We start from the raw sequence: 144179 nt of genomic DNA, 5'->3' as shown, positions 1-144179 counted from the left end.
AGGTTGCAGCAGTAAGTTTGGCAGGTAAAGTCCCTGTCCTTGAAGACAAGATGCACCTCTGGGCAGGAGCTGAAGGTAGCCCGGTCAGGTAGATGAGTAACTGATTGAATATAGAGTACTAATTAATTGATGACGATCTGGAGAAAGGATCTTTCCCACCACAGGTTTCTGGCCTCCGTCTTGCCTTGTTAACTATTTTTATTAATGACTTGGATGAAGACATTGATGGCCGGGTGATAAAATTTGTGGGTGACACAAAGCTGGAAGAGCTAGCTAATACGTTGGATGACAGAACTGGGATGGAAAAAAGACTTGACAGACTGAAACAATGGACCAGATCTAATAAGATTATGTTTAATGGGGATAAATGTAAAGTCCTGCACTTGGTTAAAATAAACAAGCAAATAAGATGGAATAAATAGCAGATGTGCTTTGATGGTAACCTATGGGAACATGATAGAAATGTTTCAGTTGGTTATTGGCTCAAAATGAATGCCTAGTGCACCGTAAACTTAGATTGTAACGAGAGGGCAGGTCAAATATAAGGGAGGTAGTAACCTTTCTTCCTCCAAAATGATGGCTCACCTTTGCAGTGTTTGCCATCTGGTAAACATCTCTCTATGGATTCCCTCGTCTAGTCTCACCTTTCAGGGGCTACTATTATCCCATTTTACAGATAAGGAAACTGAAACTCAGGGAGATTAAGCAACTTGTCCAAAGTCACATTCAAGAGCCAGGCTGTGAACACGGTGTTCTGACTCCACTTGTACTAAAACCACTGCCCCAGGCTATCTTTGGGCCCTTTAGTTTGTCCCTAGAGAACTGTGCTAGGTTTTGGTGTATCAGCTCACCTTATAAAGGTGACATCTCTAAGCAGACAGAGTTGAGGACTTGAAATCATAGCCATATAGAATGAGAAAGGATTGGGGCTGAGCTATCGTGGGAGGCATGCAGGGGAGAAGGTGGGTATTAGTATCCCTGTCCTCGTAAGTGTAACAGGCTTAGATTGTTCCTTCCTGGGGTCCTGAAAGGCAGAGCCATGGCCAAGTGGGTGAAAATACAGAAGCATATTTAGATCCAGGCAAGCATGAACTTTCTAATAATTTGAGCACTCTGACAATGGACTGGCCCCATCTCACAGGGGAATGTCATTCGGTGGCATCCGGCATCGTCCAACTTGTTAGGAACGAACACTGGATCAGGTGATCTTTGAGTTCTCCTCCTATTGAGGGCTTCTGTGCTTCTAGAGAGGTCCTAACATCTGGATGAGAGAGTCCAGGCATTTTTGGGCCCAGGGGAATGTCCCGGGGTTTTCAATTTATTGCATTTCAACAATGAACACTGATAACTTGTTCCCCTCCAGGGAGTTGCTTTATTTTTTTTTTTTTTTTTGATGTTTATTCTTTGGGGATTTTTTGAAGTATGTACTACGCTTTATTCATATAACAGAAGCTACCAGGCCACTGCCTTGGAGCCCCCATGGAAGGATTTAAGAACAAATAAAGAAACAAACGTATAAAGTGTTCTCTACTTCATTGTGCCTATTTGTGCCTTCTCATTTACTGTCAAATTATCAGATAGCACTTTTTGATACTGTCAGGATTTTATACAGACCTAACAGCCTCTCCCTCCATCTCTACTATCCCACAGTTGGCCATTCTAAATTCTATCTATTCTGCAGTGATCTAGTGAAAGAACTATCACATTAATAGTTAGAATTACAAATAGGAAATGAGTAAATAGGTTCGGAGCCAGGAACTGAAGGACCTGTTCAGTGAGTAAACTGCCCGGTATGCTCTCTCTATAATACAGGGACTTTGGTCCATCGATTTGATTAGAGCCTTCCTTTTCCCCCGCTTCCAAAAACCTATAGAGTATTTTGTATCTATGTTCTGGGAAAATTAGGATGTATGGACTCGTGGCCCCATATATAAAATGTTCTTAAAGTGAGGCCTCCCATTTCAAGAGAAGACACAGTGGCCCAGCAGTGAGACCACCACCCCACCCTGCACCAGCCAGGTAATCCATCCTAGCAGCTTGTCTGGCTCCTGGGTGGTGGGGAGAGCAGCCGCCGCCCAGTGTAAGAGACCCCCGTCCAGCACTGTAGGCAAATCTGCTTGGGCCTATATTCCACAGTCTCACGCTGCAGTTGTGTGTTCCTAGGGAGCCCACACCATCTTAATCATGCCTGCCAGGGAAGAAATTCTCCTTTCTCTTTTTTTCCCCAAGTCGTATTTCCCTGGTATCGTTTAAACATATTAAATCACTCTTAGTACGCAGAGTGGGCATCATGTTAACATAAGATCTAATCAGAGCGAGTCTGCTGGTCTCCAAAGGCTTTATTCTTTTTGTCTCTTTTCCTCTGTTTTCTTGTTAGACTGAAGAGCCTTTTCTGACATCCTCATTTGTTCTGCTGTGTAATAGCATGGGATCTTTCAGAGCTGTCGACATCTGCTCCACTCTGGAGAGCTGCAGAACCGAGCCAGCAAAGCAATAATAATTATGCCCGAATGGACTGCAAAGGATGTAAGAGATAAGAAGGAAGACAAGAAAAAAAAATACATTGAATGCAGTGGTGTTCCAACCTGGCACATGTGTGTGTGTGTTTGCGTGCATGCACGTGTGCATATGTGTGCATGTAAATGTACATGCGCTGAGGCCATACACCTACACATGCACTGTGGACACAAATCATTTTCCTGAGAGGAGTGAACTGGGAATCAATCCAGCTCAGAGTTCCCCAAATTCCCAATCCTTGCTCCTTCCCCAAGAAGGCCACACGCAATGTGGGTGCTGCTTCCTACATGGCAATGGTGGTTTATAGGACACTGGAGAGAGGGGCCTTTTTCCTTCTGCCGCCACCTTTAGACACAGCTGTGTCTTCTTCCCTGGACACCACTCTGGGGATAAATTAGACTTGTTGGGAAGATGCTATAAGTGTTCCTGATTGTCAAGACACTAGGTATTAAACAGCTGGCCTGCTGGCCTTAGACTAATATTAAAAAGAGCAATTGGCATCTATTGAATACTTAGTATTTGCTGGGCACTGGGGGAGCCCTTCATGTGCAGGAACATTCTTCCTTAAAGAACTCTACAAGGCTGGGGCGCCTGGGTGACTCAGTCGGTTAAGCGTCCAACTCTTGATTTTGGCTCAGGTCATGATCTCAGGGTCGTGGGATCGAGCTCTGCGTGGAGCCCCACCTCGATTCCACGCTCTCGGCATGGAGTCTGTTTGTCCCTCTCCCTCTGCTCCTCCCCCGCTCATGCTCTCTCTCTCAAATACATAAAATCTTAAAAAAAACGAAAAAACAAAAAACAAAACTCTATAAGGTCGGTGTTACTAGTATCCCCATTTGCAGATGAAAAGATGAGAGCATGGAGTGGTCCCACAGCTAACAAAGAGGGGTTTCAGAAATTGATCCCCGGCCTCGATGACCCCAGCATCTGCATTCTTAGGTACAAGGCCATATTCCCAGAGGCCTCGCTTGTGCACTAAAAGAGACTGGTTTTTTTGTGGCTGTTGTTACACAAGAAGAGAAGAACCGGTCATATCATTCATTTGTGATTCTTCGGCAAAGCCACCAGGCTGCTCAGTGACACACTTGGTCAGTTCCATGAACAACCAGTCAGTTTAACAAAGAGAACGGAAATAAACTCCCCAAACCAGAGAGCCCAGTTTCTTTTTCATTAGGTTAGTGGATTATTTTGCAGAATCCAGGAAACCTACCGAGGCCAGTTGTCTTAAAGTCAATTAGGGCCCAGGGCAAGCAAGCCCTGCACCTAGTCTCAGGGCCCTGCGTCTTCCAGAAGCCAACGCACCTAGGGTGGACCAGCCCTGAGCAACAGCGGGAGGCAAAGGAGGCTCGTCAGGCCAGAACATATTCTTCCAGCCTGTGCCATCCACCTCCCTCAACCTTTTTCCCACCCTGGCCCCACAATATGGCCCCACCATTCCCACTCTGGAACTTACACCGTAATCTCCTGACATCCTTTGCTTCATCAGAAGCCTCCTTAGAAGGCCCAAGTGACTCATTTATGCTGAAGCAATCCTCTTAGAAAGATTCATTTTAACTAGAGGAAATGTCTTAATTAGGCCAAAGGATTACATTCCAGTAGTGGCCTCAGAGGTTTCCCCTAACAAGGGAGCGGTGGCTGGGGGGGAACCTCCATGGCCTTTTTCTGATCATACTCTTGGAAGAGGGAAGAACCTTTATCCACCTGCTTCTGTGGCTGGATGAGGATGGAGCAGAGACAGGGGTACAGAACTTCACACAGGTGCCCAGCTCAAGACTTGGGAGTCATGAGGGTCTTCATGGGAAAGCATTTCACAAAGTGAACATTGTGAAATATGAAATGCAACCCTCAGTGACGTTTTAGAGAAGAAAGAGTAAAGGACTGACCTAAAAAAAGCTTAGGCAGAAAAAAGGCAAACGGATTATTCTGGGGAGGGAGGGAATAAACCTTGAGTGAGAGAAAAAAAACAATGTGCATCATGATGTCTGTCTGCAGCTGTGCTGCTGAAAGTCCCCCACCTGACAGAGTGGGCATTCGGCTGGATGGACACTGCCTGTGTGACCAAGCATCCAGGAGGGCCAGGGCTGGGGATGAAACTGGAGCACATCTGAAACCAAGAAATAACATGGCTGCCCTCTCTGTGTGCCCAGCATCGGCTTACGTGCCTTCAGGCCCAACCTGGGCCAGAATGAGCATCAATAGCCCAGTGATAGTAATAGCGATGGTCACACCATGTTTATAGATGGTAGCTCCTAGGACCATGAGTAACCAGCAGGTGAAATGTGCTCAGCCAACCAAGATTCCAGTTATAACACCTCACATTGTCTTTTTGGCTTTTTTTTTTTAATTAATTTATTAGAGGAAGAGTGAAAGAGGGGTGAGGGACTGGGAGAGGGAGAAGCAGACTCCCCACTGAGCTAGGAGCCCAATGCGGGGCTCCATCCCGGGACTCCGGGATCATGACCCGAGCCAAAGGCAGATGCCTACGGACTGAGCCACCCAGGCGACCCTGGCTTTTGGTTTTTAATGTGATAATTCTCCCACCTCCGTTAAGAGTTGTAAGCCATACAGGAACTCCAGTGACAATTTAGGAATTCAAAGGGTATCTGGAAGATTCTGTATTGCCTTCCTGAGTCCCTGAGTTCAGTCATTTGGGTCTATAGTTGATCCTCCCTGGTGAGTTGGAGCAATGTGTCTGGAGCCTCCAAGGGAGGGAGAGCCCTGAGATCCCAGTGAGGCCAGTGGATGCAGGATTCCCGTAACCCTTTCTGGAAGGGGTACCAGATGCGAGAGAGCTGGCCCCTGAGAGCATCTGTGCAGCCAAAGGCCACTGCCTGGCTCAAGTCCATCCAGATCAGCAAATCTGCATATTGTAGTTCAGTAGGGACTGCTGCTCTTGATTTAATTAATAGTTTGCATAATTTTCCTTAGGAAGGACTATTAGCACATCAAAAGGACATTAAAAGTATCCTTGGTAATAATAAATACAAACCTAGTTTATCACTTTGTCAGTTTCCACAAACACCACTCTGTTGTGTTAACCTTGCCCATCGAGGCGCCCTGTTTAAGTCAACAGCCAGCCAAGTGGGAAAAGTGAACAGAGGCCCGGTCTGTGAACTGGTTGATGGTGAAAGCCAAAATAATTTTTATAAGGATATATTTCTTTTGAATTCCCAAATACCTGAAAAATGCCAGAGGCATGTGTATGACTCTCCCCTCCCAACCCCCACTTAAATGCTTTTGTGGAGAACCTGCTGTGCGACAGCACTTTTCTTTGCATCTCAAGGGAACACTTTGTAAAAATGTTTTTAGAACACTCATTTTTATAACACCCCAGGGGAAGAAGGAAAGGTGGGTCATTTACATAAAATTAAAGATTCCTGTAGAGCCCATTTCTGTCCCACCACCAAAGAAGAGAGCGGGAGAACAGCCTATGTCCTTGAAATGTCAGCAGCCATGTGAGGTTTGACTCAAGAAAGAAAATGCCTCTGAAGGCAGAAGATAGAGAAGCAGAGAATCTGACCGAGCCCCTCCATGGCTCAAGATACGCCAAAGTGCAGGTGAAACCAAACCACCTCATTAGGTACACCTCTGGGCGGAATCAAGGAAGATTGGGTGTGTGTGGTAAGTCTACCCAGTAAAATCTCTCCAGGCTCTCCTTGGAAACTCTGGCGGTTAAAGCCTGTGGACTATTTTCAAAAAACTAAAATTCAACTCCTTTGACTAAAAATGAAGTGTTTATTTTAGTCATGTATGTACTACACCCCACCTCATTCTCTTCAACAAAAGATACTGAACATAATGAACTTTTTCTACAGTCATCACCTGGCATGTCCAAGCCTGATCTTACTAACTGGAAACTGGAGGAGTAAGTCCAGAAATTAACAAAATCTCACCAAGGCCACGAGCATGACATCCAAAATGGCAGGGCGGTGTTACCCTTTGCCCACAACTGTTCCTGTTCCTCCTTGCTGCTCGGAACTCTGGCGCTGTCTGGCATTTCCCTCTTTGCCAACGAGCCCCTGGGCCTCCAGGGAAGTGGATCCAAACCCAGTTCCTCACCTCCACTTGCTCCAGGGGAGGGTCTGATCTGGTCAAGGGCAATCTCAACCCACTGGCTGTGGTTGGTTCAGAAATGAGTGTGTAATCATTTGGGCCAATGAGGAAAAGAAGAGATTTTCTGAGAACCTCTGGGGAAAATATCCTTGTTCTTCAGAGACTGCCTTGGCGAGAGTTGCTCTGAACATGGTCATTCATTGGATGGGAGGTCTCTCTGCTGCAGCTGTCCTGTGGCCAGGCTGAGGATGAAGGGGCGAGTACAAGAGGGCAGAGTTATGAGAACGGCAAGAGAAGGGGCAGGAGCCACAAGACCCTGTCAACCCCAAAGCCTCAAGTACCTCTAGACTTTGGTTTTGTGAGCTGTACTTTATTTGAGCTTATAAGCCAGTCTGAGTTTCCTGTTGCTTGCAATAAAGGAATTGTAACTACTATGAGTTGTCAAAAACTAAAAACTTCTAAGTAGTACTAATGAGAAAGACAAAACATGTTGCTTGTGTAAAGAAAAAATGTAATATTGACTAATGGATAAAAAGAAGAGAAACTCAATGTAATAGAACTGAGATAAGATGGCTGCCTCCTCCACACAAAGGGTTTAAACTATCATATAATTTAGCACTGAACCTAAAGCACTGTCATCACTCAGGATGGTTTGAATATGACCAGGTAAAGGGAAAAATCTTAGCTACCTACCAGGGTTGTACTCAGCCTCAGCATTAAGACCTGTTGTAGAGCATGAAGTAGATACAACCTAACGTACAATTTAAAATGGCCCTCAAACACCCTGGTCAAGAGACCAGAGACTGTTCTGGAGGCTCTGACGATAACGATACAGTTCCCAGTGGAAGGGCACAGGCTGGAGGAAAGTCATTTAACTATGTGGAAGCCAAAGTCCGTTTTGTGCATAAAAAAAATGGAAGGCTTTAAGGAAGTGGAAAAAAAAAATGGAAGGCTTCATGGACTTGGAAAAGTGTTCCCTCCCCATCTGAAATACACCCCCCAAATCCCTGCTGTTTGCAATTGTTACCTCGGGAGTAAAGATAGAGATAAAGGACCTCAAATGCAAACTTCCTGAGAGCATGAATATAGTACTAAAAACTTGGCCACCCGAAAGTCTGTCTCTCTAGCTCTAGAAAGGAAGCTTTTCGAGGCCAGAGATATTTTGGTCTTGTTCATTATTTTATCCCTTCTATCCCTTATAAAAGGGTGTCTCATCCACAACACATGCAAAATAAACAGTTGCGACTAAATGAATGACCGATATCTGAGTCTTACCAAGAGCAAACTTTTCTAGGAGAGGAGAAAATCTCCAAGAGGTGGATTTTTCACTCAACTGGTGTAAGGTAAGCATTGGTGACCCTCAGTTTGCTAGGAGGAACCCTACCAGTGCATTCACTTGTCACATGTTTTTGCAAAATTTGTAAAAGTTAGATATTTTAGTCTCAACAGGTCAGACTTCTGTATCTTTCTAATCCAACCTGATCTCCTAGCAGGTTGCATCAGTCACTGTGGGCATGGATTGGGGGAGGGGGGGCAGCTAAGGCAAGTGGATTTGGAAATACATTAGCTTTGGTGTAGCAGGATATATTTATGTGATTCCCAATCACTCGTACATATGATATTTCTAGCCTTCCTCTTGTGGGAGCGGATTTCAGGAATATTCCTACAGCCTACTGTGGAAACACAGCTGATGTCTTCACATAAAGTAGCAGATCTAAATGTTGTATCACAATATGAATGTGTTCTATGACCTTAGTGGAGGAAAAGAAATGTTTGAAATGGAGTCAGAAGCAAGTCTGTGGAAAATTCTTTCCAATCAATTGTAAACAAAGCATTTGGTTTTCACTGACACCTAGTCAACATGAAGTTTTCTGTTATTGGGAATACACATGAAGATGCAGTGTATACTTTTGTGGTTTTGTCCATAGAATAAAATCATTTTTCATATATTTGCAAATGATGTTAATAGAAATTATTCTGACATTTAGACATGAATTGTAACAAACAACAACAACAAAAGATGATTCCAAAAGTAGTAAATCATTAAGAGGAAGAGTTAAATTGCTGATAGAAATAATAAATAGGCTCTTAGATTATTTAATGATCCAATTAATGAAGAAGAGTGAGTTATGTGAACGTATTTGAAAAATATTTAAGTTTCTTTACGATTTGACAAGAATTTCATATTGACAAAGATAACGTAACTCATGATATATCACTACAGTGAAGACATTGAAAACAAATTTCTTCACAGTGAGCACCATTGACTCAAAACATTTAAGAATAAGCACCAAACAACAAAACCTGGAAATGCCCTGAAATCTTATAACTTATATATGACAAAATGTTTCCCCAAATTGACTATAAGCCTGAACATTTCTGTGATGGTACCAATAATGAGATAAGGAGCTCACAAACTTTTCTAAATCATGAATGAAAGACAAATTTGATCGAACATGTACAGGAAAGATTGATTCACACTCTCTAGGTAATATCACAAAATCTTTGCCATATGAAGAGGTAATCCAGTGTACAGAGTTAAAAAAAAGAATGAAAAATCATACAGAGGTTTTAGATAGTCAAGTAACAAATATATCGTGGTAGAATAGTATATGTGTGTTGAGGTTGGAATTCAGGAACCCTCTTAGAGTTTCTAAAGTGGAAAAATAAAAATGAGGGTCACTGCCCTGAGCAATGGTATCTAGTGGAAAGAAAACTGACTTTGGACTTCAGGTGTCTTGGGCTTAAATCCCAATGCCTCCACTTAAATAGTTGTGTGACTGTGAGCCTTGATTTCTACATTTGTAAAAATAGGCAGAATATTAAGTGCCTTTTAGAGCTTTTGTGAAAATTAAATGCTACTACTGAAATTAAATGAAGCTATAAAAATTAAATGAATAGGGCTGTCCTAAAGTCAATGTGCTCAGTAAGAGGTGTTCTGTAAATGTTAGCTTCCTTCTGAAATATATAGAGGAGGATGTCAACTTATGCAAAGAATGTAAATTTGTTCTGGTCATAAATGTCAACGCATTTTCTGACAATGCCGGTGAATTTGTACAGACTATATGGATTATGTTTCACCTTTTTGCCCTATCCTGAAGCTAATACCAAATAGGGCAATGACATGTATGGGCAATTTACGAAAGAAGAAATAAGAATGTCTGGTAACATAGCAAGAATTGTTTAACATTCCCAGTCATCAAACATGATGTAAACAATCAAATACCATTTAATCACTCAGATTGGCAAAGAGTAAGAAGAATGGAAAAGCCTACCCGCAGTTGGCAAAGGAGTGGTGCTCTTCATAACATTAAGTGGCTGGAGGTCAATTTAAAAGTACAGTTGACCCTAGAACAATGTGGGGGTTAGGGGCTCCAAGCCCCCACTTCCTGCACAGTTGAAAATCGTGTATAACTTTGGACTCCCCAAAAACCTAACTACTGGTAGCCTTCTATTGACCAGAAGCCTTACCCATCACCCAAGGAGTCGATTAACTCATCTTTTGTATGTTATTATGTATCATCTACTGTGTTCTTACAATAAAGTAAGCTAGAGAAAGAAAATTTTATTAAGAAAATTATAAGGAAGAGAAAGTACATTTACAGCGGACTCTACTGCAAAAAATCTGTACATATGTGGGTCCATGCAGTTCAAACCTGTGTTGTTCAAGTATCAACTGTAGAGCCAAACAACAACAAACAAAACTCTTTAAAAAATATTTACCCTGCATTTAAAGCTAAACAAGCCTACCCAATGATCTACTCATTCCACTTCTAGTTTGCTTTGAAATAATATGTACATATGTCCTCCAAAAGGCATGTACAGAAATATTCATGGCAACTTTATTCATAATGGTCAAAATGTCCATCAACAACAAAATAAATCAATTGTAGTATATCCAAAATATAAAATACTGCACAACAATATAAAGGGTGAATTACTGCTATACACTACAGCATGGATGACTGTCACAGACATTATGTTGAGTGAAAGAAGCCAGAAACAACAGAAGTACGCACCCTGTCATTCCATTTCAATGAAGCTCAAGGACACGGAGTAGGTACCGATTAGGAAGGGGAATGAAGGAGCAGTCTGGGGAGCCACAAATGTTTAATACATTGATCCTAGGTAGTGCTTACAGTTGTACACACATATGTAAAATTCAACCAGCTATATACCCAAGATTTATTCATTTGATGTATATATGTTATGCTTCCACTAAAAAGTTTTATGAAAACATACGCTTTGATTTAGCAATTATGTTTTTATCCTAAAGGAAAAATCAGAGGAATATTTTAAAAGGTTTACATGGAAGAACGATCACCACAGCATTTTTTATAGTACCAAAAACCTAGAAAGCAGTTAATAAGGAAGGAGTTAAATAAATTATGGTACCTTCCACCAGTAGAATGCTGTGTAGTCATTAAATAAGATGAAATAGAATAGTTAAAAATATGGAAAGATGTTCATAATATATTGTTGGGAAAGGGCAGGTTAACCAAACGTTATTTAAGGTTTAATACTATATTCGGTTAAAATATGTGAAGATAGACATATATCTATATCTCTCTATATAGAGATCTCTATATGTGTATATACATGTATAGAGAGAGAGAGAGATTCCTATGGAGATGTATATACCCATAGAAAATGCTGTGTAGTATGCAAACCACATGCTTATCTCTAACGGGATTTTTTTCTTTCCCTTCCTTTAAACCATTTCCTGCATTGAATATGTCTTATGTTTTGTAATCTGCAAAAAAGTTTAAAATTTAGAAAGGGAAAGAAAAAAGCAAGAGAAAGCAAACTGTTAACCTCTCCCTATACAAGTAAACTGTTGCACACATTCTGCCTTCTAGGTGTGCCCTTAATGAAGGTGAGTTAACCTCTCCAAACCCAGTTCCTATCTGTAAAATGTGGATAATAACAGCACCTGTCTTATAGCATTGTTATCTGATTACATTAAATAACCTACATAAAATAATCTCTCTACAGTGTGTGAGGGCCACAACGTCATAAACACGTTCTCAGTACTAGCCATTGCATTGCTCTGGGCCGTTGGCCAAGATGCCCAAGTTACTGACACTGACTTAACTGTTCTGTTGATCTTGGGTATCTGCTGACCTGATCATCACTTGCTCCTTTAAAGGGTAAGCAGAACACTGCTGGCGATGGTGTGGCACGTCCCGTAGCATCCAACCATCTGACAGGCCCCGGGGAGACCCCATCTGATCAGGGGCGTGCATTCTGACAGCCAGGCCTCAGCATTCTTGGGCAGATGCATCAAATCCCAACTGACAGGAGAGCCTAGGGCCGGGAGCCCGAGCTTGTGAGTGCCCCTCAAAGAGGTGTGGGGGCCCAGGTGCCACAGCGTTCTGAGCCCTACAAACACAAGCAGAAAGTTAGGGAAGTGCTCATTGCTTTCTGTCTGGTTTTTCTCCCCCTGCCCCCGCCCCCGACCCCCTCCCCTTACCCCATCCCTAGGGACGGGGATTGCACAGTCAGGTTTAATTTCATTTTTTTCATCGTGTGTCCTCTTTCCCTTACTCCTGCTTTCCTTGTTTTCTGTTTCTGTTTCTACTTTTTTTTCTAAAACGCTCATTTCCTGGAGCTGTCCCTGTGTTTTCTTCTCCCCCCACCAAGCGGCCCCACCTTGTCTCCTTTCTCCCCTCCTTCCTTCCCTTTCTCTCTCTTCCTTTGCGTCTCTCTTGAGACAGGTCTAGTGGCCTGGTTGCCATCTGCTGTCTTTTTTTTATGAGGTTGAGATCAGATGGCATCTAATCGATCGTCATGGTCTCCATGGTTACCAGGGTGACAGAGCACTTGGGAGAGACACATTCTCCAGCCTAGGGCTGTCAGACCATTCCTGTGAGGGGGAAAGAAAATAAAACCTCTTCCATCATATTCACACATTTACATCTTTCTCAAAGGCACCAAAACACAGACCCCTCAGTATGTTTTACATGGCTACCTAGCGGCTTGAGGCCAGGGAATGCAGAGTGACTTTTTTCTATCAAAAAAACAAAAAACAATACACACAAGCACAGGACTTCACTTCCGGTAGATTTTTTTTTTTTTTTAAGCCTCAGAGTACCCCCTTACTTCCATATACACAGAGCTTCACCTTTTTTTCTTCCCTCTTTTAATGTTTGGACATTAACTTACTAATTCTAATGAGTTGTTATTCTTACAATAAATCACAGAGTAGTTCTGCAACTAACCATTGACACCTATTTGCTTTAGAGAAAAGGAACAGCAGCTACTCCTTAGAAGGATCCACACGTACTTGAACCTTTGATTAGGATCAGTGGTAACGTTTCTCGAGACTTGTTCTTTGGCCAAGAACTATTTGTAGTACAGGAAGCCATTTTTCCCACGAACAACAGTCACATATGATGAAATGTAAACAAAAATAACCCTTCCTAATGCAAAACAGTGCGGGGGCATGACGGTGGTCTGTAACGCTTTACTACTCTAGGGCGGTGGAGAGGCAGAGATGCTCCCGGGCCTTATTAGAATAGAATACGGTGGCGTCGACAGCCCAGGTCTGGTTGAAAAAGACAGGAGACATATCTTGGTCGTCAGGATATATATAACTAATGGAACACGTGCTAGATTTTTGAAAAAACTCAGAGAAAAGAAAACAAGCATGATCTGCATATCATTAAGTAAGGGTAAAACCGCAAATAGAATCCTTTGATTTATTCACATACCTTGAATGTCAGGCATGGATGACTGGAGGCTATAGACTGTTTTACTTCCTCTCTTGGTAATATTTCATGCTTCATAATGATTCTTAGGAATTCTGTTCTTTTTCTGTCTTTGTCAGAAAAAAAAACAAACTTAAAATTATGGCACAGGGAGAGGGCCTCCAATTCTTTGTCATTTAAGGAAATGTGTCACCCCAAAGATGGGCAGGGCCTCCCTTCTGCTTTCTTTCCTTTGTCTCTGACGTCCCCTCAGACCTCCTCCACCTCCTTCTGTACAGTATCTTAGTAAGATTCAGATATATTCATCCTCAGTGCCTTTGGCTGTTAAGCAAATATCACACTGATATTTGAAATAGAAATGATGCCATCAATTGGAGGAGAGACTTTAATATAAAGGGAAAATAATTTCTCATGAACATGAACCCTCTTACTCACTTTGCACCTCTGCATCTTCTCTGATGCTTGTCTCTCCCCTCCCTCCCCGCAGCTTTTCCACCCTCCCCTCTTTCCTGGCGGTCCACGGGTCTCAGGTCTCCGTAGCAGGGCCTCTGGGAATTGTTTTGACTGCAAGCCCCACCTCCTCAGAAAGGCTCCTGCCCACCCCCTACTCCCCATCGCACAGAGGCTTGAACTCCTCATATTCTTAAGGTCTACACCCATTCAGAACTTAGTTCTGCTACCTGTACCCTTGCTGATATATTTGTTATGTGTATCTCTTGCCTCTCATTTCACTGTAAGCTCCAGAGGAGGAGAGACTGCGTCCCCTACTTCTGGGGTCTTCCCTGACTTTCCACCTAGTCAGCCCTCACACCAAATGTTTGAGAGAGGCGGTAGCAGCCTGTGGTGCCTACCGTTTGCGGGCTTTCTTTCTTAAGGAGTTGGTTCTTAGCATGTCTTGACCCGCAGTGGTGTTGCTTTGTGTCAGCCAGGAAGCTTTCTCTACCTCCTTGCCTCGTCTCCCCTACTCTTGCATACAAACCTGCTTTTCAGAGAAGGTGGGTTCCACCTTGGAATGAAATGAGTCATTTGCTCCCATCAGGACAACTGCCACAGCATGGTGTCAACTCAGTCTTGCCTTTGGTAAATTGAGTTTGTCAGTGCTCAGCCACACAGCTGAGTGAAGTGTTGTGTGATGCGGGCTGTCTCCTGGGAGAGAGAAACTGGCATAAACCACATCCTAATGGGATCCAGAAACAAAGAAGCGTGAATGAAGTGTTAATTGCATTCATAAAGACATTAACAAAGGAATTAAAATGGCAGAAGCTTCCGTCCCCCTCTCAAGATTCACAGGAAAACATGTTATCCAAAGAATGTTTTAACAATAATCGTCGAAGTTTATTGCTTGCCCACAGCCAGAGCTAACTCTCAATAAATATTAACTTTTCAAAGGACAAACATTTTTTGTTCATTATCTCGAGGATATTACTAGCAGACAGTTTATTTTATCCCACCTCCAGTTCTTTTCTTGCTCCTTGCTGCCTTTGTATGATTTAAGTTTCCAGAGAATCAAGAGGCATTTTCAATGCTGCTTCATTAACCATAAGGATGTCTGTTAACAGTTTGAACCTAATCAATCCTACAGTTCGTATTAGGGCAAAATGCTCATTATCTGGAAGCTTTTTTGCTTTTTGAAGTAAAATTACAGGACTGGGGGTTTATTTTACAGTCCTTCTTAAATATTCCCGAGATAATCTGCAACGTGGGCAACCTGGGGCTCCCTCCCCCTGCCCTTTGGCAGGGCCCTCAGCTGCAGACAGGAGAGCTAAGCTGGTAAAAGGTCAGAAGGCTGCATTTGACTGAAGATGGGTCACAGTGATGAATATCGCGCCTGCCTAATGAAGTCAAGGGCACGGATTTGGGGCGTTTATGCTTCTTCTCATTTCACTCAATTTCACCTTCACAGACCGCACCACTAATCCCAGGCACTCATTTTGCATCTATGTGCAACCGGTGACAGAGGGACAAGAAAAAAAAAAAGTCAATGAATCTCATCTGGAAAACGGTGACCGGAAATCTCTGTCCCTGAAGAATGGGAACTACAAAGTGCCTCATGTAATTCACACAGCAACTCCATGAGATAAACGGAGCAGACACTCATACCCTCATTCTGCAGATAAGAAAAGGAAAACTCCAATTTGGTCAAATGCCGGGATTAGAATTCGGGTATTTTTGATCATCCGACAGCTCTTTCTATACAGCAGGAGTCTAACTCTCTCGGGATGTCATTTGATTCTCACACGAATCTTGTGAAGTTAGGCAGGCTGTATAAACAAGTGGGTTGATTTGCCAGGAGCCAAATTCACACACCCAGAGGAGTAGGTGCTCTCGAGCTTATGCCTGGAATTTGGCGGAAGCCTCTGGTGACCTAAAAAACTACATTTTTCAGTCTAGTCTAAACCACATTCATGGATAGTGGCAGATTTAAAAGTGACAAAATGCTGGCATGTTGTGTCTGGAGGGCTGACCAACATGGGTCAGTCAGAGGAAGGGGGCTCAGGAGTGCTTACTTCCTGTCTTCAGAATCAGACCCAGGGACTCGCCAGTGACATCTACTTCTGTTGCAGATATTGGGGGCATTTTCTCCCAGACATGAGCTGTGTGTTAAATTTTGGGATATCATAAAACCTAAAATAAAAATGTTTGGATTCAATGCTGCTTTGTATTAGCTGTGCTTAGTGTCCTATCTATCACCATATACTCAAGAGCTGGTCATCTTTATTTCTTCTCATTAGAACACATCGTCAACAGTACTTGACTTCCATAATGTTCAAATAATGGCAGATTTAGCTCCAGTGTAGACGTGTCACCAAGTTGTTCAAGAGTGCAATCCAAACAAATATCTAGAAGTTATTAATATTACTTGTTTCTACTATATTTCTATTTTCATAATTTTTTGTCCTGGTTAGAGGACCTTAATGTTGCTTCTAAGATGGGAGACTAGTAAATTGCAATCTTACTTGTCTGTGCCTAGGCATGGGAGGCCAAGATGCATGATGGGGTGGGGGGAAAGCAAGTAGTTGGTCAGCTACATATTCAATATAGACAGCTGAGGTTAAAGCTTTACTTTTTCTTTTTAACAATAGCAGAAAGGCTGAATATCTTTCCTCTGAATTCCCTTGATCAGAATGCATAACTTTCAATTCTCTATAAATGCTGACTGAAGACATGAAGAAGCCTGATGTCGTAATTATCTACCGATATTCCAAGCACCTAGGTAATCATGGGATAAGAAATCTAGTCTTCTAAATTATTTTCTTTTTATCTTGATATTTGGGTATTGAAGAGACACAGCCTGAGATGCCACCTGAATACTGGGGACATAAACTCTTTCAGACACTTACTCATTCTGCTTATGTCAAAAATAAAAGAGTTAGTTCATGTTCCTAAGTCAAAACTGTGTCATTGTCATAGGGCAATCATTAATTCACTTCTATTCGTGGAAATCCAAGTGGATGAAGTCATTTCATAAGGGCCGTACTGGCCATTATGGTCGCTACTAGCCATAGGTGGCTATTTCCATTAAAATTAATTAAAAATAAATAAAATTAAGAATTCAGTTCCACATTCCAGGTGCTCCATAGCCACAAGTGGTTAGCGGCTACTATATCAGAGGCTGAGATGTATAGACCATTTTTGTCCTGTAGAAAGTTCTGTTGAACAGAGCTGTTCTAGAGCGAGAGATCAGAATTCACACCGACCACAGAGATACATCCCATATCCAATCATATAGTTGTCTGTAAAACAATAAAGTTTCAGTGACAGTGACTTGTGGGACCAGGCTGCTGGAGCCTGGGCATCAGGGAGGGGGTGGCCTGCAGCTTTCTTTCCGAGTGTGCACTGGCCTTCTGTGTCATGGGAGAGGATGAGCCAGATCTCTGGAGAAAGGGCAGGTGCGGATGAGCCATTTCCATTTTCCACTCCTGCACTCCCAGAACCTCGAGTCCAGACCTGCCGCCAAATCACACTTGCACAGAAGCCCAAACCAAAGCGAGTTTTGGACTAATTTTCTGGCGGTTATTTCCTTGCAAAATCTATCTCGTGCCTTTGATTAAGGACTTTCTTTCTTTTTGCCATGAATTTCAATGAATCTGAACCTAGCAGTGTTTTCCACCAGCCACGACATTTAGCATAGGCACTGACCAAAAGAAATAAGGTTTCGGACAAGCCAGAATTATAACAGAGACTGAACTATACAATCCAGAACTCCTGGACTGACCATCTTTAGGTGGATGACATTCACTGGCTCATCATCATTGCTAGTCAGGGAATAAACATATCCATAGACTGAAGAAAGGTCTCTTAGTAAGATGGAGAAAATGGGAACCATCTCTAGTGTTCACTGCATTAGCCACTGTAAATTTAGAAGTACTAAATCACCAATCGTATCATTGTCTCCCACGTATCTCATTATCTCTGCTGTATATATTCAGAGATCGAGTCATGGTGTTTCTGTAAGATTGTTTGGTCATTTGCAGCAAGCACATGAGAAATACAACATTATTTTATCACATAATTCATCTGATTTGGCCTTATTAGGAACATGTTTTATTTTCTTAGTAGACTGTAAGCCCCTTGAGGCTGCTGATCATACATATTTGCATCCCACAAGCACCTGATACGGTGGGAGGTGCTCAGCACCTAGGTTCAACCCCATCAATAAGTAAGTGTTGAACAAATTAATGAATGAAAGATTACTGGTAACAAATGTGCCCAGCCTGTGTTAGGGTAACTTTCAGCTGACAGCTATAGAAAAGGGGCCAGGGGTGCCTGGGTGGCTCAGTGAGTTAGGTGTCTGACTCTTGATATCAGCTCAGGGTGGTGAGTTCAAGCCCCACGTTGGGCTCCACCCTGGGTATGGAGCCTACTTAAAAAGGGGGGTGGGGCAGGAAGCAGAGATGCAAAATTTAAGAAACACAGAGTGTGAGCGGATTGAAAGTGTATCACTTCAAAGTTTTGAATCTCCATAGGGATGCTGTGGGACAGAAAACATCTTTTTATGGGCAACTGTGTGTTTCAGTTGTGCATTTGGTCTATCCTCTCCTTTACAGAACCTCTTTGCTGACATTCTGCCTGAAAGAAAGGAACTTAAAGGTATCCTATTAACTTGTATTGGATTGTTTTGTATTAATGGCTGAATGGCACAATAATGGAACTGGCAGACACTGAAAACATTGACAGAGTTGAGCCCAAACCCATGCACTTCCAGATAAACCAAAGGAAAATGAATCCTAAAATGGAAGTGACCACAGGAACATCTTGTAATCCACCCCCATATTTCAAATCATCCCTGAAAATCGAGGTCCAACCGAATCTTCAACATTTCCAAGAACAGAGAACCAGAGTAGTATGTGTCAGGCCATAAAGAGGAGTTTTTTAAAAAATGTGTGTTCAAACCTCTTTTGGGTTTTAACAATGCCGGTCCCTAACAAATTTTGCGATGTAGCTTTTTAAGTCATGCATCTTTAAATCACGACGACTCCTATTTGTCTCTTGTTCCAACTGTTTTCTGGTGTCTCTCTTGCCGAAATGGTTTCAATTAGAGCCTGGAAAGGCTTGATATCAAACTCTTGCACCGTGCTTGCCAACATGGGAATTGGTTTTAAACATTGCTGTTTTTCATCCAAAAAAAAAAATCCCCCCTTCATGCTTTTGAGTTAGAAGAGATTATTCTCAGACAGGCATTTAGCTGATTTTTAATGTCAAAGAAACTTAATTTGCAAACTCGTTAGAAACTCTTTAGGAAAAGCTGCCTAGTAAAACAGATGATTAATATTGGTAAATCTTCATTTGCATATTAATTAGTCTCCATACTCAACTAATTAAAACTGCACTGCCTGTTGGAGGACTTTTCTCTAGACTGGTGGTCTTGTTTCCATGTACAAGCATGTCTTTTAACTAAAATAAGGGCACAAATTATGTCTGTCCTTTTCTAATGTACTCATTTCCCCCTCTGACATTTAGGTCTCCTTGAGAAGTCAGAACCTTCCAAAGCAGCCATTTCATTGGCCCAAAGATCCCTTTTGTCCCAGAATTTCTGTGTTCCTTCAGGTTTTGTTGGGAAGAAAACAGTTGGATTACCCACGACTGGTAATAATTGAAGATAAGTAAGAAAGGCACTAAATTGTGTCTCAGTATTTCTTTTCTTAAATCCTGTCCTATAAAGGTAGCTTTCCAGTGTAACATTTTTTTGGCGTTTAATCTTAGCTACTCTAATAATTTATTCTACTTTTTAATTTTTAATAAATTATTGGGTGGGGCGGGGGGAGCGGCGCCTGGGTGGCTCGGTAGGTTAAGTGTCTGACTTTCAGCTCAGGTCATGATCTCAGGGTCCTGAGATGGAGCCCAGCATTGGTTGGGTTCTCAGTTCAGAGGAGAGTTTGCTTGCTTTCTCCTTCTGCCCCTCCCCCCACTAGTGCTCTCTGTCTCTCTCTCTCTGTCTCTCTCTCTCTCTCTCTCTCTCTCAGATAAATAAATAACCTAAAAAAAAAAAAAGAATTATTGGGTGGGAAAGTAGCCTAATCTGTTTTAGAAAATTATGCCTGCAGAAAGCTCAGTGATTGGAACCACAAGACTCTAGTTCTTATTGGGGAGAACATACTTCCATTGTAGGCAAAACAAAACCAACTAAACAAACAAAATTACCTATGTAAATAAACAACCTTTGAGTAGAGTGCCCTCAAATGAGAGTCAGCAGAAATTGCATTAGTCCCAATAATCAAGTGACATCAGTCAAATAGCTGAACTTCTCTCTCATCTACTACAACCAAAAAATAAATATGCATTGAGTGTCTACATCAGGCATTTTCCTATGATGCTCTGTCCCCAAACTGAGTTATGTGTCACTGCTAGGATCTTAAATAGCACCCAGAGTTTACCCTTCAGATAGCCCATATCTTGTAGTACTATAATCATACCTTTATTTTTTTCATACCCTTTACTGGATGCTTCTCTATGGCAAGGCCTTTGTCTTGTTCATTTACATCTCCCAGTGTTTATCACAGAGTCTGTGATATATAGTATGTGCTAATTAAATCATTGCTGAATGAATGAGTAAACAAGTAGTACCTAGATACAATAATAAATAAGTTATGGTTCAATATCTGTCACTATATAACAAGCAGCCCCAAGCCTTAGAGACCAAAAACAATAATTTATTATTTCTTACGATTCTCTGAGTTGACTGGACAGTTCTGCTTTTATGTGGGCCCATTCATGGGGCTGCCTTCAGTTGGGGGTCTCTAAGGGTTAGGCTCAGTTGGGATGGCAGAGGGTCTGGAATTCTCTCTCTTGCCCTCAAGTTGGCTCCTTGGATTTCCTAACATGGTGGTAGCAGTGTTCCCATGCACAAATTCTTACTGAGCTTGCATCAAGTGTGCTGACATCTCACTGGCCAAAGAAAATCATGTGGCCAAGCGCAGCGTGGGTGTGGGAGGGGATTGCACAAGGGCATGACTATTTGGGAGGCCCTGAATGTAATGATCAACTACAACATGTCCCTACCTTAAGGGAGCTCCTAATCAAGGGAAAGGAGTGAGTATATAACTTACCCAATGTGGTAAATGATGTACCAGAGATGCCAACATCCTGCTAAGGACATAAGCATTAGGGCTAGAAGATGTTAATTTGAATCTCTTCCCTTTTATGAACTGATATGCAACCTTCCGCAGGTAAGCTCATTAACCTCTCAAAATGCTGGCTTTACAAAAATGGGTATCGGCCTGCTTCACATTTGTTGCAACCTCCTTCCAGTATGGCTTCCTGATCTGCAAAGCCTTAAAAAGCTAAAAACTATATTCATTAGACACCTTGAAGCTAAAGATCTTGATGTGACTTGGCTGCATCCAATCAGGATGCAAGCCAACTTTGGGAATCGTGGGCAAACAGGCTTAAAGGGCATCAGCCGTCAATTCTGTGATCTAGCAGCTACAGCACAGCCCTGGGGCCAACAGTTCTTGTTGGAGTCATGTCCCAGATGCCCGGGTTTGATGGAAGGCTCTTAGAGTCTGCAGTAGGGGGGTAGCTTCCAGACTCCTACTGCAGTCAAAAGAGCAGTTCCCATGGCAGGTTAGTTCGATGGTGGTGTTTGGGGAGCCATTATTCCTGGAGGTCTTGTCTGAAGCTTCCTCACTGAGGCCTTCCAGTACTTTTGTAGGTACTAAATTTCCTCTCTGTTTAAAATAGCCAGAGTAGTTTCTGTTTTCTGCACTGAATCCTGATGGGTATATCTCCTTCCAGGATTATTATGGAGTTCATGTGAGATTTTTTTTTTTTTTATGTAAAAATGACTGGCACTTAGTGAGTACTTAGTAAATACTAATTTTCCTTCTCTTATAATCTGTATATAAAAAAACACAGATGAAACATCCGGATGCTTGAAAGATTCTGATAACTCTTTCTCTCTCTTAGTTTTCAGTTGTTGGGTCAATGCAATCTTTAATCAAAAGCCTAAAGTCGGGGCACCTGTGTGGCTCAGTTGGTTGGGCAACTGACTCTTGATTTCTGCTCAGGTGGTGATCTCGGGTTCGTGGGCTGGAGCCCCATGCATCAGGGCTCTGCCCTCAGCACAGAGTCTTCTTGAGAGTCTCTCTCCCTCTCCCCTTCTCCCTACCCCCCACACGCGCCCCCCTCTCTCTCTCTCAAATAAATACTCCCCCCCCCAAAAAAACACCTAGAGTTGTGCCAATACACAAACATAGAAATAGGGCTGCAAACTACATCCGTCTTTGATACATTCTTCTAACCAAGTCTGATTGACTATGTATTAAAATTAAGTACCTGATCTTAACCTTGAGCAAATCATTTTATCTCCTTGGGCCTCGGTTTCCTCACTTAAAAAAATGAAAGATTTGGACTACATAATTTCTAATGTTTCTTTCTTCCTTTTTTCAATATTGTGTGTTCTTTGTATCATTAAGCAATCAACTCCCAGTTCTGAGCTATACACAGGAAGCCCCAGTTTGTCTCGGGACACAAGGTTTCTCTGAAGGTTTGGAATTGTGTGAGAAGAGTTGATATGTCTTTATATACTCATTATGTCTCAAATCGGTTAGGACAGCCACTCCCTTATCAATAATAATACATTTTCTTAACCAAATGGATTGTGGATCTGACCTTCCTAAACACAATTCCTCTTTCCCTCCCCCTTTTAAGAATGCACTACCATCATTATCATCACGGATAACATTTATTGAACAAGTATTATTTATCAGGCATTTTATATTTTCTTATACACATGATTTATTGCCCATGTAACATCCACAGTGCTCTATGTACTTCTTTGATATCATGAAACTGAGGCTAACAGCAGTGAAGCAAGTTGCCTGGAGTTGCAGAACTAGAAAGTGGCAGAGTTAGATCTTGACCAGGTTTATTTGAACTGAAACGTTCTTTCTTAACCACTGCATTAGATGGTGTCTCAGTAATAATAATAATAATAATAATAATAATAATAATAATAGCAGTAGTTTTGAAAGCAGTGTTATTTTAGCTCACTTTGTTGAATATTTACTATATGCCAAGCACTCTACTCTTTTATTCATGTTCTGAATTAATTCTTATAATTTACAGCTGACATTTTTTATAATCTAAATAATTTACAATCCTATTATAACCCCCATTTTATAGATGAAGAATGGAGGCTTATTAATTTCAACAGTCTTGACTAAATTTGTTCCGCTTGTCCTTGGTGTAGCTCGGCTGAGAGCTTAGGGAGTATGGAACCAGAGTGTTCTCACATGTCATGCCTTATTGCCTAGCGATGGTATTGAGGAAAAACACCTCAATCTACCTTAATTTATGGAAAAAGAAAATTATCTACAAACTTAAAAGCCATAAGTAACAAGTAAACGTGTTGCTCCCCACAACCAACTCTGCCCAAAAGTGCGCCATGACTGACGCACCAACAGGGAGACTTGTGAGCACAGATGGAAGGAATGAATCAGTGATCTGTGTAAGTGAGAAGAGCTGTGGTCTGGACACATTCTCCTTTTCCTCACATTGGTATGGAAGAACCATAACAACCCTTTTCATTATCTTCCCAGAGCTGGAGTTTCTAACCCTGTTTCTATCAGGGTGGTGGTGACTGTAGGACACCACTTTATATTTCTGTTTTAAACATAATTTCTAATGTTATATAGATTGTGTGTTTAAAATTTATGTTGTTTGGGGAAAGAGTATGGTCCTTTTAAAATTCAAATCAATCTTATAAGTGCCTATTAGATTTAATAAGGAGAAAACTTATAAATCCAAGTAGTTAATTATTAAACATCTAACAGCCAAATATAGTACCTGTGGGCAGAGAGGCCCTCTCTTTTGAGGAGGTAAAAACTAATTGCAAAAACAGAGTTGCTGAGAAGTCACACAGGGAAGCATGGGGTGCCCATAGTGTTTGTCACTTTCTGTGTGTTGAGCCACATTAGAAGAAAGGTGGAGGTCTAAGAAAAAAATATTTAAAACCCCTCTGGGAATTTATTCAGTAACTACACATGAAAAAGAATAGGTGATAATGAGAGCCAATGAGGAAGGCGGTAAAGGGATGTCTACTCTGGGTTGCAGGGAACTCTGTGAGTCCTGAGGCTTTCAATCCCTGAAAGATCAAAGGTCTGGCACTTAGTTGGTGCTCAGAAATAAAATTAAAATGACCAGGTAATCAATGAATGGATGGATGACTTTTTTCCCCCAAGTTTGAGAACAAAAGAACAATGTGTATATTCTTAGACCCCCTGCCCCCAGATTCTGTGTGGAAGCCCTAACCCCTATTGTGATGGTATTTGAAGATGTGGCCTTTGGGAGGTCATCAGGGTTAGAGATCATGAGCATGGGCCCCTGGTCTGACGGGATTAGTGCCCTTGTAAGAAGAGACACCGGAGTGCTTGGGCTCTCTCCCTTCAAGGACACAGCCAGAAATGGGTCATCTGCAAGCCAGGACAAGCGCTCTCACCAGGGGCCAGAAAGGCTATCACCTTGATTTTGGACTTCTCAGCCTCCAGAACTGTTGGAAAACATTGTTTAAACATTCAGTCTATGGTATTTTGTTCTGGCAACCTTAACACCCAAGTCCTTATATATCTTTAAATCTTGCTCTACTTGGGAACACATACATAGACATACCTAGATAGATATACAGAGATACGTACACATATAATATATATACACTATATATTGTATACTATGTTTTATTTTTCATTGTATTAATGTTTTATTTTTTAAATAAGTTGTAAACTTTGAATGTAAAATAACTTCCTAATTGAATGAAAACCACACTATTTTCTGACTTGGAGGTCCACGTCTGAGGAGAAGCTGGTATTTAAGTCATGGGGCCCAACATGTAGGCAGTATGTCAAGTAAGAAATTCAGATTTCTATAGTATGGGTGAGGCACAAATCCACGTTGCAACTCACTTTCTCTTGTTTTCTCTCTTTTTCTTTTCTCTTTGTATTGGGCCTTTGGGATACATAATAGATAGAAAAAAACAAAAAAACACAGACCAGGTGGTCCCAAGATGGAGTGTGCTGGATGCACTATGGGGCTGCCGTAACAAGAGCTTTCAGAGGAGGTTCAAAGCCCTTGGGGCCTGCTTCCTGAGGTCAGGTTTCTGGAGCTAGAGAACAGCAGGAGATATATTTCTCTCTCTCTCTCTGTCTCTCTGTCTCTCTCTCTCTCTCAGTCCTCCTCACAGCAAATACAAACCACTCCTGAACGTGACATAGACAGAGTACTAGCAAACCCCCAGTTAGGAGAGCTCTCCCTTCACCTGTGGGAGCAGCTCCTCCCTTGGGTGTGCATCGCCAAGAGCTGATAGCTTTTTCCAAAGTTTGTTGTAAAGGTGAATATCCACCTGGGAGCATGGGGAAAAAAAGAGTACCAGATTCTGGAGACTAGGGTCGGATCTTATCTGTAGTTCTTACTAACTGTGATCCATAGTACATTCCTCGGTCCTTCTGAGACTCCCCTTCTCCGTAAAATAGGGCAAATAATTTCTTCTCTACCTGCCTCAGTGGGTTGATCTCAGAAACAAGTGAGGTACGTTTGGGTATATGAAATCCTTTTGTGAATTCCAATATCCCACACCAGTGGGTGGCAACCTCTGGCCCACAAGCCAAATCCCTCCTACTGTATGTTTTTGTATGACCTGCAAACTAAGAGTGATTTTTACATTTTTAAATGGCTGAGAAAGAGAATACTATTTATGATGTGAAAATTATATATGACTGAATTTTCAGTGTCCATTCAAATGAGCGTAAATGCATATTTAACACTACCATGTCAAAGTGGAGTATGGTCCACAAAGCCCCAAATATTTACTCTCTGGCCCTTAACAGGAAAAGATTGCCAACTCCTGCTGTATACAATTCAAGGGATTATTCTCTTTTTATGAAATGGATGCACCTTTATTTACAAGGTTTTCCCAAGGAAACTGGCCTGCCCACCATTGAAGGGTGAGAGCTGACCCTCTCCTAGCCATAAAGCTGGGCATACCCAGCAGCTCCATATCATCAGGAGAAGTGGTATCATGTAGAGGGCAGGCTGAAAGACCCTAAAGATACCATACTCACAGGAGCAGAACCTTCTCCATGGCAGGTCTTTTTCAATCCACTCCTATGGTCTTGGAAGAGTGGGGAAGAGAGAAAGTCTTGTTGAGAGATGGCTCTGCATGATACGATGACCTCAGTGGAAGTAGATGGCACAGCATGATGGTCCTACTCTGGGTGGTCCTGAAGGACAACCAGAAAAGAAAATCACTCCAGAAGGCAGAACTTCAAGAGGGACACCGGTGCACTTTTCTTAGAAGGAGACATGGCCTGAGGTCAGGATCTGTTCTGTTTCATAGACAGTAGCCAGTGACATGGTTGGATGGTCAGGGACTAAGAAAGCACAAGATTGGAGGATTGATTGCAAGAAGGTTTAGAAGAACGGATGGTAGATCCCTGAGAATGGTCCGGAAATGTGAGGCTATCAGTGTCCCATGTAAATATTTACCCAGAAGTCCCTTCTAAAGAGGAAGATTTCAGGTGGCTGAAATTACTTGCTCTGTGACTTAGTCAGCCTACTCCCCCAGGTACCCTAGGACTTGTTCAACAGGCTCCTGAACGACCATCACCGGCTATGATAGTAGAATCAGAAATATTCCTAGGTTTAATATCATGAACTGCCCTTCTCTCCTGCTGTTGGCTTTTGCCATTTCTGAGTGCCCAACTTGCTCTCAGTGTTCACCAACATGGAGTCCTAATATGGTACCATATCCTCAGGAGCCCAACTGACACATCCCTGTTCTGCCCTGGTAACATTGGACTCCAGCCCCCAAGTGTCCTCTCTGGAGTAGATTTATGCTCTGAGTTCAGAAGTATGTTCCCTGCCCACCATGATTCTAACTCCCTTGTTAGACACAAATATGCCTGACATACTTCCATGGCATCCCAGAGAGCATTGGTTCTGACCAAAGATTTGCTGTTCTCTGAAAGATGTAAAGCAATGAGACTCACAGGATTTATTTCCCATTACCCAGAAGCAGCTGGCCTTATAGAATAGTAATGACAACTAACATTTACAGATCTTCCTTGACTTACAATGGGGTTATGTCCCAATAAACCCGTCGTAAGTCGAAACTATCGTAAATCAAAAGTGCATTTAATACACATAACATTCAAAACATCACAGCTTAGCCTAGCCTACCTTAAGCATGCTCAGAACACTTATATTAGTCCTCACTTGGGCAAAATCAGCTAACATACAGCTTATTTTATAGCAAAGTGCTGTGTATCTCATGTAATTTATTGGCTACCCTATTGAAAATGAGAAACAGAAGTGCTGTGTGGGACAGAATGGTTGTCAGTGTATCGGTGGTTCACCCTCAGGATCACGTGGATGACTGAGAGCTGTGGTTGCTCAGCATCACGAGAGGATCGTAGCGCACGTCCCTAGCCCAGAAAAAGATCAAAATTCAAATTTCAAAGTATGGTCTCTCCTGAATGCGTATCGCTTTTGCACCATTGTAAAGTCGAAAAATTGTTAAGTTGAATCATCATAAATCAGGGACCATCTGTGTATTCCAGGCACTGTTCTTAGAACCTCACATGTGCCAGCTCATTTAACCCTTACAACAGCCCTCCAAAGTAATTACATCATTACACCAGTTTCTAAAGATGGTTAATAAATTGCTTCTGGTCACCTGGTTAGTAAAGGGGGACTGAGATTTGAATCCATACAGTGTAGCTGCAGAGCCTGTGCTCATAACCACTACTATATACAGCCTACAACAGAGGAGTGGAACGGGGTTATGGAGCCTCACTAGAAACTAAAGCAGGTTAGGTTAGCGTGTGGCCTTGCGAGACCAAGTTTATTCTCTAAACCAGCAGCCAATATATGGTGCCATTTCAGCCATGGCGAGGATAAGCCTATCTGGGAATCAGGAAGGTAGGAGCAGGAGTTATACCTCACTACCACTTGTAAAATTCTGCTTATGTTCCCCATAACTTAGGGCCCCACTGATGTAGAGAACTGAGAATCCAAAGAAGGAACAGTCCTGGGGGAGAGAGCAATATCCCACTTGAATTAGAAGCTGAGACTGTCACCTGGCCATTTTGAGGTCCTCATGCCAATGGTGAACAGGCAAAAAAGGGAGCTCTGCTGTAGGTCAGGGTGCTTGAGCCCAACTATTTAAAGGGAATATATCAGGGTTCATTTGGCTCTAAATAGCAATGACAGCAAAGCACTTAAAAGTGATTTAAATCATAACAACCTAAATCATGGGAAGGCTGGTGGGAGGCATCCAAGGGTGGATTCAGCCGCTCTACAATGTCATCTGAGAACCAGGCTCTCCCCAGCTTGCCAGTCCTCCATCCTCAGCTGCTTGGCAACGTCTCTCCGCATGGCGCCAAGATGGCTGCCACCCAGTCTGAGGGAGGAAGTGAGGAAAGCAAAGCACCAGACACCAGTAAGCAGAGCACAGGGGATTTTTAGGGCAGTGAAAATACTCTGTACGATTCTGTAATGGGGGATACACATCATTATACATTTGTCCAAACCAGTAGAATGCACAACCCCAAGAGTGAGCCGTAGGGTAAACTAGGGACTCTGGGTGATAATGGTGTGTCACTGTAGGTCATCAAGGGTAGCAAATGCACCACTCTGGTGTTGGGGGGGTGTTGATAACGGGGGAGGCTGTGGAGATGTGTAGGTACAGGGTTGATGGGGAATCTTTGTACCTTCCTCTCAATTTTTCTGTAAACCTAAAACTTCTCAAAAAAAAAAAAAGTCTTAAAAAACAAACAAACAAACAAACCAAGGGATAGCAGAGAATGTATTTTGCTGGCCCTCACAGTTTCCAGGCCAGCAGAGCTTTGTGGCAGCATCAAGGTCCAGTGCTGGCGGGGTGCTGGCCCAGGCACCCCCATTCAGCTATGCAGGCGGTCCCGTGGGCCTCCATTCGTTCCCGGTCATGACCCTGACTCTCCAGCTTTCCCAGTGAGTCAGTGAGCTACCAGTACCTCTGTAGTGTACCTTCTTTCTGCTTCTACCTGCAAGAACCAACTTTTGTTGTTTGTAGCTAAGAAGTCTGATAATGTGGCTATTTAATCAGTTCGTTGAAAATGAAGAGAGGTTTTCTCTTTTTGTTGTTGTTCTTTTTGGTGTTCTCAAGGGTTTTAAAAGATGGCCAGAGAATAAATATACTTTACTGAAGTGTAGACCACATAGACTTTACCAAATCTCTATTGTCATGGCCCCTCCTCAGTCCAATTCAGGCCAAATAGATGTCCTCGGGAAAGGGGTATAGCTGCTGACAAACAACATTTACTGAGCACTGAATATGAGCCAGGTACTACGAAAAGTACTTTAGTACATAAAAGTACTTTACTTGTTGGGCACCTGCGTGGCTCAGTCGGTTAAGTGTCTGCCTTTGACTCAGGTCATGATCCCAGAGTCCTGGGAACAAGTCCCAGGTCAAGCTCCCTGCTCAGCGAGGGAGTCTGCTTCTCTGCCCCTCCCCTGGCTGATGTGCATTCTCTCTCTCTCTCTCTCTCTCTCTCTCTTTCTCTCTCAAATAAATAAAATCATTTTTTAAAAAAGTACTTCTTAAGAAAAGTACTCCTAATAGCCCCATGAAGTTTACAAAATAGTACTGTGCTATCTATGCTTGCAGATAAGAAAGCTGGTTTGAAGACTGGTCTCACTTGGTGCACGAGACAAATGACCTGGTGTGCCTGACCGAAAAGGCCCCGGGCTCTCTCCAGTGTACCAGACCATTAATTTCATCTCTTTATGCTATCAGAGGGTAAGACTGCTCAGCCATAATACCAAAAGCATCTATCTTGGAGTCCATCCAGAGGATTTTGTTCTGGAAGGACCATAAAGACACTGATCACCGTTTAATGCGGAGGGAGGTCAGCGACATGGATACTGAGGTTACCGTGAAAGTGTGGCTGCAGGCAGTGTGCTCCTTTTAACTCACTTCACCTGCCTTGTCCTGCCTTGGCTCATGAAGCATGTCCGCCCACACACCCTGTAAGAGAAACTTCCCACCCCCATCCGTCCCTGCAGCCCAGGCAGACGCATTTAATAGTAATCGCCACCGCTGATGGACGATGGCCAACTGGCCCAAAGGCCACCAAATCTGAGACAGACTAGCCTGTGGCTTATGCAGCCTGTCTTGAAAAGATGGGTCTCTCAGAGAGCTCTCCTAGGAATTAAGAACTGGGAAAAGGGAAGAGTGAGTGAGTTAGCAGCAGAGATGAAGTGAAGAGGGCTTGATGCCAAACAGATGAGAAAAGTCACACAAAAGCTGATGTTATGAGGAGACAGAGTCTATGCTCTGGGAAATAAAGGGCAGAGGAGTTGGTTGGCGGAGAGAAGAGGACCAAGCAGATGGGCAGAGGAAGCTCCAAGAGAGGACAAGGAAGGGGCAGAGAGGGAGGAAAGCAGATGATGTCAAAAGAGAGACCTGGCCCCGGGCTTCTGGGATTTTCGGCATCTCCCAGGAAACTTTGGAGGAGATCTGTTGCTTACAATCACATGATCCTGTTCAAAACTCTCATTCTATCTACTTTTAAAAAGGAAGCTCGCAAACGAATTTGTCTTTCCTCATTGTGGTTTTACCCCATTCTTCCCCCTGTGACCCGACTAATGGTTCCAAAGGCCGGAACCCCGAGAGATGCAAAATTGAAGCAAGTTGTGGGGATCCTCAGCAGATCTTAGAAGCAGACTCTGAGAGGAAGAACCTGATTATGTGGCTGAGACCGGGGCTTTGATAACCCCTCTGCTCCCCTCGGGGGATAAAGGCAGAGCTAAGAGCATTTTTCATTCTAAATATTCTAAAAGCAGAAGCAAAATGGAATTCTTTCTTTCTCTTTCCATTTCAGGATGATGAACTCAACACATAGGTCCATTTCCTTATAAAAGGTATCTTTTTTCTGCTTCAACAACCTGCTGTACTCATACGAAGGTGGTCCAGACACGCACGTCTGGGTCGTACCTCTGCAATGCCAGGCAGGTGGTGGGTGAGAAAAGGTGCAGCAAGCATTTGCTATATTTGTTCCCTGAAAGACTAACATGTTCCTCTTTCACATGAATTTGCTTCAGCCCGGAGGTGTCAGCTAACAAAGACTGGGGGCCTCTCTCACTCTCGGAGCCCGCGATAGTGATCCTGGACCAGCTCAGGAGTTCACAGAGACACAGAGGGTAGTTCCATCTCAGGCTGTGTGTGGCTTCCAAAGTTTCTTCAACCAGTCCACAGAGCCAGGTCTCCTGGCTCCTCCCTGTTTCTATCCCCTTTTATATGCTGTTGTCTTACTTTGCCCACCATAGCACAGAACATGAGTTAGCAAAGAAGGAAATTGGACACAGACTTCTCGTGTTAAAATCTTGCCTGTGCCACTTACAAATAGATCTCTCTGAACCTCAGTCTCTTCATCTGGAAGATGTTGATGATATTATTAGTTTCCACTGTAAGAGAGAGTTCATATTTGTAAGGGGTCTGGATAGTGCCTAGTACATAGTACACCATAGAAGCGCTTGCTAAATCAATCAACAAACCTGCTCAAAGGAAAGGAGACTCCTCCCCAACAGAAGAGCCAGGTTGGTAGAAACAGAACTTGGCTTCAAAAGAACTGAACTGTGTTTCTTATTATTGAGTGATTTTTTTTTTTCCCTTGCAGGAAATTTCCATTTGCTAATTAATCTTCACTAGGTCAGTGAATATTCTAAAGTAAGAGAGTGTTTCAAATTATTGGTGGTGACCTGTTTTTAGGAAAAAGGAAATTAAATACAGAAACGTACCATTTAGGTCGAGGTTAATTAATTGGCAATTTAGAGCATGGCAGTCAGTGCCGATGCAAAAGAATGGAGGACTTGAGGGAGTTGTGCCAGAAGACCTGGGCTGAATCCCAGCTCTTCAACCTTTCAGGGGACTTTTGGCAAGGCCCTCTCCCTCCCCGAGCTTCAGCGTCTGCAGAATGGGGACACTTTGACCCAACTCACAGCGTGGTCCTGAGGATGAAGTAAGAAACACAGCATAGGGCAGGCCACAGTGTATGGCGCTTACTGACTCAACCGTTTCAGGAATTAAATTTGAAAATGGCTTCCACCGAGCTCAGACACACAGCCCTTTGGTGTTTGGCTCAGGACCTGTCACTTCTTTAGGCTCTCTCCTAGCAAGCCGGGCCATCTCATTCCCCAGCCACAACCGACTCATGAGGTGGACAGCTCAAGAAGACTGCCAGGGAGGAAAACACCCTGACAAGTGATAAAGGAGACAAGACTCAAAGATACGGTCAATACACAAAGAAGGAGAAGACAGAACATTTTATAAAAATAAGACAAAACAATTCCAAAGTAGAGTGATCTGGTTTTTAGTGTAGGCAAAAATAGCTTTCCAGACCCAAGTCACCTCTGAGGGCCTCACTGCCACACAGCCTGTTGGGATGATTGATGGTCACATTGTCTCAAGCCTGTCGGGGTACACAAAGATACATAAAGGATCTCTCTGGAAGATCCCATGAGGGCTGAATGTGCCCACATCCCAGGGCAGAGGGACCTAGAGGAGGCAATCGCCATATTGTCTCGGGTTATTTGAAAACGAACCTTGAGAAGACTAGGAAAGAGGCTGCTTGAGGTCCCAGCACCTCACCACAGGATCTTACAAATTTGAAAGGCCTAAGAGGATACGCTTTCCCTAATTAGGTAGAAGAATCACTCAGAAGCTAAAGTGTACTCCTATCTGCTAGACAGGAAACTGTTTCCCCTTGAAGAGGAAAAGAAGTCCCATAACGGAAAGGATGAGCTGGGAAGAGGGGGACGGTCAGCCTCATAGGGCAGGCAGCCCCTTATCACAAGTGGTTCAGTGCTCGGCTGCTGGAGCCAGATTCCTGGGTTGAAACCCAGCCCTGACTCTTATTGTTAGCATGACCTCTGGCTTGGTCCAACTCAACCTCTTCTGTGTAAAATAAACACTTTATAACATTGTTGTGAAGATCATTGTGTTAATACACTTGAGGCACTTAAAAGACGGCCCGGGACACTGCCACCATTTGGCCAGTGTTAGTTGTTGTCAAACACATTCCTCCCATACCCTTTACTTTCCTGTGCTTCTAGAAATGAATGATTGGGTTGCCTCGACTCCACTTACCAAAAACCATGTTGTGATGAACACCTTCAAGCTTTCACTCAACATGCATTTATTGCTGAGCAATATTTCATCTTGGTCATGGGCGAGAGTTTCCCAGAGGCATATACCCAGGAATGGGTTGCTTACCTGAATGTTGACCCCCTGCGCACATGAGGGCGTTTGTTTCCTCACACTTTTGTCAACACTAGGTGTCAGCAGACTGAATTTTTACCAGTCTAATAGGCGAAAAGTCATATCTTAATTTTCATCTCTGCGTAAAGTGAGCTTGAACATGTCTTCATATACTTGTTAGCTATTCCAATGTCCTCTTCTGAGAATTGTCTAGATATATGTTTTGCCCATTTTTCTGTTGGGCTTCCTGTCTTTTGTTGTTGGTGGTGTTGATTCAAAGTTGTCTCTGGTCTATTTTAGATGTGGTGGACATTGGAAATACCTTCTCCCAATTTATCACCTTTTAATTACCTTTGCTTAGATTTTCTTTATTGAACAGAAATCCTGTGCTGTACTGAAGGTACCAAACTCAGCTCAACTCCTGGCTATATTGACTTAACCCTCCATCTCTAGGGACAGTCAGAAAAAAAGCATCTGTTTATCTCAGTTTTGACTGTGTTTTTAAACACAGTGACCAGCATTCAACCAAAAATTATAAGACATACAAACATCAAAGGGTAATAATGTTATCAAGACAAAGCAATCAAAGATCCTGACTCAGAGATGACCCAGATGGTCCAATTATCAGGCAAGGATCCTAAAGAACTACAATTAATACACAAGTTGGAAAGGAGAACAAGAAGCAGGAGGGAATTTCAGCAGAGGTAGACACCATAATAAAGAGTCAAAAGTCACAAACATTCTATCTTTATTCTTCTGGTTATTTTCTTAAATTATTAAGACTTTTTCTTACGTTTATTTTTTTTTCTCCTTTCTCAATATTTTTGTTTTGTTTCTCGCTTAATTTGTTTTGACAGTGTGGCCAGTTTGTCAACCTCTCTCTCACTTCTTTGGCTTCCCTAGGACTGAGACTGAGAGATGAAACAAAGTTTACCTTCTTGTCAGGAATCGGAAACCTCCCATGCCTCAGCTGTGGTCTTCAAGCTCTGAGAAAAGTGGTTTCAGTGAAAATATCAAGAAACTGCCCCAGAGCTTAAATGGAGGACCTATATGATTTTATGAAAAGGGTTAATTTTTTTTTTATTCCAGTAGATCATCTCATTCTCCAATAGGGCCACAAAATGGAATATTGCCTACATTTAGAACAATATTACTAATAGGCAGATTATAAAACAAAACAATTAAAGCAGCTCATCAGCCAATGATTATTTGTCCTATATATAATTAGGTCCATTTTTTTTCTCTCAGTAATATCAAAGTCACTATTATGTCCACAGCCATGTACCCTGAAATATTCAGATTTGGATCAGATATTTTAATGTTTACTGAGCTTTGGTTCTATTGCAATTTTTACATAGCTCATATTTCCCTTCATTCATTCTCTGATGGTTTATATCCTAGATTAACTCTTTTTATATTCTAACTGCAAGGCAGGAATTCTTTGAGGCTGAAGAAAGATTGCCAGAGTAAATGGAGGGTTGGGCACATTGGCTAGTTCTGCTCCATCTTGTTTCATCGCCGGAAATCAAGAAAATTGGACCCTTGGGGACGGGACACTGAGACACCTTCCACTAGGTTATTTATCCATCAGGTACTGAAGGCATGGTGCCATTAGCCTCTGAGTTTTTAAGGACTTTCAGAAATGTTTGAGATCTGAAAAAAGACCAAGAGAAACTTGTATGTTTTATATGCTTTAGGATGGGGTACTTCCAAAGGAAAAGTGCTTAGACCCTTTGCAGGTCCTAAGGCAGCCTTGAAGCTTCATAGGAATGAGCTCCCACCTACTTTGTTGTTTGTTTGCTTTGTTCTTTTTCTTGTTGGTTGAGAGCATTGGCTGATAGAGTACAATGGAGAATAACAGAGAATTCGAATGTTTAATGCTGAAAGCTATAGTGGAGACCCTCTAGCCAGAGTTTCAAACTGTGCCACAGATGCAAAGGGATGGTGGAGGCGGGGGGCTCTGGTCCGTGCTGCTCCTGTTTGCACCCCGTCTCCTTCTGCTCTCTGTTCTTCCTGCCATCAGACTAGCTCCCCTTGGATTGATTGATTGATTGATTGATTTTTAAGATTTTATTTATTTGACAGAGAGAGACACAGCGAGAGAGGGAACACAAGCAGGGGGAGTGGGAGAGGGAGAAGCAGGCTTCCCGCTGAGCAGGGAGCCCGATGTGGGGCTCGATCCCAGGACCCTGGGATCAGGACCTGAGCCGAAGGCAGACACTTAATGAGTGAGCCACCCAGGTGCCCCTACATTCAAAGTTATTATTGATAAAAGTGTATTTATTGCCATTTTATTGCTTGTTTTTTGGTTGTTTCTGAAGATTTTCTCTGATCCTTTCTTGTGTTTCTCCCTTTCACAGCTTGCTGGTTTTCTTTAGTGATATAGTGGGATTTCTTTCTATTTAATTTGCATGTTTATTAGTGGGTTTTTTTTTAAGATTTTATTTATTTATTTAATTGGCAGAGAAAGAGAGACAGAGCGAGAGAGGGAACACAAGCAGGGGGAGTGGGAGAGGGAGAAGCAGACTCCCCGCTGAGCAGGGAGCCCGACGCGGGACTTGATCCCAGGACCCCGGCATCATGACCTGAGCCGAAGGCAGACACTTAACGACTGAGCCACCCAGACGCCCTCCGCTTGGATATATTTAATGTATTGAGATTTTCCGTAAAGTTTTGTTTGGAAACAGAGTTCAGGGGCGCCTGGGTGGCTCAGTTGGTTAAGCGTCCGACTGTTGATTTCAGCTCAGGTCTTGACCTCAGGGTTGTGAGTTCAATCCCCACGTTGGGCCCCACCTGGGATGTAGAGCCTACTAAAAAATAAATAAATAAATAAATAAATAAATAAATAGACTTCTGGAAATAGAGTTCACTGCTTAGCATGAAAAAACCACTGACCTATCTGACTTCATCATTTTACTGATGAGTGCTCTGAGGCTCAGAGAATTTAAGTAACTTACCCAAGGTCTCCCAACTAGCTATTAAAGCCAGGTTTCCTGAATCCCAGTTCAGGACTATTTCTTTAGGCAGAGCAAGTTTGTTCCAGAATCTGATCTGTTTTGAGAAGGTTTGACTGCTGCCTTGGGAGGCATGTGGGTTTTGCTAGAGTCCTCGAGAGGTGGTTCTATCACACTCCCAGCACCCATGTGCTGTCTTTTGGGCCTAGATCACATTCTGGACATTTTATCTCTTTTTTAGTACATGGGTTATTCTCCAACTTTTGCCCCTTAGGGGAAAATTCCCATTTCCCCACTGAAGAAAATAAAAACCAAGACTTACAGCTAACAAGAAATCCAATAAGCAAATATACAACCAAACCAGAAAGCATAAAAGAGTAAAGGAGTGCATCTATAATGGTGAGGTGCAACTATTGACCAAGTAAAGTTTTATTAGTCACCCCAAAAGGCCAACACTGTAGCCACGAGCCACATGTGGCTTACCAAGCCCTCGAAACATGGCTGGACCAAACCGAGATGCACTGGAGGCGTAAAATAACACACCAGAATCACGACTTACTATGAAAACATTTAAAAAGAATGTACAAATCCCTCAATAATTATTTTATGGGTTCATGTTGAAATAATGTTTTGGGTATATTCCATTAAACTACCATTAAATTTAATTTCACTTGTTCTTTTTACCCTTTTATTAAAGATTTTATTTATTTATTTATTTGTTTGTTAGAGAGCAAGCGAGCGAGAGCACGAGCACGAGTGGGAGGGCAGAGCAGAGGGAGAAGCAGGCTCCCCCCGAGCAGGGAGCTCCATGCCGGACTCTGTCCCAAGACCCTGGGATCATCACCTGAGCTTAACCAACTGAGCCACCCAGGAGTCCCTCTTTTTGCTTTTTTAATGTCGTTACAGGAAAACTTTAAATTCTGTATTTAAATATACCGCTTACGTCATACTCCTATTGCAAGGCACTGCACGTCCAGAACACCTGTCCATTGCAACTCAGCTGAGAAGCCTGGAGTTCTTTCTAGGAGCAGCTTCCTCTCTGTGGGCCTGAGACTAAGGTCTCCTTCGAAGATCAGCTCCAGGCTTCCCAACTCACGCTCCCTCGAATTATGTGCCCTCAGGGAGTGATCATTAAAGCTAGGAAAAGGGGCGCCTGGGTGGCTCAGTTGTTAAGCGTCTGCCTTCGGCTCAGGTCATGATCCCGGGGTCCTGGGATCGAGCCCCGCGTCGGGCTCCCCGCTCGGCGGGAAGCCTGCTTCTCCCTCTCCCACTCCCCCTGCTCATGTTCCCTCTCTTGCTCTGCCTCTCTCTGTCAAATAAATAAATAAAATATTTTAAAAAAATAAAGTTAAGAATAATTTGACTTTCACCTGGGGATGTGTAGTTTAGCAGGTTTTCAGGGTTTGGAGATAATGGCCTCAAGGGCCAACTCATTTCAGTTGATTTTCAAGCACCAGTTCCGTCAAGTCAACGTAGAAAAGCACAAGACCCGCAGCAGTGAATTTCTCCCTCACCTAGGAGGGACAGACAGCACTGGGTCTGCTGAGATCAGAAACACAAAAACGTGTCACTCGGCACTTCGTTGAGTGACCAGAAATCTCTGGGTGTTTTATTTTCTGGGCGTTTTATTTTCTGACATCTCTAAAACAAATCTTTAATTAGATAAATATTTACTTAAGTTTAGTTTCACTTGAGGTGCTTTTCCAAAGAGATGCCTGATGTAAAACAAGACTCTTGTGTTGTTGGCTTATGATACATTTGCTCTTCCTTATAAGTATAAAGTTTTGGTCAATGAGAAATGAGAGGCACCACCACTTAGAACCAAATTTGATTAGCATTGAAAATTGCTGGAGCTCTGAAGAATAAAACAAGTAAAAAGCACCTGTTGAGTTCTAAAAATAAACCCCACGCCAAGCAAATAGAGCACCTGCTTTTTTAAAGAGGCAGTAGGCTAGAGATTCAAATTTGAGACGGACCTGCAGTAGCCTGAGTGATGGCCCTCAAAGATACATATCCACACCCTAATCTCTGGAACCTGTGAATGCTTCCTTATATCAAAAAAGGCACTTCAGGGTGTCTGGGTGGCTCAGTCGGTTAAGCGTCTGCCTTCAGCTCAGGTCACGATCCCAGGGTCCTGGGATCGAGCCCCGCATCGGATTCCCGGCCCTGCGGGAAGCCTGCTTCTCCCTCTCCCACTCCCCCTGCTTGTGTTCCCTCTCTCGCTGTGTCTCTCTCTGTCAAATAAATAAAATCTTTAAAAAAAAAAAAAAGGCGCTTTGCAGATGCGATTAAATTAAGGATCCTGAGAGAGAAAGATTATCTGTGTTATAGGAAGAGGATCCCGGTTTGTAGGCCCTAAATGTGACCACACATGTCCTGGCAAAAAGGAGGCCAAGGGAGACTTGACCACAGAAGAGAAGGCAAAGTGAACAGGAAGCAGAGATTGGAGTGATGTATCACAAGCCAAGTATTGTGGCAGCCACTGCGAGCCGGAAGGGCCAGGAACAGATTCTCCCCTGGAGCCTCCAAGGAGGTTGCTGACCCTTGAGTTTAGCCCCATAAGACTCTTCCAGGCTTCTGGCCTCTAAGACTGTAAGGGAGTAAATTGCTGTTGTTTTCAGCCACTACACTGGTAATTTGTATAGCAGCGATAGGAAACTAAAATAGGATCCCAGTGACTTCACAAAATTAACCCAGAGGCTGAATATTTTTTCCCTTCAATCACATTAGTTTTTGCAGGCTTAAAGCATGAAAAATAGAAATCTCTAAGGGAAAGGTCTTGGGACAACACAAATCAAAGGCTAAATGCTCCAAATGGCATTTGCTCCCTCAGTTTTCCTATCATCCCCATTCTCCAGCCGTGGGCTCTCCAGCCCTTGCCCTCCCCTTCCCAGTACCCTCCACCCCTACTTCCAGCGAACCATCCAGATGCAACCTCCGGGTTACTTTTATGTCTGACTTGCCGAACCTCCACAGTTGAACAAAAACATCCCGATTTTCCTCATGAAGCTATGTATGGCATGACAGTTAATAACTGTCTGTCAGCTCATGGTTTATTATCCGTATCAGTTCTTTTATTCAACAAATACTTACCGAGTGCCCACTATGCCCGGGGCGCTATGCTAGATCCTGGCAGAACAACACCGAGCAAGGTCCACGTGCTCCCTGCCTTCACTCACAGATTATGGGTGGAAACAAGTAAATACACAAATGCGTAAAATTACCACCTGCGGTCAAATGCTATGGCAGAGACAGAGAACGTGGCGACAGGGACAGCAGAACTGGCCTCTCTTAGGAAGCCACACTGGTGTATTCAAGGAGCTCCCCTCCTAAAGAGCGAGGTGGGGAAGAGCTTAGTGTGTTTCAGGAACAGAAATGAAACCCCTCTGGGCAGAGCACGGTTGAGGGGGCGGTTAGGGAGGCAGGTGGACGAGGACCTAGGGGTTCAGGGGTAATGGATGGCAGTGTTCCGGTTGCCTTTTCTCCTAGTGAACAGCCGCCTGGAAGCGTCAGGAGCTGAGAAGTGGCTACCTAAGCAATATGCCAAGAGTCGAAGCTTTTCCAAGAGAGACAGGCTCCTTTAAATTCATCAGAATATCCTCTAGACCGGCACTTGAACACATTATCCGTTAATGCTTTGGTGTGAATTAGCTTTCTGGACTCCTTTCCTTCATCCAGCATTTCTTGCAATCCTTCTTGTGCCAGACTGCCCCGCTTGGGGTGCAGTGTGTGCCCTGGGAATGGAGGGTCAGAGACCCCGGCCCTGCCCTCATGGAGCAGAGTGGTGGTCAAGCACAATGAGGTAAAGTGGCAGGGAGCAAATGCGAGGGGCTCGAGGAGCCCCCAGCCTGAGCAGGGCAAAGGAAGAAGGCTTCCAGGAGGAGTGGCCCTGGAGCCAGGAACTGAAGGATGCGGTATGTGCGCAGGGGACCCAGGAGACACGTTCCAGGCAGAGGGAGGCCTATGGAATTAGCGCCCTAGAGGAGCTGGGAGAAGTCCAGTGCTTGAGAAGGAAGGAGGGGCCCCCAAGGGGTAACTGGCAAGACAGTGCGAGGCCTCAAAGACCCCAGTAAATGGATACGGACTCCACTCTAAGAACAAAGAGAAGCTGTTAGGGTTCCAAGCAGAGGGGTGGTAGGATTGAGTTTGCATACCAAAAAGATCACTCCTATTTTGGGGAAAATGAGATCGGAGGAAAGCAAGAATTTAGGTGAGAGACTATTGAGAAGGTGATTATTGGCGTTCAGGCAAGAGATGACAACGGCTTAGGTGAGGATGGTGGCCATGAAGATTGCCTGATTGCAGAGCCTACTTCGTCTTTGCATTTATACCTATTCACAGTTTAAGGCAAACAGCAAGTCTTTATCCGTGCCATTGTTCGTATACTGGGTATGATTTTTATTCCTTTGCAAAGAAGGAGAATATTCGTTGGCATATATGTGAAGTTAATTGCGGTGTCAAGCTGTCATTCTTCTGGAAGTTGGGAAGCTGATTTCAGTCAGTTTGGGTGCTCTCAATATCACCTCCTTGGTATTGATCTGAATTTGGGGAGGAAGGTATGCTGAGATCTTGTACAAGGTAGGTATAGGGCATAGGGTGGAACAATCTGGTCTCCTTGATCATGTCTTACTGGGAAGCCCTTGGTCCCATTTGACCTATGGTCAGAGGTTCACCCGGCCTTCCGCTGCTCCCTCTTTGTCCCATCTTGAAATCTCCTCTGGTCCCCTCTCCCTATACCGTGCCTAATCTGTTCTCCACAGGTATTGAAGATGTTCTGCTTCTTCCAAAACAATCTGGCTGTGGACAACACTCTGAGGCCGTTTCAACCCTGCCATATTAACACTCCTGCTCTAGAATCACACTTGGTGTGCAGGCCAACAGATTCTTGTTGGGTCTTGGAGACAGATTCAACAGATATCTAGAAGGAGAAAAAATGATTGTATTTCATAGTCATATACATCAAGGGCAAAGCTACAGGAATGACTCAGATTTTTTTTTTTTGCATGAGAAACTGGGTAGTGCCTTTTCATGAGAGAGAATGTTGGAAGAGAAGCAGGTGTAGGGCAGTGGGCTGGAATTATGAGGTCACTTTAGTACATGATGTGTTTGAAATGTTCAAGAAGAGATACTGAAGAGGGGGCTGGTAATGGGCAGTATGAAGGGTGGAAAAAGTCCAGGATTGAGAGCATACACCTACACACACACACACACACACACACACACACACACACACGGAGTTTTTTCCCTGTAAGTTAGATGGGTGTGGAGGCCATGGTGCGGCATGAGATTCCCCCGGAGAAAGAGTGAGTGTAGAATGAAATGGAAAAGGGGCTTCAGGGAAACACTGAGGAATATTGAAAGATTAGATAGAAAGAGCACCAGCAAAATTGCCACGGAGGTAAGAGCAGAACAAGGAGAATGGCATGGAACCAAAGTCTCAAGAATAGAGTGTTTCAAGAAGGTGGGAGTGGTTAACAGCCTTCAGTGCCACTACTAAGAGATCGAGTAAGATGAAAACAGAAAAGTCTCCTTTGGACGTCAGAGTTATTGGTGTTCCCATAAAGAGCAATTCCAGGATAGAGAAAAGGCCAAAGCCAAATTGGTGTGAAGCGACTACAATGAACACCTGGGGTAGGACTAGACACTTCAGAGGAGTCATGCTTTTGTTGGAGGACTAAATTAGCCCTGCAGTAAAGGCTACTCCAAACCCACTCCAAGAAAGCTTAAGAAAAAGCTTCAAAAGGTCAAGCTGATGCACAAATAGATTAACTGCTGGCTAGAATAAAATCTAATATGCTTTAACTCAGACAAACTCCAGTGCTCAATGACCAAAATTCACAATTTTCAGCATTCAATAGAAAAAAAAACTTATATATGAGAAGCAGGAAATTGGGACCTATAATCTGGAGAAAAATCAGTCAGTACAAACACACCCGCAAAGGAAGAGGTAACAGAATTGGCAGATTAGCAGACAAGGACTTCAAAAGTTATTATAAATATACCCTTGTATTTAAAGGAAAACATACATATAATGAGAAGTGGAAGCTATAAAAAATGAGAATATAAGCAATCATATCAAGATTTGTTTTTCAGTGAACTTCCGTCTCCTGTACCCGCCCCCCCACCGCCAACAGCTATAAACAGCGGGCAGCTCCTTTATATGAAAGATATTGTTTCATGTAAGTTTCTCCTTTTGGGGGCGCCTGGGTGGCTCAGTTGGTTAAGCGACTGCCTTCGGCTCAGGTCATGATCCTGGAGTCCCGGGATCGAGTCCCGCATCGGGCTCCCCGCTCGGCAGGGAGTCTGCTTCTCCCTCTGACCCTCTTCCCCCTCGTGCTCTCTATCTCTCATTCTCTCTCTCTCTCTCAAATAAATAAATAAAATCTTTAAAAAAAAAAGTTTCTCCTTTTGTTTCCCTGTGTGGAAGAATGCTTAAGTGATCTTGGGGGAACATATCATATATAATCCTGAAGGAATAAAGTGACCTTGCAGGTGCTGAGGAAGCCGGGAGATGGGTACGACTGCCATAGAGTTCCAGTGCACTCCTGCCCAGAACTGACATTGTTTGCAGCAAATTCAGGACTTCCGGGCCGCTGAGCACAGAGCAGTTGGCTAGGGCGGAAGGCACCACCAGGTTGCTCGAGTCTCTGGTGCACCTGCCTCGTAGCCCATCTGAACCTGAGGTCTAACAGTCCTGAGCCTATTACAGAAAAGTTCTCTCTCTCTCTCCCTTTTTAAAGATTTATTTATTTGAGAGAGAGAGGGGGAAGGGACCGAGGAAGAGAGAGAGGAAGAGAAGAAGACTCTGCTGAGCATGGAGCCCGACTCGGGGCTTGATCTCAGGATCCTGAGATCATGACCTGAGCAGAAATCAAGAGTCCATCTCTTAACCGACTGAGCCACCCAGGCGCCTCCAGAGCTCTCTTTAATTGCTGGCTATATTATCTTCTTTTCCTTATTTGTTTTCCCTCCTTTTAACTCTCCTTTGAGAGATTTAAGGGCATTTTTTAAGGTACCCTTAAAATTAAAAAAAAGAAATATTAATGAACGGGAAAGCATTAACATTTAAGAGCTCATTTGAAATATTTGTGAGTCTTTAGCATGGCTGTACTGATTCTAGTTCAAATCAGTCAATTTAGGGTAAAAGGAGAAGGGCTGAATCTTCTTGCTTAGCTCTGCCTCCCCATCAAGGTGCTGTAGGTCTCCCAGAAAGATATTCATCGCATAAACACTGCCCTCAAAGCTGAATTTTCAAATGTGAAATTTCTCATATCATCAGCCTTTTCAAGTTTGTTCCTAGGGCGGAGAATGTGTGGGGCCCACATGACTTTGGTTCATAGATCACTCAGTTCCTAAAACACGACTACCAAGCGTCAACTTGAAAATTGTAACTGTTTGGACAATATTTTTATTTAGAATCTTCAACTGAAACCTCATTTATTTCTGTACTGCCCCATGCTAGTAAGGGAGTTAGAGATTGGGTTTTTAGCTATTCCCTGGTGCTATTTTCATTCACGAAAATAGAAATGTGGGTCTCAGTTGAGTGCACCAAGCTGTCATACTTATATTTGATGCCAGCTGGTCACCTGTTGGCAGGGCCAGAAGAGAGCCCCAGGACGAAATCCATCCTTGCCTTCTGCATCCAGCGTCCAATAGAACATCTCCATCAGAATGCCTCTTCCCTTTGCAAGCCACTCCACTGAAGAGGAAACCTCTCTGCCTAAGTGATGTCTAGTTATCAGCTTGTATTTTAATAGCCCACAAATTAAAAACTAAATGAGCTTTGAGGAATTATCTTTCCATTGTATGCTGTTCGAAGAGACACCCATCTCCTTGCAACTGAGCGCATTTTTTAATCTCACAGACATACAGCTAGAAAAAAGCAGGGATAAAAATAAAGACATAGACTCCAAAGGACTCAGGGATCTTTATTCAAATATCTTTGTTATCATTTGTGTTGGTTTATTTTATGCCCTAGCCATCGCGCTCCTAAAATCCCGCCTTCTTTCACCTCAGTTCTTCCTTTGACCCTCCACGGACAGGCGTGGGAGGAAGATGGAGAGGAGAGGGAAAGCGGGTCATCAGGACACTGTCGTGACAATGACACATCATTAGGAACACAGACATTTAACAGGCTGAGAAGACATCATTGACAACCCAGACAGAAGATCATTCTCCCCCGGCATCACCTGAAATTAAAAAGTACCTCCAAAAGAACCGGTTGCTGCTTTGTCTGCAAGAGGTGCCCCGAACAGTAAACCAAAGAGACAAACAGTCTTTAGTGGACTGTAGAGGGCTTAAGGAGGTGTGAATTGCAAGTAACCATATGCTAGACATTCAGAGCCCAACAGGAAATATGCCTGATGGTGCAGGATCTCGGCGGCCCAGTTTTATCAGGTCAAAAAGCAGAATGGCTGTTGAGTGAGGAATAACCCACAAAGGAAAGCTACAACACGATTCCATTCTTCGGCTTCAGACACAACAGATGAAAGCCCGTCCTGTGTTTGTGATTGCAGTCGCGTTGCTGAGTTATTACACATGCCCAACTAGAGTCTCTGGCTTGGGAGACAGGCAGGGAAGGCCCTATTCAGCCCTCAAGCTCAACATCAGTGTGGATTTGGAGGCACGTTTACTCTGTTTACAAAGGAATCAGAGTGCAAATGTGTTACAAAAATAATATTGTTCTATATTCATATTTCCACGTGAGAAAAAATTGCTCAGAGATGGGGCCTATAATCTGAGAGTGGTCTCCGGTAGTTTTAAAAAACAAAAAGGCACAAACTTTTGAGAACTTGGGTTTTCTTGTACTTCTCTACCAACCGTGTGACTTTCTTGACGTTCCTTAATCATTCTAAATATATTATCTAACCTCCGATAGCCTGAAACTCATCATTTCTGTCATGTCGGGGTTGGACTTCATGATTTTTAAAAAATAGTATCCAAAATATGTGTGTGAGTGCGCCCTCTCCTGCACTCTCCTTTTCCTGAGAAAATCCATCCGTGTGCATTAGATTTGCAAAAGTCCACGTGACTAAAAAGAAAGGTGACAGAAGCATCTCAGCCCTGGTAGGAGTGGAAAATGAAACTGAGACTATTCAAAATCTTGTGCTAGAATAGAAAATTGACAGGAGGATCTGACTGGTTCTGTTTGGCTGTGACTAAGACACTCCTCTCATGCAAATGAAGACCGATGAAGAGGAGTGTATATTGTTTAAAATGCATTATGATCTTTTGGCTCAAATAGCAGTATGCTAGTAAACGAGGGATTCGTTTGGTTCTGAAGATCCTGCAGGTTCTTTTTGTGAATTTGTGCATTAATGTAACTTTCTACTAAGTGACTTTCATTACCGGGAGATAACGATGTTTGGCTACATTCTTTGTAAGGCAGATGAACACAGAGACAAGAGCCCTTAGACTGAAGAAGGTTGACTGGATTGCAAAGCCCCCTTTATGATTTACTTGGTCCACATCATTAAGTTTGGATTTGGGGTTGATTTCATGATCAGATAATAGAGCAAGCGTGCAATTTACGTAGTCGCCGACTCCTCCTCCTCCTCCTCCACTCAGGCCATCCAGAATTGCAGCCAAGAAGGAAGTCTTCCCTGGAATGCAAGGGCCCAGGCAGAGGGAGAGGCTCTGCTGGCTTAATGCCATATTCCTCACACCCAGCACATCCCCCAGGACGGAGGCGTTGCTCAGCAAGGGTCTGTCGAATGAATTTAATACTTGCATTTTCAGAATGGTTTAGGACTGGCGACCTCTCCTTTCTGAGATTGAATAGATCACACTTGATTCTCTGAAATCTACTTTGGCTGCCTATTTTCTGAGAGCAATGTCAATTGTTGGTTTTAACTGGAAGGCCCAGTTGTGGTTAAAACTCTTGATATGCAGGTTATCATCAGCTTTGAGCAACACTCAACAGCTAAGGTGGTGGAGGCAGTTCCAACAGCGTCCGGATTTTAATCTGGGGCAACTTGGAAGCACTTGTCCTTGTACAGGGTACATGTTCACCCATCCTACTGCACTGCAGTCCCAGTTTATTGACCCCATGAGTAAAGCAAATTCATCATTTTGGGCTGTATTCCCTTGTTGGATAACTCCCAGGTAAGAAATAGTAGCAGCAACCACAGGAACAACAACATGGACATTTCCATTAAAGTTGAGCTTGTTGAATTAAATGAATGTCCTATTATCTAAGCTCAGTGCCTCTTGGGACAGCATGTAAAATTGGACTCTCAGCAAGCAAAACACTCTACTATCTAAATTCAAGCACAATTAATGGCTGATTTCCCTCAGATTTCATATCCCTCTACCATAACCTCCTGAATTTTAGACTTAACTCTATTCATCCTTTTTTTTGTTTTCTGGTTTTGGGTTTGTTTTTTTTTTTAATTTAAATTCAGTTAGCCAACATCTAGTACATCATTAGTTTCAGATGTAGAGTTCAGTAAATCATCAGTCGCATAGAACACCCAGGGCTCATCATATCACGTGCCCGCTTTAATGCCCATCCTCTTTTCTTTTATTGCTAAGGTTTAAGACATGGGAATGGTCAATTTCTCCCCATTAATTTAGATTTATTTTAGCATACGAATGACAGTTGTTGGTTTGGGAGGCTGGTTGATGGAGACACATTCATCTCCCTGCCAATTCCAACTGCTTTTTGCTTCTCCTCCCTCAGTCTTCTTGCTCCTTCCTCCCAGGAGGGACACTTCCTTGTGATCTGGTTACTCTCATCATATTTGCTTTGTTTATATCAACTTACTGTTCACAGAGGTATTTGTACTTTGGTTATATTTATTAAGGTATGTTGCTGTGAAGTATTAACAATGAAGGGTTATCACAGCATGGAGGTTTATGAAGAAGGAAAAATGTTCTTCAGATTTTTAAAGAAGATAGTAATTCTCAGTACATTCAGGTGGGTCTCTGACACTGATTTCTGAGGACTTGAAACAACACCTGACGTGTGTGAAGTCTTGTTATCTTCCACACCAAATTTCAGTAGCCTTCTGGCACACCAAGTTACCAATAGAGCAGAAGACATGATACAGTGGTTAGGTGTGCAGCTTTTAGAATAATAATTTAGAAAGATGATAATGACTAAGTCTATTTGCCTCAAAGCCTTATATAATTTACCAGATAAAGTTTACCGTTTTTCTTCTCAGATCCCCAAAAGTATGTATTTGACAGACACCCTATTCTAAACATTATTTTAATTTTTTGTTTAAAAAAAAAAAAACCCGCAAAGCTCATTACTCCTGAGTGATAAAGGAAAGGATTCAGGTACTATGAAATTATGGTAGGAAGGGGCTTAAGAAAAAGAAAAATAAGAAACGAATAGTCAGATGAGGAAAATACTCTCTCAAAATGGAACTCTTTGCTAAGAGCCACAGATGCAATACCTTGAACCTCAGGAGAGCTTTAATTAGTCCAGCTCTTTCTTCAGCGCATGCTCAGAAGCTCTGGTGCGGACTGTAAATTAGGGCAAGGAAATCCAGCAGGGGCCTGGGTGGGTTAAGGGGGAAGGGCAGGATCTTAAAGGGGCAATGACCATTTAAAAGAGCAATGCTGGTCTGTGCCACCATTCCTGTCCTAGGCCCGGCAACCCACCACTACCAACCCAGTTCCACCCTCCGTGTTCCCTACCTTAGTTAATAGTACCTCCATTTTCCCAGTCATCAAGGTCAGAAACATAGGAGTCATTCCTGATTTCTCTTTTGCCTGTGCAAAATGCAGTTATATCAATTTTTGAAATTTTACTTTAAATTTGACTTCACTTCTCCATCTTTATTATTACTGTTCTGGTTTAAGCTCTCAGGTTCTCATTGGTTCTTGCCTGGGCCATTAGAGCAGTGTTTCAACTGGTGTTACATGCTTTTAACACTGCTGCCAAGTCATCTTTTAAAAATCATACCAACTCTAGCTTAAAACTCTTCAGTGGTTCTCTATCACCTGTAGGAGATAGAGAGCTCCTTAGCACTGCATACCTGGCCTCCATCAACCCATCAGATCTCATTTCTGACAATCCACAGGTTGTACTTTCTGTTCTCACACTAGCCAACTTCTTTAAGCATATATGTCCATATATGTCTAATACAAGATGAATTAATATATAAACTTTTCAGAAGATGAAATAACCCAATTTCTACCTAACAGTTTATTAAGTTAGCTATATCATATGAATATTAATTTATAGTTTTTCCATTCCCCCTACATCATGATGTCAAAGAAAAATTTTCAAAAGTTAAAACTGTGACTTTCTTACCAATAGAGAATGAACCCATGTCAAAGATTTTATTTTAACTGATGAAAGAACCAGTACTCTGGAAAAGCTGGTGCTAAGAACAGTTGAGGAGCTGGCAATTTCTAAAAAAAAAAAAAAAGCATGTTAAAAGAGGATTTCTAGATCTGTACAAAACAAGTGAATGTTTTATACAGTAATGAAGTAATAGGTTATCTTTTCTATTGAACATAGTCGTTTACATCTCTACAAAAAAAAATCTACAAATTTACATGGAACTGCACAGTATCTGGACTCTAATTTGTAGTAAATACAAAAGTTAAACACACGTAAATTCTCTTAGAGAATTAAGTAATCCTAGGGTGGACCTGTTAAACGATGCTTCATTACTACATTGAAAGGACACACAGTCCTCTTCTTGCTTTCTTATTATTTCCAAGTGCAGGCTAATTTTTCTTAACAATAGAAGTTTTTTAATAAAACACTTCACATGAATCTTCTCCATCAATGTTTTAGCACCACAACAGTAACTTCTTGAGTCACCTAACAAAGTTTTCTGGAATATAACATCTTTATGCCCTTCAGTATTTTCTCAGACAAATCGTTTTTGGAATTGTTGGGGAGAAAACATTTTCCTTTTACCATTCTAGGTTCTTTGGCTGGGCTAATAATAACCTAAAATGGATTAACAGGAGAAAAACATTTAATTTCATCCATACAGGGAATATGAATATGAGATCCAAGGACAAGCGGGGCACTTGAGGCTTATATGCTATCCTGAACTAAGGAATGGGATGGGGGCCTGGGGCTTCAAAGGGGTAAAGGGTGATTCATAGGACAGTAAGAAGAGCAGATGTTTGGTAATTAGATGTTTGTCCTGCCACACAGGTAAGTCTTTCAGATAAAAAAAGTTATCTCTTAGTAATCATTCTCTTTCTGGGAAAGGCCTCCTATCTAGATTCTTTTACGTAGTTTAAAGGAGAGGAAAATTTTTCTTGAGTCTGCTGTGCCTCCATTGCCTTCTGCTAAAAATAGTCAACATGATAAAGTGACAAATGTTGGGGAGACTTGTTCTGCATCCCTTCAGACTCTTGTGTAGGTTCCTGTGAGTTTTAAAAGAGAATAGATGTATTAAATAACTATGAGCATTATAGAAGAGTGTATGGTTATATAGATGTTAAAAATATAAGCGTAACTACCAAAATAATAATAACAATAATTAATAATAATAATGCAATCTCTAGGTCCCCAAAAAGCAAAAAGAAAGAAGGGCAGGATGAAAATGGCTTTCAGACTCCAACAGATGGCAAAGAAGGGGGGAAAAAAGATGATGGCAAGCAGAAAATGAAATGGTAGCAATCATCCCAAATATATTGCTCACAATAAATATAAATGGATTTAATTCACATGTTAAAAGACAAAGACTATCAAATTGGATGGACAAAAAGACCCTCCTTTCATAAACATGCGTAGAACATAATGAACACATAAGGATGAAAATAAAGATTACAAGGAAAATAAACCAAAAAAACCCCCTGATGCAGCAATATTAACATTAGACAAAATAAAAATCAAGACAAAAAGCATTAAAAGAGAAAAGAGCTTTTTATCATGATAAAAGGAATTGAATAATTGGTACTTTTATGAACCTACAGAAATAAAAAGAACTTGATAAAAACTCAAAAATGATACACATTTGGGAAGATTTTGACACATTTATTAAAAATTGATATATCCAGTGGCAATACACGTTGCTTGAATACAATTAACAAGCTTGATCTAATATATAGAGAAACTTACACCCAAACAAATGGAGAATATTTTCAATACACTCAGTCTATTTTTCTAAAATGACTGCATACTTGGTCACAAGAAACATCAAACAGTTTCCAAGACTTAATATCATCTCTGTTCAAAAAGCAGTTAAATACTTAAATTAGTAATCAACAATAAAAGGATGGTTTAAAAATAGCAATAACATTTACTTGTAAACTAAAAAAAAAGCATTAACAAATAGTTCATTAGTTTAAAGAGGACATTACGATGTCATGGGATGGAATATTCCAAACTAAAGGCAAAAAAACCACATGACAAAACTTGTAGGTCAAAGAGAAATGCATAGCCTGAAATTATTCTTAAAAAAGTAAAATTAAAAGCAAATAAGCTAAACTTTCAAGTCATGTAGCTAATAAAAGAATTACACAGTAACAAAGGTAAGGGGGAAAAGAATTCACATAATCCACAAAAGAGAAAACAAAGAAATACAGGAAGAAAAACCACAAAATAAAAATTGGGTCTTAAAAAAAAAAGAGAGAAACCTCTAGCATGACTGATAAGAATGAAAAATAAACAATAAACGAATTAACAATGAAAAACAGGGCACAAATAGAGCCAGAGCATGATTTTATAAAACCCTAAGGGAACAAGATGAACAAGTTTATTACAAAACCAACAAAAGTCGATAAAATAGAAACATTTTTAGAAAAAAAAGTAATTTAAAAACAGAAAGCCATAAAAATGTATGTAATCAATCAATCAATCTATCTAATAAAGGGGATCGCCCTGCAAAGCAAGCCAATCCAGATGGTTTAAAGGAGAGTTTTACCAAACACTTCCAACTCCTTTTAGGAAGCTGCTGTGAGCTCACTGCCAAATGCAGACGGGGACAGTAGGAGGAAAACTACAGGCCTATCTCGTTCCCTTAGATGTGAAAGCCTAAATAAAACATTAGTTGGTCACCTCTTCCGTCCACATTGTATTAGGGGTCATGGCCCGGACGAGGGAACCGTAGGCAACTGTTAAAGCTCAAGAGGTGCGGGAGTGGGGCGTCTCAAGGCCGGCGACCCCTCACTCGTTCCTGCCTCATCTTCCTCCGCACCCTTCAAAGTGTTCGAAGGCTCAGCAGCCTGTCAAATGCTGCTGAGCCTTCGAACGCTTTGGCATCCATCACCTCCTGTCCCACACCTTCACCTTCGCTCTTCGGTATTTCCTTTCTACCTCCTGCATATTTCTGTTTGCAAAAGAAGCTTTGCGAGAATTTGTTTACCTGTGACCCCTACAAAGCTAGCACGGAGTAGGGCTGCAAAGCAAGCCTGAGCAGCACTCTGCTCCGAAGGCTCCACAACGCCCCCACCCCCCCAACCCGATTTGTGCAAAAGGACAAACAACGCTGAGCCGCCATCCGGTCACCCAGCTATCGCGCCCCCGCCCCAAGCAGGGCCCGGGCGCCGACTGGCCGCTGCTTCCGTGTTTCTCCATCCGCGAAGATGCCTCAGCCCGAGCCCACTTCCTCTTCCCTCGCCCCGCGAGCCGCGCGCTCAGCCAGCCCTCGCGGACCCAGAGCCCCAGCAGGAAGCCCCGCGGCCCCGGCGCCCCGCCCGCGCACACGCCCCGCCCCGCCCCCCGCCCCTCCCCCGTCTCGGCCCCCGCCCCCGCCCCCGCCCCCGCCCCCGCTCCCGCTCCGCGCCGCCGGCCGAGCCGGGGCTGCCGGGCCAGGCCCGCCATGGAGGTGGAGGAGGCGTTCCAGGCGGTGGGGGAGATGGGCATCTACCAGATGTACTTGTGCTTCCTGCTGGCCGTGCTGCTGCAGGTGAGTCCCCCGCCGCCCCCCGCTCCAGCGCCCTGCTTCCCCGCCTCCCGCGGACCATTCCCGCCCCCCCCGGTCCCCCCCCGCGCCGCGAAGCCCGGCCAGCCGCCGAGTCTCCGCAAACCCCGAGGGGCCGCGAGCCCCCAGCCCCGCGCGAGGGCCGGCCTGGGTGGGCCGCAGCACGCCGAGGTCGCCGGCGGGCCTGGCCTGCGGTGCCCGCCCAAGCCTCAGGGCCTGCCCCTTTGGGCGGTTCCCCCAGGCCCACCCACCCCGCCACCTCGAGTGGGAGAGGGAGTGGGAGAAGGGGGGGGTGTACTTCAGCCTTTGAGCTGGTGAATAAATGATGCCCAGTCCCGCGGTTACCTGGACTACACCGTGAAAGCACCAGGGAGTTGTTTCTCACCTGTGGCTACGTCACCTTGGAATCTGGAGCCCAGAGAGAGCCCTGATCGCCAGCTCACGAAAGGTCCGATCTGGAGCGGCCTCCTGCAGTTCTGGGCCTCCGCTTACCATCTTTTCCCGATTCGAGGGGGCTTCCTGGGCCGGATGCTTTCCGTGCAGAGGCTTTATTTCTCTCCGATTGAAGTTCTGCTGGGTCATTCTGCCCAGAGGCCAGCGTCGGGCGGAGACTTGTATAAGTTGAATAATACCATCTACGACGTGTGGTTATACACTGGAATCGTTTCTTCCTTGTACAGAACTCTCAAACTGCTTGCCCACCCAGCCTAAAAATGTGGATTTAGTATGCTCAAGGTCACTATAGATACACTTTGCCAGGCAAGAGTTACTCCTTTGCCCTTCTGAATGGCCCATTTGACATCAATTACTGCTCCCAAAATTCTAAAGGCGGTTCATTCACAAATTCTTTATTAGTATTTACTGTGAGTGGGTCATTGTACTACTTCAGTCAACACATATTTAGTGAGTGCCTACTATGTGCTTGGCAGGGGCTACAGTGGTGGAAAAATCAAAGCCCCTTTCCGGTGAAGTTTGCCTTCTAGTGGGGGTGGGGTGAGGCAGGCAGACAGGTAAATAAGGACAGTGACCATGACCATGTGATGATAATTATCCTAAGGAAAGTACAGGGAGGTCCTGAGTCTAACCACCACTCCGCCAGTTGCTTAAACCTGGCATAATGCAGCAGCCCAGCGGGGGGTGTGGGGGAAGGTAGGGGTTGTCTTACTGATTCTGTTTTCCATTAAAATGTTTGCAAGTTCAGTTGATTATATCACCAGCCAGAAGAGCTGTTGAAATGATGGACAGATAGATGATGTCAGTCCTTTTTCTGGCAAAGCAAGTTCTCAGTACATAAATAGGCAGTATTCTGAGGTTCCTTTAAGTTCGTTCTTTCAGCTTTAAATGTAATTTTCCTGTGGAGGAAAAAGTATTTCCTAAATCACAAAAGAGTATTTAATACAGAGAAAATAGAATTGTGTCCATGATGCCTGATGTTCATTTATAATACTTTTTCTTTGAGAAAATTCTTTTTCTTTCCTGGTCTAACCAAGAATTCCAGGCACGTGACTCCTCTTCTGAACAATGCCACCCTGCCCACCCCCCCCACCCCCCGCCCCTATACTCCACCTGCTGTCATCTGCTTGCAGGCCTAGCCAGGCATCCACCCACAGAGGAGAATTTTATCTTGAGGGTGTGCAGCACTAAAAAGGCCACTGATCTGGGTTCAGGACCTGTTGTTTCCCTCACTTAACTTTTCTTTATGGCTGACCCCGCTGGTTAGAGTTTAGTACCAAAGAGCTCTCAGCCTGGGACCATGACTGTTGACTGATGCCTGCCTGACATGTGGTCAGTATTTGCCATCAAAGAACCAGGTCTTAAGCGTGTTGGGAATGAGTGACTTTATCTTTAGGTGTGGGCTGGGAGGTGCCTGTGCAGTGGGAGCCCTGGGAGCTCCATTACACTGTTGTAACACGACGCTTCCATCATCTTGTGGGGTTTGCTTTTCCAACAGAGGAAAAAGTTAAGAAGCCCTTTGCAGAATAGGCTTAGATGGGAGGTTGTTTGCTTTAAAACCCGAAGCCCTGGGGTGCCTGACTGGCTCAGTTGGTGGAATGTTGATCTTGGTGTTGTTTGAGCCCCATGTTGGGTGTCGAGATGACTTCAAAAAATAAAATCTAAAGAAAAAATAAATAAAAATAAAAACCAAAGCCCTGGTCTCCCGTTGCCCAAGGAACGTAGAGACCACCTGCGCAGCAGCCCTGCCAGGGAGAGGGAGCCCTGCCAGAGAGCACTGCACATTGTGAATGGGACTGCCAGGGAGAGGGACAGCCAGACAGGGAGCCTCTGCTATGGCAGGAGCCTTTTCTGCATCTGCGGTTTGGTAATGGCCATCCCCAGCTGAGAAACACAGCACTAGGGGGACAGAGATAGGAAGTTTATATCCTTTTGCGTTTCCTTTCTTCTTGGGGCCATTAGTATTATTTCTAATGGTTTTTACTCCCTCTTCGAACACATCCAAGTTCAAACTGAAAGGACAAAACCACATTACAAAACCAACTCTCAGGGTCTTTAGGTTAACTGTTTTCTTGGATTATTGATATCATCACGTAGCTCATCAAAAAGCTACCTCAACATCCAGTTTCCTTTAGCTAGGAGACTTCACACGCTTTGCAAACACAATCTTTGGAATCTCTATAGTGGTCACCTTTCAGGTATGGAAAGAACAGATGCAGATTTTGTAGATTTCTCTTCAGGTGATAAGATGCAGATGCCCCTCATAATAGTGCTGTGTGGTTTGAAAGTACATAAGCCAAAAGCTTAAAGGAAAAAAATATTTGCCTTATGTAAAAATAGTTGTCTTATGAACAAGCAGTAATATTTCATTTTGCAGTTAGAGAAATTCTTACTCTCCAGATATATGTGCTCTCCCTTGGGTAAGAGCTATTTGTGGTATGTAAATATGAATAATTCTGTGTACTTTATTTCTGTTTCTATTTCCTGACGGTGATTCAGACTTGACGCCATCGTCATTATTTGGTGTTTGCATCTGTGTATGTTTGTTGGCCAGGCTGTCTGGAGGAGGAGTGTTGGAATACAATTCTTTGTTTTTGGATCCCTTTAGACACAAAGTGAAAATGGATCCTACTTCTTTGTTCTAAGCCATAGACTCCAGCTCCTTCATTTTCCTGGGGATCACGGATCACAGATTGTAGTATAATTTGCACAGGATTTAAAACATCCATTAGCCAATGTGTAACGTGTAACAAGCATTAGTTTCACCAGCAAAACTGTGATGACCTTGTGGACCCGAGCTTGAGGTACGGTCCTCTGGTGTTCTGGAATGCATTATTTTAATGTAAACTCTTAATAACCCCGACTTTATTTATCAGCTCCTAGAACTACCAGTGCATTCAAATCATTCACGCAATAAATGTCTTTTCGTGGTGCCTTGGAAAGTGGAATGACTGACCAGGCAGTGTTGCAGAAGAGGGAAGTGCATCAGTCAACTCATGAAAAGATGTTTACCTTCAGTGGTCATTTGGGACAGGCGTATTAAAATGACTATGAAATATCATTTCACACTTATTAGATTAGCAAACATTAAGTGGTCTAACGTACAGGTGTGATGAAAATGAGACGTGGGAGATACCGGTTTAGGAAACTATTTGGCCCTGTCTAGTACAATTAAAACCTAGCATTGGACTCCTAGGTGTGTGTCCTCCCAATTCCTCTTGAACATGTGCACGAGGAGGTATGTCTAGGATGTTTATTGCAGCACTGTTTGTAATAATAAAAATGAGTAGCCACCTAAATGACTCGTAAAGAGGGACCAGATAATTAAAATGTGGTACAAATTCGATAGAATATAACAGTTGAAATGCTGGACTGGATCTATAAACAGCTACAGGAATGAAGTTCTAAAACACAATGTTAAATGAAAAAAATAGCCAGCATGATGTATACAGTGTGACACATAACTTCATAAAAATTTGTAAAAAGTGGGGCGCCTGGGTGGCTCAGTCGGTTAAGCGTCTGCCTTCGGCTCAGGTCATGATCCCGGGGTCCTGGGATCGAGCCCCGCATCGGGCTCCCTGCTCGGCGGGGAGCCTGCTTCTCCCTCTCCCCCCACCGACCCCCTGCTTGTGTTCCTGCTCTTGCTGTCTCTCTGTCTGTCAAATAAATAAATAAAATCTTTAAAAAAAATTTGTGAAAACAGGAAACAATACCATATTTGGCTTATGAGTATGGACAATGTAAAAGTATAAACATAAAGAGTAGAAGGCTCCACACCCAAGTTAGGAGATTGATTACCTCCAGGGGATGAAGGGATGAGTGGGCAAGGGAGGGCTACAAAAGGAGATTTGCTCTGTATTCATAATACTGTAGTTTTGAAATCTGAAGCAAATATAATAAAATGAAACTAGTTACTTGTGATGGTGGGTTCATGAATTTTGTTTTGCTTCTCTGTGTTAAATTTTGAAAAAAATACAAATGTGGTGTAGATGAGATGGGCGTACTTAGAAGAAAATGCTACAGTTCACTGTATGAGACTAACCGTCCACTTTCCCTATTGCTGCTGTTCCTTCAACCAGTTAGCGCTGTGAGTCGTGGTCTGTGAAGTTAACATTTAGGAGCGTGAGGTAGAGGGAGTTTTGCTCAGGGTGCTTTTTTAAACTCTGTATAGAACACTGTCACAACGAACGTCTCTCACCTGCTTGCATTTGCCTCCATGTCTTAATCTCCCCAGGAGATTCATGGAAAGGCTTCTTTTGGTGAGGTATCTCTGAGGTGGTTCTAACCTCTCAACCATCAGCAAGTAATGAAGTTCCTACCGTACGTATTAGTGAAGACCTCACTGGGTTAGTCGTTAAGACCAGCCCTTGTGCCTCAGGGACTTGTCACCACCACCAGGGGTTCAGGCATGATGAGAACATAGGGCATTAGTAAGAGCTACTCTGCCACGACTCCAGAACACAGAAGCATCTACCAGCGTTCTCTGCTCGTTTGAGCAGTGTTATGCTGCCCTAACCCTCAGATTGAGTTCTGCTGCCCTCAGACAGTGGCCGTGAGTTTGGGTGATAATCTGGGGAACCTTGGCTGGTGTTCTTCCATCACTTTAGGTGAGGGGGGCACCATAGTTCAGAGAGACCAGAGCTACACTGCCCCCAAGTCTGGCCTCAGGAAAGCTGTTGTCTATAGACAGACACTGCCCCCTGGCGTAAAGCGGATGGAGTTGCAAATTGATCAGACCAGATTTCCATCCAGGGCGGTTATGGACATACAGGGAGTCCCCGGGAGATTTAGAGAGCTCCTCTGAGCCTCGGGCATCTCAAGAATTGGAATGTGCCTTGGAAAGCAATCAGCTCAACACCTCTACAGCACCCAGATCCCCAGCAGCATGCCTGCCAGGGCCTTCCACAGCACAGCTGCTTAGCATGTGCACTGACAGAGAAGGTATTCCCTTAATAAGACAGTACACATACACACACACACACACACACACACACACACACACGTCATTAAAAGTGTGAAGACAGACAATGTGTGACAGAAAGAATGCTAGACTTGAGTGCTGTGACCCTTTGCTGTGAGATGGCTGAGTGAGTTTATACAGGTGACCCCTTGGTCGTTACTGTGCTCTGGGAAATGGCTGGATCATGAAAGTTTAATTAATTTGTTTTGCAAGTTCAGAATTTCTTAAAGTTGCCCAACACCCGGCAGTTGGTTGGCGTTGTGTCCATGTCACCTTGAGGTTTGCAGAATAAGGAGCTTGGTTCATCACCACGGTCAGAGGCTGCCTTAGGAGGGAGAGCTAGCAAATCCCAAGATACACGCAGCTCAGAAATCTCACCTCTGGTTTCCTTAACCAAATGCTCAGACAGAAATAGACATCTGCACTTAAGGGAGTCATATGATGCTCATCAAGTAGTATATGGTGATTGTACAAAAAAGAAAATATAGAAAAAATAAAAACACCAGAACTCTGACCACCCAGACATGATACATGCTCACATTTCGGTGGATTGCCTTCCAGGCTTTTTATTACACAAATGTGTACATTTGCCTTTTTTGCATAAATTTGAATCCACCTGATTTTTGCCTTTCAACAGTATCATGAATGCCTTCCTGTGCTCATAAGTGAACAATCGCCTATTTTCTAATGGCTAGAGCATAGTGTTCCAACGTATGGCTGTACCGTAATTTGCCTGTTCCGTGCTCTCTGGTTGCAAATGTAGGCTGTGGTTGGTTCCTGTTTTCCACGGTTCTGAAACCCATGCTCCTGGGCCATTGTCTGGCTCTGGCCTGCACTTCTCCTACTTGGCTGTTGACCACGCTTCCTAAGCTCAAATTTCTCCTGACTCCATTGCTCGCTTTCTCCCCAGACGTTCTTTGTTCCAACTTTATGGGTGGACTAGAAGTGCAAACTTCCTAAACATCCCTTGCTTTTACTTCAGAATTAATTTTGATCCTCACCTATCATTATATTTCTCCACAGTGTCCAAGAGGAAGACATCTCTCCCCTCCTTCCAGAGATATCCACTCACCTTTGTTCTTGATTCTCTGTTACCCCATCAGTCATTTCTAATCTTTTTAACCTATTTTGTTAGTGAACATACAGTGCAGTATTGGTTTCTGGAGTAGAATTCACTGATTCTTCACTTTAAAAATGCAACACCTGCTTATCACAACAAGTGCTCTCTCGTCGTTTCTGATCTTCAATCTTTCTGCATTCTCTGATGTCCCAAAGAATGGCTTGCATGGTAGGTTTAGGTGGTATATGGAAATAGTATTAAGTAGCATTGGCTTATAAAGTGAGAGGGTTATTTCCTCTTCCGTTCTTCCTTAATCTGTCTTTTATCTAAGAAAATCTCGTGTCGTGCTAGCACTTCCCAAAACATTTGCAAATATTTCTGTTTTAACAAAGGGAATGAGCTAGAAGTAAGAACTATAGAAGGGCCAGACTTCGGCAGAAAACATTGCCTAGTTGGAATGTAGTGACATTTTTCTGTTTTCATTGTATTTACTATTCCTTTTCTTTTAAAACTTCTTTTTAAATTATGAAACCCTTCCAGTGAAATACAGGAAATAATGTCACAAACACACGTGTACTTACTTCCAGATTTGGTAAGTGCTAATATTGTGCCATATTTGTTCAAGGTAGAGTCGATCACAGTTCAACCAGAGAGGCAGGAAGCAGAACTCCTGGGATGGGGACCCACGTATGTGTGTATATGTGTGTGTATAGCATATATATTTATATGTGTATGATTATACATGTAGTCAGTGAGTAATTTATTACAGAGATTTGACCGTATACAATTGTGGGAGCTGGCTAAGCAGTCCCTGTAAGGCTGTTGTCTTTGTGTCTGCTGTTGGAGCTTGAAGTCTGCAGGAAAGGCAGTCTGGAAGGGAAACTATGACATGGAAGCCATCAGAATTGACTGGAATCTGTCATTCTCACTGCCTCCAGCCTTGATGAAGCAACTGCCTTCCATCACGGAACTAAATGCACACCTGGCCCAGGAGTCAGAGATGCTGAGGGAGGGTCCTGGGGAACATGGCTCAGTTGCAGGCCCAGCTGCCCTGCTGCACCAACAAAGTGAGCCAGCAAAGAAGTGGCGATGTATGTGAGGCACCAAAGCACGTGCCCCAGGCTTCTGAGCATAAAAAACAAGATGGCTGCTCCTTTGCTTTCATCCCTCCCCGCCTCCAAATCGTGCTTGAAAATCTCTCTTGTGGCCCACCTTAAGTAAAAACATACTAGCCAACACTTGGCATTATGACATGCCGTTTATTTTTATAGTTCTGTCTGGCTGGCCATATCTCTACTGATGTAAAATTGTATTTCTCTGCAAATTTACTTAAGTTAAAAATTTTGAATCGAATTTGCAAATGACATATCTGATAAAGGGCTTAAGTATCCAAAATATATAAAGAACTAAAACTCGACACCCCCAAAAATGAATAATCCAATTAAAAAATGGGCAGAAGACGTGAATAGACGTTTTTCCAAAGAAGACATACACATGGCCAACAGACACATGAAAAGATGCTCAGCATCACTCATCATCAGGGAAATGCAAATCAAAACCACAATGAGATACCACCTCTCGCCTGTCAGAATGGCTAAAATCGACAACACAAGAAATAACAGGTGTTGGCGAGGATATGGAGAAAGGGCAGCCCTCTTGCACTATTGATGGGAATAGAAACCGGGGCAGCCACTCTCGAAAACAGTATGGACCTTCCTCAAAGAGTTAAAAATAGAACTACCCTACGATACAGCAGTTGCACTAGTAGGTGTTTACCTGAAGAATAAAAAAATGCTAATTCAAAGGGATACGTGGACCTCGGTGTTTATAGCAGCATTATCTACATTAGCCAAACATGGAAACAGCCCAAGTGTCCATCAGTTGATGAATGGATAAAGAAGATGTGGTATATCTATACAACAGAATATTACTCAGCCATAAAAAGAATGGAATCTTGCCATTTGCAATGACATGGTTGGAGCTAGAGAGTATTAAGTGAAATAAATCAGAGAAAGACAAGTACCATATAAGTTCACTCATATGTGAAATTTAAGAAACAAAACCATTGAGCAAAAGGAAAAAAACAAGGGAAACCAAACAACAGACTCTTAACTCTAGGGAACGTACTGAGGTTACTAGAGGGAAGGTGGGTGGGGGGTGGGTGAAATAGCTGATGGGGATTAAGGAGGGCACCTGTGATGAGTACCGGGTGATAGATGGAAGTGTTGAATCACTATATTGTACACCTGAAACTAATTTTACACTGTGTTAACTGGAATTTAAACAAAAAAAAATTTGAATCGATTTAAAAGACTATTAATAGTAGAAAACAGAAAATGAGCACATAAAACTAGCAGGGGGTATCCAGGTGACCAAAATTTGGGAAAAGCTGAGCTGGTCCTGTAATACTTCTTCCGAGAACACTAAAAATATGTTCTTTGCATTCCTGACTCTGATTGGCCTGGGTTTTTTTTTTTTTTGGCCTAAAAATTTTGGTTTTGATTAACCCACTACCAACCTCTCACTACCTTGCTCAGGTATCCCATTTGCAACCTTTTTCTTATTCTCCCTGTTGGAATTCCCATCCACTTTCTTTGTGTTCTCATTAATCTCCTTGTCTACCCTGGCTAATACCACATTTGTCAAAATCAGCCTTGTGTTTGTAGCTTGGTGTATATTTGTTGTCCTCACTTGAATATATTTGCCTAGAAGGAAGTAACTGTTTCTTACCTATCCTTGTTATCGCCTGAGGCTCATAATACCGTGTGTTGCAAAGTGTTGGTCTTGCTCAAATTTTTTGAGAAGGAAGCTGAAGTAACAGAAGGAAATGGTCAGGTGGCGGTATTCCCATTTTATTCGGGAGAAAGATTGAGAGGGGGGGGAAACAGATGCAGGTTAAATCACTGTTTACCCAAATGCTTAATTTGTCCAAAGTCTTACTTAGTGGTTGGAACCAGGATTAGGTCCTGGAATTACTGGGTTGTCATCCATCATCATCTTTTTTTCTCCCCCCTACACGCCATTCTGCAAGGAATTGGTTAACAAAATGTATCCTAGGCTGTTACATATACAGTGGTGTGTTGGGTTTACTTGGAAGGATATAGAAATGTAAATTCGGGTGTCTTTCCTTCAGGAGAGACTCATTAACAAATTAGAATTTCGTTATATCTACCCTGTTAAATAATTATACAGAATAGCATTTTCGCATTAATAGTATAGCCACCGACTGGATGCTCTGGAAGTTAAGGGAGCCCTCAGTGTGGTCTGGAGTGGTTCGTTGAAGACTTCAGAAGGGCTGAGCTTGAGCTGAACTTGGGAGCTTGGGTTTAAAGAGAAGTGGGAAGGTCATTTCACAGGGAAAACCATAAAGTTGGGAAAAAACATGTAGAAAAGAGAACAGCCTGTACCCTTGCTACACAAGTGTGACCCAGAGCAGTAGCCTTGAGCTCACGACAGCTTGCTAGAGATGAGTGGGGCCAGGTCTCCCCCGGGCTGTAGGATCAGACCCTGCTCAGTGACGTTTGGGAAGTGCCGATAGATACCATTTGTATGGGGCTTTACAGTTTAGGGTTGGCTAAAGAAGCATCCTATTTGACCCTCAGAATAGGTTAATTAGATACAAATGAATTAGATAAAGAGGTGGACTACTAGTGTCCAATCTCGCTGAAAGAAAACGTGAAGTTTGGAGAGGTTTTGATTTGCTGAGAGTTTAACTTAGAGCTGAGGTTCTAACTCAGACATACAGATTTCATATGCTTTTTCACACCATGTGCTAAGAAGCCACGTTTGGGGATTTAAGTAGGCTAGTACAGAAAGCTTGAATGTGGATTAGGTAGCAGTTGGGCCATACAGTGGAGATCTGGAATGCTAGGACATTTATTACTTATCCACTAATATGTTTTGGCCAGAATAACTTCATGAGGAGCGTCTCAGGGGAGACCTATCTGGCGGCATTACGCGGATGAATTAGAGTTGGGAAGAAACAGGACTCGAGACACCAGTTATTCAGGGCACAATAACTAAATATTTTAAATAAATAAAATAAGTGGTATCCGTAAGTCAACCAACAAATAGTTATTGAATCCCCAATTTGTGCTGGGCGCTGGGCATTTGGTCCTGTCGTCCATGGTGTGCTTGCTTATGTCATGCTACTGGTTGAGTCAATTACATAACTGAGTCCTAAGTGCAGAAAAGACTAACAGTAATGACAACAATAAAGTCATCTTTGAATTTTCCTGGTTTGTTTTTTCCTCTGAGGAGCTCTGGCCTCAAAGTCAGGTGACTCCCATTCTCATCCTGGTTTCGCTATTAGTGTCATACGTGACCTTGAACGATTCACTTAATTGCTCTGTTGCCCATTTTTCCTACTTAAAACATCAGCGTCATACTTACCATGACTTCACAGCACAAGATATTGTGATGAGATCATTAATGGTGGACGTTTTTGGTTTCCAGAGTATTATAAAAGCTTATAATGCTGTCGATATAAAATCATTTTTAAAACCTTCACTTTTTGCAGCTTCAAAAATTTCAGTCCCCTGGTGCATGTTGGTCACTTTTCTAATTATAATGACATTGCAAGGGGGGAAAAGGTGCAGCCATCTGGGGCACTCGTTCTTCCCTAGAGGTAGCATTGGAGAAGATAATGGTCTATTTGCAATGTGGTGGGCCCCATTCCGAAGGCACATGGATGGTGGTTTCTGAATGTGGCTTTAAGGCGCATCTGCTGATGGGTGCCATCATTAGACAAGAAGATGTGGGTGAATGTGTGCGCGGTTGTTGTGGAGTAATAGACACAATCAAGAGAATATTTGGACTCTGGGGGAGAGAAGTAGGTGGCACCGTCCTAGAGTTCTGAGCTGCATACGGCTGACCCTTCTGGTGTCATAAAGCCATGGTGCTGGGTGTGCAGTTGAGGTCCCTGGGTGTACGTGTGTGTGTTCAGGGGCAGGGTGGGCACTGGAAACATTGTGAGGGGTGGGAGGAGGACAGAGAAGATAAGTTTAAAGTGCTTATTGAGGCGGCAGGTTGCTAGGGATAATACTGATGAACTGTATCGGCACCAGCTCTTTGTATCTGAACTGCTTTCTTTTTTTAATTTTTAAATTTAAAGGTTTAATTCCACTATAGTTCACATACAGTGTAATACTAGTTTCAGGTGTACAATAGAGTGATTCAGCACTTCCGTACATCACCCGGTGCTCATCACAAGTGCCCTCCTTAATCCCCATCACCTGTTTCACCCATCCCCCGCCCCGTAACCGCCAGTGTGTTCTCTGCAGTTAGAGTCTGTTTCTTGGTTTGTCTCCCTCTTTTTTTTTCTTTACTCGTTTGTTTTCTTTCTTAAATTCCACATGTGAGCGACATATGGTATTTGTCTTTCTCTGATTTATTTTGCTTAGCATTATACTCTCTAGCTCCAGCCATGTTACTGCAAATGGCCAGATTTCATTCTTTTTTATGGCTGAGTAATACTCCAGTGTGTGTGTGTGTGTGTGTATACGTGTACACATACCACATCATCTTTATCCATTCATCTGTCAGTGGACACTTGGGCTGCTTCCACAGTTTGGCCAATGTAGATAATGCTGCTATAAATATTGGGGTGCATGTAGTTTCTGAACTACTTTCTACACATGGTAGCTATTTTTTTTTTAAGATTTTATTTATTTATTTGACAGAGAGACACAGCGAGAGAGGGAACACAAGCAGGGGGAGTGGGAGAGGGAGAAGCAGGCTTCTCGCTGAGCAGGGAGCCCTATGTGGGACTCGATCCCAGGATGCTTGGGATCATGACCTGAGCCGAAGGCAGACGCTTAACGACTGAGCCACCCAGGTGCCCTGCACATCGTAGCTATTGCTGAGAATGGTGGTTTCCATGAGAAAACACACCTCGGATTAGAGAACCCTTTGAGCATTTCCTCTCTTACCTAGAATAAGAAATATGATGTGTGAACATATTTCCGGCAAGCCCTTAGAACAGTTCCTGGCACCTAATTAGCATTAGAGAAGTGTCTGCTGTTACTAGCGTTCCATCCTGGTCATTTATTCATTTCATTCACTTGAGTGTGTGCTATCACGTATCAAGGCCCTGAGGTGTTTGCTGTGGAAGCCCAGGGCTGGATCACACAAAGATCCTGTCCTCAGAGATGGAATGGTCCGGTAGGAAAAATAAGATGAGCAAACACATAAATATAATGGAGTGAAGAAAGGAATACGTCTATAACAAAGGTCTAGGATGGAGCTTTTGGGGGGTAGGCAGAAGCTGGAGAGGACTTCCAGCGGGTTGGAGAGGAAAGCGAGGTGGGCGGAGGTGGTACCTGAGTTGCATCTGGGAGAATGGGAAACGGCTGAACCTCGTGAAGTACTTTCCAGGTGAAGGGAATGGTAGGACCGAAAGCAGAAAATAGCGTATTTAGAGAGAAAATATAGTTTGCCCGATTGAAGGCTGTGTTTTGAACATGTGTTCTGCCTCATCTCCAGAGTTCCCTTGCCCCATATTTTTTCATTTCTTTACCCACCAATTAAGTCCAGCAGATTGTAATAAGGAGGGGCAGTTACTAAAACGACGCAAGCGGGTTTGGTAATTATAACGGCTGCTAAATGTGTAATCTATCTGTTCTTGTAATTATTAAGGTTTTTATTTTTATAAACTGATTGCCTCTTGTTCTAAAACGTCCTTAGTAGTATGCAAATAGGGGCCAGGAAGCAATAGAAATCTAGAAACATGATTTCCTTTGCATTCCACAATAAATCACCCACGCAGACTGACCGGTGGTGGCTTGGTACATCTCGAGAGGCCCACTGTCACCTGCCTCAAAATAGACTGGGGCTGCCTTCTGTCCTCGCAGCCTTTCCCAGAGTGCAAAAATCACACCTTGGGTTTTACATTAGCTTTCTGCTATGACACACACAATGTCATGACTTCTTTTCTCTTTCCTTGACAGTAATTCCATCATCTGCTTGTGATAGATCACTCCGCCTTTGGCGGTTTAGCTTCTCCACTTAACAGCTGAATATGCCCCTACAGAGTGGTGTGGAAGAAGCTCCAGGGTTCCCTGGTGGATGGAGCTGAAGCTGTTGGCAAGCCTCCACCTCTCTGTGCCTCAGTCAGCGCATCCATCCAGTGGGGGTGTTACTATATGCTGTGGAGAAATCACAGCCTTGTATTTCGTGAACACTTGTTCTGCTTAAAGGTATTTCAAGATACCAGGTTCTAAGTTAATAGGGGTAATTTCTTAAAATAAGATTGTCTCACTTGGGGAGATCTCACTGGAACAGACAAATTCTGTTTTCTTAATTTATTTGAAGCTTGTATAATCATCCAACAACGAGAACTAATATAAATGGAAATTCATAGCATAAAAAGGATGCATAGGGCTCAACAGCTTATAAACCCAATTGTGAATAGCTATAAGGCCCAGAACAATCAGAGACAAATGGCTTATGTGCTCAATAAATATTTCTAGAATGATTTTTTTTTTCCTTGGGAGAACAACTATGTTTAGATGAAACAATGATTTAAGTAGGGCTAAGGGGTATAAAGGGAGCATCTCTTACTGGGATTTTGAATTTCTTTACATCTTATAAGTTGTGTACTATGTTTTAAAATAGTACCTATTCAAGTACATACTATGATTACCTGTTTGAATAAAGTATTTTTGCTGGTGCTCATTCTCTATATCATATACATTGTACATAATCTATATGATTATATACTTTACGTGTATATACTCTGTATATTCCCTTACTATGTATATAAATATATTCTCTCTCTTTATATGCCGTTTTCTGAGACATTTGACTAATGCCACAGAGGGTTTGGTTTAGATTGTGAATCCAAGGCCGAGATACCCTGGGGCCCTGATGCCTGCTTGTCTGAACAGAGGGTGTAGTGTGGAGGGAAAATAGCTGGAACGTCAGTCTTCCCAGTCAGAGCCGGTAGTGTCCCCCGCTCGCTTTCGCCAGCGTTGAACCATTGGTGTGCAGTTTCCCGAGCATCAGCCGTATCGCAAATGTGGAAGGAGATATCCCTGGAAAAAGCCCTAGGGGTGCTTTACAAGGGGGATCGCTGACGACTCTTGTCGGTGGTAGATCGGGAGGAAGCTTCCTTTTCACGTTCCTCTCCTTTGCTTTGATGTGCCTCGTTTTCCGAAAAGCAGGACACCGATCTTGTGAGGCTTGTAAGCCTGCCGATTGCGATTCCAACACAGACGGGTTTGTGTGTTTGCTCCTTCAGCTCTACGTGGCCACGGAGGCCATCCTCATCGCCCTGGTGGGGGCCACGCCCGCGTACCGCTGGGACCTGGCGGGGCTCCTGCCCAATCAGAGCCTCGGCAACCGGTCAGCAGGTGACGAGCGCGCGCTCGGGGACTGGCTGCGGACAGCCAACGGCAGCGAGGTCCGCAAGCACGTGCACTTCAGCGGCAGCTTCACCTCCATCGCGTCTGAGGTAAGGCCCGCCGCGGGGCGGGGGCGGAGGCAGCCGGTTCTGACCGCTGGATGAGCGTTTCTCCCGGTGCACGTGGACCCGCTTGCCTGTCTGGTTGATTGCACTTGTCAGCCCCATCTTCAGAGAGCTGTCTAGTGGATTTGAGAGTTAAAGGGGACTATCCTAGGAAAACACATTCTTTTTCCTTCTTGCTGCAAACGGGAAGAGCGTGAGCCTTCCCAAACTGGTTAGTCGAAGTAAGATGTGAACTCCGGAAGAGCCGCATTTCACTTAAGAGTGTCCTTTGAAAAAGTGAATGAAAACTTTGATTTTTTTTTTCTTTATATACTGCTGAATTCTATTTGCTAATGTTTTGTTAAGGATTTTTGCTTCTGTATACATGAGGGGTATTGATCTGTCGTGTTCTTTTTTTTTTTTTTTTGGTCTGGCTTTGGTATCAGGGTGATACTAGCTTCATAAACTGAACTGGGAAGTATTCCATCCTTTTCTATTTTCTGCACGTGATTGGCTAAAATTGGTGTTCTTTAAATATTTGGTAGAACTCTCCAGTAAAATCATCTGGGCTTTTTTTGTTTTTTGTTTTAGATATCTTTTGGGGGAGTTTTAAATTTTTGAAGTCAATTTTCTTAAAGGTTATAGGGATATTTAAATGATTGTGAGTTGTGATTTAAGTGATTTTGAATTGTGAGTTGTGGCAGTTTGTGCTTTTCAAGGAATCAGTCCATTTCATCTAAGATTTATGTGTGTAGAGTCGCTCACTGTATTACCTTATTATCCCTTTTGATGTCTGCAGAGTCTGAAATGAAATCCCCTCTCTTATGTCCTGATGTGGGTAATTTGTGTCTTCTATCTGATTTAATTACTTGTCAGTCATACAGGTTTGTCAATTTTACTGATCTTTTTAAAGAACCAGCATTTTGTTCATTGATTTTTTTCCCTATTATTTTTCTATTTTAAATTGTATTAATTTCTGCTCTTACCTTTATTATTTCCTTTCTTCTGCTTGCTTTGGGTTTCTTTTTCTTTTTTTCTTTTTTAGGTTATAGACTTGATAGCCTGTATTTTTAATGAGTCTTCCTCTTTACAAATGTATTTTAGTGCTATAAATTTTCCTCTCAGGACTGCTTTAGCTGTGACCTACAAATTTTGATCTGCTGTATTTTTATTTTCATTTAGCTCAGCGTATTTTTTTTCTCCTTATGAATTCCTCTTTGACCCAGTGATTATTTAGAAGCCTCCTGTTTAATTATCTAGTATTTAGAGATTTTCCTGTTAGCTTTCTGTTTTTGCTTTCTAGTTTGATTTCGTTATGGTCAGAGGACACTCTGTATGATTTCAGTTCTTTTAGATTTGTTGAGGTTTCTTTTATGACTCAGGATGCGGTCTCTCTCCGTGTATGTTCCATTGACACTTGAACCAACTACTGCTGTTGGGTGGAGTGTTTTATAAATATTGTTTAGATCCTGTTGGTTGATGGTATTGTTGACTTCTTCTGTATCCTTGCTGATTTTCTCCCTAGTTATTCTAGAGATTGTTGAGAGAGGAGTGTTTATGTCTTCAATTCCAAGTTTATAGATTCTTTCATCTGTCCCTTTCATTGTGCCATTGAACCTACTCATTGTATTTTTTTTAGTTCTAAATTTTTCATTTTGTTCTTCATATATTTCATAGCTCTGTTGTTTAGTCTATACATATTGGTGATTGCTATGTCTTCTTGGTGGATTTGCTTTTTTAAAACTCATCTTATAGGGGCACCTGGGTGGCTCAGTTGGTTGGGCAGCTGCCTTCAGCTCAGGTCATGATCCCAGGGTCCTGGGATCGAGCACCGCATCGGGCTCCCTGCTTTGCGGGAGGCCTGGTTCTCCCTCTCCCACTCCTCCTGCTTGTGTTCTTTCTCTAACTGTCTGTCTGTCTCTGTCAGTTAAATAAATAAATAAAATTTTAAAAAATAAAATAAAATCATCTTATAATATACCTCTATGTCCCTGGTAATTTTCTATGTTCTGAAATGTGGTTTGACACTAATCTAGCCACTCCTGCTTTCTTCAGTTAATGGTAGCATGATATATATTTTTGCCCTTTTTACTTTCAACTTGCCTGTATCATTATGTGTGAAGTTAGTTTCCTATAGACAGCATAGAATTGGGTCAAATTTTTTTTTTAAAGATTTTATTTATTTGAGAGAGAGAGAGCACAAAGGGAGACTGAGAGGGTGAAGCAGACTCCGCGCTGAGCAGAGAGCCCAACGTGGGACTCGATCCCGGGATCCTGAGATCATGACCTGAGCCAAAGGCAGAAGCTCAACCGACTGAGCCACCCAGGTGCCCGAATTGGGTTAAACTTTTTTAAATCCACACCATCAATGTCTGTCTGTATTTTTGTTTTTAGATAATTTACATTTAGTATAATTATTTATATGCTAGAACTTACCTCTTCCAGTTTATTATTTTTTGTTGTTTTCTATTCTCTGTTTTTTTCTCTTTAATTTTTCCTGTTTTTGTGTAGGTTACTTGAACATTTTATAGTATTTTATTTTGACTTATAGTATTTTTTGAGTGTATCTCTTTGTATAGCTTTTTTAGTGATTGCTCTTGGCATTGCATTATATATACATAACTTACCACAGTCTACTGGTGTTGTCAGATCTCCAGTTTGAGTGACATACAGAAATTCTACCTCACTTTACATTCCTTTGCCCTCTTCTGTTTATAATATAATTGTCCTAAATATGGTCCCACATACTCTTGGAATCACATTACACAGTGTTCTGTTTGCTTCAACCATCAAACATCATTTAGAAAACTCAAGAGAAGCAAAGTTTGTTGTATTTACCCCAGCTTTTTCTTACAGTGTTCTTTTTCCCTTCCTGATGTTGCAAGATCCCTTTTTTATGTTTTCTTTCTTTTTTAGAGAACTTCTGTTAGCCACTGTTTTAGGGTAGTTGTGATGGTGACAAATTTTCTTGGTTTTCCTTCATCTGAGAATATCTTGACTTCTCCTTCCTTTCTTGTTTTCACTGGTAATAAAATTCTTGGTTGACAGTTCATTTCCTTCAGCATTTAAAAACTCCTGTGCCACTTTCTTCTGGCCTCCATGGTTTCTGATGAGAAATATGCTGTTATTTGAATTGTCTTTTTCCTATAGGGAAGGTGTCATTTCCTTCTTGCTACTTTCAAGATTTTTTAGTGTTTTAGTCGCTACTGTTTAGAAGTTGGACTATGATGTTTCTTGGTGTGGATTTCTTCAAGTTTATCTTCTTTGGGATTTACTGAGCTGCTTGGATCTGTAGGTTTATGGCTCTTGACAAATTGAGAAATTTTCAGCTATTATTTATTCAAGTACTCTTTTTTTAGCCTACGCCCCTTTCTCCTTTCTTTCTAGAACTCCAAGACAGAAGTATTAGTTCTTTTGTTATAGCCCCATAGATCTCTGAAGCTTTGTTCATTTTCTTCTGTCTAGTTTATCTTTGTCTTCATATTGGATATTTTCTGTTGTTTTATTTCCAAGTTTATTGATTCTGTCATCTGTCCCTTTCATTCTGCTGTTGAACCTATTCATTGTATTTTTTTTTTTTTTGGTTCTAAATTTTTCATTTTGTTCTTTTTAAAATACATTCTCTTTATTTGGTGAGACTTTCTGTATTTTCACCGAGTCTATTTTGTCATCAGTTTTGAGCATGTTTGCAGGTGCTCACTGAAGCACGGTTGTTATGGCAGCTTTAACATCTTTCTCAGATAGTTCTAACATCTCTATCATCTCAGCAGTGTCTTTTTTTCATTCTACTTTGAGATTTTCCGGTTGTTAGCATCACGAATTATTTTTGTTTGAAACCTGATGTTTCGGGGATTATGTTAAGAGGTTCTGGGTCTTAGTTAAATCTTCTGTATTAGCTGACTTTCTCGGACTCAGCTCTGACACAGAAAGAGGGGAGGGGTGCCTCATTATTACCTCGTGGTGGTGGAAAGCCAGTCTCCCCATGTGCTCGCACTGACTCCAGTGGTGGTGGTGGTGGTGGTGGTGGTGGTGGTGATGGTATGGAGGGTTCCTCAGTGCAGGCGGCAGGAATGAAAGTGCTGGCGCCCTGCTTGTCTTTTTCTGACACATCCAAATGGAGTGAAGTGGGATGACTTCTGACTGCCCAGCCAGGGAGGGGGAGATATTTAGGTTCCCCACTTAGCCTTTGTTCCTGTGAATGGGGTTAGAACCATAGCTTTTGTTTTGTGGTGGTGAATGGCTGGAATAAAGCAGTTTTTGTCTAAAAATGTCCTGTCCTGCTGGGCTGCCCCCTTCCTGGGCCTCTGGCTGGAGAGAGCAGGCTTGGTTGGGGCTTCTTTTGTCATTCCTCTTGGCATCTCTGAGTTGCTCCCTGCTCCAGCACCCACTCTCGGGTATGTGAGGCAAAGAGAAACCCAGGGACTCACCACCAGGTCATTCCTTGGGTCCCAGGGTCCTCGCTGGTCTTCTCTCCGCCTTTCAGAGTTGTCTTATGTTTGTTTCACACGTGATGCCCAGGGTTTTTAGTGGCACATAGTTGGAAAGACAGGGAAAAGTACATTTATTCCATTTTCCTGGAGCTGAAAGTCCTCCTGTGTCCTTTTGATGTTCCCATCTCTCTGGGGTTTTTTTTTTTTGAGCACTTAAAAAAGTTTTGGCATAACAAGATATTCCAGATTCATCTTTCACCTCCCCCTATCCCAACTGTGGAATTAGCCATTTCTCCAAAAGGCCTTTGTTTGGTTTATTGCCCCCATAGGATTTTGCAGTGGGTGAGAACCATAAGTCTGCACTCCAACAAATCCATTACCACATTACAATGAAAGTGGATCTCAGACCAAATTCTGCCACATGTCAAAACATTAACTCGGGGCGCCTGGGCGGCTCAGACGGTTAAGCGTCTGCCTTCGGCTCAGGTCATGATCTCAGGGTCCTGGGATCGAGCCCCGCATCGGGCTCCCTGCTCAGCGGAGAGCCTGCTTCTCCCTCTGCCTCTGCCTGCTGCTTCCTCTGCTTGTGCTCTCTCTCTGTCAAAAATAAATAAAATTTAAAAAACAAACAAACAAAAAAAAACATTTATTAACTCAATTCTTATTATCAGAGAAACACAGAATAAAATATCTTGCAGGCTTGAGAAGTCCTAGCTCTCTGGTTTTATTGGTGTTCTGAATACTGTTTACACAAAGGGTCACTACAGAAAAACTCCCCGTTTTCCATAGGAAGGGTACTGACACTTTCCCTCCCCACCAGCCTCAAGCAGGCAGAATCTTCCAGAATTCATACTGTCTCAGGACCAAGGAGAGATTTTAGCCTAGGGCATCACTCCTGTATAAAGAATACAGAGCACCCTGGATTATCTCACAAATTCACGGAAGGGCAGTGAATGTCTCTAAAATATATTGAGCTAATTCATGTATCTTGGGTGTCTTTAATTTCACCAGAGATAGCCCATTTTTTTAATAGTCATCGTTGCTAGTCAGCAGGCCACTATTTTAATCAGATAGGAGCAAAGCAAGCATTGCTGATAGAGATCGTGATGACTGAAGTCCTTGTAGGAGCTCCCTCTGGAGAATGGGCTTTCTGAAGAGAAGGCCAGCTGACCAGCGCTGGACAGCGCAGCCTCGACTAGAATGCTCGTATACCAGCCTGGGAGCTAAGTAATGTTTATGCTGAATATCCCACAGTATGTGCTTCGTACCAGAAGGTAAATCGGATCCCATAGCAACACTGTGCTTCAGCACAGCAGACTTCAATGCATTTCGGTGGAATTGAATTAAATTAATACTAATGAAATCTATAATTGGGAGCCCTTTTACATATCACCAGAGGGACACCGTTATTAGCAAATATTCCTTAAGAAACTACTGCTCGCCTGATGCTGGAGAAAGCCTTCCTAGCCAGCCAAGGAGGGAGAGTGCCATCAGACCCTACTCTCCAGGACAGCGGGAAGGGGCACCCTGGTCACCAGCGCACCTCCTGTGCTGGCACCCCGGGGGCTCACCCTTCACAGGGCTCGACTGGAGGCTGAATATGGACACAAGCGAGTGCAGAGAGCTCCTGCCCCCAGATGAAGAGTTGGTAGATGCAGGAGAAATGGGATGGAATAGCTTCCCCAACAAGGGCTGGCGATGTTTAAAGCAGCTCTGAGAAAAAAAAGACGATGGGCTAAGATGGCCTCACCTCGCCCGCCTGTCATGTCTCCCTGACCACGGCTGGGGTGCATCTGTGAGTCACTGTCCCTCTTGCCATCTGCTTTTGCCATCACACCGTGACTGTGTGTCTGTCTCCCTCCCTCCTCTCCCGTGCTCTCTCTTTTTTCTCTCTCTTTCTCCCGGTCCCTGTCATTTTGTCTTTCGGCACCTGTGTCTCTCTCTCCGCGCCTCTCCCCATCTGAATCTCTCTGCCTTTCTCTTCTGCCTCCCATTTCTTTCTGTCTGCCTTTCTCCGTGTCTCCGTCTCACTGGCTGTCTCTGTCTTGCCTTTCTCTCTCTCTCTCTCCCACGTTTTTGCCTCATTCTCTCTGCCTGTGTCTCCCTGGTTTTCTCTTTGTGGCTCACTCTTTCCTCCCCAACCCCTCTCCCTCCTGTTACTCACCTGTCCTTTCTCATTCCCGGGATGCATGTAGACTTGGATGTATATGCTGCTATCCATCTGGGTTATACATATATCATTATAGATTTATAGATGCCTGCTACGTTCCTCCCCTGGTAGAGAGGCACAACTTCAGGTTCCCATCCCATCGGGAGGTCAGGCGGGTATCTACCTCAGGGGTGGATCTCGAGGCAGATATTCTCTGTGCAGACAATGATCCTCAGCCTCCAGCAGGTGCTCCAAGATGTGTCCAGAATGGCGGGTGGGGGTGGGGCCGTCCAGCTGCACAATTGGGGATATCAATGCACCACTGCTCTGTGGGAGCTCCAGGGGACGTTTCACAGGGACGCTGGTGTCATGATTTGGGATGAATTATCTTTGGAGCGTCCCGGATGCTGCACCAGCTGCTTCCGGCCTGAGTGGGTTCATAATGCTCTGCAACGGTGGCCGTGGCCTGCCCACTCTGTGGATGGGGGAGCACGGACAGAAGCCCACAGTCCCCATGGGATCCTCAGCTGCAATGAGACCGTTCCATACCAAGAGCTTGTGGCTGCAGATGAGTTTCATAAGGTTTGGCAGGTAGAGGTCAGTGAAGAGGCCGATAACTGTGACTACCTTTTCATTGGTTCTTGTGTGAGCGGCTCTCTCCCAGAGACCTTCCCCATGTGCCACTTAGTTCGTCCTGCCAGTAGCCCTGAGCTATAGATGGAACAACTGGCATGCAGAGAATTTAAAGAATTTGCCCTAAATCACATATTTAATAAGTTGCTGGTCGGGTTCAGTGAGCTCATACTCTTTCCACTACCCCAGTGATTTTCAAACTTTTTTTTTTTTTTTTTTGGTAACTAACAGAAGCCTTTAGGTTTAATGGTATCTCAGGTGGCACTTCACTATTTAGAAGAGCTAGGTGCTTTGCTACCGTCAGTGAAGAGGAGCGGGCTCCAGGGCTCCAGGGTCCCAGGGCCTCCCCAGCCATTGCCAGCCATCCTCGGCAGCTCAGATCACTTCCGTGCAGAACAGGGGGAGGAGCTGGGCTCCACCTGGGAAGAGTGGATGCAAGTATGGGTCAGTGGATTGGTGGGAACGAAGGTTGGCCAAGTGACCGTAGCACAATGGCACATGAGCGAAATATAGACCTATCCCGGGCTGCCCCTCACCAGCTTGGATTTGCCTCTGACAGTGAATTCTAAGGAGGAAGGGCAAACAGTCATAGTGTTTGTACTGTGGCTAGTAAATGAAAAATACCAGAATGTGTGGGCTCAGGGTAGCTGGCGACTTACTCAATGTCACACAGTAAATGGTGGAGCCTGGCCACAGATTCCTGTGGCATGTGACCGAAGCAGAAGGAAAGAGGGAATCAGCCTGCCTGTGAATCTGTCACTCCGCAGGTAGCGTGCCTTCCCCAAGGTGGTCATGCAACTCTCAGGGTATTTGTATCCATCTCGTGGGGATCCTGGCTAGTGGTTCCCCCCACCCCAACCCTCCAAAAAAACCCAAAAAACAAAAAATACCCAAGTCCTACCAAAGTAGTAATGATTCAGTTAAGCTTTAGTAATTGTCAAGCCCAAAGAAACTTAGCGGTTTACTGATAGAACCAAAAGTAGCCAGGGAGGGTGAGGTCCAACAAGCAGCAGACCCCGAGCTCCACGGCAGTTTGCCTGCATCAGGCCCTGCAACCAGCTGCCCTCGGTGACAGGGCCACCCACGTCTCTCCTCCGAATATATTCAGGCAGACCCAAGAGGACGCTCGTCTGCTTTACATTTTTAGTGCAGATCTCATGTTTTCCCTGAAGTCCTTTCATTTTATTTCAGGGTACAAATAAAGGGTCCAGCTCATGTACCCTCATGCCCGGCACGCAGGGTGTGCCAGTCCCGTGTGAATTCCCGCACTCTCCTTCCGCCTTGGACATCGGAGCCCCGTGTGGGTGGTGTTCCAGGTCCTGGAGTGGTTCGACGCAGGTGGTATGGGTGGCTTCCAAGTTTCCTGCTGCCGCTACCAAGATGACAAGAGTCAGCGGAGAAGCCGCGGAGGAGGGAAGAATAACTAGAATGAGAATCAAGGAGCTGCCCCCGGGGCCAGCGATGCTGGGCAGGATGGGAACCGCGGTCGCTCCTTAGCCAACCCCTTTCTAAGGGCTGCTCGTCTCCGCGCCCCCAGTTGAGCTCATCTTTGTTTCAGTGCATGCGGTCCCCAACCAAACCCTTCATGAATTTCTCAGCGTTAATTCAATTTTAATTACCTCTGTAGTTTCTCGGTTGCTCCTCCAAATCTACAAAGTGGTGGCATTGAAACTGGCCCCCAGAACTTGTCAGGTAACTTATCCATTAGTTGGTAAATATCCTTAATATATAGATTTGTGGTCTATAGATACAATATACCAAATAATTTGGTATAAAATGAGAGTTAAAAAGAAAAAAAGCAAGTATAAAGCCCGTTGACCTCTCACATAAAACCCTGAAAATAAGTATCAAGATGGAGCCCGTAGAATCCTATAGTTTAAGGAGATTATATTAAAAATGCATATTTTAAACCCCCCGCCCCCTGCACCTTATTACATTCAGGTCAGGGCTTGCTGAAGTTATTCATGGAGGGTTTGGGGAAGGGTGAATAAAAGGTTATGTAGATGTGATTAACTTGGTATTAATGTAAAAAAAGAACCCCTCTGATCTAGAAGTATTGACTATTTTAAAATGAGCTAATAGCCATTGGGGTGAATTTATGTAGCAAATTGCTGTCTGCTGTATTCAAATTATTCCCCGAGCTCTGACTCATTCAGAAAGTACCAAATATCACGGAGGCACACAATTATCATGCTTATTTAATGTTTGCAACCAAAAAGAGTAAGGTTGGAATATTTAATATCATCATCAATATTGAAGAACTGAAATTGATTATTATCTTGAGATTAATATATTTTCCCCAAGACATACCCTGGGGTCAAAAGACTGAGTATTAAAACTATGTGAAAAATTCACTGCAATAATTGCTTTAGGGGCTAATTTTTTTTTTAATGTCTTGCTTCCTTATGCCGGTACCGCTGATTGTTATAGCCTGCACACTTCACCCATTAAGTGGTAATTCAGAGTGACAAGTACATTGAAACGAAGCAAGTTAGTTAATCACCATGAAACCATCGCTGAAATACCCTGTCCGAGTACTCCTGAGTCACTGGAGGCCTCTGCTCACCTGATTTTCTCCGGAAGTGAGATCTTCCTGTACAAAGCCGTGAACATGTTTATGGGGCTACGGGACGGTGGAGGGCTACAGCTTGGTTGGGGTGGTTACCGGAGCACCGAAAATCTCTCAGCCGAACCCGGCTTGCTGCTTGCACTGTGTGGATTCCCTCAGGATCGTCCTGCAGGTGCGTGGGGGCCACCATTGCTGTTCCAGTCCTGCAGCCTCGAAATACAGACACACGGAGGGTCTGGGTCAGGCTCTGGCCCTTGTCATATGACCTGGTTTTCACCAGAACAGGACTGGGGGTGACCATAGCTCTGTCAGTAAGCACGTGCCCAGTGCTGTCTGCCCATTTTGGCTGGCCTGTCAGGACTGCTGGGGGAAGCTTCCTTTGTCCTCCTTTTCCTTGATGATCAAGTAGGCTGCGCCACGGGGTCTGTTCCCCCCCCCCTGCAGGGAGGTCCGAGTTGGGACTAGTGGTGTACCCCGGGCTCGTGAACAAGTTCACCTTTAGAAGAGACACGGCAGCCGTGCGAGGGGCTTGGGTGCCCCTCAGAGACCTGCCACGGCCCCCGCCTGGCTTGCTGCCCCCACCCCAATGCTCTGTGGGCTGTTCGCAGCAGTGTTCCCCCTCCTCCCTGCTTCTCCCCGTGGGGCTCTCTGTGGGCCAGTGAAAGTGCTTTCAGGGGCCACGCTGCTTCTATCACTCAGGCTTTGGGAAGTATGTGTCAGTGGCACAGATTTTGCCTCTCTAGCCAAAAAACTGCCATGGTTTTGTTGGGGGGGGTGTGGTTTTCTCTCTCATTAATGTAGAGGCTAAAGATAAAGCCAAAGGATTCTACACGTCATATGGAAGACAGAAACCCCTCTGATTCCAGATCTGCCTCATTCTTCCTGTTAGGAGAACACCCCTCAGTGGCTCCTGGGTGATGAAGAAGGCAGTTTCTGCCCTGCCTATCCATAAGCTCACAACTTGATCCTTGAGGTCATGACATTGAGATGTTGTGTGTGAAGATGCCTATAAACCACAGCACTCACTCTTGTTACATAAAGAATTCAGCAAATATTTCATTAAGTGCCGGCCCTGTCACATAAGCACTTAGACACCAGTATATCCTTAAGAAGCTCACAGCACTGTATGCGAGAGACAAGTCAACGTGTAGTTCACCGAACATCATTTTTGAAGCAAAAATAGGGAGAGAGCAGAATGGAGAACGTGGTCGGCTCCAGCGGATCAGGCTGGGCTGTGGAGGGTGAACAGGAGCTCACTGGGGACGCGGTGGGGCTGGAGTGAGCGTGGGAGGAGAGGGCACCGCCTGAGCTGAGGGCAGTCAGTTCCTAGAGGTGCCAGGCTTCACACGAAAGTGGGGTGATGGATGTTTGCTTTCCATGGGGAGCCACGCCCTCCCCCGGGCTCTGCATGCCAGTGGCCCTCTGTTATTCACTTGTGAGTGAGGCGTTATTCACATTCACCCGCTGTGGGCCCAAACAAGGAGGACAGGCCCGCACAGCCTCCTCAGAGAAGGGAGAGGACCCACTGCTTGGATAGCTTAAGGTGCATGGTTTTAATTTACCAGGCACTGTCTCTTCCGTTACGTGGTCTGGGCTACAGCATGTTTCTCAACTCTTATTCCATGAAATGTCACCATACATGGGGGGGGAGCGGGGGTAGGGGAATGGACAGTTCAGGTCACAGGAAAAAACTGAAGCATAGACAGACAAATTTGTGACATTGACAGAGCTGGTGAGAAGTTGCGCAGGGCAGAGACTGGATATGTGTCTCAATTCTCAGAGTTCATTCAAGAAGGGTCCCTCTTGCTTTTTCACCTTATTCACAACCAATTTAAGAAGCCTCTTATAATCTGTGTTCCAGTGCCATAGGGAAGGGATAGCATCATGCTGTTCAGCAGAGGGAAAAAAAAAGCAAACAAGCTGGGGGTGCGTTTTTGTGTCATGTGGGTATATAAGGATATCAATAGTACATAAAAGTTCAATTAAAAGTACAGAAATTTTAGGGGCACTTGGGTAGCTCAGTCAGTTGAATGTCTGATTCAGTTTCGGCTCAGGTCATGATCTTACGGGTCATGGGCTGGAGCCTGGCATCTGGCTCTGTGCTCAGTGGGGAGTCTGCTTGAGATTCTCTGCCTCTGCCCCTCCCACCAACTCGGGTGTGTGCACGCACATGATCCCTCTCTCTCTAAAATAAATAAATCCTAAAAAAGATACAGAAATTTTAGGTGTTTGTATTTAAAACATATACTGTGGAATGTGATAAATCCCTCCTCCCCCCAAATAAAACACTTTGGAAGTTGATTTTTAAGTACATTATTCTCTTCTCTGCACCCCCAGCCTTCTCGTGTTCCCAAGCACAAGGCCTACATGATTTAACTAATTCAGGCATACAGTACTCAGAGAAGGTGGTTTTGAGACCAGTGTCAGCATCGGGTGCAGGCTCCATGGTTTACTCTACGGTGATCGTGTCTGAGCTACAGCTGCATCATCTATAAAATGGGAATAGTAATAATAATACCTGTTATAAAAGGTGTTTGTTGGGATTAGGGGAGAATATTATGTGAGGGTTGGTTTTTAGCTATCTGGTTGTAAGGTGCTGAGCCTTCCCATTTGGTATGTCTTTGATACGTAGTTTTCATCACTTGGACATTAATTTTGTTTTTAGGATTGTATAAGCACGCAGTCCACTTTAAAGTAATAATTAATTTTTTTAGATTATCCTATTTCTGCCATGTCAGCAAGTGACTGTTTTGACTTGTGACATTTCCATAAAGCTGAAGGTTTGATGATTTCAGGGGAGATGCTAAAAACACATTTTGTTATTGCCTTTAAAACTTATCTTTAAGCTTCACTGAAACTGTGATTAATCTATTTGGCATCAAATAATAGCTATTCATGGGTGTTCTGTCCAGAGGTAGCTTCAGATCCCACCCGTGTCAGGGCTCCAGCCCACGAGGCTGACCCCGCCCTCACCTTCAGATGACAGTCGCAAGTCCACATTGCTTCCTGTGCTTGTGAGCAACCAAGGATCAGAGGTTCCTGCAGTCTCCTCCTCGGGATAGATTAATTTGCTAGAGCCGCTCACAGAACTCAGGGAAACCTCTTACTTACGAGATCACTGGTTTATCATGAAGGATAACCAGGAACAGCCAGATGGAAGAGACACACAGTACAAGGCATGTGGGAAGGGGCACAGGCTTCCAGGCCCTCCCTGGGCCCCACTCTCCTAGCACCTCCACGTGTTCACCAACTGGGAAGCTTCTCGAACCCCTGTCCCTTTGTGTTTTTAGGGAGGCTTCGTTACATAGACGTCATCGATTAAATAATTGGCCATTGACAGTTAGTTCAACTTCCAGTCCCTCTTCCCCTCCCCGAAGGGCGGGGCAGGTGGGAGGGAGGGGCTGAAAGTTATAACCCCTCTAATCATGAGGGTTGGTGCCCCTGGCAACCAGCCTCCATCTAAAGGGCTTTCCAGAAGTCATCTTATTAAATAAACTCAGGTGTGGTTGAAAGAGGCTTGTTGTAAATAACAAAGGACACCCATTTCTCCTTTATTGCTCTGAAGTTTTTTTCAGGAACTGGGATCAAAACTAAGTATCATAACCAAAGATGCCCCTATGGCTCTTCTGTAGGAAATTACAAGGGTTTCGGGAACTACGCGCCAGGAAGTGGATAGACACCAAATACAGATTTCTTAGTATAAATCACAATATCCCCATCATAAATAGATTCATACCATGTTTGTCTTTTTTTGTCTGCTTATTTCTCTCAGCATAAGGTTAAGGTTTTCTGTGATCTAGCTTGTCAAAAATCTCATTCCTTTTCAAGGCTGCATAGTATTCTACTGCGTGTATCTACCACATTTTGGTTCTCTTTCATTTGACTTTGGTGAATAGTACTGCTGTGAATGCTAGGGTGCAAATATCTGTTTGAATCTCTGTTTTCAGTTCTTTTGTGCATATACCCACAAGTGGAATTGCTGGATCATATGGTAATTCTGTGATCAGTTTTTTAAGAAAAATGCTAAAGGGGCTTAAAACCCATTAACTTATTGGAGAAAAGGACTGTTTGTTGATTGCCTCACATATGTCTTATAGTATATTAGGTGGCAGAGCAATGGGAATGGGTGGGTCACGGCTCCTTCTCTCAAGAAATATGGGGGCTTTGGAGGAGGGACCTATTTTATGCATCAAAGATGCATGAATAAAAGTAGCTATTATATACTGTATTTACTGCTGTAATAAGATGTGTATAGAGTATTATGGGAGCACATTATAATAATAATGATTTCTAGTGTTTCTGAAGACAAAACCTGCTTGGATGTTATCCAAGATAGATGATCTCTACCACATTTTGGTTAGTAGTGGGTAATGCGGTAGAGAATTTCCAGTGTACAAGTTTTGGTTGTACATTTGTTTTTTTTAATAGCTAACAGTCCATCCACCTTTTCTGTGATCTAAATGTCTCTTCTGCTTTTTTCTTCTTTTAGTGGTTTTTAATTGCCAACAGATCTTACAAAGTCAGTGCAGCAAGCTCTTTCTTCTTCAGTGGTGTGTTTGTGGGAGTTATTTCCTTTGGTCAGCTTTCAGATCGCTTCGGAAGGAAAAAAGTCTATCTCACAGGTAATCAGTTAAGAGTGTTCATGAACTGAATAGGAGGACTTACTTCCTTAGGGTTCTTAGGGAATTGCCATGTGGATACAGAACTGATTTTTACTACACTGGCAAGAGGCCACACTGCAGCCAGAGTTGATTCTGGCCAAGCGTTTTAAACGGACCAGCAGCATACCTGGTGAAGGCCACGTATTTGCATCTAAGCTTTTCATGATGACGGTGCTTTTGGCAACCCCCGAATTCTAACTTATGCCACGTTTCTAAAGAGAGCAGAGACTGAGTCAGAATCTTAGATCCATTTCCTTGTATCTTGTTCCTTTGTTCATTTCAAATATGCTTTGTAAGACCCAGCATAGTTCTTTTGACAAGCTGAGCATGAGCTGGGATTTTTCCATTTCCCATACTGTTGTGAATAATTGAAAACTGCATGATTGACAAATATCAACTTGTAACAAAGAAAGAGAACCCTTAGCTTTTCTTTATAGTTTTTAAGAGAAAAGTTTTTAAAAAAGCATAGCTTAGAAAACTTAACTTTACAAAGATGTATCTTTACAAATGTAAAATGAGTATAATTTATTACTTTGATCAAATGCTGTTTTACATCCGGATTATTGACTGCTGTTCCTGTAATTCTAGGTTTTGCTCTTGACATCTTATTTGCTGTTGCAAATGGGTTTTCCCCCTCCTATGAGTTCTTCGCCGTAACTCGCTTCCTGGTAGGCGTGATGAACGGAGGAATGTCGCTGGTGGCCTTCGTCCTGCTGAACGAATGTGTGGGCACCGCCTACTGGGCACTCGCAGGTACTGCTCACTCCGTGCCGATGACAGACATGGTGAGCTGCCCCAGAAAACCTCGCAGGGAACCAGCCGAACCCCAGAGTCTAAAAATGCACTTGGACTTGAGGCGCTCTATCTCACCATTAGATTTGCTTTCCGGGGTTTGTTCTGTATGACCTTGAATAAGTCATTCATATCCCTCTGTAGAAAGTCTCCCTAGGGCCTGCCTCATAGATGGTGAGCTTGCCTCCAGATTATTCCAAGAGTGTCAGTTTCCTCAGAAGGGCATTAACCGTTTACACCTTAAACTGAGAAACAGGGCAGACATAAGAAAGCCTAGACGCTCCTTTCCCAGCGCTTTCTTACTGTATTTTTATTAAATATTTATCTCCCAGGCAGGGGAGGGACAAGTTGGAGGGACCAGATGATTTAGAGCCTGTGCTAGGCCAAATGAGAAATTTGTTTTTATTTGAAGTGCAGTAAGAAGCCAGTGGGCAGATTAAATAGTGGAGCAATAGGATCAGATAGGATACAGAAAGACGACTGTGGCAGAGGTGTGGAGAATGGACGATGGAAGGGGAAGAGAAATTGGAGGAGAAATTGAGGGGTCATTCAGGAGGGGTTGTGGTTAGCCCGTGAAACATGACGGGGTCTTGCTTAGACACAGTGGGAGGAGAGGAGCAAGGAAGACGGCCATGGGAGGTGGATTTTGGTGGGACAGTGACTTGCTGAAGGATCAGAGTGGGGAGAACTGTTCTGAGCAGTGACAGAAAGTGTTATTCCCGGAAGCCAGGTGCTATCTGATGCACCGTAATGAAACTGTAATAGCCATTGATTATCTTAAATTTCCAGGGAAATCATAGTGTCCCCACTCCCTTACTTATCGGACCACATGTTCGGATTTGGTGTCCTGAACATGCTGCCACTTCAGCTGTCCCTTCTGCTCCCCCCCTTTTCCTCACTAGGGCACAGAGTAGACATGTCATTACATGGCTAGAGAATTGATCATCTCTGGGCAAGAAAACAAGAACGCAGTTCTCTTACAGAATTCTTGTAGGAAGTTCTTGTAGCAAGATCAACAAGGTCCTGTCGCTGTGTGTTGCCCACAGAAGCCTGCCTTTCCCTAGGAGGGTGGAGAGCAGACTGGGAGAGCACGCAGGCTCCACAGTCAGGCAGACAGGGTAGGGTCCCAGCCATCCTGCTCACAGCTCTGTGTCCTAGACAGCGGCCCCTGACCTCTCTGCGGTTTCCTCTTTGTGTATGGCTCTAATGGCACCTGCTTTATAGGACAATGTATGCTGCGCAATAAATAGTACTGAGTACTCCTATTCATTGTGATGGTAGCAGTTATAGGAAGTGTGTCAGAGGTATAAATTCACACGTATATTGGGCAAGCCAGTGGACTTAATACCCATCTCAGCATTTATTTTGAAAAGCATAGTCTTTTTCACAATCCCATGGTTGATTTTTTTTTTCCTATCAGCATGCTGGCAAAAATCCACGCTTCATGGAGACAGACAAGAAACAGCTGGGGCGCCTGGGTGGCTCGGTCGTTAAGCATCTGCCTTCGGCTCAGGTCATGATCGCAGGGTCCTGGGATGGAGCCCCGCATCGGGCTCCCTGCTCCGCGGGAAGCCTGCTTCTCCCGCTCCCCCTGCTTGTGTTCCCCCTCTTGCTGTGTCTCTCTCTGTCAAATAAAATAAGTAAAATCTTTAAAAAAAAGAAAAAAAGAAAGGAACAGAGAGCTATAAAATGTCCTGGTATCCGGTGCTGATACACCAAATGGGGAAGGGCAAGAGGGAGAACTGAAGAGTAGCCTGCGATTTAAGATGAGGATTTGAGGCACACCCTTTGTGATAAGATGAGGTCTCAGTATTGCGATAATCTCATGACCTAAAACCCGTATCGCCAGCCAGCAAGGCGTCCTTCCAAGCTTCAGCTGATGTGCGGGCGGATGTCAGCACAGCCTTCAGCGCAAAAAGCACTATGGCAAACCCTTAAAATTCTTCTTGATCACATGTGGTTTGTATTTTTCACCTGTGCTTCCTCCTTTTCCGCCCACTCACTCGCCTCTCTCCACTTTTCTCATCTGTCAGTACTTGTGTAGGCTTTTCTTTCCTGCTGACACCTCCCAAGGAAGGCACTGGCTCTGTGACTCAGGTTGGAAAGGGTGGCGTGGACGGTGCTTTCTCCAGTAACAGGTGTCTTTTCCCTGAATTAGGATCAATCGGTGGCCTCTTCTTCGCAGTTGGCATTGCCCAGTATGCCCTGTTGGGATACTTCATCCGCTCCTGGAGGACCCTCGCCGTTCTGGTTAACCTACAGGGAACGGTGGTCTTTCTCCTGTCGTTGTGAGTAGTTTTTCCTCTTCGAGGTTTAATTTAATATGCAGAAGGAATGTCTTAAGAGGATGCGGGTCAATGAGCGGCGTTATTCCCTTTCAGGAGTTTGCCTGAACTGACTTTGGTGAAGAGCTAAATCCCGCAAGCGGTCCAATGCTTGGCAGCTGCTGGGAAGAGAGATGCTTAATTAATTCAGAATGCAGGTATCCCTTGTTTCAAGTAACATCTCCATAGATTGCATTTTAACTTTCAAGTTGTTGACCCAGGGTGCCAGTTTCTATTGTAACCTACTGCCTCAAGCCTGGAGATCTTCAGGCTGGATCAGGTCAGGTGCTTGGCATCTGACTCAGGTACAATGGTGCAAATATCACAGTCCATTCATACCCAATATGTAGTGGCAACTATCCATCCTACAGGTGACCCTTATTTCAGGGCCTCTAAATGTGGACGTGGGAAGACTCTCAGATATGGGAGAAATCCTTAGGGTAGATGGCTCAAAGCGGCAAAACGGTGATTCCCTGGTCAGGGCAGGATGCTCCCAACAACTCGCTCAGATGTCACACCGTGGTGCTCTGAATGCTGTAAGGCGAGCCACCAACTTAGAGCCCTTTTACCAGTTCTTTCTTCCCATAGCAAATACTTTATAGATAATGTCATTAATAGTGTTAATAGTGCTTGTTATATAATACATATTACATAATATATAATAGAAGAATATTATTTATTAATATTCTTCCCTAAATAGCCTCAGACTCCGGTAACAGTAAAACAAATATTTAAGAGACATTTACAGAGTTCTCCATAAAATTAACATTACTGACCATCTTGTTGGGGCTTAGAAACCCAGTTTCACTCGTAAATACTGTGTCACAAAGAAGTAATACTATTCCATTTCTTATTTCATCATTTTAATGATGTGCTTAAGAACTTTGACATTTGAGGGGTGTCTGGGTTGCTCAGTCAGTTAAGCATCTGCCTCCGGCTCAGGTCATGATCCCAGAGCCCTGGGATCGAGTCCCGGGTCGGGCTCCCTGCTCAGCAGGGAATCTGCTTCTCCCTCTGCCTCTGCCCCCACTCATGCTCTCTTTCTCTCTCTCAAATAAATAAAATCTGGGAAAAAAAAAAAAGTTTGAGTTTTTAGTTTTATTTCACCAAAAGTTTTAATGTGCTTGTGAAAGGCTTTCTCCTGAGGTATCAGACCTCTAACTTTAATCATTAAAATCTTTGGAATAAATAAAATTTTCAGCCAGTGGAGTGAAGGATATCTGTGGCAGAATTTTCCTTCAGATGCATCTTTAATGTAGTCGTTCTTTGTTCAAGGTCTACTAATTGAGTTTTGGTGGATTGAGGATTGAACTGAAATCTGTTTTTGTATTCCCTCTGAAATAAGAGAATTAAGCGCAAAAATGAATATAATAGTGGGGCACCTGGCTGGCTCAGTTGGAAGAGCATGGGACTCTTGATCTCAGGGTTGTGAGTTCGAGCCCCACATTGGGTGTAGAGATTACTTGAAAATAAATAGATAAACTTTAAAGAATGAATATAATAGAAATAGTTTACCTATACTTAAACAAGCAAAATGTATTAAACGTACTTAGTTATGTGAATTGGAATGAGATAATCCTACCAGAAAGGGAAACTAACAACATTTTATTAGTTCGTGTATTATACATTTTTGGAATAAATGGGTACCTAGTGTCATCCTTGAATTAATAAGCAGTCATGTAAATGTGGGTAGATAAATGAATTTTCTTTTTAAATAGCTAATAAGTCTTCTTTAGAGCAACTTTGACGGATGGCATGAGCTGTTCTGCCTGTCTCGTCTGAATGTGGTCTGAGTTTGTTACGGCCCTAGTGCTAGGTGAGGCCATCCACACCCTGGGAGATGAATTCAGGTCAGGAAACAATAGGAAACAGAGAAAAGAGCATGTAAACCCGATATATATATTTATTCCATTAGGCCTTCCCACGGTCAGCCTGCAGTTTATCTTTTCTGATCGTCTCCCAGCCCGTTTCCCATATCCTGTGTGCTGGGCACAGCGAACCGCTTGTAGTTTCTGGCATCATCTTGTGCCATCCTGCTTCCATGCCCCCTGTTCGATGCTGCCCCTGCCCTTCCCACACCCTGCTCTCCAGTTCTTCCTAGTTAACTCCTGGCCTCCCGGGTTTGCTCAAATGCTACCCCATCCCTAACTTCTCCCCATCACACCTCCAGCTACCAGTCATTTGCTTTGGCTTCTGAATTCTCCAGCACTTACCCCGTGCCCTACGAGTGCTCTATTTCCACCTCACACTGGAGCCCGTCTCTTTCTGCACCAGGAGCTTCCTCCCTGGTAGCTGCAGGTGCTGGGCTCGGTCACGTGTCCCCCAGCACCAAAGCCCAGGGCCTTCCGCACAGATGACCCTTCAGATCCATTGGACAGGTGTGGGCACAAAAATATGTGGAAGTAGCCTTCAAAATTAGCTGTCAGCAATGTAAGAAAAAGTCACATTATTTTAGAGTCATACCTTGTTTTTTTTGTTTTACTGGAAACATTAGTGTGTAGTTTAAAAATTCCTCATTTTTACAATACATGGATTTGAACGGTTTTACTCTAAAAATCAGTGCCTCCATAATTTACAAGGATTTTCCACCTTCTAAGAAATTCACAGGACATGTTTTGAGCAGAGACAACATTGTTAAATTAGCACTGTAGCTTCTGAAGGTGGCCCCAGCACTGAGCAGAGGGCAGCATGTTGAAAGGCTGCTTTTTCTTTCAAAAACACGTCTTGCTGTTTGATATGCAAAATCTGCATGTGTTGGAATTTATATTCCCGAGTCCACCCGTCAGCAGCGAGGTGAGCCTTTGTGTAAGTAAGCTTCCTGGCTTCTCCAAATGGGAGGACAGTCAGGTCCTCGGTTTGTGTACAAGACAGACTCGTCCCCACGCAGGAATAGTTTAGTGTTCCAAAGCTTGACTATCTCTCGAGTATAAAAAGGATTTATAAACATTTACCAGTAATGTAAACATTTATGTAACAGTAATTTACAGACATTTTAACAGTGACTAATGCTTATCAACCATTCTGAACACAGGGAAGTTTGAGGGAAAGGGGACAGTGACCTAAATGACACAAAGACAGTGACTGTTAGTATTTCAGCTGTTCCCTTGTCTCCTCTCTCTCACCTCCCTGTCCCTGTTGGTTTTGATTTAATTACGACAGATTTCTGGTGTCTCACGTACTTTTGCCTCCCAGCAGCACTCTCCACCTTCATCGTAGGCTTCGTTTATGTTCTTTGTATTTGCATTTAGAGGCAATCAGGTAATGCGTGGTAGCTCGTAAGCCACCTGGTTGTTAGGGCCAGTGGGTCCGCTTGCTGATCGGCCGACCTAACTCCCAGCAGCACAATATTTTGCTTGATTATCTGCTTGTGTATTAGTGATAATAATCGAATGGTAATGACGCTGTAAATCAAGGGATTTTTCAGGCTGTTGTAGAAGGCCTGCGTCCCTGCTTTTGTTGACGATCAAATGTGCACAAATAGTCTCTCCCCAGTAGCAAAGCTCTGCGAGAATTCCTGCTTTCTTGTTTCCTCTGAGCACCTGCTACATCGCCTGGTACAAAATGAATGTGCTCAACAAGTGGTTATTGATGGACTGCTGTCCACGAAGTTCCAAATTCCGTGGTATTTGTTGCCACTTCACTATCCTTACGGAAAGACACAGAGAATTCTAAAAGGCATCTTCAATAGCCAGTGGTACTTATAGGTAGAAGTTTCATTTTAAGCAAATCATGTCACATTAGACCAAAAGGTACTGGATGCTGTATTTAGTAAACAAGGTGTCCCTGTTCCTGTCCCAGTTTGTCTTTGACAAGTCCTCTAGCTGTGCACACAGAAGGGTGAAGAGGAAAAAGGACACATCAGAGAGCTAAGTCTTAAAACTATTGGAAAATATCAATGGCAGTATAACTGTTCAATACTTTGTAGTTACAGCAGAAAATAATTTGGTACCTGGAAGTTAACCAGAAAATGACTTTTATTCTTTAAGGTCTTGGGGGGCAGGAAATATCCTGAGGACATAGTAAAGCGAGTGTGTCAACTGATTGGAGTATTTTGAAGCAGGAAATCCTCGAAAGTAGTTGAGATGTGATGACCCCTGTTTGATTTTTATGTAGTCTTAATCTCTGCCTTCTTAATAACATATCACTATGTTAAAAACGTGTTTTAAAAATTTATTTTTTCTGATGAGACAATAAAAATTACCTTCTCTGTGAGGCTTTGTCAGAACTTAAACACCTGCTATCTCTGTAGTATTATTCTCACACTTGGCCAGGGTTTAGAATGCTCTCTCTGACTTGGGCTTTATGAAAAATTTGTATCACTCAGTATTCTAGGCTTAATTTACCATTATCTATTAAAATTTGTTTAAAAGTAAATGCATACTGCTTACCTTTTCTTTTTTTTAACTGCTGTTTTCGAAGTATGTTCTTGGTTTCCATTCATAAAGCCACCACCTTTTAACCCTGGCATGCTGTTGAAAGTGGCCCCCTCTCTCTTTCACCTGTCATTGGGAGAGAGAGTTTTAACCCTCACACGGAATCCAGTTGTGGTGAGGGAATCCACATACTCCTAGGTGAATTGTCTCCTTCGTGTGCCCATGTACCTATATGAATATACAGCCTTTAATGACGTCTCTTTCAGATTCATTCCTGAATCACCTCGTTGGTTATACTCCCAGGGTCGACTGAGTGAGGCTGAAGCGGCTCTGTACCTCATTGCCAAAAGGAACCGCAAGCTCAAGTGCACGTTCTCCCTAACATATCGGGCTAGCAGGAGCCACAGGGAGACCGGAAGTTTCCTGGATCTGTTCCGTTACCGGATCCTCTTGGGGCACACGCTGACCCTGATGTTCATCTGGTAATTATACCTAAGGGGTGTTGTCTTGATCCTCAACTCAGGTTGCTAACGGGCTGTTGATAACGTGTTCCTTCTGCAGGGTTACAGGGACTTTTACCTGATTTGTCAGCTTGAAGTGGTTTTCACAAGAACAAGTCCTGTTTCTTAATGCCCGTGTTGTGCTCAGCTCGGCTTTCGCAGTACCCTCCGGTCAAGGAGGAACCCACAGTTTATGGATGGCAGGTTTAGCGAACTTGAGTAAACAGACAGCAGAAACACATCTTTGCTCCTGAGCTCTTTCCTGTAAATACTTAAGTACCCCCAACAACCTCCAAAAAAAAGTGGGGGGGAAGCGAGCATATTAGAAGAGTTTCTAAGTAGGAGTTTAAAGTCCCTACCTTTGGTGTTAGCATCAAATTGTTCAGATAGCACGCTCTAGTTGTAGCACCCTGTCCTGTACTTTATGTGACATGCTCGCTCGCTCACTCCCGGGGGGTGGGCAGTGTTGTTCCTTGCACAAATGGAGTCCTGGGAGTGTGAAATGAAAGACTCAAAGCCACATGTGCAAATCAGTGCATGAACAGATAGGCATTCTCTGAATCTGATTTTCTCGCTTAGCTTATTCCTACCCGCCTCCCAACATACTCTCAGCATTCATGAGAATCGCACCAAATGATTCAAGATGGCTCCGCTTAAAGAATGAAGCAGAAAGGGGAGAAGTGGACAGGCAGTGCATGCAGGGTGTGAATGGCACACGTGTTGTAGTACTGTATAGACGCTCCACGTTTTACTGTGCTTCTCAGAGATCGTGTGTTTTATGGTTGAAGGTTTGTGGGCAACCCTGCATCAAGCAAGTCTACTGGCACCATTTTCCAGTAGTATTTCCTCACTGCGTAAATCTGTCACATTTTGTTAATTCTCGCAATATTTCAAATTTTTTCGTTAGTATTAGATTTGTCATGGTGATCTGTGACCGGTGATCCTTGGTGTTACTGTTATAATTGTTTGGGGGCACCACGAACCACATCTGTATATGACAGTGAACTTAATAAATGTTGTCTGTGTTCTGGCTGTTCCACTGACTGGCCATTGCCCCATGTCTCTCCCTCTTTTGGGCCTCTATTCCTGGAGACACAACAATATTGGAATTAGGCCAGTTAATTAGGCCTACCATGGTCTCTATGTTTTCGAGTGAAGAGTCACATGTCTCTCACTTCAAATCAAAAGCTAGAAATGACTCAGCTTAGCAAGGAAGTCATGTTGAAAGCCAAAGATAGGCTGAAAGCTAGGCTTCTCCACCAAACAGTTGGCCAAGTTGTGAATAAAGGAAGAGTTCTTAAAGGAAATCAGAAGTGCTACTCCAGTGAACACATGGATGATTTAAAGCAAAACAGTCTTATTGCTGATATGGAGAAAGTTCTAGTGTTCTGGACAAACGATCAAACCGGCCACAACATTCCCTTAAGCCAGAGCCTGATCCAGAGCAAGGCCCTAACTCTCTTCAATTCTCTGAAGGCTGAGAGAGGTGAGGGAGCTGCAGAAGGAAAGTCTGAAGCTAACAGAGGTTGGTCCATGAGGTTTAAGGAAAGCAACCGTCTCCACAATATAAAAGCACAAGATGAAGCAGCAAGTGCTGATGTAGAAGCTGCAGCAAGTTCTCCAGAAGATCTAGCTAAGACAACTCATGAAGGTGGCTACACTAAACAATAGATTTCCACATAGATGAAACAGCTTTCTTTTGGAAGAAGATGCCATTTAGGACTTTTATAGCGAGAGAAGGGAAGTCAGTACCTGGACGTGCTGACTCTTGATAGGGGGATACTGCAGCCGGTGACTTAAAGTGAAACACAGTGCTCACTGACCATTCTGAGAATCCTAGGGCCCTTAAGAACTACGCCAAATCTACTCTGCCTGTCTCTAAAGGGAGCAACAAAGCCTTGTAAACAGATGACAGCACATTTGTTTACAAATATTTTCAGCCCACTGTTGACACCTACTGCTCAGAGAAAAAAAAAAAAAGATTCCTTTCAAAATATTACTGCTCACTCACAATACACCTGGGTGCCCAAGAGCTCTGATGGAGACAGACAATGAGATCAATATTGTTTTCATGCCTGCCAACACATCTATTCTGCAGCCCATGGATCAAGGAGTCATTTCAACTTCCAAATCTTATTATTTAAGACATACATTTCATAACAATATTGGTGCTGTGGATAGTGATTCCTTTGATGGAGCTGGGGAGAGTTCATTGGAAACCTTCTGGAAAAGATTCATCATTCTAGAAGACATTAAGAACATTCATGATTCATAGGAAGAGGTCAAAATATTACCATTAACAAGAGTTTGGAAGAAGTGAATTCCAACGCTCATAGATGACCTTGAGGGGTTCAAGACTTCAGTGGAGACAGTAACTGCAGGTGTGGTGGAAACAGCAAGAGAATGAGAATGAGAAGTAGAGCCTGAAGATGGGACTGAATTGCTGCTATCTCATGATCGAACTTGAACGGATGAAGAGTCACTTTCTTACGGATGAGCAGAGAAAGTGGTTTCTTGAGATGGACTCGACTCCTGGTGAAGATGCTATAAAGACTGTTGAAATGGCAACGAAGGATTTAGAATATTTTTTTATTTTTTTTTAATTTTTTATTGTTATGTTAATCACCATACAAGGATTTAGAATATTACATAAACTTTGTTGATACAGCAGCAGCAGGGTTTGAGAGAATTGACTCCCAATTCTGAAAGAAGTCCTACTGTGGATAGAATGCTGTCAAACAGCATCACATGCTACAGAGAAAATGCTCATGAAAGGAAGAGTCGATTGATTCGGCAAACTTCAGTGTTGTATTATTTTAAGAAATTGCCTCAACCACCCCAGCCTTCAGCAATCACCACCCTGTTCCATCAGCAGCCATCAACATCAAGGCAAGACCCTCCACCAGCAAAAAGATGATGACTCACTGAAAGGTCAGATGATGGTTAGCATTTTTTAGCAATAAAATATTTTAAATTAAGATATCTACATTGTTTTTTTAGACGCAATGCTTTTGCACACTTAACAGACTACAATATAGTGTAAACATAACTTTCCTGTGCACTGGGAAACCAAGAAATTCATCTGACTTGCTTTACTGCAATGCTCACTTTATTGCAGTGGTCTAGAACCCACAGTATGTCCTAGGAATGCCTGTCCATTCTGCTAGGGTGCCGTAGACTGGGTCCAGGATTGGGTGTGAACAGCGTATTTACTGACTCGAAGGACTTTTGTGCTGTGGTTGGAATGTATTTGCCATGAAGGCTGCATAGAAATTCTACATTTTCATGTGGGGATTAAGGAGAATAATTTTATATGAAAGTGATCTTAGATACAAAGCTGTAAAGAACAGCAGATTGAGGGGAAGAAGCTGTGCATAGATTTTTCTATATCATGATTCTCTTTTTCTACCCAGCCAAGCACTGGCTGCCACCTGTATGGTTAGGGGCCAGGGCATATCCACTGCCGCCTTCCCCACAGACCCAGCACCGTGCGGGAATATGACAGACGCAGAGTAAATGTGGAACAGGGGACGCAAGCTTGGAGACATGGAGATTAAGGGAACTTTGAAAAGCCAGACCTGACGACCCAGCCCAGGAGCTACTCATCTGGGTTCTGCCTATTGCAGACATTTACAAAATATGTTCAGGTGCTTCAGGCTCCATTAAAATCCGCATTTGCATGTCATAGAGACAGTCAAACCCTCTGCCTACTTCTTGAGGATGATTTACTTCTTGTGTTTAGGTTTTTTGGGGGGTTTTTTTTGAGGCAGATTAACTTTAGATTCTGGCCTTCAGGGGATAAAAAACAGACGAACAAACAAAGTAGCCTGGGAGCCAGGGAGAATGCCCCTTATTTTCTTATCTTACACAGCCAAAGGAGTTCTTCTCGAATAAACCTCTTCCCCCTGGGCTCTGAATGCTAAAATACGCAATAATAGAGACACTGTCATTCCACATAACTGCTGTTTTTGAAGATGCCGTAAAATTCTGAAGTCTTTTCTGTGGATCTGTCATTGAAGAAAGCCCTTACCTGGGAGCAAAACGATACCTCTGTGGTTCACATCTGTTCCTTTGGTTATTTCCCACAGTAGTTTCTTTTTAAATAGTTCTTTGATGCCCTAAATATACTGTTAAATATTATGCAAGCATTCTAAATTTTGCTTGGGGCCCATAAAAAGGATTGAAATGATTTTAATAGCTGTAATTACGCATCCCAACGACCAACTTGCCATTAAGGAACCTCGCAAGCAGAGTCCCCGCCGTGGGACCATAGGCCGTCCTTGCCTATGCTCTCCCCATGTTCACCCACCACCAGCAGCTTCTGCACGCCTCTCGCATCCTGAACTGGCCTTGTTTATTTATGCCTGACTTGCTACCATCCCGACTGGATTTAAATATGTGTGTTTCCACGGCTGGAATGACTTCACTGGGATTTCTATTTGATTGATCGAGTGTGTGCGAGTGAGCTTGGAAGGGGGGTGGATGGAGGGGCAGAGAGAGAGAGAGAATCCCAAGATGCAGGGCTCGATCTCACGACCCTGCAATCATGAACTGAGCTGAAATCAAGAGTTGGACGCTTAACCAACTGAGCCCCCCAGGCACCCTGGGATTTCTGTTTTAAGTGCAGAGTAGACACACACTGATGCATACAGCACATGGCAGAGGAGGGTGTCTCCTGCAGGTAGAAAGAATTTTTAAAATACTTTAGAAAGCTGCATGGGTTTAAATTTGTTTCGCTTTCTCCTTGCAGACAAGGTGCTAGGGGACAGGGAAAACAGGCAGCTCAGTGTCACTTTGCATCCTTACACATGATGTCCTGGCTCCGACACTGCTCATCATCCTTAGTACATGAGTGACAGCTCCACCCAGTGAGCTGTAATAGGAAGTAGCTGCTGCCGCTGGCTCATTTGCCAGGGAGGGATGCCCCACTAAGCATCCAGCTCTAGACGTCTTTCTCCCCTCCTCCCATCCCTCTCCTGTTCACTGCAGCCCCTTCTTAATAGCCCAGGGCACTTGGCCCACTTCGCTGTTTTGGCAGAGATGGAGAGAAAGCTTTCCTTCTGCTGTTTGATCTCATCATAGTCACAGCTTATTGGACCTTTTCCAAGGAAAACTAAAGGGAAACAAACAGAAACTTCCCTGTAATAAACACCGTCAAGGTAAATTGCAAAAACGTAAAAACTGATGGACTTCCAAAGCCTGTAGTACATTTTATAGAAATGTTTGGTTTCCAAAATATATCCATAGACTAGTAAAGCCTAGTTTTAGGGTTTTGTTTCTGTTTGCGTTCTGTTCTGTTTCGTTTTGTTTTTAATAATTCAGTTTCCTAGGCACAGGAAACTTCACTCTGAGAAAACCCCAACTTGGAGCTTCAGGATGGCACTTTGGGCTCCTCCGTTCCTGGCCCATAGGAGGTGAACTCAGTGCCTGGCCCAGTGCCTGCCACCCAGGAGCCTCTCCCCAAGTACAGAAAGAAACCGATGGCTTCTCAAAGGGTCCTTCCTCAGCTGACCCTCCTGGAGGATCCTGCCTCCGCTGGGCTCCTGGTCTTCTCTTTCCTGTCCGGGTGGGTCGAGAACCTGGTCAGGGGGTTGGAGGGCCAGTCACTTCTGGCCTGCAGAGGACCCACCGATCATCCAGCCACTTCTCGGCGCGCCTTCTCAACACCATCCCCTGTTGGCTTTCCCCTCGGGAGCTCTTTCCTAGAGTCGTTTATCGCCTACAGCAAGTATTCGTAAACTGCTGGATTAAATAAAGCAAGACTAGTCGTGGTCTTCTTCTAAATGCAGATATGCTTGATGAAAGGACAGAGGATGTCTTTGCTCTTTCAGGAGCTGACCACTCATCTGCTTTAGAGAGCATCTCCACGTAGCTCAGTAACTTCCAAGGCCCCTTTCATTTGTATTTTTTCCTTGTATACATTTAGATTGGGATAGAAACACTCCGTGGGAATGTCATGCTGATTGCTTAAGACAGATAACGTTATACGGAACCAGTGATTGCATCTTCTCTGGCAGATTCTCATGTGCTTTTTCTTTTGGCCCTTCTTGTCTTTTACCCCAATTGCAGGTTTGTGTGCAGCTTGGTGTACTATGGCCTCACTCTGAGCGCAGGTGATCTAGGCGGAAATATTTATGCCAACCTGGCCCTGTCTGGCCTCATAGAGATTCCATCCTACCCTATCTGCATCTACTTGATTAACCAAAAATGGTGAGTATAGTTGAATCTGAAATGCCCCACATAGGATCACACTCTTGTATACATAAATACTTAAATATTGTTGTCTTTGTCCATAGGCAGTATCTGTTCAGTACTCCAGGGTGATTGGAATTCTTTTTAGACTAAATGCAGTTGGAATTCATTTTTTAGTGTGGTATTGCTTGGGTTTCATGTTTATGAGTTTTTCCGTAGGTTTTCAATCCAGTATTAAAATGCACTACCACCGGAAGGGTTTTGGATAGTCTATGTGTAGTTTGTTAGCCCCAAGAGATAGGATTATTGGCTCTGTGTAGATAGAAGTCCTTCGACCCAGCCCCTATCATGTAGAGGTTCTTACACAAGGCATAGAATTGGAGGACCTGGAAGGACTTTTCTTACCTCTTAAGACCCACTCGACTTTGTGGAGGGGAGGAATACACCCTGCTTTTGCTACTTGTTAGTGAGGAGTTTTACAGTACTTTTTAAACAGAGCACCGTTTCCTCAGTTTCTCTATGAGATCGCTTCTGTTACTGAGCCCTGACCAGAGCAACTGAAAATCCCATTCAGTGTGAACCAGCCAGATTGTGCCATTTCCCATTATCCAGAAATCATCATTTTAACCCAAACAGCATTCCTTTTGCACTATACTTGGTGCTGTTGTTGCGGATGGTGGGTTGGTTCAGTGCATCTTGAAGGGCAGGTTTGGATTCTGTTCAGTTGAAAGGCTTTTCTCTGGGGGTGGTCCTGATTGTCCCCAGTGACCCCTCTGTTAGGACTGAGCTTGCTGTCACCGTGGTCCAAGAGCTGAGTCAGGCTGTATATCCAGAAATCGGTCCCCATCACCTCCAGTGAGCCAGACACCCCTCCCTTGTGCTGTCATAGCTTCCATGCTCACCTCGGGTGACCACCTGCGGTTTTAGAAGGATGCCGTCCCAGGGAGTAGCCTGTATGGCTTTGTGTCCCCACTGCCTGCCTAGCGTGGCACCTGTCCGTTGAAAGGCACTCAGTACTGATGTTAAGTGAGGCACAATGACCTGGAGACCCACGTGTCATCCTGTCTTCCAGCCACTTACAACTGAGTGCAAATCTAGTCTCAGGCACATGTTACTTTTATGGCTTTGACAGGTGACGGCTTTGACAAGTAAGCTTCCATGTACTTATCCTTAAACTAGGGCTTATAAAATTCCCCGGCAGAATTGTTAATAAAGGTTACAAGTACTATGGAAGTTCCTGCGGGGGACCTAGCCAGTCATAGGCCCCTAGTGGAAGGGAGGCTTGTTAATGCCAGTGCCTTTCACCCAAGCCTCCAGCAATTCTTTGAAAATTAGTTCCCTTAATAAAGTGTGCAATACATGTCACTTAATTCTGACATACTAACAAGAAATTTTTTTCAGTTTGTATTTTTAAGAGAGAGAGCCTTGTTTTACAGTGTTTAAAATTTGCAATGACGTGGATGGAACTAGAGGGTATTATACGAAATGAAGTAAGTCGGAGAAAGACAGTTATCATATGATCTCACTCATATGTGGAATTTAAGAAACAAAACAGATGAACATAGGGGGAGAGAAGGAAAAATGAAACAAGACGAAATCAGAGAGGGAGACAAACCATAAGAGACCTTTAACCATAGGAAACAAACTGAGGGTTGCTGGAGGGGTGGGGGGTGGGGGGATGGGGTAACTGGATGATGGACGCATGTGAGGAGGGCATGTGATGGAATGAGCAGTGGGTGTTATTTGTAACTTATAAATCACCGACCTCTACCTCTGAAACTATTAATACATTATATGTGAATTAATTGATTTTAAATAAAATTTAAAAAATGAACTGCTAAAGATTCATGTAATGAGAAGAGGAAGTGAGCTGAAGACTCCATTCTCCATGGTTCATTTCCATTCTCTGGAAGAGGGAGAGCATAGCGCATGCCTTACAGGTTTATTGTGAGGACTAAGTAAGATACTCGATGGACAGCATTCAGCACTGCCTGGAACATAGTGAACCCTCACAGAAATCAATAGAATGATTCTCTGTTCTTTTCCTGCACACGTCATTCAGTCCTGACATCGGCCAGTTTTCTCTTGTTTTGTGATGGTTATGTATTTTATGTCCTGGTCAGTCACATCTGCCACCCATTCCTTAAGCAACGATGAACATATATAATGAAACTGGGGACATTTCAGAAAGAAGGTTCGGGAGACGAAGCAGATGAATTTATAAGATCCTCAAGAGAAATGTGTAATGTCTTTCTGTTGTTTAGGTTTGGTCGGAAGCGGACATTAGCGGCATTTCTGTGCCTAGGAGGACTGGCTTGTCTTATTATAATGTTTCTTCCAGAAAAGAAAGGTATGCCTTTCAGATTTCTACACATAAGGGTTTTGAACAGCACTTTTATTACAATGAATCTCAATATAGTAGAGAGATTACCATATGCCATGCTTCATTTCTGTGATTGCATATTATTTAGCGATTGTGTGGGGTATAATGGGCCAGATTCTTCCCATTGCCTAAACTATTCTCTGGGTGAATAATGGGCTTAGAGGTGCACTATTAATTCTTTCAGGCGATTAAGCTACCATCTGGGGTGTCTGGGCTGCAGTACTGGTGACATTAGAGTTGTTTATTTGATGATGGGGAGGACCATTTAGCTCTGCAGAGAGAGAAACTCCACCCAGGGCTACGGATCTGTACTCCCCACTCCAGACAATCACAGATCAGAGTCACCGGTTCCCAAAGGCAGCTTTGGTGCCCTCTGCATGACCACCATCCATACTTCCAGGGCCTCCTGATCATAACGGCACCACAGGAAGAGGGGCTGTTCACTGTTGGTGACAACGGATGTTTTCCCAGTCTTATATAAAGTGTGAACAAATCATCTTTAGGAAACTTTGGTATTTTTATATATTTGTAGCTTTGCTGTGCATCCTTATCTAACTTGATTCTGCCCTTCTATAGAATTTATGTTAGAGAGTGATGGTTCTCAGCCTTTTTTTTTTTTTTTCTTTTTGGCACTAGCACACCTGACACATGCTAGCTGTCTTGTCAAAAACTGATTCGGGCAGTGCTTTCCAACAATGCGGGGTGGGTCATAACTAACACTGGACTGCTAGGGCAGGTGGTAGCACAAAAGCCCTGTTTGGGGGGCTTTGGGATCTTAGTAGGTCTCCATCCTGGAGCTTTTACTTCAGGTGGGAATCATTGTGAAGTGGCTTAACATAAGGTTTGACAGTGCTCGAAACAGCTGAAGAATTTACTTGCTGACCCGACATATCACGTAGGAAACCCTCCTTTGGTCGTTGCTTCTCCTTGAGATTTGGGTGTAGCAGTGTCTCACCCAAGACCCCAAGGCCACGTGTTCTAGTTCTGTAACCCCCAGGACACCTGCTGTGCTGCTGGTCACCACCTCAAGTCCTGTGCCTTCAATCCAGGGGGCGGTTCGTTCACTACTGTGGATGTGACCTGTATGTAGCACAACCTTGTAGTGATTTTCATGGAATCACGGAAACTAGAGGTTTCGATGAGTTTACCTATTTCATACTCTCTAAGGAAATTGTTACCTCTGCTAGTGCCAGAAAAGGGAGAGTCCTCGGCTCTTGCCTTGCTGTGGGCTTGTAGAACCACGCGCCTGGTTCTGTTTGTCTGGGGTGTCTGGGCTGCAGTACTGGTGACATTAGAGTTGTTTATTTGATGATGGAGCGGACCATTTGATGATGGGAAGCCCACCTCTAGGCAGTAGGGGGCTTCAAATCATCATAGCCTTATTTTTTTTTTTGAAGATTTATTTATTTATTTGAGAGAGCGAGAATGAGAGAGAGAGACAGTACCTGAGAGGGGGGAGGGTCAGAGGGAGAAGCAGGCTCCTCGCCGAGCAGGGAGCCCGATGCGGGACTCGATCCCGGGACTCCAGGATCATGACCTGAGCCGAAGGCAGTCGCTTAACCGACTGAGCCACCCAGGCGTGCCCCATAGCTTTATTTTTTTTAATATTTGTATTTATTTATTTGGTAGACAGAGAGAGCACAAGAGGGGGTAGGGGGGAAGGTCAGAGGCAGAGGGAGAAGCAGACTCCCCACTGAGCAGGGAGCCCAATGCGGGGCTCAATCCCAGGACCCCAGGATCATGACCTGAGCCGAAGGCAGATGCTCAACCCAGGCGCCCCAAGATCATCATAGCTTTAGATTCAGATTTTGTTTTTCATAGACAACTTGGAAATCCCATTGTTTTCTATCTATCATAGGCCAGTGTTCTAGTTGTCGCCTTGTAAAGAAAACTTTCTCCTTGTTGTCATAAGCACCCCTGTAACCTGTCACACCTCTCCCAGCCAGGCCTCCTTCCACTTAGCTGTGCACTCCGGGGTACCAGCCCGCAGCCCAGCACTCTGCATGTGGCTCTTTCAAAGTGAAAGCAGATGTGTGGTCTCCAGCCAGACCCGGCCTCACTCTCTGCTCACTTGTGGTTGGTTTTAAGAGAGAAGCTTGAGCCCTTTGTCGTTGGTGCCCCTGGGTGGACACAGAGTAAGGAGTACTCCAAGAGTGCGCCTCAGCAATGTGGTACCTCTGTTATACTTAGAAAAGTGCACATCTAGTCTGTTTTTGAATATTTCCAGGAAAAGAAATCTCACTACATCCCTTAGAAAATTGTTTAGCCATGAGAACTGGCCTCTTCCACTACAACTGAGCCTATTCCCTTTCATTTTATTCATCACTAGAGATAGAGAAGAGATGACCACCCCTCCCTTCCTTTTTTTTTTGCATAATCCTTTCTATATTTGCTGGGAGTCACCTACTCCTGAATCTTCACTTCCTTAAGCTGAAAAAATTTGTTCCTTAAACTTTCTTTGAACCTTTCATATTTACTCCTTAAAGCATTTCGATGGCTCTCTTTTATTTACTTTTTTAAGATTTTATTTATTTTTTTGACAAAGAGAGACACAGCAAGAGAGGGAACACAAGCAGGGGGAGTGGGAGAGGGAGAAGCAGGCTTCCCGCTGAGCAGAGAGCTCGATGCAGGCTCGATGCGGGACTCGATCCCAGGACACTGGGATCATGACCTGAGCCGAAGGCAGACGGTTAACGACTGAGCCACCCAGGCGCCCCTCGATGGCTCTCTTTTAAATCTCAGTTTGTTCAGGGGCACCTGGGTGGCTCAGTCATTAAGTGTCTGCTTTCGGCTCAGGTCATGATCCCAGGGTCCTGGGATCGAGCCCTGCATCGGGCTCCCTGCTCCGCGGGAAGCCTGCTTCTCCCTCTCCCACTCCCCCTGCTTGTGTTCCCTCTCTCGCTGTCTCTCTCTCTGTCAAATAAATAAAATAAAAGTCTTTAAAAATAAACAAGTAAATCTCAGTTTGTTCAAAGTTCTGAGCCTTAAGCTACTTCTTACAAAAGTTCTGATAAGTATATGTTGAGAAAGAGACCTAGTAGTTTGGTGAAAAATTCTATTAGCATCTTGTGTGAGCTTGGAGACCACTCATCTTCTCATGCTCTTTGTGCCCATTTTCCCTCACTTTTCCCCACCAAACACACCTTCACTCTCTTCTTTCTGCCAACAAAGGTGTCCCAGTACCTACCAACTTTTTTTGTGGTACCTGCGTGTGATTGCGGTTCTCTGTGTGACAGACAGACATATATACGGGTACACCTCTAGAAGAAACCACCTGTCTGCTAGAAAACAGATTGTTTGGCATTCCTCAGCCTGCGGTTTATAATTATTAGGCAAAGCGTCCTGCCCAGTGCATTTTCGCACATTGGTTGGCCTCCAAGTAAATGTTCTCCCTGGAGGTAGTGTTACCAGGTGGCCACTAATATTTTTGTACAGATTTCTCATCATTCATTTTAGCTGATTTTTATCCTTGCTTAAAGGATCCTAATTAAACCTACAATACTGATTATCATTTATGAAGGGTTGACTATATACTGGGTTCTCTTCATATATAGAAGATACTATATATTATCCCCATTTGATAAGGAAACTAAAGTTCAGATAGGTCAAGCACCTTGTCTAAGTTGGCACAGCAAGGAAGCAGCACACTTAGGATTCAGATTTCAGGTCTTTCGGACTCTAAAATCAATGCTGTTTAGGGAATGCTGTTTTGCTCTCTTAAGAGGTTTATAGCCAAAGTATTCATTACACATGGTGAGGTTGTTGTCTTAGAGAATTAATGCTGCCTAATTAGAGCCAGTTCTTAACTCTTTAGTAGACAGGTCTGATGGGAAGTGGCCAGGGTTCAAGAACTTGGGTTGTCAGAGTGACACTGGGCTCTTGTTGGCAAGGATGTTCCTGGTAGTTGTGGTCCGGCCAGAGTCTGAATACTAGGGAATCACAGCCCACGACCAGATAAACAAGTTTCACAGTTGAAAGAGTGTCCTCAGACTACTCTGAGCACCTTTATATCTCATTTCTTTTATCAACCTTTGTCTGCCCATTCTTTAGTCACTTGACTTCTCTAGTGCTTGCTATATACCGGATATTATTCATAAACAAGACCTAGTCCCTGGACTCAAAGAGCTTACAATCTGGTGAAGAAAATGAGTGATTAGAGAAAAATAACAACAATAAAGTCAGAAGGTACCGTATGAGGATTGACAACAAAATGCTATGGGGACTTTAACTTCGGACCACAATCATAATAGAGACCCGCTATTCTCCTGCGTTAAACAACTCTAAAACCAGACAAAATATAAGAAGCACAGATTTTCAGACCCTGGACAATAGGCTGCACAGGACAGGCAGTAATCCCCGAGTGGAAGGAAACAAAGTGCTTCCTAACTGTGACCTAGCTCGGGGTCTCAAAGCCACGGTGCAAGGATGGGGAGCCCAGCAAATCCTGGTACTTTACTGAATTCAGAAGACAGTAGCATTAAAACTTGGGGAGGGCAAGATTTCTAGAATGTGCTAGAAAATATACTGGAGAGGGATAAGATACACAGAGGAAGAATTTCAGAGATCTGCAGAACAGGCCTCAAAGTCTTTGGCTGCTTACTGATCTTTGCGTGTGTTTGAGGAAGCTACTGAGGCCAGAGAGAGGACCACCAGGAAGCAGCATTTGGGTCAATTCTTGGAACCCAAGGCCGTGCCTAGTCTGTGTTCTTTTCAGCCGGATGTGCGGTGCTGGGTAGAGACCTCCTGGGTCAGAGAAGCCCTACGTTCAAGGCTGTCCTCTGCTTGCCCTCAAAGTGCTTTAAAAATCTCAGAAGGATGAAGTGATTTCAAGTAACTTAACTGTATCCCAGGATAAAGAGCAACAGTATTTAAAGGAATACAGTAAAATCCAGCACCTAACAAGGTAACATCCACAGTATATAGCATCCAGCCAATATCACGAGGCAGGAAAATACCACTGATAACCAACCAGGAGATATATCAATAGAAACAAAACCAGAAATGACCCAGATGACAGAAGGAGGAGAAAAGAACTTTAATAAAACAGCTATTATCAATTTGTTCCACATGTTTAAGAAGATAGGGGAAAGCATGATCATCATGAACACAGTAATGGAGGCTATAAAAGACATATGTGTAACATCTAGAGTTGAAGCATACATTATATGAAAAAGAAAATGCAGTGAATAAGATTAACTACAGAAGGTCAGTGAAAGACATAACAAAAGAAAGTATGTAAGGGGCACCTGGGTGGCTCAGATGGTTAAGGATCTGCCTTTAGCTCAGGTCATGATCTCCTGGTCCTGGGATTGAGCCCCACATCGGGCTCCCAGCTTAGCAGGGAGTCTGCTTCTCCCTCTCTCTCTGCCTCTCCCCTTGCTTGTGCTCTCTGTCTCTCTCTCTTTCTCAAATGAATAAAGTCTTTAAGGAAAAAAAAAGTGTGCAAAATGAAGCAGAAAAAAATAATTGAATGAAAAGTTAACAAAGCATCAATGAGTTGTAGTACAACACCAAGCCTAAGGTATTTGTACTTGGAGTCAAAGAAGGGGGAAGTAAAGAAAAAATTATTTGCAGAAAAGGTGGTCATATCCTTTCCATGTTTGATGAAAGCTATAAACACATAACAAGAAAGTCCCGTTCATCAAGAGGATATAACAGTACCGATTGTGTAGCATCTCGTAACAGATTCAAAATACATGAAAATTGGATAGAACTGAAAGAATAAATAGATAAATCCAGAATTACAGTTGGATACTTCAATACCTCTCAACGATTAATAGCAAAATCAGACAGCAAGTAACTACAGATATAAAGACTTGAACATAACCTAACTGCCATTTGTCAGACGCTCTCCCCTAACACAGCAGAACGTGCACTCCATCTAAAGCACACATGAAACATTTACCAAGAAGGGCCACATTTGAGCCATGAAACAAGTTTCAGTAAATTGAAGAGGATTGAAATCTGCCAAAAATAGTTGTTTGATGAGAATGGAATTAAGCTAGAAATCAGTAGGTGAAAAACATCAGGAAAATCCTCAGATATTTAGATTTTAAAAACCACTCTTCTAAAAACCCACGGGTCAAAGAAGAAAGGAAATTAGAAAAAAATATATATTCTTTTAAAGATTTTATTTGGCAGAGAGAGTACGAGCAGAGGGAGTAGCTGAGGGAGAGGGAAAAGTAGGCTCCCCGCTGAGCAGAGAGCCCAACGTAGAGCTTGATCCCAGGACCCCAGGATCATGACCTGAGCCAAAGGTAGCCGCTTAACTGACTGAGCCACCCAGGTGCACCGAAAATATTTTTAATTAAACAATAATTAAAGTATAACATATCAAAGTTTGTGGGATGCAATAAAGCAGTGCTTAGAGAAAAATTTAATTGAAAATGTGTCAGAAAAAGGTGTTTTCAAGTTGATCTCAGCTTCTTTCCTAAGAAAATAGAAGACAAACTTAAGAAAAATGACAAACACAAAGCAAGGACAAGGAAGCAAATAATAAGAGCAAAAATCAATGAAATAAAATAGCAAAATACTGGGGGAAAAAACCAGTGAAACCAAAAGCTGACTGTTGAGATCAATAAAATCAATAAAGCACTTGCCAAACTAATATAGGAAAAAGAGAAAAGACACACATTACCAATATCAGGAATGAAAGAGGGGAACCTATAGAAACTGTTGGCATTTATAAGGGAATATTGTGAACATTTTTATGCCAGTAAATTCAACTTGGCCAAAATGGATCAATTCCTTGAAAGATACAAGCTGCCAAAGTATACTCAAAAATGCAGATAACCTGGCCTTGCAGACGCCACTGCCCCAGAGCCGCCCTTGCCGCCCAGCCATGGTCAAACCCACTGTGTTCTTTGACATCGCCGCGGACGGTGAGCCCTTGGGCCGTGTCTCCTTCGAGCTGTTTGCAGACAAAGTTCCAAAGACAGCAGAGAACTTCTGTGCCCTGAGCACTGGGGAGAAAGGATTTGGTTATAAAGGTTCCTGCTTTCCCAGGATCATTCCGGGATTTATGTGGGGGGGGGTTACTTCACACGCCATAACGGCACTGGAGGCAAGTCCATCTGTTGGGAGAAGTTTGATGATGAGGATTTCATCTGAAGCACATGGGTCCTGGCATCCTGTCCATGGCCAACGCTGGACCTAACATGAACGGTTCCCGGTTCTTCATCTGCACTGCCAAGACTGAGTGGTCGGATGGCAAGCATGTGGTCTTCGGCAAGGTCAAAGAAGGCATGAACATTGTGGAGGCCATGGAGCGCTTTGGGTCCAGGAACGGCAAGACCAGCAAGAAGATCACCATTGCTGACTGTGGACAGATCTAATAAATCTGACTTGTGTTTTATCTTAACTACCAGACCATCCCTTCTGTAGCTCGGGAGAGCACCCCTCCACCCCCACCTGCTTGAAATACCCCAGAATCTCTGTGCTCTCGCTGCAGTTCTGCAGGCTCTGTGGTTCCTTATCCCCAGGTCTAGCTGGATTGCAGAGTTCAGTTTATGATGATGAAATAAAACCTAAACCACAAAAAAAAAAAAAAAAAAAAATGCAGATGACCTGAATAGACCGATACATTCAAGAAATTTAATCTGTCGGTAAAAACATTCTTACAAGAGAATTCCAGGCCCAGATGGCTTCACTGGTGAATTCCCCCAAAAACTTAAGGAAGAAATAACAGCCATTCTATACATTCTTCCAGAAAACACAAGAAGATGGAATACTCTCCCAACCTCATTTGTGAGGCCAGCAATTACCCTGATACTAAAACCAAACAAAGACTTTACACGAAAACTACAGATCAGTATAGATGCAAAAATCCTGAACTAAATATTAGCAAATTGACCAAGCAGGGTGTATGCTACCAATGTAGGGTTAGTCTGACATTCAGAAGCTAATCGGTGTTATTCACCATCTTAAAAAGCCGAAAGGAAAAAAAAATCATAGGATCATTTCAATACAAGTCAAAAAAAGCACTTGTGAGAATTCAATACCCCTTCATTACAAAAACCATCAGCAACTAGAAGTAGTTGATAAAGGGCATCAAGGGGAAACCGACTGCTAACATCACATTTAATGGTAAAAAATTAAATACTTGCTCCCTAAGATCAGGACAAAGGCAAGGATGTCCATTCTTACCACTTCCTATGGAGCAGTGTACTGAAATTACTAGTGAAAAGGATAAGGCAATACAAAGAAATTAAAGGGATCCAAATTGGAAAGGAAGAAGTAAAACTGTCTTTATTCACAAGACTACTTGCTTGTGTCCATAGAAAACCCTAGGGAATCTACAAAAACAATCTACTAAATTAATAAATGAGTTTCACAGAGTCATATGACACAATTTTATTTCTATATATTAGCAACAATTTAAAATTGAAAGGAAATAATACCATTTATAATAAAATTAAAATGTGATATATTTAGGGATAAATTTTACAAAATATGTTTCAGACCTGTAGAAAACTATAAAATATAAAACATTGATGAGAGAAAATCAAAGAAGAGACTAAATAAAGGAATTGGTGGTGATAATAATAATAAAATAAATGAAGAGGTTACCATGCTCAGGGTAGAAGATCTTGTTTAAGGTATCAGTTCTCCCCTAAATCAGTCTCCCTTCAGCACACTCAATCCCAGTAAAATTTCCAACAGACTTTTTTTTTGTGGACAGATATTGACAAGTTAACACCAAAATTTTTATGGAGATGTAAAGGGTCTAGAATATCCAAAATAACTTTTATCAAGAAAAATAAAGTTGGAGGACTTACCTGATTTTAAAACTTACTACAAAGTTACATTAATCAGGATAGTATGATATTGGCAGATAGGAATGGATATATAGATAATAGAATATAGTATGAAATAAACCCACGCATATGGTCAGTTGATTTTTATTTTTTGAGGGGGCCTGAGATTTTGATCACCTTTTAAAAATGTTTTCTATTATACATAGAGAAAAATGGACACAGTCAGTTGATTTTTAGAAAAGATGACAAGTAGAGCTCAATGAGGAAAAGATAATCTTTCAACAATTGGTGCTGGGATAATCAGATGTCCGTGTGCAAACAATTTAACTTCAACTTGCATGTCATGTCATATGTAGTAATTAGCTCGAAATGAGTGGGAGACTCAGTTGTAAAGGCTAAAACTATAGAAGCTCTATAGGAGAATGTTAGAGAAAAATCTTAGTGACTTTGGTTTAGGCAAAGATTTCTTAAATAGGACACAAAAAAGCACAAAGCGAAAAACATTCATTACTTAGGCTTCAAAATTAAAAACTTTTGCTTTTTGAAAGACATAATTAAAGAAATGAAAAGCAAGGCATAGACAGAAAAATAATTGCAAAACATATACCTGATAAAGGACTTGTACCCTGAATATAGAATGGACTCTTGCAGCTTAATAATGAGAAAAAAAACATGGGCAGAAGATTTGAACAGACACTTCTCCAAAGGGATAAGAAAATGGTCAATAAGCATGGGAAAAGATGTTCAACTATTTAACATTAGGGAAATGGAAATCAAAACCACAGTGGAGATATACCACCGTGCACCTATTCGAATGTCTAAAATTAGGGTGCCTGGGTGGCTCAGTCAGTTAAGTGTCTGCCTTGGGCTCAGGTCATGTTCCCAGGGTCCTGGGATCAAGTCCCATGTCAGGCTCCCTGCTCAGTGGGGAGTCTGCTTCCTCCTCTGTCCTTTCTCCCTGCTCGTGCTTTCTTTCTGTCTCTCAGATACATAAATAAAGTCTAAAAAAAAAAAAAAAATAGAATGGCTAAAATTAAAAAGACCAACCATACCATCATTGGCAATGGTAAGGAAGAACTGGAACTCTTATATCCCGCTGATAGAAATGTAAAATGGTACAGACCCTTTGAAAAACATTAGCAGCTTATTTAAAAGGGAGACATACACTTGCCATATGACTCACCTTTACCCAAGGGAAGCAGGAACACAGATGTACACAAAGACTTTGATGCAAATGTTCATAGTAGCTTTATTAATAATAGCCCCAAACTGGAAGGAACCCAAATATCCATCGGCTGAGGAATGGATAAACAAATTGTGACATATTCGTACAATGAAATATTGCTCAACAACAACAAAAGGATTGAACTGTGACCTGCTGATACACGCAATAAATGGATAAATTTCAAAAGCATTCATGCTAACTAAAAGAAGCTAGACACAAAAGTCTACAAACTGAATTATATCATTCATGTGAAATTTTAGAAATGGTGAAACTATAGTGACAGAACTTTGTGCATATATGGTATTTTTCTTTAAAAAAATGGGGGGGAATGGGGCGCCTGGGTGGCTCAGTCGTTAACCGTCTGCCTTCGGCTCAGGTCGTGATCCCAGGGTCCTGGGATCGAGTCCCGTATTGGGCTCCCTGTTCCGCGGGGAAGCCTGCTTCTCCCTCTCCTACTCCCCCTGCTTGTGTTCCCCCTCTCGCTATGTCTCTCTCTGTCAAATAAATAAATAAAATCTTTAAAAAAATTAAAATTAAATTAAAAAAGGGGGGGAAGCAAATGAATTGTAGGGTTTTTTTTTTTTTGCCCACCTGTGTATCACAGCAGAGGGCATACTGCTGTATTAAATATGCATGAGAAATCAAAAATTTGCCATAATCACCCAGTGAATGAAGTAGTTGATTAAGTTGAAGTTTTACTATTTGGGGTCAGTGAAATGTGACTATAACATACTGAGATTTTTTGTTCTGGCACCCTCAGATGGGCTCTGAGAAAACTTCCAGATAGCTAGTTCCAAAAATGGTGTCCTTACAGCTTCATCATTGGAATAAACTTATAACCTCTTGAATTTAGTGCTTTGAAGGATACAAGATACAAGTGTTTGGAGAATTATCTTTTTTTCCCCTCAAAGATAATTGAGTTTAGTTTTCCTTTTTTTTTTTTAAGATTTTAGTTATATTTATTATTCATTCATTCATTCATTTGACGGGGGGCAGAGCACAAGAAGGCAGAGCGGCAGGCAGAGGAAGACAGCACAAATTGGTGAGGTGGGGGGGGTGCAGAGGGAGAAGCAGACTCCCCACTGAGCAGAGAACCTGAAACAGGGCTGAATCCCAGGACCCTGGGATTATGACCTGAGCCAAAGGCAGACCCTCAACCCAATGAGCCACCCAGGCGCCCCTAGTTTTCCTTTTTAAATTACTTTTTTTTTTTAAACAGTCACTTTGGACTTTTGCTGGTAATAGCCAGTAGTATCTATTTTATTTTCAGATAAAGAGCCAAAGTCAGGAATCAAAGGAACCAGCCCAGTGGCTGCAAAGCACTCCTGAACATTGACTCAGAATGACCAACAGCCCAACAGCTTCCGAGGCAGGAGCCCCAGAAAGGATAAGAAATAATTTTCTAATAAACAGAACTGTCTGAATTGACATGGACTACCTGGGGATAGGTGAATTCCCCGAGGTTCAAGTGGTGACTGCAGACACCATTGTCAGGAACGCAGGGGAGAAGTTTCAAGCATCTGATGAGGTGTTAGGCCGGTGGGAGTGCTCTGTGGGTACACGGCTGGAGCCTCGCTCCCCAAAGGGCTTCCATCTGGAACCGTCCTGAGCTTCACGTGAAAGGCTTCTTCCAGCTTTGGATCTTGTGGGTGTTTGGATAAAAGCCTTCTGTGGCGTGCCATTTGAATTCAATTTTCAGGACAGCCATCCCCTAACCTGTTGTTAAAGATGTTACAGAGCGTCACTGTACAGTTCTGAAAGATGCCATCCTGTACAGGTTGAAAACAGCCCCAGAGATCATTTGCAGTAAAGCAAATGTGCATATTCCTGTTTGCTCCAAGGCTACCGAATACCTTTTCCTGACACACTGAGTTTTCTGGAAAATAATTGAAGAATTGCCCTTGTTATTGGTTTAATGGAAAAGATTGTTAGATCTCAAGTGCAGACATATATCTTGGGGTAAACGCCAAAAGGCAGAGTTCTTTTTCCAGAAGCACTCATGGCTTAAAATAATATATTCAGTACTTAAAAGAGCTAGCATCTTCTTCCAAGTAGCCTGGCAGAAGAGGAGAAAGCCCCAGATGGTCGGGTTTGGCAGCGCGTGGGCCACTGTGTTCGGGACACCATCTTTAAAGTAGATGAAGATTTATTTCATAGTCAAGCAGGGAAGGTGAAGCATAGTTTAGGATGGAGTATTTAAATGCCCCCCTCCTTAGAAGTTGAGAGAGCATTAACACCGATTCTTTTCACTAAATTCATCCCTACTGTAGTCCTTCTACTTATTTGTTCAACAAATATTTAGCAAGCACCGCGGAGGATCGTCCTATGGGAGATGGTGTGAGGGGCACAGATACAAACAGGATACCAGCCTTAGCCTGAAGTAACTCGGAATGTACTGGGGGCAGACAAGATAGAAAAGGAAGCAGCTCCAGGAGTGTGTCTGAAGCGTGCCGGTTGAATGGATTAGGGAATAGGCACAGTGGAGGTCAAAGGAAGGAGAGGATATTGCTTTTGAGTTATTTAAGGGAAGAGTGGTTTCTATGAGCCAAGCAAGCAGCCGCAAGGAAGGGGACAAGCGAATTCTATTTGGCAGAAATGTCAAGGAGAATGAGAGGCAATTACTTTGGCGATTAGGACCTCGCTGTTGACCTTCAAGAGTAGGACTTTGGAGGAGAACATGCTATCGGAAGCCAGATTGTAGTGAGCTACAAGGGCAGGTGTATTTGGGGAAATGGAGGCTTGGTCCCTCATTGAAGATGTCTGCTAGTCAAGGGGGAAAGTACCACAGAGTCAATGAGATTTTTTTCCTTAGAAGGAGAAATTGTTATTTTGAAAGCAGAGTCTAGTGGGTTATTGAAGGGAGAGGTTAAATATGTTTGAAAGGGAGTAATTGCATTGCAAGATCCCAGGGAGAAAAATGTTAATAAAGGAAAGAACCACGGGATAATTGATAGTATTTTTGATAGGGAAATGAGCTGCCATAATCTGTATTTTTGTATTTTATGTAAAGACGTAACATTAAGAAACTGAAATATCATTAGTGATTAGTAATTCAAGTAAGAAGTTGGGCAGGAAGAAAGATTAAAAGTAGTTCCATATTTAGAGTCTTGTTCTTTAAAGAACATTAATTTATACCCTCTGGTAGTCTTTTAGCGGGATTATTCCTTATCTTCCAATGGAACACCAAGAAACGCCCACTGAAGAGAGTCGTTTTCCTGGACCGCCCTCTGCCTCTTACATCCGTCAGACTTACTGCCCGAACGCGCCAGAGCTTGTCATGCTTACCACCATTTCACATCACTGGTTGTTGAACGAGGTTGGGAAAGAGAGGCCATCCCATGGTGGATGAGACTTACCATCCCCATGAAGCTTGCTTTACTACAGGACAGTTTTCCAAGAGCTCTGTCACTGAGGAGGAAGCGAGTTTAATCACCCACAATGACCACCACTGTGGAAGGTGTCGGAGAGCTAGCCAAGACACTGGGAGAATATTTGTGTGGGTGTGTTATGTGTGCTCACTGAACCTTCTGAATGTGTATTCCATGACACTACCTCCTTACTGTTTGAGATCACTATTCATGCCTCTGGCTCCTTCAGAATTCAGTGAGTCATTTAAAGGTGTCTTTCTCCTTGAAGGACCTCACGGTGTTACCCTTGTCCTCCTCAGACACAGGTGTGTTTGCCGTGGTGAACAGCCATTCCTTGTCTCTGCTCGGGAAGCTGACAATCAGCGCGGCCTTTAACGTGGTGTACATCTACACCTCTGAGCTGTACCCCACAGTCATCAGGTGAGCCTCACACGTCCTGCATGTTTTGCTGTAGACCCTTGCCGCGGCAGAGGGATGGTTCTCGTTCCACCGGGACCAGAGTTAGTGTGGGCCAGCAACGATCCAGCAAGCAGGCCGAAGCCCAGAAGTTGCCTGTGTAGACTGCACTCAGCCCACTTGGCTGAGGAAAACGTAGCTGTATTTTGGGCTGAACTCCCTCGTGTAAATCATGAGGGAAGTCCTCTACAATGAACACATCCCATCACCCAAAGAGTGCTCGGATGCCATCTTGATTTCATTGGATTGAATTTATTCAGTCACCCATCCTGTGTCAGGCACATGTCAGGCAAGGGGACTAGGTCCTTGTTCTCACAGGACCTACATTTTCACTCAGAATATACACATTGTTAAAAAGATAATTCCACTTAGAAGTGATGATGAGGTTTTCATATTAGTTGTTAAATGTGGTTTCTAATGAGTAGGACATGCTCCTATCAAAAAGAACACACTCTGAAGTTTCCCCCTCATAAAATAAGTCTGAAAACAAGATGGGAAGGGCAGGGATGTAGCTCAGTCTTCTTAGAACTGCCTCTGAGGGCCGGGCAGGAGCTCCCTAGCTCAGCACTTCCCCAGGCTTTTCAGAGATCATTCCAAATGTTTCCCTCATCCGTGCAAACTGAATGATTCTTTCTGCCTATTAATTTTAAGTCCCTTTTCCTCCAGTTTTTCCCAGGCTGTCTGTGATTGGCTGGTCATTTCCTAATTATTCCTCTGACCTGATTTCTCTGGCTCCTGGCTGTGATGCTAGGATGACCATTTTGCCATTGCTAACAATTAGGCTGGGGTGAGAGGGTGCTGCCTGGCCACCCCACCTGTAACTGCTCTCATTCCCACCCCCTCCCACCTCTCGCATGTCCGTACCCCTCACAAAGGTCACGTTCCTGGTCTCCTGATAATATGTGCTCAATTCATAGTCATATGCCTGACCCTTGAATCGTCAATTTGTTGAATTTAAATAAATGGGCAGACTTCTCAGGTCATAAAGGCCTGGCTCTCCACGGGTATATCAATTCAGAGGAAACCTCACACAAAAACCCGTAAGAACATTTGACAAGAAACATTCTCATGGTCGTTTCTACAACTGTTCTCTGTAATAACTGCGCTGTCCAGTATGGGAGTTACTAGCCTCATGTGGCTATTTAAATTTAAACTAATTAAAATAAAGCAAATGAAAAACCCAGTTCCTCGTTCTCACTAGCCCCATTTCTAGTGCTAATAGCTGTCTAGCGGCTTCCATATTGGACAGTGCGGTTATAGGACATTTCCAGCGGCTCAGAATGTTCTAGCAGGCAGCACTGCTTGTGCTTCCTCCACCTTGGGATTTATTATTACAGGCCCATTGTCCCACAGGGTCTTTACACTCCCCCCGCCCCCACCGCCCCTGCCAGAACTTACTGATTTTTCCCCCCCTTTTTATGCCTTTCAGGAACGTTGGGCTTGGAACTTGTTCTATGTTCTCCCGAGTTGGTGGGATTATTGCCCCCTTCATCCCCTCACTGGTTGGTTTGTACCTCCTAGTTTTGTTTTTCTGGATTCTCTGCTTTGGAAATGCTTGCGCCTTTGAGTAGAAGGTGGTAATGAACAGTTGCCACTTAAGATCAGCCTGCCCCGCATGGGAACCTTGTATCTTTTAGATTACGTGTCCCTCAGGGCAGATGGGCTCGGACCCAGGATGCTCTTAGCCCCGAGGCTCCGCGTGTTTGCTTCTCTGCATTTACTGGAGAGTTAGCTAATGCCAGTGTGCCCTTCCTATCTCCATCCATAAGTTAGCCAGCCAGTGAATATTTATTAAGCTTCTGCGATGTGCTGGGCTCCGTGTTGAGCACTTCAACACATATCATCTCAAGTAAGCTTCACAAGAACCATGTGAGGCAGGCATGGTTGTTGCCCTCTATTAAAGATGAGAAATCAGCAGAAGCAGGTTAGGTAACTTGCCCAAAGGCACACCACTTCCACAAGAAAATTAGAAGAGAAACGTGCCTAGCAGTGTGTCTATTAAGAGTTTTTAGTGTTTCCTAAATGTCATAGTCAAAAGAAAGGGGATAGACCTAATGGCAGCCCTGAAAATCCTTCCAGTCTTGAAATGTTCCAGTTCTGTGACAGATTAATCCCCAGAGCCCCTGCGGATGTCTCTGCTGGGCCGAACTATTGCCCTCCCAGCCAGCACTCAACAAGGGGTGCCTGGATGTGCTGTGTAGACAACTGTTCTGCCCACTAGCGATACACCCAGGGGGTTCCCGCAGGACCAGCCAGGAGGGTCCTTGGCTTCACGCAGCATGGAAATCAAATGTGAGCCAGCAGGAGGTGAAAGAGTTTATTGAAGATCTGGAGAAAGCAGATACAGATGGAGTGACTGTCTGGGAGGCTCAGAAAGGAAAGGAAGGAGTCTCATCTTTGTCCATGGGGCTGGGAGTGGTCTGGTGTACGTGTCCTCTCAGGCATCCAGGCATCCAGGAACCGCTTAGAACAAAGACAAGGGCCCCCGTGTTATTCCTTGGAGCCAAGGTGTCTTGCCATGGAGATGTCTAGAATGTCTCCAGTGGTCTGGAATGCTCATATGATAGCTTCACCTGGTTATTGTCACCTGGTCCTTCCTTAGATATTATCTGTTCTAGAGAAATCATTAAGTCCTGACCTCTTATAAGAAGGACCTATGCGATTTGCTTTACAAGGCGTGTGTGAAGTGGGCTGGGAGTGTGGGTCCTAGCAAGAGGAGAAGCGGGAAAAGCAGCAAAGGGAAAACCAGCTTTTTCTCTCATAGCGTCCCTTTGGTGTCCCTGCCTCACTAGCACAGGAGAATGTCTCTGAAATGCCACTGTGGCCTCTTTTTCTTTCTTTCTCTCTCTCTCTCTCTTTCTTTCTTTTTTCTTTCTTTCTCTCTTTCTTTCTTCTTTTTCTTTCTTTCTTTCTTTCTCTCTCTCTTTCCTTCCTTCTTTCCTTCCTTCCATCTTTCTGTCTTTGACTTGCAGTATACTTCCTTTTCATGAGTATCTCTTTCCATGTTTCATGCTTAATTTTACAGTATAAGACCATTTCTCTAATATAAATTAGTTCCATTCTGCAAAGTGTGTGGACATTAGGGGTTTATCTCTAAAGATCTCTGACTCTGGATGGCTCTCCCAGAACATTAGAATACCTAGCACTGTACCTCTATTCCTGCTCAGTTGAGAAGAGATGAGAGTGTTGTGTCCCCCTTGATTCAGCAGCACACCCACAGTGTTGGACCTGTGTTTGCATGTGGGCTCCAGAAGTGAGATTCCCCCCTCCCACCTCCACCCCTCGCCCCACTTTGTCCGTCATCTTTTTACTTCTGAAAAATCAGGCAGAAGATACCCTAACTAGTAGTGGTCCTATCCACGCAATTTGGAAGCCCAAAAGAGAGAAGCATAAAGCTAAGCAACTCCTATACAGGAATTCAAGAATGTTGATCAGCTCAGAAAGGCCCCAGAGTAACACCCCAGTGGCCCTAGAGCAACACAGTTTTCTGTGTCATTATCTTTGAGCCAGTTTGTGTTTCAAGAAACTAAATTTTCCGAAGAATGTCTGTTGGATCTCTGAAGCAAAGCTGTATCACCGTGTTCAGGTAGTTTCCAAATCACACGGGTTCCTTAGGGTTTTCTTTTTCTTTTTGGGGTGTTCATAACTTTAACCCCGTCCTCCAGGCATGTTGCTGAAGCGGGAGAGCGAGGTTCTTGTCTCATGGAGTTGAAGAATGAATCTCGCAGACAAAGGAGAGGAAAGGGATAGAGTTTTTATTAAGCAAGGATACAATAAAAAAGCTCTCAGCAGTGAAGGGGCCCCCACAGGATTGCCCCTGAGGGCTTTTAGGATTGGTCTTTTATTGAAAGCTAACCAGGGAACTTAAATCTTTTTAATTTCTCTACTGATAGCACTTTTGTGTAAGAACTAGTGATAACATCTTTAATGGCTTACTTTTTTTTAGGGTCTGGTTAATCTCTGTTGGTCCCAGGTGACTGTCATAAAAAGAGACCCCCCTCCGAAGACACCTTGGGCAGGGCGATCTGGTGTGTTCCCTTATCTCTGGTTTCCTGACACCTCCGCATTTTGGGGATTTCTGTGAGCCTGATCACGGGAGCCCCCTCCCTATCTCTCCCTACTAGCCTGGCCTGTCCCTCACTCAGTGCTAAGTGAATCAGCGAGCATACTGATTGGCTGATTCCAGGGTGGAGAACTTTAAACTTTATGGTGAGCGAGTATTTGAGGTGTCTCCCAAGCGAAGAGTATGTGGAGATCCCTGTGTTCTAAGCGAGTTGCCTGCAGTGAAAGCAGTACCCACCCCCCTGCTTCCGATCCTATGCACATACCTCTGCCGCCTCTCTGTGTACTCACTCCCACTTCTGCGTGCCTGAGCAAGCACTCCATGATTTTCCAGGGTAACTCTCCATGGGGAAGGAAGTGGCTTATTGTGTATTCTAGTAGGAATAGTAAACATGGCCATGCCTCGGTCATAAGACTGCTGATGTCACATGCTGGGAAACGGATACCGAGTTTTTGTATGTTTTTGTTCTACTCCCTGCCCCCACAGAGATATGTGCAGTGGTCTTTACCCTTCATTGTCTTTGGAGCCACCGGCCTGACTTCGGGCCTCCTGAGTTTATTATTGCCGGAAACCCTTAACAGCCCATTGCTAGAGACGTTTTCTGACCTTCAGGTGTATTCATATCGGAGGCTAGGGGATGAAGCATTATCTTTACAGACCTTGGATCCGCCACAGGTATGGCATAGTCTTCATAGTCTTCTTTTTTTTTTTTTAAAGATTTTATTTATTTATTTGACAGAGAGACACAGCCAGAGAGGGAACATAAGCAGGGGGAGCGGGAGAAGAAGCAAGCCTCCCGCAGAGCAGGGAGCCCGATGTGAGACTCGATCCCAGGATGCTGGGATCATGACCTGAGCCGAAGGCAGACGCTTAACAACTGAGCCACCCAGTTGCCCCAGTCTTCATAGTCTTCTTAATCTTTCAGGTATACCTCTTGGGATGATGATAGTTTGAGGGGGCAGCAGAAGAATGTTCTGGTTAGATTTAATAGAACCAAGCAAAACTGTTGGAAAACAGGTGTGAGATTAATAGCAACTGGTTTTTTAGAGAAATGAAGGTGGCCGGTGATTCATTCACTTTTGTAGAACACTTTAGGGTGAAATCTTAGGGGAGATGTCATAAAAATGCATTTGTCAGTTGAGTGCTAGATAATAATGTTCATTTTAGAAATGTCATGGCATCATGTGACCATTCTGGTTCTCCTTTCCCCTTTCAGTCTGTGGACAAGGACAACACTTTAGGCAGTGAGAGTGAGGAAGAGGAGGAGTTTTTCGATGCAGATGAAGAAACCCAGATGATTAAGTGAAGAGCCCCGGCTCCCCCCTCACAAGCAAATGATCTCCTTGCCTCTGGCGAAGGCAGGCTTTTCCAGGAAACCTAAGAGTTGTAGAAGCACAGGCTTGAACATGCATGGAAGGTCCTCAGCATGGGCTCATTTTTTTTCAGGCACAAAGGACAATGGAGAAGAGATTTCATGAGCGAGGACATCACAGTACTGAAGGAACAGTCGTTCGTTAGTCCACAATTCAGGTTTATTTCCGAACCATGACTTCTGGCCAGATAGCTCAAATCCGCACACCAGAGTGGAAAGCTAATTTGTTTCTAGAAGTCTGACTGTGTTGCTTATCCTTGATCATGACCTAAAGGCAGACATGTAAAATTCCTTCTCACCACGTTAGTGGAATAAGATAAACCATCCTTAAGATTTCATCCTAATACCATATTTGACGTCTACCCCCATCATCTGTGCCTCACCAGGAATCTCTTGAGGCCGACTGTTGTTCACATTCCAGTTTTTTGCCAGAGGAATAGCACTGAGAGGTAACTGTATGTGGCCCAAGGCCTCCAGCTTTACCCTAACTGTTCACCCCTTGCTTTCCAAGCTTAGGGTTGGCTTGAGCTCCTCGTGCCTTGAGTCCTACAGACGATCGCCTAGGAAAAGCCAACTGTACTGAAGCGATTTTCTGAGAGCCCGAGGTGTGGCTGCAGTTCCCTGTCCATTCCCTTTGACAGTTCAGACCTGTGCGCGTCTCCAGAAACTGGTCCATCTCAGATTCCAGTACCAGCACTCACTTCAGAACCGTGCTCAGTAACAGATGAAGCTTTGTGAGGGCGGAGAGCACTTGCAGAGTGACAGACATGTTGGGCACTTGAAAAGGGGCAGCTTTTATAAGGAAGAAAAGAAAATGATCTGTCACGGGTTTTTGTTTGTCTGTTTTCGGCATTGTGCAACAAGGCACTTGGGCAACCGTTAAGAACTTGAACGCTTCTGATCCCAGATCAGTCCCTGCCTCTGTAGTCAGAGTAAAAAGCAAGTAATTTCATAGGAAATGTGGTTTTTTTCATGAAGTACTGCCAACTTTAAAATAAGTCTGTCACACTTAGTTTTCTAAAATCATATGCTGGAAATACCTGTTTCCCTTGAAACTTGAATGCTATCTCAAGTAGGAGTATTAACCTGGAATCAACAAGTTTGTGCAATATGGCCTTAGGCTGCTTTCCCAACAAGGAACATTCCTGTGTCTTCAGAATTTCCATTTTGCTAACTTTGGGAGAAAGAGAAGTTGCATTGGAGGTAAAGAGAAGACGTCATGGGGCCTGCTTCTGGAAATCTTGGAGGCATCACCCCCAGTTGGCTCTGACACTTTCCTGTCCCCTTCCACGCTAACCTCTTGGTTTGCACTCTTATTAGTCTGTACCTTTGTATTTGTTAAAGTATTTTTATGTCCTTTATGCCCTTGATGATATTTTGAGCTCTTCATAAATAGGGACCATCTCTCCTGCTGTTTGTTTCTCTCTGCTATTTGCCGAAGAATATGGGCCTAGACACAATCAGTATCTAATAAATATTACTGTTTCTAACCATCAAGAAAACTGTGGAACTCCTTGCAGTATCATTTTTATAAATCCCAGGCAAATGTGACCCAAACCCTCAAACTGTGGAATCCTGCTTTTCTATCTCTGGCAGATTGGAGACACTGCCCCCCACCAGGAGAGGAAGACAGGAGGAACTTACAAGGACACTTAGAAGGTCTTCTTAGTGGTTGGGCATTAAAAATAAAACACTGAACTAGCATATATGTGCTCTTCGGTCAGTTAGAGCGCTCTTTGCATTATGAGAATAATACGTCCCCTTATAGAAAATTTGGAAACTAGAAGTTAAAAAATCTATCACCCATAGGCCCAACACCCAGGGGCAACCAGTGTGATGGCTTGGTTCTAACTGAAGACCAGTTGGGAATCCATCTCTCTGTTGGCACTGGGGTTCCCTCTGCCTCTGGCTAAATAAATGAGGATTCCATTAGTTCTATCCCTGGGTCTCCTGCTTCCCCAACTGTGGGGTAGAAAAAGGGAAGGGTGTTATACATGTTGCCTAATAAGAAGGCCAGGCAGGCTACCAACTGCTCGAGTCAGTTGTATCACTGATAAGGTCGTTGTTTCTTTCTAGATGGTCCTTTGGTGAAGTTTAATATTTACTGTTTTTTCATTCTACCACCTTTTATAAAGAGATTTTTTTTCCTTTTGTTATTAAATGTTGAAGAATAGTGATTGTAGAGAATGTGTACCTGTGTATATTTGCACTGATTAAATGATTGGAAAGCTTTTAATTTACAGGGAACATAATTTGTACAAGTGATTTGTAAAAAGCATCTTTTTTATTCAAATTTAAATTTCTTTTCTCCTCAAAAACAGCAAGAAAAATGTAAGACACGTAAGAAACCCCCAGTTTCTTGGGTCAAAGGTCTTAGAACAGCTTGTCCAGAACTTTGGTACTGATGTGTTAAAAGAAACAGTGTTGTAGTTTCCTGATGTGGTGAGTTAAAACCAGTGCCCATTGAAAATGCAATATTTGTCATTTGGCTGCTTTCAAGCAATATAGACATTCTTTAGTATTTAAAAATAAGCAAATAAAATACAACAAATAAGAAGCAAATGAAAGTTTCTGAGGCACTGCTTAAGTGAATATAATCTGGGCAGGTATTTCTGTGGAGGTCAAATTGATGAAGGTACTGTTAGTAGATTTATATTCTTTTTTTTTTCTAAGATTTTATTTATTTGACAGAGAGAAAGCACAAGCAGGGGGAGCAGCAGAGGGAGAGGGAGAGGCAGGCTCCCCACTGAGCCGGGACCCTGACGTGGGACTCAATCCTGGGACCCGGGATCATGACCTGAACTGAAGGCAGACGCTTAACCGACTGAGCCACCCGGGCACCCAGTAGTTTTATATTCTTAACAAAAACATTGAAATAATTGTCACTAGCACATCAGAATTATTTTTTTTTCAAGATTTTATTTACTTGAGAGAGAGAGCACACACAAGTGAGCGATGGGTGGGGGGGTAGAGGAGGGGCAGAGGGAGAGGGAGAAGCAGACTCCCTGCTGAGCATGGAGCCCAGTGGGGGCTCGATCCCATGACCTGAGCTGAAGGGAGACGCTTAATCAACTGAGCCACCCAGGCACCTGCATATCAGAATTAAAATACAGCTTTCCTATAGGACTTACTCTTCCATTACAAATTCTTACTAGATCATTGGTTCTGAGATTAGAAAGTTATCTATAGAGAATTTTTTAATTAAATAAAGTGCAGATATTTTGGCTTCTTATTAATTTAATAAGAATCACAAAGCATAGACATTTTTTGTTCTTAAAGAATGTGTCAGGATGTATAGAAGCATCTTTGACAAACTGGACAAATATAGAATCTGCTAGAAATTATGGATGGTATGTGGGACAGGGGCCGTAACAAAGTTAGGGAGTCATGGCACAATAGGTAACTATAAAAATATTTTTAGAGAAAAATGCAAAGATGATGCATTGTTGGAAATTCATCTGTGTATTTAATTAAAGGAGAAAGAACTTACAATTACCTCAAATATATATATATATATATATATATAAATATTATTTGGCAAAAGTCACCTATTCAAAATAAAAGCTATTAGCAGATGAAACTTCCTTAGCAAAATAAGGGATATTGTACTACATGTGGTGAATTAGCACATAGTGTCTCGGCACCTTCCTAGGCCCTTGGCCTTCAAACTTTCTTGATCATGACCCATAATAAGAAATGTTTTCTTTTTTTTTATATATATATTCTCTCTCCTTCTTATTCTCACTTTCTCTTTCTCTCAACCCTTATTTATATAATGTTTAAAATATTTTATGTGTATAAATATGTATGTATATATATATAAGAATAAGTATTGTTTTGGGGTCCCTGGCTGGCTTAGTCGGTAGGGCATGCAACTCTTGATCTCAGGGTTGCAGGTTCAAGTCGCACTTTGGTATTTTTGTTTGTTTTTGTTTTTTAAGATTTTTATTTATTTGACAGAGAGAGACACAGCGAGAGAGAGAACACCAGCAGGGGGAGTGGGAGAGGGAGAGGCAGGCTTCCCGCCAAGGCCCCAATGCAGGGCTCGATCCCAGGACCCCAGGATCATGACCTGAGCTGAAGGCAGATGCTTAACGACTGAGCCACCCAGGCGTCCCTCAAGTTGCACTTTGGGTGGAAAGACTACTTAAAAAAAAAAAGAATAAGTATTGTTTCATCGAAGTTTTATATATATAAATAAAGATTTATGAATATATATAAATATAAACAAAATTTTACAAATATATAAAACTATATTATATATATATAAAAAACTTCTTTGAAACAATACTTATTCTTGCTAGGCACACTGATAACTTATATTCTGTTCTATTTCATTTTTTTAAATACCATTTGTGACCCACTAATTGATTTCATAACCCACTAATACCCATACTGTGAAGTCCATTGTTCACTACTCTGTACTGCAAAGTCTTTAAAGCTAAAATGTACATTTCCCAAAGTCTCTTGCAGCTAGGCTTCTAGGTGTGATTTAGTGTCCTATCAGTCAGATACAGCTGGAATTTGGGAGGGGGAGTGACGTGGATGCCATACTTGTGATGTGTTGGGTTTTTTTAGCTGGAGTCCACGCTGACGGAGGCATTTGGTTTTGCTGAGGCAGTTTCAGCAGCAACATTGACAGGGGCAACATCGATTAAAATCTTAACAAGATTTTAGGTAGAATGTAGATTGAACAAGATAGAACCTAGATAGAACAAGATTTTAACATAGAACCTAGCAAAATAATTCTAGTATTCGTATGGAAAAATAAAGATCCAAAAAATTTCAAGACAATCCTGAAAATTAAGAGCAAGCAGAGGGACTTGACTTTCCAGATATTGAAACTTATAAAGAATCTATAGTACGGGTGCAGCAATAGACAAGTAGAACAAAGTGAACATAATAGAGATCCCAGAACAAGACCAAGCATATAAACAATTTGGCATTTTTCAAAGATGGCATCACAAATGAGTGGGAAAAGAATGATCTATTCAATTACTGATGTGAAAACTACTGGGTTTCCTTCTCAAAGAAAATAAAATTAGGTCCTTCCTTTTCACCATAACAAAAATTCCAAGTGAATTAAAGACCTAAATGGAAAAAAGTAAAACTTTAAAACTATTAAGAAAGTGATATAGGAGAGGGGTGCCTGGGTGGCTCAGTCAGTTGAGCGTCCAACTCTTGGTTTCAGCTGGGGTCGTGGTCTCCAGATCAGGGAATCAAACCCCACGTTGGGCCCTGTGCTCAGCGTGGAGTTTGCTTGAGATTTTTTCCTCCTCTGCTCTCCTCCCCACACACACGTGTGCACATGTTTTCTCTCTCTAAAATAAATAAAATCTTAAAAAAAAAAGTGATACAGAAGAATATTCTTATGACTGACTTTGTGGGATAGATGGATTTCTCAGACAAAAAGTGAAAATCACAAGTCATTAAAAAATTGATATGTTTGATTATATCTAAATTTAAAATTTCCTTCTGTATGACTAAACATACTACAAAGTTCAAAGAAAAGCAGTAAGTTAGGAAAAAGCATTTGCAACTTCTCTAAGAGATAAGGATTAATACTCAGATCTGTAAGAGATAAGGATTAATACTCAGAATGTATCAAAACTAAGTGCAACAATGATCCATGAGAGACGATGGACTCTGAGAAACAAACTGAGGGTTCTAGAGGGGAGGGGGGTGGGGGGATGGGCTAGCCCGGTGATGGGTATTAAGGAGGGCACGTTCTGCATGGAGCACTGGGTGTTACATGCAAACAATGAATCATGGAACACTACATCAAAAACTAATGATGTAATGTATGGTGATTAACATAACAATAAAAAATTTTAAAAAAATAAGTGCAACAAATTACCAACATCAAGAATAAAAGCATAGACATCACTAAGATCCTATAGGTGATACAACATTATAATGAACAACTTTATTCCAGTAAATTTTACAATTTAGATGAAATGGAGAAATATTTTGGAAGACACAAACTATGAGCTCACCCAAGGAGAAATATGTAATCTAAATAGCCTTTATCTTTGAAAAAAATTGAAGTCATAGTTAACAAACCTTTTCACAGAGAAAGCTCCAGGCCCAGGTGGCTTTACTTGTGAATTCTACCAACTATTCAAGGGAGTAATGTTACCAATTCTACACAGTCTTTCAGAAAATAGAGGAGAGGGAACATCTCCCACCTCATAGAAAGATCTAAAAAATTTACAAAAGCACTACTACAACTAAAAAGTTGTACAAGGTGGGTATCTGGATGGCTCAGTTGGTTAAGCGTCCGACTCTTGATTTTGGCTCAGGTCATGATCTCAGGGTTGTGAGATCAAGCTGCATGTCCAGCTCTGCACTCAGCAGGGAATCTGCTGGAAATTCTCTCCCTCTCTCTCTCTCTCTCTCCCTCTGCTCCCCCCCCCCACTCCCTCACTCTCTTTCCAAAATAAATAAATCTAAAAAAAAAAAAGTTGTACAGGTGTAGAAAGTTAAGCAAGGTGACAGGTTATAGTCCATACATAAAAATCAATTGTATTTCTATGTCCTAGCAACAAATAATTGGAAATTAAAATGAAAATGTACCTCATTTAGTGGATTACAAGCAAAACAGAAAGTACTTTATAATTAGATTGCCTGGGTATAAATCAGAACCCTGTCATTTACTAGATGTGTGACCTTTAATAACATTTAAGATTTTTCTTAAAAAGTGCAAATCAGAAAGGAAAGTAAAGGAAGTTTACAAAAATATTGTTAGGCAATTCACAGATGAAAAGATGCTCCATGGTGCGCCTGGATGTCTCAGTCGGTTAAGCGCCTGCCTTCAGCTCAGGTCATGATCCTGGGGTCCTGGGATTGGGTCCTGCATTGGGCTCCCTGCTCGTTGGGAAGCCTGCTTCTCTCTCACCCTCTCCCACTGCCTGCCACTTCCCCTGCTTCTGCTTGCACGCTCTCTCTCTCTCTCAAATAAATAAAATCTTAAAAAAAAAAAAAAAGGATGCTCCACTTCACTGGAGGTTCAGAGAAATGTAAATTGAAACAACATTAAGATATAATTTAAAATACATTAGATTGAGGGGGAAGTTATAAAATCGAATTTTGAAGATATGAAGAAAAAGGAATTCGCTTACATAGTCATAGAGGCAGAAGTTTATTCATCAACTGGCTTGTTAATAGGTTGAAAGTGTGCATATTCTGTGACACAGAAACTGCTTCTATGTATTTATCACAGAATAGTTTTCAGATATTTTGACTCTCTCCCATTCTAGGTAAAATGTTTTACACTGTGACACACATGGTACACACATCTGCATACATACCCATTAATATCAAAAAACAGGTTTTTTTAAAAGATTTTATTTATTTGAGAGTGAGAGAGATCACAAGCAGGGAGGAGAGGGAGAAACAAGCTCCTGCCGAGCAGGGAGCCTGATGCGGGACTCGATCCCAGGACCCTGGCATCATGACCTGAGCCAAAGGCAGATGCTCAACCAACTGAGCCACCCAGGTGCCCCAAAAAACAAAGTTTTGTAAGATAATCCTTACCCTTTGTATATACACTGCTTTGTATTTTCTATCTTATTTCACTTGAAAATGAAAAGAATGCTGGTAAAGACACAAAAAAGTGATTTCACAATTCATAAGCAGGTCAAAACATGGAACTGGTAAGAGTGAAACTTGGTAAGCTTAGTTTTGGCCTTAATACTTGCCAAGTGCATGTGTGCAAGGAGATGTGTATAAAATGTCCATTGTAGTTATAGTAAAACAATGAAATTAAATACCTTTACTAGGGGAATGTATAGGTACAATTTTATACTCAGAGAATGGAACGAAACAGGAGTTTTATGTATTGAGGTAGGCAGAGCTCCACATTCTTGAACAAAATAGTGTTGGCAAGTTTTTGCTAGATCAGAGTCATTTCATGGTTAAATTCTTTAGTGAGCGACTGGAGTACTTGCTAATTATAGAGATTCAAATGGTTTTTATGCCATATTTACAGTCAAGACTATTGATATTCTGTGGCAAAAAAAATAGTTGTTACTCTCATTTATCCCTTCTCTCTATAGGGTGAAATTTCTTTTGAAAATAAGCTTTGCCTCTGTGCAAACATTTAGACAACTTCTCAGCTGAGACCCTAGAGCTCTGTCGTATAAAGCTTAGAAGAGATTACTTACTTATTGAGAAATGTCAAAGGCAGATGTAGCCAAATTAGTATTAAAATAACTTCAGTCTAGACCCCACAGAACAATTGATTTTGAAGAGAATAGATTCTGATGGAATTGCTTTCCTTCAAAATGTTACTTCAAGAAATTGAATGAAATGATTGTGTAAGATGGGCAAAAAATACACACTCAACTCAGAGGAGAGTTTAATAAATGAATGATTTACCAAGATGTGATCAGAGCTTCCAGAAACCACAGAAGAGGAGTCAGAAAGCCCGTTGATAACAGTGGACACAGGTCAGCCTTCTGGGGCTCAGCGCAGGTGAGGAGTGGATCCAGAGAGTCAGGAGTTACTCAGCCCTGGGAGGCACTGGAGAGTTGGTGAATACCCATCACATCAGATCATTAGGGTTTTAAAATCATGGAAGCTAAGCTTTTCTTGCAGGTGGTAATACAACAGATTCATTTGCTTCCTAGAGCAACTTTAATGATTATAGATGCATTTCATGTTACAGGATGTGTGCTTTCCTATTTGCTATTGCAGGTGGCATGCATCCATTTAATTGTGCAGCACAATCGAGTTATATGTTTATGGATATAAATGTTTATTTAAAAGAAGAGACTGGAACATGTCTTACACTGTCTACAACTGGAGTGTGATCTGCCTCTCTTACCTCCCCTCCCCACACTAATTCTTTCAGTGGGCACTGAAGAAATACCGGTAACATCAAGGACGGCATTTCACCACATTTCTGATTCTTTTTGAGGCAATAAAGATTGATTGTCATCAGCAAATAATTTAAGGCCTCATGTCTTCCCCCCCATACACACACACACACTAATCTCGATAATAACAAATAGAAAAACAGTGATGTGAAATGAACCATTATGTGTATAATATGCCTGCCTCTAACGCAGCATAGACTGGAAAGTGTAATTCTCAAGTTTATAAGGAGGACAATTGGCAGAGAGCAGTAGTTCACTTTCAAGTAATCTTCCCGTATTACTTATTGTAATTAATCCTTCCATTATGGTTTCCTCTGAATGGACACTATAATGAAGGGAGAGGAGGAGAATGAAGAGTATTTTGCTTTTATGGGAAAAAATGGCAACAGAAAAGACCAGTGGTAAGGAAATGCCAGTCGCATTAACTTTTCCGTAAAGACTCCCAAGGTCCTGGGCGCCTGGGTGGCTCAGTTGGTTAAGCGACTGCCTTCGGCTCTGGTCACGATCCTGGAGTCCCAGGATCGAGTCCCGCATCGGGCTCCCTGCTCAGCGGGGAGTCTGCTTCTCCCTCTGACCTTCTTCCCTCTCATGCTCTCTCTCTACCATTCTCTCTCTCTCTCAATAAATAAATAAAAATCTTTAAAAAAAAAAAAGACTCCCAAGGTCCTTTTTTGTTGATGTAAGTAATAAGGCGTTGTATTAGTTTCCTGTTGCTCTAACAAGTTCTCACAAACTTAGTGGCTTTAGACAACACAAGTTTATGCTATTATAGTTCTGGAGGTCAGATTACAAAACGAGTCTTCAGGGGCTGAAGTGAAGATGTCGGCAGGGCTGGTTTCTTCTGAATTCTCCAGGGACAACTCCATGCTTTGTCTCTTGCAGCTTGCAGAGGCCATGGCATGCCTTGGTCCTGGCCTCATCACTCCATTGTCTGCTTCTGTGGCCACGTAGCCTTCTACTTCTGATCTTCTGCTTCTGTCTTATGAGGACCTTGGGCCCACCTAGATAATTCAGACTAATTTCTCCATGTCAAGATCCTTACCTTAATCGCATCATAGAGTCTCTTTTACCATGAAGGGTAACATTCACAGGTTCTGGGGATTAGAATGTGGATGTCTGGGGGCAATTATGTAGCTTATCACAGGTGTTTTAAGTGTGCGTTGTCAAGGAATCCCAAGTAGTAAGACAGGACCTGCTGGCTCATTAGCGTATAATTGTAAGTTTTATGGAATAACCTCATCATCGTTGAAGAAGCCAGACCCAGACCATGGGTAACAGCTTCAAATGTATATTTATTGTTGATCTTATTGACTCAGTTGGCTAAGCCTGGAGTCTTTAACTTAGAGTTTGAAAGAATGGACTGCTAACAACAGAATTTAAAGCTACTAAAACTTTGTTTCTTTTATTTGTTGCTGTGTCTTCACAGTTTCCAGCAGTCTCTTATCAAAATCAGTTCTATTATTACCTCTACCTTGGTTATGTGCTCTTGGGCATCCTATACTTTTCCATTATAGTACTTATTGTATAATTTAATAAATGATGATGTCTTCCCTTGGCCGCTCATGGGCCATAAGCTCTATGAAAACCAGGTACATGGCTTTCTTTCGTTTTTACTAAATGCTAGCTCATTGCACTGGACCCCATCTAGGCATTCAAATACATGTGGAATCTAGAAAATGAACAAAAAGCAAAAACAGACCCTGTAATACAGAGAACAAATTGATGGTTGACAGAGGGGAGGGAGTAGAGGGATGGGTAAAATGGGGGAAGGAGAATGGGAGTTACAGGCTTCTAGTTATGGAATGAATAAGTCATGGTTATATAAAGTACAGCATAGAGAATATGGTCAATGGTATTGTAAAAAAAAGTAATAATCTTGTCCATGTATTTATAGACTTATTACTGAAATACCATTCATCCTACTGAGTTACAGAATAAGTGAGTTTGGTGATTTTTTTTTTAAACTGGGACATTCCCCTGCCCCCACAGAGAGGCAATGTATTATCTTAATTCCTAAATTAAGGAATTTTTGGTAAAACCATCAGTGTTGTAACATTCAAGTCTCCTAAAATAATTCATCTAATGGAAATGTAAAAAATTTAGAAATGGTGTCCGTTTGATTCCTGGCATTTGAAGGATCAGTACATTCAGAAAAAAAAAATCATTAGGAGTTGAATCAATGTCTAGATTTTTCTGTTTGCTAGGTAACTGAGAAGCTGGCTCTTGTATGTTGACTAATATATAGGTCACCCTTGATTTATCAGAGGACTGCTTTGTCAGAGGAATGAATACATACCTGAAAACAACTGGGAGTAAAGCCCAAAGGGGAAGTTGGACAATAAATAGTTGTCTTTATTTCTCCAGTCTGCCACATCCCAGAAGGAGCTATTCATTAATTTGTAAATAGCTTCCCAAACATCTTCAAGCAGAGACAAATTTCTTACAGTGAAAGAATGTATAATCTTCCCAATCCAGTCCATCTGGAGAGGGATGAGGCTTGATAAGGGGTCGGCTGATAAGGAGAAGGGGGATAGATCTAGGGAGGCAGCTGAGAATTTGGGGGAAAATTTTTTCAAGGAGTGAAGTTTGTTTTGGTTTGGTCTTGTGGAACAAAGTATTTGAGTTAAGTATAAGAATAGAATCAAGTTTAGTTGACAAGGTGTCATAAAATGGCATCCAGTGAGAAACGGAGTGGCCACCCAAGCTTTGTGTGTCTCACTTTCCTTTCAAGCATTTCAAACCACCCCAGAGAGCTTCAAGTTTATCCTAGGAAGATGTGCACAAAACATCAAAAGATTTCCTTAACTAGTTTCTAGAATTCCAGAGATTATTTCAGGAGGAAAAAAAAATATCACATTTATTTATTCATCAAATATTTTGAGTATCTACTACATGCTGCATTCTATTCTAGGTTCTAAGTTAAAAAGAGATAACACGTATTGGGCATTGTTCTAAAAATTTATATTCCTTGGCAAATCTAATCCTCAGAAGAAAACTATGGAGTGTATGCTGTTGATTCCATTTTATGGATGAGAAAACTGAGGCTCCAGTCAGTAACTTTCCCAAGTCATGCAACTAATAATTGGCAAAGCCTGGATCATCTGACTTCACTTATTAAGGGGCTACTATACTGCCATGATTCTTGCAGGTTCTTGATTTCAGCCAGGCCTTGTGTTTCCGTGGGCTATTTGCTGATAATGTTGGCAGTGCGGATGGCAACCTTCATGCATCAAGTGCCATGCGCCATGTCACCATGTTAAATATATTCTATGGTTATCTCAGAACAACTCTCTTAGGGAGGTTTATCATCCCTCCTCTGTTGATGAAGATAATGTACTTGGAGTCATTCAGTTAAGTTTCTCAAGGGCACAGCTAGTTGGTGGCTGTGCTAGGTCTAGATCTCCTTTTGTCTCTTGCCAAGACCCAAGCACTTAATTACCCCTTCTGGCCTGCCTCCTATAAAAGAGTTAATTCAAGGGAAAGGGGACACTTCTCTTTCAAAGACTGTTTCAGGACAAGCTTCAGGGCAAGAACAGTAAGTTGAGAACAGACTCTGGCGGAATCTTTATGAAACCAAGACTCAGACTTTTGTGTGTGTGGGTGAGTGTAGTTGACATACAATGTTACATGAGTTTCAGGTGTAAAATTTAGCGATTTGACGGGTTTGGACATTGTGCTGTGTTCATCACAAGTACAGCTCCCATCTGTCCCATTACATCGCTATTACAGCATCACTGACTGTATTCCTTAGACTCTGCTTTTTATTCCTGTGACTTCTCGTTCCGTAACTGGGGAACCCTCTGACAATCATCAGTTTGTTCTGTGTATTTATAGTTCTGATTGGCCCAACCCTCTGACAATCATCAGTTTGTTCTGTGTATTTATAGTTCTGATTCTGCTTTTTGTTTTTTTATTCATTATTTTTCCTTTTTTATTTTATTTTATTTTATTTTTGAGAGAGAGAGAGCACAAGCAGAGAAGGACAGAGAGGGGAAGAGAGAGCATCCCAAGGAGGTTTCACCCTCGGCGCAGAGCTGGACAAGGGGCTCAATCTCAAGATCCTGAGATCATGACCTGAGTCGAAATCAAGAGTCTGATGCTTAACCAACTAAGCCACCTAGGCACCCCGATTCATTATTTTTTTAGATTACATTTATGAGTGAATCATATGGTATTTGTCTTTCTAGTCTGATTTATTTCATGTAACATAATACCCTCTAGGTCCATCCATGTCTCAAATGGACACTTAGGTTGCTTCCATGTCTTAGCTATTGTAAATAATGCTGCAGTGAACATACGGGTGCATAATTCTTTTTGAATTAGTGTTTTGTTTTCCCTGGGTAAATACCAATAGTGGAATTATTGGAGTAGATAGTATTTCTATTTTTTAGTTTTTTTGAGGAAGCTCCTTACTGCTTTCCATAGTGGCTGTACCAGTATACATTTCCACCAACAGTGCACAAGCGTTCCCTTTCTCCACATCCTCACCAACACCTGTTGTTTCTTGTCTTCTTGATTTTAGACAAAGACTCAGACATTTTGATTGGGCTCCTTCTGCAGGCAGACCATTTTAAGAAAGATTCTAATTAGTTATTGTATTTTAGAACCACTGAGATTTTTTTCTCCAGAATTAAATGAGTAGAGGAATACATTTGTCAGTCAATAATATGGATTGAGAAGCTTGTCAAGATTCAGACTCCTCATTAATGGGCCAAATCCAGTTATGATCTCAGAGAAGAGATGGAAAAGTTTTCCTTGTCTCTAGGGTGTCCTTTGGGATTACTTTTGTTATTCGCTCTAGGGCTGCTATTAACCTGCCATCCTACCAAGTACATTCAAGAAAGATTTACTGTGGCCTACTGTGTGCCTATAATAGGCTTGGCATTATCAAAAATCAGTGAGGGAGCACCTGGGTGCCTCAGTCGGTTAAGTGTCTGCCTTCAGCTCAGGTCATGATCCCAGGGTCCTGGGATCAAGCCCCACATTAGGTTCCTTGCTCAGCGGGGAGCCTGCTTCTCCCTCTCCCTCTGCCTGCAGCTCTGCCTGCTTGTGCTGTCTCTGTCGAATAAATAAAATCTTAAAAAAAAAAAAAAGATCAGTGAGGGTTGCTGAAGCAGTGAGCCTTCCCAGAATCTTTGATCTACATGGGATGTGGGAGGGGTTGAAGTACGGCAAAGGTGAAAAGGCCTGGGTGGGGGAGGGCGGGAAGGAGGATTAGAATCTCTGGGATCCAAGTTTGGGAAAACGGTTAGTAATAGAAATGGATTTCTTTTTCAAGGAAGAATTTCTTGAGAAGTGAGATCTGAGGCTGAGACTTCTACTAGTGATTTCAAGGGAAGTCTAAGTCATATAGCTTCTAAGCTATCCCTCAACTCATGCCTTTAATTATGCCAATAATTAAAATTAATTAACAGGCTAACACCTGACATCTGGGGAGAAGAAGCTTGCTGCTAACAGCAAAAGGAAACATAAACATTTTCTATTACAAATACTCTCTCCCCTTATCAGATTAGCCACAATTCAAAGCCCAGAGCAAACCAACCAGGCCTTCCCAGCTGCCACCACTTCCCCCCCCACATTTGTCATTAAACATTTTTATTTAGTGTTTAATAAATTTTAGCTTTGGAGTAATTCAAAATATTCCCAAAAGCTATTTCAAGTACATTTTATAGTCTTCACAATATCACATGAATATGGTTTTATAATCAGGGAGACTTATTCTCATTTTCTTCTTCTTTAACACGAAATGTTAATAATATGATCTCCCTGATATGAGGAATTCCTAATCTCAGGAAACAAACTGAGGGTTGCTAGAATGATGGGGGGTGGGAGGGATGGGGCGGCTGGGTGATGGACATTGGGGAGGGTATGTGCTATGGTGAGCGCTGTGAATTGTGCAAGACTGATGAATCACAGACCTGTGCCCCTGAAACAAATAATACATTATATGTTAAAAAAAAAAAAGATAGTAGGAAGGGAAAAATGAAGGGGGAGAATTGGAGGGGGAGATGAAAAGTTTCAGTGGAGTTTTGACAACTAAAACCATATGTCAGTGAACTGAGAAATAATTATTAATCAGGAAAATAGAGTTGACATGTATCATCTATATTTGGCTGAGAAAGAGGTACTGACTCAAGGTCAGAAGAGGATTATTTGTTAATCGTGTGTGCGTGTGTGTGTGTGCGTGCGTGTGTGTGTGTGTGTAAGGAAGGAAAGAGACTAGAGCAAGCTTATAGTATAAGGGCAAAGATCCAATGGGGAGAGAGAGAGAAAAAGGAAGTAATTTGTGAAGGAGATCAAATCCAAAGCATTGGCCTTGAGCAGGGGGAGGGCTCTTTTTCTCCAAAGACAGAGAAAAAGATGGGTACTCTTATAAATACCTGTATGAGGTGGTAAATCCATTTGGACACTGATTACTTTTATTTTCTTGATAAACTAGGAGACACAAGCAACATTTGGTAAGGGTTAGGGATCGACCTTGAAGAGAGAGGTGAAGACCAGACATGTTTGCTACATTGAGGGAAAGCTTTATAAAGGCCAAAGAAGAATTGGGGAAAACAGGTGCTGAGGTGGATAAATCTGTTGTGAAATCTGAGGTAATTAAAATGAACAAACTACTGCAAGGTTAAAAAAATGAAGGGGAGGAAATCAGAGGGGGAGACGAACCATGAGAGACTATGGACTCTGAGAAACAAACTGAGGGTTCTAGAGGGGAGGGGGGTGGGGGGATGGGTTAGCCTGGTGATGGGTATTAAAGAGGGCACATTCTGCATAGATCACTGGGTGTTATGAACAAACAATGAATCATGGAACACTACATCAAATACATACATACATACATACATAAATTACATCTTTATTATAAGTCTGTTGTGCTGATTACTACACACTATGTATGTAAAATTCCAAATGCCAAGTAGGAGGGCTTCAATAAATGGTACCACTTAGAAACTGCCAAAGACTTTAAAACAAGGACTTAATACACACATTTTAAAAAGCTATGAAAAAAAGTGAACTCTGATGGTGCCAGACTTTTTCCAAAAATGTAGCTGATACAGAACATTTCAAGAAAACATATCTTCATCTGATCTACTTTATTTGCCAACTAATCACTTAGCTGAGGAGATAAGACTTTTGTAAAACTACTTCCCTCTTCCTTACTGAAGATCTGCATTGCCCAATGAGGAATGCCTGGAAGCTGCCTCCCTTTTTTCTCTCTCCCACTTTTCTGAGGAGTCCTGGGTTGCGAGGAGGTGGTAGCCTCCGGGTGGGGTGGGAGGGGTAGAAGGTTTATAAAAAAAATCATTTCCTCTAGCCCTGCTCAATAGATCTTCTCTCTTCCCCTTTTGGAACAAGCTTGGAGGGATAAATGTGAGAGAGGTCATTGGGAAGGGTGTGTGTGTGTGTGTCTGTGTGTGTGTGTGTGTTTTGTTTCATCTAGACTTCTACAAGGGAACTGGAGAGAGGAAGCCAGGAGCCCTGGCCGTACCAGGATCTGGGCCACGAGAAAGAGAATGATCCTTGACGATTCTTTGGGTGTGTTCAGGAAAAGAGTTTGCTCTGCCCTGGGTATGATCTTCATTTAAATCATAAAAACCCAAGAAAGCCTTAGATAATCGACCAGGAAAGCAAATTCAATTACATATTATGTGCACCACCCTTCAGGTTGATCGACAGGTCTCACAGTTGTAAGGACCAAACAATACTACCAGCCTCACTCTTACCTAGTTGTTCCCCTGGGTCCTATCCTTTGCCCTTTGCCCTTTCCACTTGATAGACTTTCCCTGAGCTATCTCAATATCATCTGCTCTGAATACTGAGTTTGATCATCTGCATATTTTATCTTTTTTCTGGTTAAAAAATAGCAATGTGTTAATTATAAAAAAGGTCATACAATGAAAAAAGCTAATATGAAAATAATAATTAGTTATAATCCCATCACCAGGAGAAAATGATTCCTAACCTCCACATATGGGTAGTGTTTCATGACCTGCTTCTTTCCCATTTGTCAATACATTACTAACATTTTTTTGTTACTAAATATTCTTCTACTATGTAATTTTTAAAGGTTGCCAAGTCTTCCATCAGATGTATCATAAATTACAGCCAATGTCCAATTACTAGATCTCTAGTTTATGTTCATTTTTCCTATTATAAATGAGGCATACAGAGAGTTAACATACTTGTCATATTTCCTTCAGATAAATTTTAAGATGTAAACTCATTGAGTTAGTGGCCATGATTTTTAAATAATGAAAATTGCCATATCGGTTTGATGTGGTTTGGAATATAGGTGAGGTGTCTATGGCCACACCACCCTGAACGCCCCCTGATCTCGTCTGATCTCGGAAGCTAAGCAGGGTCGGGCCTGGTTAATACCTGGATGGAATATAGGTGAGTTCGGTGGGGTGAGTTCTGGAGTCCAGAAAGAATTCTTGAGCTGTCTTTGGTGCAAAATGGTGGTTTTATTAAAGCACTGGGGCAGGACCAATGGGCAGAAATACCTGCTGCACCAGTTTGTGAGGTGTGGCTGATTATATACTATGGGGCTGGGTGAGGTAAGGAAAAAAGGAGGTTTCGAAAGAACTTTCATATGCTAAAGAGGACCTACAAGATAATGGAGGCCTTGCCATTGTCAAGTTAAGTTTGTTTACCCCTCTGGTAAGGCATTAACAGGAAGATAGTTGGGAACTTCCTGGAGGAACAGTACTCTGCCTGCTTCAATTATCTGTCAATGGGCTGCAGGTTATAAGGACATTTACTTGTATCTACATTTCCTTCTGGAAGCTAGGTTATTGATAGAAATGCTTTGTTCTTGTAGATTGCTAAAACATTTGTAAACTGAGGGAGACTCACGCCTTGCAGGATTGTGATCTCTACAAGTTAACTATTTGTTTTTCCTTTCCTTAGCTTTAGGGCAGCCAGGAGTGCCTGAGGAATGTCACATATATTACATGGTGGGGGGTGGGGAGTTGTGGGGTGTCAGCTTCTGCTTTGTCCTCAGTTCCCTCATCAAGTTTACGCTGCAATTGTTAATATATGAGGGCAGACTCCCCACAGCCTCTAAAGCACTATTATCTTTTTCTGATTTTTGCCAAATTATAAAATTGGTGGGGAGATGAAGGGTTTATCTCACTGTTCGCATTGAATTTGCATGTTTTTGGTAACTAGAGATATAGTAGTTTTTGTGTTTATTAATCATGTCTTTTGTGGATTGACTGTAGGTTCTCTGTTTATTCTATACTGCGAAATTATGTTTTCTAATTTTGAAGTTTTGAAACTTCAGTTAAAATTTTCTACACCTTCAGCATGTATTCCTCATACACACAAGCTTAGATAAATGTTCATCTCCTTTTTTTTCTGCTTCCTTTTATGATTTGCTTTTATAAATTAACTCCTTCATTTACTTGGAATTTGTTTTGGTGTATGGAGGAATATAAAGACCTGGCTTTATTTTTCTCTGAAGAGGTGAGCATGTTCCTTTCCATCATTTGCTCAGTAGTTTATCTTGTCTTCACTGATTAAAAATGCCACCTTGATCTCAGAGCCTGTAAGCATCCAGAGCTCAGGAGCGGACAAGGATGTTTGGGTGGAAGAAGGGAAGTGGGTGGGAGGGAATGGGGCTTGGGAAAGGCAGTAAGGAAGGAGACATCAACCTTATGAGTAGCATTTTGTCAATTATATATTTTTTAAAAGATAGCAGCAAAAATGACAAGTGTTTTTTTTTTTTTTTTGTAAAGCTGGATGTATGCCAAGGAGTATTTTCTGTTTTTCTCGTGCTCTATAAAAAAATTTATGGGAACTCTATATTCCCTGGAAGTTTAAAAGAATTACCAGAAAATTGAGCCCTGGGCCTTCTTAACAATGTTATCATTTCTTCTATAGTGGTTTCCCTTGAAATGTTCTTACTTCTTTTGAGTCAATTTTCCCAATTAATTTTTTTCTAAAACATCATCCACTTTATTCAGATTTTAAATTGATTAGCCTATGGTTTAGCAGAGTAATCTCTCCATATTCTGTGCCTATATCTTTCTGATTCCTATTTTGTATGTTGTAATTTTCCTTTTGCTTCATGAGATTAAAGTGTCTTGTGAGTGTCTCTGTTGTTTTTAATTATTTAAAAAATATTTCCAAGTGGTTGGAATTGTTTTGTATATAATCACTATTTTTTTTTGTTGTTTTTCAGTGGTAAAAGATGTAGCCATACAATTTCTTTTCAGAATATTTAAGATTCTCTTCGCCATGATTTTACACAATTTTTTTAAACATTTTATTTTTAAGTAATCTCTTCACCCAACTTGGGACTCGAACTCACAACCCTGAGATCAAGAGTCACACCTCTATGGACTGAGCCAGCCAGGTGCCCTTACGCAATTTTTATGAGCATTTGATAAAATTGCCCATGTTTGTTTTGTTTTTTGCCTTGTTGATCTGCCAAAGACTGAAAGAAGCATGTTAAAACTTCTACCACCATTGTGTTTTTGCCAACATTTTTTTTGTACTTCTTAGTGGTATAAATTTCATATGATTATTCTTAATGTTAGTACTGGTACATAAGGATTCTTGTTTGACTATTACATCTTCACAGTGTCTACTAAAAAGAGCAGAAAATTGAGATCCTTGCATTCCAAGTGGAAGTCTTTAAGGGAGTTTAACCCGCTAACATTTATTGTCATAATTGATATTTTGAGCTTCTGTCATCTTATTTTTCTGGCTTGTATATGTCCTTGCTATGTTATGTATATTCTGTATTTTTCTATACGGACTATGCTTTTTATGTGATAAAATATACATAACATAAAATTCACCATTTTAACCATTTTTAGATGTACAGTTCTGTGACATTAAGTACATTGACATCATTATACAACAATCACCACCCATCCATCTCAAGAACTTTTTTATCTTCCCAAACTGAAACTCTATTCATTGAACACTAAATCCCCATTCTTTTTCGCCCTAGCCTCTGGGAACTACTGTTCTACCTTTTGACTCTATGATTTTGACTACCTTAGGTACCTCATAGAAGTGGAATCATACAATATTTGTGCTTTTGTGACTGGCTTATTTCATTCAACATAATGTCCTAAAGATTCATCCCTTTCGTAGCATTAGCATGTTGTCAGAATTTTCTTCCTTTTAAGACTGCATCCTGTTCCATTGTATCGTACATCACATTTTGTTGATTAATTCATATGTTTATAAACACTTGGATTACTTCTACTTTTTGGCAATTGTGAATAATGCTTTTATGAATATAAGTTTATAATATCTGTTTGAGTTTCTGCTTTGATTTCTTTGGAGTATTCAGAAGTGAATTGCTATCTCATGGTAATTATATGTGTAACTTTTTGAAGAATTGCTATTTTATGTAAAATGTAAAATTGCTTCACTATTTTACATTTCTAGCAGCAATGCACAAAGTTCTTATTTCTCCGCATCCTCACCAACATCACTGTCATTTTCCAATTTCTCAAATGATAGCCATTCTAATGGATGTGCAGTGGTATCTCATTGGGTATCTTGTTGTGGGTTTTGATTTGCATTCCTAATGATTAGCGATGCAGAACATCTTTTCATGTGCTTATTGGCTACTTGAAGATCTTCGGCTAAATAATTATTCAAGTCCTTTGCCCATTTTTAAACTGAGTTGCTTTTTTGTTGAGTTGTAAGAGTTCTTCATATATTCTGTATATCAATCTCCTATCAGATATATATATGATTTGCAAATATTTTCTCCCATTCTGTATGTTTTCTTTCAATCTTTTGATAATGTCCTTTCATGCACAAGGTTTGAGTTTTGATATAGTCTAATTTGTTTTTACATTTGTCAGCTATGCTTTTCGTGTCCTAGCCAAGAAATTACTACCAACTCCAATGTCGTGAAGATTTTCCGCTATGTTTTCTGCTAAGAGTGTTATGGTTTCAGTGTTTACACGTTAGGTCATTGATCCATTTTGAGTTAATTTTTCTATATTTGTAAGGTAGAGATCCACCTTCATTCTTTTGTCTGTGAAATCCAGTTGTCCTCATGAATTTGAGTAAATTTTTCCGGATGGCTATGTAGTTGTATGCTTTCTAAATTCTTTTTTTTTTTTTTTTAAGATTTATTTATTTATTTATTCATGAGAGACAGAGAGAGAGAGAGAGACAGAGGCAGAGGGAGAAGCAGGCTCCCAAGGAGCAGGGAGCCCGATGCGGGACTTGATCCCAGGACCCTGGGATCATGACCTGAGCCGAAGGCAGACGCTTAACCATCTGAGCCACCCAGGCGCCCCTGCTTTCTAAATTCTTAGTTATCTGAGAATATTTTTGCTGTCTTCATGATGAATAAGAACATTTTCTTTCAAAACTTTGTCAGCTTGCTTGTAGTCTGTGACTTATTGCTATAGAGAAGTCTGAGGCCATCTCACTTTTTCCTCTTTTTTAGGTTGTTTTTCTGTATCCTGGATGTTGGTAGAATTCTTTGCTTATCATTTTATTAAAAAGATTTGCTTGGGCGGGCCTAAATAATCTTGACTCTTCATTTATGTTGTAGGAAACACATGAGTCCTTTATTCCCTAGAGAAAAGTTGTTATGCCTTCAGGTTTTATTTTTTGATTGAGATATAATTCACGTACCATAAAATCCACTCTTTTAAAATGTACGGTTCAGTGTGGTGTAGGGTAAGTGGCAGGCAGAGGGAGAAGCAGGCTCCCCACTGAGCAGGGAGCCTTATGTGGGACTTAATCCCAGGACCCTGGGATCATGACCTGAGCCGAAGGCAGATGCTTAACCTACTGAGCCACCCAGGCATCCCAATTCTGTGGTTTTTTTAAAAAGCATATTCACAAAATGTGTAATCATTACCACTATCTAATTCCAGAATATTTTCATCCCCCCAAAAAGAAACCTTGTCCCCATTAGCAGCCACTCCCCATTCCCACTTGCCCCAGCCACTGCCAATTACTAATTTACTTTCTGTCTATATAGATTTACTTAATTATAGATACTCCATGTGACTCCTTTTTTTGTCTGGCTTCTTTCACTTAGCATGGTTTCAAGGGTCATTCATATTGGAGCATGTATGTAACAGCATTTCATTCCTTTTTATTGTCAAATAATATTCCACTTTGCCATTGCAAATTAATATCCATTACAAATAATATACCACATTTTATTTATTCATTCATCACACAGTAGATAACTGGGTTGTTTGTCCTTTTTGGCTATTATGAATAATACTGCTATGAACCTTCATGTCCAGATTTTTGTGTGGATATAAGTTTTCATTTATCTTGGGATATATGTAGGAGTGGAGTTGCTGGGTCATATGATAACTCAATTTTGAAGTACTGCCTGCATGACTTAGTCAAAAGAGCATGTGACTCTTGATCTCAGGATTGTGAGTTCAAGCCCCATGTTGGGTGTAGACTTTACTAAAAAATAAATTTTAAAAACAAATAAATAAATTTTTGAGGTACTGCAAAATTGTTTCCCAGTGTGGCTGCACCATGTCACACTTCCACCAGCAAATATATGAGATTTCTATCTTCACATCCTCCCAATATCTGTTATTGTCTGTCTTTTTGATTATGGCCATCCTAGTGAATGTAAAGAGGCATCACATTGTGGTCTTGAGTTGCATTTTCCTATTGACTAATAATGTTGAGCATCTTTTCATGTGCTTATTTGCTTATTTGTTTATCTTCTTTATTGAAATGTATATTCATATCCTTTGCCCATTTCTTAATTGTCTTGTCTTTTCATTGTTGAATTTTAAAAATTCTTTATATACTCTGGATACCAGACCCTATCAGAAATATAATTTGCAATTATTCTCTCCCATTCTGTGGATTGTCTTGATAGTGATCTTTAAAGCATAATCATTTTTAATTTTTGTGAAGTCTAATTTATCTATTTTTCTTTAGTTGCTTATGCTTTAAAGTGTCATATCTAAGAAATCAGTGCTGGGGCGCCTGGGTGGCTCAGTTGGTTAAGCGACTGCCTTTGGCTCAGGTCATGATCCTGGAGTCCCAGGATCGAGTCCCGCATCGGGCTCCCTGCTCAGCGGGGAGTCTGCCTCTCCCTCTGACCTTCTTCCCTCTCATGCTCTCTCTCTACCATTCTCTCTCTCTCTCTCAATAAATAAATAAAAAATCTTAAAAAAAAAAAAAAGAAATCAGTGCTATTCTTAGGTCATGAAGATTTATACCTAAATTTCTTCTAAGAGATTTATCGTTTTAGCTCTTATGTTTAGGTCAGAGTTCCATTTTTAGTTAATTTGTATATAGTATGAGGTAAGGATCCAAATGCTTTCTTTTGTGTATGGCCATCCATTGTCCCAGCACCATTTTTGAAAGGACTATTCTTTTTCATCTAATTGTCTTGACACTCTTGGTCAAAATCAATTGGCCATAGATGTATGGGATTTTTTTCCCCCTGAGCTCTGAATTTTATTCTATTGTTCTATATGTCTATAGGTATGCCAGTATCACACAGTCATGATTACAGTTGCTTTGCAGTAAGTTTTGATGAGGAAGCATGAATTCTTCAATTTTGTTTTTCTTTCTCAAGATTTCTTTGGCTATTTTTATCCTTTGCATTTGCATATAAATTTTAGAATCAGCTGGTCAATTTAAAATAAATTTGTCCCAAAAGGTAGCTGGAATTTTTATAGAGATTGTGTTGAATTTGTAGATAAATTTGGGGACTATTGCCATCTTAATAGTAGTAAGTCTGCCATTCAACGAAAGTGAAATATCTTTTCACTTATTTAATCATATTTAATTTCTGTCAGTGTTTTATAATTTTCAGTGTACAAGTCTTACACTTCTTATATTAAATTTATTCCTAAGTATTTTTAAAATTTTTGATGCTACTATATATGGAATTGTTTTCTTAATTTCATTTTCAGGTTGCTCATTCCTAGTGTATAGTAATGAAAATGACTTTACTGATTTTTGTGAATTGATCTTGATCATGTATATACCAACTTTGCTGAACTTGTTTATCAGCACTACTATGTTCTTGTGTGTGGATTCCTTATGATTTTCTTTTTTTTTTTTTTAAGATTTTATTTATTTATTTGAGAGAGAGAGAATGAGAGATAGAGAGCACGAGAGGGAAGAGGGTCAGAGGGAGAAAGAGACTCCCTGCCGAGGAGGGAGCCCGATGTGGGACTCGATCCCTGGACTCCAGGATCATGACCTGAGCCGAAGGCAGTTGCTTAACCAACTGAGCCACCCAGGCGCCCTCCTTATGATTTTCTATATATAAAATCATATCATCTGCAAATAGAGATTATTCCTTTCCAATCTGGATGCCTTTTATGTTTTTTCTTGCCTAATTACCCCGGCTAGACCCACCAGAACAATGTTGAATAGAAATGGTGAGAGTGAACATCCTTCTTATTCCTAATCCTAGGGAGAAAGTTTTCAGTCTTCACCATCAGGTATGATGTTAGTTATGGGTTTTTAGTAGATGGCCATTTACACAGATGACCTAACAAACTTCATAATTTGTTGATTATCTTCTTTTTTTTTTTTTTATCATGAAAGGTGTTGGATTTTGTGAAATGCTTTTTCTGCCTCTACTGAGCTTATCATGTGGACTTTTTCTTTATACTATTAATATGATGTGTTACATTATTTGGTTTTTATATGTTAAACAGCCTTGCATTCTTGCAATAAATACCATTTGGTCATCATGTGTGTATGGTCCTTATATATGTTGCTGGATTTGGTTTGCTAGTATTTTGAGGATTTTTCAAGCTATACTCATAAGGGATATTGGTCTATAGTTTTCTTTGCTTATGATGTCTTTGTCAGGTTTTCATATTAGGTTAATAATAAGTTGGATAGTGTTCCCCCTCTTCTATATTTTTGGAAGAGTTTATAAATAATTTGTGTAAATTCTTTTTTAATTGTTTGGTAGAATTCCTGTGAAGCCATCTGGTCTGAGGTGTTTTTTTTCTAGGAAGTTTTTTGATTACTAATTAAAACTCTTTAATTGTTTTAGGTCTATTCAAATGTTCTCTTTCTTCTGGGATTGGTTTTGGCAGTTTGTGTCTTTTACAAAAATTTGCTCATTTAGGTTATCTAATTTTTGGCATACAAATGGTCATAGCTTTCTCTTATTATTTCCTTTGTACTTCTGTAGGATCATTAGTGATGTCGCCTCTTTCATTCTTGATTTTGGTATTTTGAGACTCTTCCCTTTTTTCTTTGGTCATTCTAACTAAAGGTTTGTCAGTTTCATTGATCTTTTCAAACAACCAACTTTTGGTTTCATTGATTTTTCTCTATTTTCTGTTTCATTTAATTATATTCTCATCTTTATTACTTACTATTTATAGCTTTCCTTGAGTTTAGTTTGCTCTTCTGTTTTTAGTTTCTTCAGGTAGAAGTTGAAGTTATTGACTTCAGATTTTTCTATGTTTTTAATGTAGGCGTTTCCAGCTATAAATTTCCTGCTAAACACTGTTTTACCTGCATCCCATAAGTCCCATAAGTCTATTTTCTGTTTCATTTAATTACATTCTCATCTTTATTACTTACTATTTATAGCTTTCCTTGAGTTTAGTTTGCTCTTCTGTTTTTAGTTTCTTCAGGTAGAAGTTAAAGTTATTGACTTCAAATTTTTCTATGTTTTTAATGTAGGCGTTTCCAGCTATAAATTTCCTGCTAAACACTGTTTTACCTGCATCCCATTTGTATGTTGTGTTTTCATTTCTATTCATTTCAAAGTATTTTAAAACTTCCCTTGTGATTTCATTTTTGGCCTGTTTGTTATTCAGGAGTGTGTGGCTTAATTTTTACTATTTTTTAAAAAATATTTTATTTATTTATTTAAGAGAGAGAGAGAGCATGAGTCATGGGGGAGGGGCAGAGGGAGAGGGAGACGCAGACTCCCCACCGAGCAGGGAGCCTGACATGGGGTTTGATCCCAGGACCCTGAGATCATGACTTGAGCGGAAGGCAGATGGTTAACTGATGGAGACACCCAGGTGTCCCTTTACTATTTTTGAATTTCCCAAATTTCTTACTGTTTAAGATTTCCCTTTCTTTCTTTCTTTCTTTCTTTCTTTCTTTCTTTCTTTCTTTCTTTCTTTCTTTCTTCCTTTCTTTCTTTCTTTCTTTCTTTCTTTCTTTCTTTCTTTCTTTCTTTCTGGCTCCACACCTAGCATGGAGCCCAAGGTGGGGCTTGAACTCAAAACCCTGAGACCAAGACCTGAGCTGAGATCAAGTCAGATGCTTAACTGACCGAGCCACCCAGGTGCCAACTGTTATAGATTTCTAATGTAATTCTTTTGTGATTGAAGAACATACTTCATATGATTTCTGTCCTTTAAAAAATATTGATGCTTGCTTTATGGCCATACATATGGTCTCTCCTGGAGAATGTTCCATGTGCACTTGTGAAGAAAGTATATGCTGCTGTGGATAGGTGAGTGTCCTTTAGCTGTCTATCAGATCTAGTTACTTTATAGTGTTGTCCAAGTCTTCTGTCTGCTTTTTGATCTTCTGTCTAGTTCTTCTACCCATTATTGAAAGTGGGGTATTGGAGTTTTCAACTATTATTGTTTAATTGTCTTTTTCTCTCTTTAATGCTGTCAGTTATTGCTTTATTTACATTAGGTCTTTGTCGTTAGGTTTATGAATATGTTTATAATTGTTATATCTTCTTGATGAATTGACCCCTTTATCACTTAAAACTATCCTTCTTTGTCTCTAGTAATAATTTTTATATTGAAGTGTATTTTGCCTGAGATTGATATAACCACTCCAGCTCTATTTTGGTTACTGTTTTTTGTTTTGTCTTTGCATTCTTTTACTTTCAGCCTATTTATGGCTTTGAATTAAAGGTATGTCTCTTATAAACACCATGGAGCTGGATTATATTGGTTTTTATGAGTTGTTGTTTTTTTTTAAAGATTTTATTTATTTATTTGACAGAGACAGAGACAGCGAGAGCAGGAACACAAGTAGGGGGAGTGGGAGAGGGAGAAGTGGGCTTTCCCCCGAGGAGGGAGCCCCATGTGGGACTCGATCCCAGGACCCTGGGATCATGGCCTGAGCCGAAGGCAGACGCTTAACGACTGAGCCACCCAGGCGCCCTATGAGTTGGTTTTTTAAAAGTCTATTCTTCATTCTCTGCCTTTTCATTAGTGTACTTAAGCCATTTACATTTAATGTAATTACTGATAAGTTAGGATTTACATTTGCCATTTTGCTATTTGTTGCTGTACATTTTGTCCTTTTTGTTCCTCTTTTCCTCCATTACTGCCTTCTTTATGTTAAGTAGGTATTTTCTAGTATGCCATTTTAATTTTTTTGTCATTTCAT

The 144179-nt window shown here is 42.4% G+C and overlaps 1 protein-coding gene and 1 pseudogene across 6 annotated transcripts; both read left to right on the top strand.

Moving 5' to 3' along the window:
- Positions 1–51661: 51661 nt before the first annotated feature.
- Positions 51662–118475, top strand: SLC22A15 (solute carrier family 22 member 15). Of its 6 annotated transcripts, none has more exons than XR_015767960.1 (12): positions 51662–51793; positions 66521–66733; positions 80998–81130; positions 81758–81922; positions 84120–84249; positions 88925–89140; positions 95228–95368; positions 97615–97700; positions 111382–111502; positions 112968–113044; positions 116341–116526; positions 116818–116901. XR_015767960.1 is itself a non-coding variant. In XM_028101909.2 (12 exons), the coding sequence occupies exons 1-12, from the start codon at positions 51707–51709 to the stop codon at positions 116905–116907; spliced, it is 1644 nt and encodes a 547-aa protein (XP_027957710.1). In that variant the 5' UTR covers positions 51662–51706; the 3' UTR covers positions 116908–118475. The 6 variants fall into 6 exon arrangements, 5 of the variants coding, with proteins under 5 accessions (XP_027957710.1, XP_027957712.1, XP_027957711.1 ...); XM_028101909.2 differs by lacking the exon at positions 116341–116526 and adding an exon at positions 116088–116276 and having other exon boundaries at positions 112968–113040; positions 116818–118475; XM_028101911.2 differs by lacking the exon at positions 116818–116901 and having other exon boundaries at positions 112968–113040; positions 116341–116452.
- LOC114207874 (peptidyl-prolyl cis-trans isomerase A pseudogene) lies at positions 104404–105308 on the top strand (annotated as a pseudogene).
- Positions 118476–144179: the final 25704 nt, after the last annotated feature.

The sequence above is a fragment of the Eumetopias jubatus genome, unplaced genomic scaffold (genome assembly GCF_037043125.1).
Source record: "Eumetopias jubatus isolate StellerSeaLion01/CBP00866 unplaced genomic scaffold, mEumJub1_p1.0 scaffold_4, whole genome shotgun sequence".
NCBI lineage: Eukaryota > Metazoa > Chordata > Mammalia > Carnivora > Otariidae > Eumetopias > Eumetopias jubatus.
Note: the sequence above shows the minus strand (reverse complement) of the source record. Positions and strands in the feature narration are given on the sequence as shown.

Excerpts from the sequence above, each read along its gene's own strand:
- SLC22A15 (XM_028101909.2), top strand. The coding sequence starts at position 51,707 with ATGGAGGTGGAGGAGGCGTTCCAGGCGGTGGGGGAGATGGGCATCTAC. Across the intron at positions 81,923-84,119 it reads CGCCTACTGGGCACTCGCAG|GATCAATCGGTGGCCTCTTC; the intron begins GTACTGCTCACT and ends TCCCTGAATTAG. Across the intron at positions 89,141-95,227 it reads CTGACCCTGATGTTCATCTG|GTTTGTGTGCAGCTTGGTGT; the intron begins GTAATTATACCT and ends CCCCAATTGCAG.